This window comes from Micromys minutus (genome assembly GCF_963924665.1).
Source record: "Micromys minutus genome assembly, chromosome: 20".
Taxonomy (NCBI): domain Eukaryota; kingdom Metazoa; phylum Chordata; class Mammalia; order Rodentia; family Muridae; genus Micromys; species Micromys minutus.
This window is the reverse complement of record NC_137955.1, coordinates 633,550-775,048: the sequence shown is the minus strand read 5'-3', so window position 1 is coordinate 775,048 and position 141,499 is coordinate 633,550.

The following is a 141,499-nucleotide window of genomic DNA, read 5'->3' as shown; positions in this document are numbered from 1 at the left end:
CAGGTATACTTCAACTCTTAGAAGAGAAATTGGGGAAAAACTTAGAATACACAGGCACAGGAGAAAAGTTTCTGAACAGAACAATGGCTTGTGCTCTAAGATCTAGAATGGATAAATGGGACTTAGTGAGATTCCAAAGTTTCTGTAAGGCTAAGGACACTGTCAAGAAAACAAATGACAACCAACAGATTGGGAAAAGATCTTTACAACTCCCATATCTGATAGGGGACTAATATCTAATATATACAAAACACTGAAAAATTTAGACTCCAGAGAATCTAACAATCCTTTTAAAAAGAAGGTGCAGATCTAAAAAAGAATTCTGGAGTACAGATCTAAAATATATTCACAGTTGTGGAATATTGAATGGCTGAGAAGTACCTAAGGAAATGTTCAACATCCCTAGTCATCAGGAAAATGGAAATCAAAACAACCCAGAGATTCCAACTCAAAAAATCAAGATGGCTAAGATCAAAAATTCAGATGACAGCAGATGGTGGCAAGGATGCAGAGCAAGAGGCACATTCCTCCATCGTTGGTGAGGCTGTAAGCTGGTACAACCACTCTGGAATTCAATCTGGCAGTTCCTTAAAAAGTTGGACATAGTACTACTTGAAGACCCAGCTATTCCACTTCTGGGCATATTCCCCAAAGATGCTGCAATACACAATAAGGACACATGCTCCACCATGTTGATAGCAGCCTTATTTATAATAGTCAAAAGCTGTAAAGAACCCACCAGTCTTTCAGTAAATGAATGGATACAGAAATTGTGGTATATTCACACAATGGAGTACTACTCAGCTATTAGAAACAATGACTTTATGAAATTCCTAGGAAAATGGATGCATCTAGAAAATATCATTATGAGTGCGGTATCCCATTCATAAAAGAAAAGACATAATATGCAGTCACTGATAATTTGATACTAGCCCCAGAAATCTATGAATACCCAAGAAACAAATCACAGACTATATTAAGTTCAAAAAAAAAAAAAAACAAGTTTATAGCACCTTCTCAGAGTGGGTACACCTAGATTTTAAATCATTAATAACTCAAAAGTTAAGAAGATAGCCTTGTGGCAATTTTTGGTATTTAAAATCATATGTTAAATCTTTAAACACCAAGAAAACTTTTACCATTTCCATGTTATGTTATTTTAAATGTACTTTATGATCATTATAACTAGAAAGAATTCAATGCATACGATCAAACTTTCAGAAAAAGTACTGAGAAAAATATATAGTTTTATTCCAAAATGCTTTAAAATGTATCTCTGTTTTTAAAAAAATAAAGTTGAAAAAAAAAATTTATTAACACACACACACACAGAAATAAATTATATTGTGGAAACTAGATGTCTGTGGGTAAAAAGGAAAAAAAAATAAAAAACTACACAACTATCATACTCTATAAACAAGTCAAATCAAAATAGATGAATTGATGACATACCTCACACTTTTAACTGGAGCCTCAAGAGACAAAGGCAGACAGCTCTCTGTAAGTACCAGACTAACCTTCCCTAAATAACATGTTGCAGTTCACCAGAGCTATAGAGTAATAGCCTAAATAAATAAATAAGTAAATAAATAAACAAAAACCCCAAAAGTACCTCTCCTGATACAAAAAAGAAAGGAACATTTCATAATATTTGCCTTAGCAAAAACTTTATGAATTTATCTTACGGTGGAGAAAGAATAATGGAATTCATGTTGGGAATCACAGGTTCCAGCTCAGCTTTACCACCAATGTCTCCAAAGTCACAAGAGGAATCTTGGGCAGTAAGACTGAGAATAGGCAAATGGGGCTTTGTCACAGCAAAGTGCTTTCCAGTAGCATTAAGAAAAGGTCATAAGATCTGAAACAGTATGGTTGCCAGTAGAAAATTTAAAAAGAAGAAGAAGAGGAAGGAGGAGGAAGAGGAGCAGGAAGAAGAAAAAGAAAGAGCAGGAGGAGGATGATGACAATGACAAGGACGACAACAATGTGCAAGGACGGGAGACTTGTCAGTTTGCACATGACTTCCATGAGCTGTGCAGCCCCTCCCCACACCCCAACTACATGATGGAGCTCTACTGCAACTTCCACACTATTGGCTTCTACCCCTATGACCTGTGCTGCCATTTTATTCGAAACACAGACAAGTACTGGCCTGTGTCATCAGGGGCACCTCTTGAGACCTGTGAGCCTTTGGTTTGCTTGGTTTAGGGGATGTGCTGCTCTACCTGGGCTTTGCCTGAAAACCATTGCACAAACTGCACCACAGCCTAAGTTTCTCAGGCTTTTCTCCCCATTTCTGGCCACCAGAGGTGTTAGGGTGTGGTGGGGCTGAGGTTGCTACAACTGCTGAACTGACCTATTTCCACAAACTGCAGCCCTACTACTCCTCTGCCTACAGAGCCAACACACACTCCAGTGACCCTACATGCTGCTCCTTGGTGGTGGCTGAGGTGGTAGCCACACTGCTCTACACTGCCTGCCATCCAGACCCACAGCCTAGTCACTGTAGCCACTGCTTACAACTGTACCCAGCAGCAGGGCCTGTGTGACCACACTGCCTCTTGCACAACCCAGTGCAGCTAATGAATGTGATGAAAATGATATCATAAGGACACTGGCATTTTTGTGACACATAATGAATGAATTCTACATGTAAGCACTCCAATGATTAAACTACTGCTGCTATTACAAAACTAGACAAGCAAAGATTATGCAGATTCTTATGAAATATCTAAATATTCGTTGAAATGACACCAAAAAATCAGTTCTAACACCCACCAGTCCTGCAGATTGATTTAGTGAAGATGTGGAGATCAAACAACTGTAGGCCAACAGTTGTTCAGGAACATCTCTGAGTTCTCCTGAGCAGAATTTAACTTGTACAAGCTGCACAGGAACACTGAAGGCCTTGTTTGCCATATCAATGGCAATGAGAGGTAGCAATACACGATTTTACTATGTAACATGTAACTTACTTTCTAATCAGTTGAAAGAACACATAAAGCACAATGTGCAAACTATGTTTGTCTTACGAATTTACGAGTTTAAAGAGCATAAGAAAATTTAGCGATCTAATTATGAAAGTCAGAGAAGAAAAGTCCACCATCTCCTTGCCAGTATTTGATGACATTTTGTAAGGGGGTGATACTGATACTAAAATTTGATTCCCTAATTGAGTCTTGATTATGTCAATAAAGAAGGCAGAAGTTAATTGCTGGCCCTAAAGAAAACGATGGGGCCTTTGGGTTACAGAAGGAAGAAGAGGGACATGGGGAGAAAAAAGACATCGGACAGGCTTTGGAAATAGTAAGATACAACAGTCATGTAAGATCTTAGCGCAACTGAAACTGGTGGCCTCTGATACCAGACATTGGATGAAGTAGGTCAGCTGATAAGAGCTCAGTAATTGTGCTGTGTTTGATGGCACCAGGTTGGCTTTGTTTCCATTGCTTATGTTCTTGTGATTGCCTCTTGCCATCTTGATATCTGTGAAATTAGGTGATTTGATTTCTCAGTAATAAGCGTGGCTCCACAGCCTGAAGATGGGACATCCAGGTATGGCTCAGTGCATAACCCAACGACAGTTTCTGAATTCATCCTGATCCTTAGGGCTTAGGCTAACTCTAGATATAAATTAAAATCTTTTTTTTTCAAGTACACTCCCAACACAAAGAGAAGACAGTCTTGACTCATTAAAGTATATGCAGTTTACAAAGATTGGCCAAGACCTATTTAGGTCTCAGATTCTCTGAAAAATTTATATCTCAAATTAAAAACAAAATGCATATATACACATGTACACATACTTCTGAGTTTATAATTGAAATTACAAATTCCCAACATTGATTTTCCATGTCACTTATCCATATTCTCTAAAATGGGAGTAATAGGTAATCTAAAAGGTCGGAATGTCATTCTATAGTTATGATATCTTGGATATGTGAGTACAAACTGGTTAAGTACCTTCTCAATAACTGTTTTCCTTATTTGAAAATGAATAATAGCATTGTCTGTAGTGTGGCTGATCACAATAAAAGTATTGATTAATATGACTCATCTGGCCTTACAGAGCATGGTATGAACATTCTAGGTATGAAACTAGTAGCTGGCTGGATATTACAAAATTAAAAATACAAAAACACAACCAGAAGAACAAGAACAAGGCATCAATTCTTAAAACACCTTCTGAGTGCTGGGACTACTACATGTGCCAACTCTGAACAGCTTTCTAGATATTTCTAATTAAGAAATCCTAAAACAAAAAAAATAAATAAAAACCCTCTTATAGTTTCAGCAGAGAGACTTGTAAACTAGGGTATGCTGTTCTGTTTTCTCTGATACTCTTAGTCCTCAGACATTTACCAGGTGAGCTAAGATTAAGAGCAGACCAGGTGACTCTGATGGTGCCATAGCATGAATCTGTGGCAATTATTTATTGCCAACATAAATTCTGGATGGAGATAGCATCTTTGCAGGCTATCTAGGATGCCTTGTTCCCTTGTTTCCTGTATTGTGCTAAAGACAAGCACAAATATGAATCCAAGGAAGTCACTTGTTGGGTGGGTACAGGCCTTGACTGCCTTAAAGAATGGTAATCTTTCAGTGTTAAAGAATTTTCTATTACCCTCATTAAGTGTGTGCCAATTGCTGAGCTGCTGTGTAAACAGTGAACATCAATCCTTACTTGTAACATCTAGGAAGAATCATCATCCCTGAATTCAAGCTGTATTACTGAGCAAAAAATGATAATAATAATCAAAAAAAAAACCTGTATGGTATTGGTACAGGCACAGGAAGGTACATCAATGGAATAAAATTGAAGACTGAGAAATAAACCTACACATCTGTAGTCACTTGACCTTTGAAAAATATGCTAAAATAATCCAGTGTCATAAGAGATGGGATTTTTAAACAATAGTGATGGATCAATTGGTGGTCAGCATGAAGAAGAATGCAAATCTATTCATCCTTATCTCATTGTATAAATCTCAAGTCCAAGTGGTCCATGCATCTCAACAGAAAACAAGATACACTCAACCTAATAGAAGGGAACTTAGGGTAGAGCCTCAAGCACACAATCACTGGAGAAAATTCCTCAAGAGCACATAAATGGCTTATACTATAAGATAAAGACTCAACAAATGCCACCTCATAAAATTGTGAAGCTTCTGTAAGGCGAGGACACTGTCAGTAGGACAAAACAACCACCAATAGATTGTGAAAAGACCTTTGTGAAATTTAAATCGGATAGAGAACTAATAGCCAATGTATACAAAGACCTGAAGAAATTTGATTTGGAGAATCAAATAAACCTATTAATATATTGGGCAACAGAGGTAAACTAATAATTCTCAACTGAGGAATAACGAGGGGTTGAAAAGCAACAAAAGACATGGCCAACATCCTTAGTCACCAGGAAAATACTAATCAAAACAAACATGAAATTCCACCTCAAATCAGCCAGAATGGCTAAAATTAAAAACTCATGTGGCATCCAATGCCAACTAACGTATGCAGAAAGAGGAACACTCAAAATTATTTCTGGGATTGAAGTCTGGTATAACCATTTTGGAAGTCAGTCTTGAGGCACATTAGAAAATTTGACAAAGTACTATCCATGTACCCAGCTATACCACTCCTAGGCATATATCCAAACATGTTACAACACATAACAATGACACATGTTCTACTATGCTTATAGCAGCCTTATAATAGCCAGAAGCCAGAAAAAAAAAAACAGTTGTTGTCCTTTAACAGAAATTATGGATACAGAAAATGTACATTTACATATTGGAGTACTACTCAGCTATTACAAACAATTACTTCATGAAATTGGTAGTTAAATGGATGGAACTAGAAAATATTAACACAGACATAAAAAGAACACTCTTGGCATGCACCCATTGACAGAAGAATAATAGACCAGAAGCTCTGAATACACAAGATACAATTCACAAACCACATGAAGCTCAAGATGCAGGAAAACGAAAGTGCAGATGATTCAGTGCTATTTATAGTTGGAAACAAATATTCATAGGAGGAATTATGTAGACAAATTTTGTAGCAGAGACTGAAACAAAGGCTATCATTAGTCTGCCCCAATTGGGAATAAACCACATATACAGCCACCAAATCCAGACAGTATTGCAGAGGCCAAGAAGAATATGGTGACAGGACCCTGATATAGCTGTGTCCTGAGAGTCTCTGCCAGAGCATGACCAATAAATATGCAGATGATCTCAGCCAACCATTGAAGTGAGAACAGGGTCCTCAATGGAAGAGCTAGAGAAAGAACTGAAGGAGCTAAAGAGGTTTTCACCCAAAAGAACAACAATACCTACAAACCAGAGCTTCTAGGGACTAAACCCCAATCCAAAGAATACACATGGAAAGATTTATGGCTCCAGTAGCATATGTAGCAGAGGAGGGCCTTGTTGAGCATCTATGTGAGGATAGTTTCTTGGTCCTTCTTAGGTTCAGTGCCCTGGTGTAGGGAAATGTCAGGGAGGGAAGAAGGAGTTGTAGGTGGGAGGGTGAAAGGGTTAACTGGAGAACACTCTTATAAAAACAAAAGAGAGTGGATGAGATGGAGGGGTATATTAGCTAGGGTTTTATTGCTGTGAACAGACACCATGACCGAGGCAAGCCTTACAAATAACATTTAATTAAGGCTGGCTTACAGGTTCAGAGGTTCAGTCCAGTAACAATGCAGAAGCATGGCAGCATCCAGGCAGGCATGGTGCTGGAGAAGCTGAGAGTTCTACATCTTTATCCAAAGGAAGCCAGGAACAGATTGAGAATCCTCAGACAAGTAGAAGGAGTAACTCCAAGCCCACTCCCAGAGTTACACACATCCTCCAACAATGCCACACATACCAATAGTGGCACTCCCTGGGCCAAGCATATGCAAACTATCACAAGGGGAAACTGAGAAAGGGGATGACTTTTGAAATGTAAATAAAATGTATTGAATAAAAATATTAATCTTATGCTGAAACTTCAAAATAAAATAAAAAGAATGAAAGATCTGGTTCATTTAGATGTTTAGGGGTGCTCAATGAATGTTAAATACAGAAGTAGGGAAATATCACTTTCACAATAGATTTTGCTCAAAGGCATGAAAATAGAATTTGGGTACCCTCCATGGACTAATGTCTGTATTGCTCAGGGGTTTGGAGAAAGCGTTGGGAGGCACAAAGACAGGCCATGTAGATGATTTCATATGGGGCCTTTCAGAAGCTATTTCTCTATATTTACAATTTATTTGCTGTGTGTTATACACACTTGAATCCACAAAACTAGTAAAATGAGGTCTAGACCAGAGCATTGTGGTTTTGAAGATAGTTTATGACCGCAGCCTAGTCATGTATGCTGCAGTGTACACATGCTGGGAAAACTGAGGTACTTATTGGAAATATGCAGTGTCTATACTTTAAAGCTCCAACACTTTGGCGTGGTAATGAGTGTTGTTAAATCTGTGCTCAGGGATTGATACCCAGGTGTTGCAGGCCAGCCAGGGCTATGTGTCCAGTGCCACAGAAACCAAATGAAAGGTGGGTAAGTGCACCGATGGGTGGAACAGCAGGTGAACATGCTTGAAACCAAGCTGGTGACCAGAGTTTGATGTCCAGGAATCACGAGATGGAAGAATTTTTCTTCACAACATGTCCTTTAGGCTACACACAAGTGAAGTGGTACAAAAGTTTATAAATGTGATACAAATTCATAATTTAAAAACAATGTATAACATGTAAAATATAGAGGGCAGACAAAACATTCTATGGATTGTTACTTCATAGAAATAGTTACACTGGCCAGAATGTGTCAGTCTGAATAAGAGACCCTAGTCTTAACAGTGTCGCCTACCCATGCGTATAGGTTCTCCTTCTCCTTCCACTCTATCCTACCCATATGGGATTCCCCTAAATTTATCACTGTTTGGTAGGAAATGGGGTTGATATAAAAGTCACAGTTAACAGAGCTATTCCGATGCAGTGCCTTTGTAATCAGTGCATCCTGAAAGGCCTAGGTTTATCCAGCATAGACAAGGTCCTCAAAATTAGCTTTTCCTGTGGTTACACTGTGCCAAGTACATGATTATATTCCCTCATGCTTAATGCAATTCTCTGAGGTTAAAAAAAAACAAAAAAACAAAACGCACACACATTCTACATGAAAGACACTGAAACTCCTCACACAACTTAAGTTGAATTACTAAGCCAGAATCCTAAGTGTTCTTCTGTGTAATTCTGAAGTTTAAACTCTTCCTGATACATGACATGAAAAGCTGGAAACATATTCAACTGGAGGCAGCTTCTCTCCCACCCTTCATGATGAGAAGTAGGGCCTTGCCCTCTCCCATATTCTGTCCATCAGAATAGGCAGAGTCAACCACAAATAAAGCTAGGACTAATCTACCTGCTTAGATAATTTGGCCAAAACCTTCTTACAACAATTCAAAGCTAAAAGTCTTTTGCTGTCCCAGAATGTTGAATTATAAAGAAAAAAAACTCCAGTTAATTCTGTCTCACATTTTTATGGGCTTGTCCCCTCCAGAAGGAAAGTCAGATTCCCCAGTGGTCATAGAGCTAATAATTAGGAATGACCCACAATAAGGCCTTGCCTACATATTTGAAATACACAAAGCAACCATGACAGAAGCTACTGCTTAGAAAGCTGAGCAATAAAAAAGTAACAATAGATCCAGGACTTATTCCAAGCATGATGTCACCCCCAGTTCACTTAACTATATGCCTCACAGGCTGGCTAAGAGTCACTGTCATTTCTGACTTGCAAATGAGTATCACCTCTCGAATTTTACTGTGTAGAGAAACATGGCCCTGAAATTTGGTCTCCCTCTTGAGAAAAGCTGCCATGGAAGTGTAAAGGTGTAACTAAAACACCAGTTTCATGTCTGACTCTGCCACTTCCAAAATCTGCTGCCTAAAGCTGGTCCCCTAACTAGTCAAAAACCCTGTTTGCAGAACTCAATGTTAATCTTCACCTTGTGGAGACCTAAAAAAGTGTAGTGGTTTCAAGACTGGTGGAAACCTTGGCCCTTTTGCAGCTTTCCTGCTTGGCTAATCTGACCAGACAGTGTTAATGTAATAAAACCACGTAAGCATACTCTAGTTTCATGAATTCACATTGAAATTTGCCATGAAGTCTGGGCAGAGTTCATGACCACCAGGAATACCTGGCCTCCCTTCTCCCTGTTGGTGCTTACTTTGTTCCTCTCCATTTTTTCTGTTCCCCTGTCTAACCTGATGAATCAGTCTTGGATATTCAGATACTGATAACTTGTTCTTTCCTTCAGACAGTGAATATTGGCTCTATCTCTACTTAGAATCCCATGTGTCAGGCTGGGTTTCCTGCTCTTCAGAACTAGATATCCACAGGGGCTTCATCCCAATAATGTTTGTTTGGACTACTTACCACACTGCCTAAGGTCACATTTCAGTTTGAATTCATGTGATCCTTGAATCTTTAGTTCAAAGGGTTATTTGGTCTTTTGCCATGCCCTCCCCAGGATCAACTCTGAGTCCCATAAGCTGAAAACACAGCATCATGAGGTGATGAATGACCTTCAGGAAATGCCCCAGAAGAAAAGTGAGGCCTTGTACAAGTTCCAGGAATTGAATCAAGAAAATCAATACTATTGGTGAGTGACTAAGAGGGTCTTAACCCCAGCACTTGGCACAGAATATGTCTGTCCATCCTTGTCTTCGAAGCAATGTGAGGGTTCAGGTTCTATACTGTTGGCCCCTTAAAGAAGGTGTGCTAAAATCAAATCTCTAAAAGTTTTACCTCTTGGACTCATTTTGACCATGTGTGAAGAGTCTCTGAGTCTCTGCAATCATGTCCTTCCCAGCATAGATCCTGAATATCGCGATATTGACTTTTTCCTGTTAGCATTTCATAAGTAACTGGATAGTTTGATGTAGCTTTAATTCTGCTGTTTGCTGACATCTTTCAAAAAATTCTGTTTTCCACAGAAAAAATTTAGTCACCCTAGACATGCATGAGCTATTCTTTTCCAATCTGCAGGTGAATGATCTTCAGTGGACAGGCCATCCAACATAGCCATGGAACATAGAACATTTTATCAAAACCATGGATTTTATAGTGCCCTTATATTCCTTCTCCTACTTTATCTCATGTCTGTAAACTTACAGAACCTTCCTCAGGCAACCAAGGACAGATTGCTTCTTTAAAATTCAGAAACTGGATAACTTGTTTCTGACTTATTTTTGCTCCTCTATCCTTTAGCATATTTTAAGCATATATATAAATGGCATTGTGCCATTGCCAAGCCCCGTTCTTTTAGGGTTTACTCACTGCTGGCTGAGACTTTTCAAAACTTTCCTCTGCATGCCCTTCCTTTCCCATGGTGTCCTTCACTATATCCACTGGAGCCTCACATTGAGTTCCACCTCACCAAACCAGCTCAGTCAAAGAGATTCTCCAGCAGCAGAGCTAGGATTAAAGAAAAAGAGATGATTAGACAAAACTGCAGCATGACCCCAGCCAGTTCTGAGGCTGAAAGGCAGGTTCAATTCTTTAACTCTCTTTTATTCCATTTTAATTACATGCAGATAATAATAAGGCCAGTTCTAGGTTAAGAGAACAAGAAATGCCATACAAAATTCCATAATCACTATTTCTAAGGAGGGTTGTAAAGATGATGGGATTATCTGAACCTACTTTCCTGTCCTAGCCCAAAGTGAAGTTATTGCCTGAAGCCTATTTCTCTATTTGATCCTGAAATCAGATTCCTCTCTGAGCTTAATTTCCTGTCCTAGCCCAATGTCAAATTCCTTTCTGGAGTAGCTCTACTTTCTTTTCCTGGCCCCATGTCAGATTCCTGCCAAGAGACCCCAAAAGCTCTCTACAAAATTTCTCGGAAAGCTGAAAATATATGTAGAAAAAAATTTTGATAAAAATTCATATATACATTGAAAATATTTGAGAGAAAACTTGAGAACTGCCAAGACAGAATTCTGATAAAATCAAAGGTTTCTATAAAAAAAAAAAAAAAACAAGATAAAAAGAATGCATAGAAAATATTACTCACATAATTAAAGAATGTAGAATTTTTTTAGAAAAATTAGAAAATTTATCTCGAAAATACTGCTGAAAAAAATTGAAGAAATATATAGAAACAATTGTGATAATATCGAAAATTCACCTTTAAGATAATCATGGTAAAAAAAGAAGCAGAAAATGTCAATCTCAAAATTGAAGATACATTAAGAAACTCTTTTCTGAAAAAATACATATTTATATTGAAAATACTTCTGAGAAAATTGAACAAATATATAGAAAGAATTTTTATAAAATTGGATATTCACATGGAATATAATCCTACTAAAACAGCATGCAAAAGTATTATTAAGAAAAGTAAACAGGCATTTAGAAACATTTTTTGACAAATTAAAATTTACATAAAATATTCTTTGAATAAATTTGAAAAATACACAGAAATATTTTGATAAATTTGAAGATTCTCATGAAAAATAGTCCTAAAAAAAAGAAGAAAAAAAAAATTCAAAAATGAAGATGCTTCTGCAGAAACCGTTTAAAAATGAAAATTTGTATTGCTAATATTTCTGAGAAAATTGAAGAAGTATATAGAAAACACTCTGATAAAATTAAAATTTACATACAATAACAATGATAAAATATATCATGTAGAAAGTATTTAACAAAACGTGAAGACACGTGTGGAAAAATTTGTGGAATAAACTATGTATTTACATCCAAAATATTTCTAAGAAAATTAAATAATTGTATCAAGTTATTTTTGATAAAGTTGAACATTCACATGGGAAATAATCCTGCTAACATAAAAGACAGAAAATATTATTCTAAAACACGAAGACGAATATAGAAAAATTTTATGAAAATTTTAATATATACTTGGACATTTTTCTGAAAAAACTGAAATAAATAGAATTAACTTCTGATGAAAATGAAAGTTTCAAGTATAAAATACGATAAAAGAGTAAAATATTTTTTTCAAAAAAATGCAGACACATAAAGAAAAACTATTTAAATAATTCTACATTCTCTTCAAAAATATTTCTGAAAATTTCAAGAAATATATAAAAATTCTGATAAAATTGAAGGTTACCATGAAAAAAGTCATGTTAAAATGCAAGAAAAAGGAAATATTATTTAAATATTTGAAAACCCATGTAAAAGATTTTTTAAAAATTAATATATAAAGCAAACATATTTCTAAGAAATAGAAAGAATGTGAAGAAAGAAATCTGATAAAATTGAAGACTCACAACTAGAAAAATCACGTTATGATAGAAGATATAAAAACATTTAACAAAAAATTGAACATGTATGTAGAAAACATTTTAAAAAACACAAAAAATTACATCAAATAATTTCTAAAAAATTGAAAATACATATTAAAAATTTCTGAAAAATTTCAAGATTTACATAGAATATAATACTGATTACAGATAAAAGAGAAAACACAAAACATTTCTCAATAATCTTAAGACACATAGAGAAAAATGTTTTGATAAAATTCCACATTCACATCTGAAATTCTTTGAAGGAAACTGAACAAATATACGAACAGAAATCACAAAAAACTGGAGATTGACATGGAAAAATAATAATAATGGGACTTAATGAGATTGCAAAGTTTCTCTAAGGCTAAAGACACTATCATGAAAAAAAAAAAAAAACGGCAGCCAACAGAGTGGGAAAAGATATTTACAAACCACACATCAGATAGAGGCCTAATATCCAAGGTATACCAAGAACTCAAAAAGGGAGATAACAGAGAATCAAAAAACCCTATTAAAAAATGAGGTACAGACTTAAACAAAAAGTTCTCAATCGAGGAATATTGAATTGCTGAGAAACATCTAAGGAGTGCTCAACATCTTTGGCCATCAGGGAAATGCAAACCAAAACAACCCTCACACCATTCAGATTGGCCAAGGTCCAAAACTCAGATGACAATAGATGCTGGCGAGGATGTGGAGAAAGAGGAACACTTCTCCGCTGCTGGTGGGGTTGTAAACTGATACAACCACTCTGGAAATGAGTCTGGAGTTTCCTCAGAAAAATGGACATAGTACTACCTGAAGACCCAGTTATTCTACTTCTGGGCATTTGCCCAAGAGATGCTCCAACATACAACAAAGATACATGCACCACAATGTTCATTGCAGCTCTATTTATAATAGCCAGAAGCTAGAAAGAACCCAGATGTCCTTCAGAAGATGGATGGATACAAAAATTGTGGTACATTTACACAATGGAATACTACTCAGCCACCAGAAACAATGACTTAACCAAATTCTTAAGAAAATGGATGCATCTAGAGAATATCATCCTGAGTTAGATAACCCAGTCACAAAAGAACAGACATAATATGCAGTCACTGTTAATGGGACACTAACCCCATAAAGCTCTGAACACCCCAGAAACAACTCACAAAATGTGTGAAGTTCAAGAAAAAAAAGAACATATTTTAATTAAAATAGAACTGTATCACATCCCCCCTTTCCTTCCTACAGCCCCTCCCAGTTTCTCTCCTATCCCCTGAATTAATAACCTCTTTTCCTATATTATTGTTACATATATCCATATGTGTTTGTATATGTAACCACAAATACTAAATTACAACTTTATAAAAAATATATTCCTGTACTTTTATGCAAAAATGCTTAAAAATTTGTACATTTATCTTGGTTTTTAAAATTAAAGTTTAAAAAATGAAATAAATAAAATACAACCAAAAGAAAAAAAAAACAAAAAAGAAAAAAAGAGAGAAGTCGGGAAACATTTCTTGAAAACCTGAAGACACATAGAGAAAAACGTTTTGTTAAAATTTCAAATTCACATCTGAAACATTTGGAAGGAAACTGAACAAATGTATGAACAGAAATCACATAAAACTGGAGATTGATATGGAAAAATAATAATAAAATTGAAGACCCTGCAAATATACTTCAAAATTTGAAAAACACATGTATGAAAATTTTGTAAAAACATTATCTATACATAAAAATATTTCTGAGAACATTGAAGGAATATATAGAGAGAAATATGATAAAATTAAAATTCACATGCAATAATAATGATAAAATAAACCAGATAGAAAATATTTCCCCCAAAATTGATGACACATGTAGGAAAATATTAAAAATATTTTATATATACATCAATAATTTTTCTGAAAAAAATAAAAAATGATATCAACATAATTCTGGCAAAACTGATGATTCATATGGGAAATAATCCTAATAAGATAAAAGACTAAAAATGTTTATTCAAAAATTTAAGAGGCATTTAGAAACATATTTTGAAATAATTTAATATTTGCCCTATAAATATTTTCAAGGAAATTTGTAGAAATATATTGACAGAATTTAGATAAAATTGAAAAATCAAATAAAAAAAGAATAATTTTTAAAATGGAGACTTAAATTTTTTCACAATTAAACTAGAAATAAATGTAGAAAAACATTTTGAAATTGAAAATTTACATCAAAATTTCTGAGAAAATAAATTCTGATCAAATTTAACATTCACATGAAAAAAAATCCAAAAATTAAAGATAGATAAACGATTTCTCAATTAAAGATACATGCTGAAAATCAGCACCTTTGTGTTTCACACACACACACACACAGAGAGATGAGGGGGAAAGAGAAGAAAATGTACCTAAGACATCATTACATACAATGTGGTACGTCAGCACATGCATGTGCAGCACACACAGACACACTCACAGGAGATGTAGGGGAAGAGAGAGGCAGGGGACAGAGGCACATAAACGCAGTGAGCTCATCTCCAACTGTCAACAGCGCTCATTACCTCACAAGGACACAAAGGTGCTGCCATGTATCTGCTTGTAAATTTTCCTTCCTTGGTTGCTGTGCATCATGGGTATTTTCTCAGAAGTTTCTCTTAATAGTTTTTCCAGGTCTTGGCACGTTTCTGTTAAGAGCTAAATCAGTCAATCAATCAATCACACAAACAAACAAGCAAACTCATATAATTAAAAGTATTAATAACTAGGGCCTAGAGAGACAGCTCTGAGCTCAACAGCACCAGCTGCTGCTCTTCCTGAGAGCCTGGGTTTTATTCCCAGCACCCGCAGGGAAGCTCGCAACTCCCTGTAATTCAACTTCCAGGGGATCTGAGGCAAAAACAAGACTGAACACAAATGCAAATAAGATAAAAATAAACAAGTCATTTTAAAATGTTTATAATAGGTCCCCTATGATGTGTCCGCACACCTCATAATGTCCCCTTGTTTTTAACTCTGTCCACAGTACTTTCTCTGCCCTGTTTCCATTCCCCAATTCCATGTTTCAGTACCCAATACCCTGTTTCTGGTTCATGATGCCCTGTTCGGTCCCTGATGCCCTATTACTGGTCCCCCATCCCCTGTTTCCGTTCCTGATGTCCTGTTTCTGGATGACAATGCTTACGTTTCTGGACCCTGATATCTTGTTTCTGATCCCCATGTCCTGTTTCCAGTGCTTGGTTCCCTGCTTCCAGTTCCCAGTGCCCTGTTTCCAATTCCCAGTGCTGTTTTTCTGTTTACCAATACCCTGTTTCTGGCCCATGAAATCTTGTTTCCTGTCCATGAAGCCTTGTTTCCGGGCCCCGTCCTATTTCCTGTCGTCCATGCAGAGCTTCCGGTCTGATGCCCTGTTCTGGTTCCCGTGCCCTGTTTCCATTCCCAATGTCCTCTTTCCATCCTTGAAGACCTGCTTCCTTTCCTAGATACCCTGTTTCGGGGCCTGGTTTGCCTGTTTCCAGTTTCGGTGGGCAGGTGCATTATCTCAGGGCAGACCAGGATGACTGGGAAACCTCACATCTGGTCCAGCAGTTATAGGTGCTATAGGTGTGCTATAGGTATGGACTTGCTCCATGAGTCCTGAAGAGGGGTCAGAGGTTATGGGCTAGGGTCAAAGGTCAGCAGTGAGCACTGTCTTAAATAAATAAAATCTAGTATTAATTTAATTATTGTTAACTTATGTAAAATTAATTTTATACAAGCTTTCTTTTAAAAAATTTTCTGGATAAAATTAATTTAATATGTATTTATTTTAAATAAAATTAATCAATATGAATTTAAATATTTATTTCCATTGGTGAATGTGTCACTGTGTAAGTACAATCTCTCCCCTGAAACCGGAAGCTAGGTGAGTGTGAGCCTCTGTGTGGGTGCTGGGTATTAGAGCAAGGAACTCAGAAAGAGCAGTTTGTTTTCTAACCACTGAACGATCTCTCAAGCACCAATGTTTTTATTCCTCATCAAATACACAGTATATATCATAAAGCTCTCTGCATTTTATTTTATCAATGGAGTCTTCCTGTTGGTTCTCAGCCCCTATCTGACCAGCAGTGGCCCCAGGGTTCATTCCCATGCTGACTCCCTCTGTCCTCTGTGAGGAAGCTGTGATTAAAGCCAGGCACTTCCACTTAAAGCTGGGGAGGCTCATTTGAAAATACTTAATTTAATCCCAACAGTGTATATGTGGTTGTGTAAATAGCCCATGTGAGGCATCCCTTCTCCCTGAGGTACCAGGATATTATAGTATAGAACTTATTCAGGGCATGGGGAGGGGACTTGGGAGTGTAATAGAGGCAGAGAGAGAGAGAGAGAGAGAGAGAGAGAGAGAGAGAGAGAGACATATAGAGAGAAACATAGATATAGTAATAGAGAGATAGAAAGAAACAGAGAGTCACAGAGAGAGACACATAGAGTGAGAAACATATATAGAGACATGAGAGAGATTGGAGACATAGAGTAATACATAAAAAAACATAGAACCAGAGACATAGATAAATAGATAATCAGAGACAGAGAGATAGAAAGAGAGAGACAAAGACATTGAGAGAAAGAGAGTGAGAAGAAAACAGAAGAGAAGAGAAGAGAAGAGAAGAGAAGAGAAGAGAAGAGAAGAGAAGAGAAGAGACAGAAAGCAGAGGCTGGCCATGAGCACCTGGAGAGAGAAGAGTAAGGGAAAGGAAGAGAGAGTGAAAGAATAGAGGAGCAAGGCCAAGAGAGAGAGGGGCAAACAAAATGTGCATGCTTCCATCCTACATAGATAATCACATGAGGTAGAGGGAAGAAGGCACATAGGAGGGAGTCAAGAGTGGGAGATAAAAAAAGGGTGGACAGGGTCAGGTATAGGAAGGGACAGAGAACAGGGGGTCAGGAAATATAAATATGTTGCAGTAGATGATGGATAACTGGGAGTAGCCTCTAGAAAGTCCCAGGTGCCAGGGAAATAAGAGGTTTCCAGAACCCAACAGTAATGACATTAGCCAAACTACACAACAAAGGGAAGCTAGAACCTGTAGAGATTGCTCCCAATTGATAGGCATGTGCCTCCCGCTCATATCAAAATATTTATTCCAGAATTCTTCCTGTGAACAAAAGAATAACCCCATCAGAATAGTCAGGGGGTAGGATTGAAGAAACTGAGGATTGCAACCCCAAGGGAAGAAAAATATCCACTAACCTGACCACACGGTACATTCAGGGACTAAACCAGCAACCAAAGAGCACAAATGGAGAGACCCTTGCTTCAGCTCTTGATGTAGCAGAGGATGTCATTATCTGACACTGATGGAAGGGGAGGCACTTGGTCCTGTGTAGGCTGGATGCCCCAGTATAGCAGGATGCTATACTGGTGAGGCAGGAGTGGGTCTGTGGGTAGAAGCAAAAAAGAGTTGGATCAGTTGGCGAGATTTAGATACTGGGAATAGGGTTTTCATTTGCAATGTAAACAAATAAAAGGTTTAATTAAAAAAGAAAAATTTGTCCCAATTATATCAAATTAATATCTTTCTGATGACTACAAGAGAATAGGAAGGTTGGGTGATGGTAACTGAATTTAAGGAAAATACAGAACAAATGACAAAGACAAGGCAACCATGCTGGATGCAACATTAATGCATTGTGATTCCAACAAAAACATTAAATACAACCAAATGAGCTCTATGTGTGAAGAAAACAAAAGATGGCATTTGACAAAAAAAAATCAATCCCTGTATCATAGATTCAAGCCACACTGGTCTCAATCCAAGTCCCTCCTCCAGGTAGGCTCAAGCAAGAAGACACACCGTATTCCTTATTTGGAGGCAAGATCTTGCCCACATATTACATAGGCTCAGGACAGGCACAGGATCACACACCCAAATGTGTAGATGATTTACCCCAAGCCCTCAAGCCAAGCCAATAGGAAGCATCTATTGTCAGACTCTGAACCATCCCAAAACTGTATATATGATGTCTGTCCAAAATTGAAGGTGTGCAGGAATTATTCCATCATCTGAGAACGTCTGTCATGAGAGGTGTGACACCACCAATTAGGATGAGATACACTCCACAGGAATCCCTGCTGTGAGCTCTCCTATACCCCTTGACACCTAGGCATTCCCTTGCAGATTTGGCCCAGAATCTTGAAGCATCAGTCAAAATGGAGGTGGAAAAAAGTTTCCACCTCCTTTTCTAGAGTCCTTCTCCCCCTCACCTGAACCCACAAACCTAGCTGGACCCAACAGTGAAGGAGCAGGAGCCATTGCCCCTCCCTGACCAGAGTTCTCCTGTGGGCCTCTGCCACCCAGCCCCACAAATAAGATTTAAATAATAAAGCAGCAAATACAGTAATTTATCAGAAAAATAACACTGAACTTCAACACATGATGTAAAGAAATAATAACATGTATGTGTTTATTTTTGTTTTGTATGTAATATTAAACTTAAATAACCTTTAGTATTTATATATTGATGCAATTTATGATGAAACTCTTCATGTAGAGTAATTTGTTTTCCCATAAACACTAACTTTATTCAGGTAAAGGTCTTGCATGGAACATTCCCTTTGCTGATTTTTCTCACTTAATGAAACACATTCATTCTGTCATGGAATTGTGTCTTTCACATAGAGTTATGGAGCCTTATATTAAAAACCCAATCTGAAACCGCTTGTTCTATTCATAAAGTGTTCTCATTTTAGTAGTTTACATGATATTCTCAACACCTTCATAGTTCCTTTTAAATCTATTCCAACAATCCAGTGCTTTTGTAATGACCATCAAAATTATGCAATACTGTCACTATGCCTCACACTCTGCTAATATTCACTCTTGTTTCTCTTTTCAAATCAGTGCCTTTCATTGAATCAGGAATCTATGATATTTCAAATCCTAGCAGAGGCAATTTACCATTTAGGCAATGTGCTACTTCTTACTGCAACAAGAAACACCACCATGATCAAAAACAAGAGGAAAGTGTGTTTTTACTTAGGTACCTTGGTCATGGTATACTGACGAAGGCCAAGGCATGAAATTTGATGTAGGTATTCCATGCAAGTAAGTGGAATAATGCTGATTACTGGTTTCATGTCCATGCTGTCTGCAGCCATCTTTCTGATATTTCCCAGAACAATATGCCTAGAGTTGTCACTGACCACAGTCAATAGCGTCACCTTTAGTCAGGTATGTGGCTTACACACAAAAACAAAGAAAGCCATTCATAAATTGAGATTACCCATGTTCAATACCTTCAGGTTTGTGTAAGAAATTACTTTACACCAGACTTTAGTAATTGGTCTTACAATGGACAGTGCTGTCCTGTTTGTAAAATCAAATTGTATATTAATCAAAAATTTTCGATGATTAAGTACTACTTTTATTAAGACAAAGAAAAATAGGGTGAGTATTATCTAAAATATTTGTTATTAAAGGTTCAATGATTCATAAATTCTGTTAGTTTCACTGTGTCTCTGTCCCGTGTCTCCATCCAAGATCCGTCCATTGATGATCGTGGGGTGTTGAAGTCTCCCACTGTTATTGTGTGCAGTGTAATATGTGCTCTGAGCTTTAGTAGAGTTTCTTTTATGAATGTGGGTGCTCTTGTATTTAGAGAATAGATGTTCAGGATTGAAAGTTCATTTTCATAGATTTTTCCTTTGATGTGTAAAAAGTGTCCTCCCCTGTCTTTTTTGTTTACTTTTGGTTGAAAATGCATTTTATTCTATATTAAAATGGCTACTCCAGCTTATTTCTTGGGACCATTTTCTTGGGAAAAAATTTTCAACCTTTTAATTTGAGGTAGTGTCTGTCTTTGTTGCTGAGATTACTTTCCTTTGTGCATCAACAGGCTGGATTCTGTCTTCATATCCATTCTGATAGTTTATGTCTTTTTATTGGAGAATTAAATCCACTGATGCAAAGTGATATTAAGAAATATTGATTGTTGTTTCCTGCTATTTTAGTTGTTTAGAGGTAGAGTTGTATTCGTGTGATTTACTTCTTTGGTATTTGTTTCAAGAAAATTAGTTTTTTTGATTTTCCTAGGGTGCAGCTTTCAACTTTGTGGTGGAGTTTTTCATTTACTTTTCTTTGTAGGGCTGGATTTGTGAACAGATATAGTATAAATTTGTTTTTGTCCTGGAACATCTTGGTTTCTCCAACTATGGTGATTGAGAGTTTTGCTGGATATAGTAACCTGGGCGGGAACTTTTGTTCCCTTAGTTCTGTATGATATCAGTTCAGGATCTTCTAGCTTTCATAATCTCTCTTGAAAAGTCTGGTGTGATTCTGATCAGACTGCCTTCATATGTTAATTGTTCTTTATTTCTTACTGCTTTTAGTATTCTTTTTTTTATTTTGAGTATTTCTTGTTTTGACTACTATGTGTCTGGAAGAATTTCTTTCCTGGTCTAGTCTATTTGGGGTTCTGTAGTCTTTTTGTATGTTCATGTTCATCTCTTTTTTTTAGGTTAGGAAAGTTTTCTTCTATAATTTTGTTGAAGATATCTTTCAGTTGGGAGTCTTCACTCTTTCTGTACCTATTATCCTTAGGTTTGGTCTTCTCATTGTATCCTGGATTTGCTGAATATTTTGGGTAAGAATCTTTTTTTATTTTTGCATTTTCTCTGAATGTTGTGTCAATGGTTTTTATGGTATCTGCTCCTGAGATTCTCTCCTCCATCTCTTCTATTCTGTCCATCATCTAGACTCCTGATGTCTTTCCTAGGTTTTCCAACTTCAGGGTTGTCTCCTTCTGTCTTTTCTTCATTGTTTATGTTTCTGTTTTCAGTTTCTTTACCTAGTTGTTAATGCTTTCCTTTAGCTCTTTAAGTTATTTTTGGTTTCCTTTTTAAGGGTTTCACATTTTGTACATGTATTTCCTGGTTTTCCTTATTTCTTTAAGTGTGTTATTTATGTGCTTCTCAAAAAAGATCTCCATCATCATCATCATGAAGTATGATTTTAAGTCTAAATATTGTTTTTCTCATGAATTTGGCTATCCTCTATTTGAAGTGGTAGGAGAACTAGGATCTGATGTTGCCTGGTTGTCTTGGTTTAATTTTCTTAGAGTCTTGTGCTTGAATCTTGCCATTTTTTTCAAGGTGATAGAGGGTGATCTTGTCTCTCACTGGAGCTTGTCTCTCTTGTGGGTCTGTGGGTCTGTTATCTCAAGAGTCAGACTGTTCCTGGGTGTTTGTCTCTCTGGGTAGGCTGTGAGTTCCAATGGTAGAGCCCGGTCCTGATGAAGCTGGGCCAGGTCCAGCCTTGGGCCAGAAGTGTACTTTCTTAGTTAGGGTCACACAAAGCCATTTTGTATTATTTGTGACTATTGCAAAGGGTATCTTCCATAATTTGCTTCTTAGCCTATTTATCCTTGGAGCAGAGTAAGGCTACTGATTTGTTTGACTTCCTTTTATAATCAACCTCTTTGTTGAAGTTGTTTATCAGCTGTAAGAGTTTTCTGTGGAATTTTTGGGGTCACTCATTATTACTAAAGCCAGGCATGTGAGCCATGCATGTGAGTGTGAGTGAGAAGTCTGAATGTCTTGAACTTTTAGAAACAAAGAGTGGTAATGGGTTATTCATGCACATATAGTATACTTATGTGAAATAACCATAAGCATAATAAATTGTGGATTCATTATCATCCATGACTATGTAAATAATACTTGTTTCAAATGAGTAACTATGACTCACAACAAATGTATGTCTTCTTGAGAAAATTATTTTTGAGAAAATTATTGTACTCGAGTTATTCAAAATTTTATGATAAAACTATTGGTCTTATCATGAATATTGAATTCATGTGGTAATATGTACATATATGCCCTTTCACTGTGCATCTCTACCATGGCAGACAGTGAGTCTGCCCATCTGATCACCCCAAAGTCTGTGGGATCCACCAGGAACTATGCTGAGGGTAGGGTCAAATGTTTCTTAGGGGACCTGCTGCAATTTAGGGAAAGACAAAGTAGATTCAAGACAGAGAAAGCAAGGCCACTTAACACCAGAACTAACCTGATAGTAAGATGCAAGCAGAAAATCAAAGCAAGAGAAACTAGTATACTTTGACACCATTAAAGCACATAGCTTGCTTGCAGCTAACCACTTGTCTGAATTCGGGGATCCCAATGAGGTTGCTAAAGAAAGGACCTAAGGAGTTAAGGGGTTGCAACCTCATGGGAAGATGACAACATTATCAACAACCAAACTCTCCAAACCTCCCACGGAGTAAAACACCAACCTTTGTGCACACTTTGAGAGACCTGTTGATCCAGGTGTGTATGTAGCTGAATCCAGAGGTGTCTACAAACAATGTGAGAAAAGGCTTTTGGTCCAGAGAGATTAGGTTTTTCCAGTGTAGGAGAATGCCAGGGAAATGGGGTTGAAAAGGGGGTCAGAAGGGAATGTACCTTTGTGAAGGGAAATGGAGGGGGAGAAGGAATCGGAACTGAGTGGGGTAAAGTGATAACATCACAAATGTAAATACAAAGTATCTAATGAAAAAAAATCATTTCTCCATACATAGCAATCCCCTTAAACCCAACACATGCGAAAAACCTGATGTTTACTTAAAATCCCATCTCATGAAGGTAGTAGAGACCTTTAAGTATGATGTGAATAACTCACTTAAGTAAATACAGGAAAGCACAGTTTAAAAATTTAAAACCGTTAAACAAAACACAGATGGCTTATGCTCTCCGATCAAGAATCCACAAATAGGACCCCATGAAATTGCAAAGCTTCTGTAAGGCAAAGGACATTGTCAATAGGACAAAATAAAAACCAACAGATTGGAAAAAGATCTTTGGGTATCTCTTTCCCTAAGGCATTTTCTTGTTGGGTATCAGTGGGAGAATTTCTTGCTCCTTTTCAGGTTCAATGCCCCAGTGTAGATGAATGCCAGAGAGCAGAGGTATGAAGGAGTGGATATGTGAGTTGGGGAACACCCTAATAGAAGCAGGGAGAAAGGATAGAGAGATTCTAAAGGGGAAAACTGAAAAGGGAATAACATTTAAAATATAAATAAGGAAAATATTCAATAAAAATTTTACCACAAATCATTCAGGAAATCAAGTACTCAATGCAAAAATCAAACTACGGTATAACAGGAAAAGAAGAAACTGAACATTTCCAGCTACAATATCAGAAAATACCCTCAATAAAGTGGAATATGTGGACGGCTCCATTGGGCTCAGGTGGGAGAGCACTTGCAATGCTGTTCTGGGGTCTCAGCCATCTGTGGGCAGGTCCTGAGTCTTGATTGCAGTCACACAGCCCTCTCTCTATGCCAGAAAAGACTCAATTCCCACACCTTCTAATATACTTTAATTGTTTTACATAAGCATAGCATGATAAAAGGTACATTTAGTCCAACTTCCAAAGTCCCCAACATCAACAACGTTAAAAGTCCAAAGTTCAAAGTCTCTCCTGAGACCCATCCGATCACTTAACTGTAATCCTTGGGTTTAAGTCAGGCAACCAGCTGGGCAAACTCCAAATTCTGCCATCTCCATGACTGATGTCAAAGCAGTCTCCAGGTCTTCAACTCCTTTTCAACTTTGTTGACAGAAAGAAACTGGTTTCTCTTGGGCTGGCTCCACTACCTGTTAGCAGGTTTCCTTGGTAGGTACCTTGTCCCTCTGGTACCTTTAACACATTTGGGTCTCCAAGGCAATTTCAATGTTACAGCTTCTCATTTTAATGTCTGGGATTCATACATCATCTTCTGGCTTCACTTCTCAAGCTCTGGCTCCTGTAGCACTTCAAGCTCAGGTTGATCCACTACACCGTTGCTGTTGTTCTTGGTGATCATCCCATGGTACTGGCATCTCTAATATACTGGGGTCTTCTATTGCAACTAGGCTTCACCAATATCTTCGCATAAGCCTCCTACATGGTGCAGAGCCTCAAATCCTTTGCATGACCCCCTCAATCCTGGAATGTCAACTACACATGAGGCTGCACTTTCACCAATGGCCTTCCATGGCCACTCACAGTCCCAAGCAGCAGCTGTTCTTCATGATGCCTTCATGCCTTCAAAGCCAGTACCAGCTGAGTGATTCTTACACATTACCAAGTACAGCTGCAGTAATAGGTACAACTTTCACTATCTTTGGAACACAGTTTTTTGTCCTCTCAGAAAACACTCCCCAGAAGATTTCACCTCAGTGATGCTGGTAACTTCTTTATCATTAGTAATTTCTTAGCTCCAGCTAACCAGCATCAATTGTCCCAGTAGACTCCTTTTCCTCTTAAGTGTAATGCCAGCACCACAGGGTGGAGCTGCCAAGTTCTGCTACTTGCAGGAGCTGGAACATAACCCCCCAAAACACCCCTTGTTCTATTACATTATCACTAGATTCTTTTTTTTAAACTCCTTTACTACCTAAGCTTGGCTGTCCCAGATCTTTTTCTGTAGATTGACTTTGAATTTAGAGATCTGTATGCCTGTCTCGTGGGATTAAAGGTGTGTACAACCATACCTGAATTTCAGCTTCCCCCCACCCCCAGAACTTGTTCTGTTCTAGGCTGTCCTTGAATTTAGAGATCTGCTTGTCTTTCACTCCTGAGATTAAACGTTTGTAGTAAATTGACTGGAGCTAATTTAGATGAGTGGGGTCTTGCACCAGGGTCCTTAATTCCTTAATTTAATTTAAAATTCTTGAACACAGGATTTAGTTCCATTTCTCTTCCTGATGTCCCTTTAATACACGAACCATATATTTTGTATCTTTACTTTCTCAACTTGCTCCTTTTCATTAAAATGCTCTTCATAAGGTTGAGCTTTAGTAACCACACAACAGAATTTACACCAGGCTTTTTTAAGACTTTCTTTTTCAAAGCAGTTTATCTAAATCTCTTCATCTTAACCTCAGGCAGACTCTTTGAAAAAGGGCAAAAAGCAGACATGTTCTTCAACAAAATACTACAAGACCAGTCTCCTAACCACATACTGATATTCTCCACTGAAACTGTTTGATTCAAGTTGAAAGGCCCCCAAATTAGGGAAGCCCTTCACTCAAGTACCAGGAGAATGAGAACCCAAGAACTCACATAGAGCCTATCTTGATGCAATCAGGCAAGAGGTGTGTTTAGGACATCAGAGCTCTGAGGACAACATGTATCTCATGAGTCAACCATGAACTCAAATGGGGAGAAGTATTTATAGGGAAAATCACATTAGCAATTAGCAACAGGCTCATAGCAATTTCATTGGTTCATACAAATTGGCACTCTGTCTATTTTGGACACAATTCAACTCTAGGCCTCTCAATTTTGGGGCACACTGACTTTCATGCTTGTTTTTCCTGGACTGCAGAGCCAGACTTTATTGAATGACCCCTGTACATGTTTCCTTTCAATCCAGGACACCTGTGCCTATACTCGGACACTGGCAGTGCAGACACTGAGTTCTCACCGAGATCCGGAAAGAGAGGACAATCTGATGGGAGTGTTCCAAAAAGGCCAACCAGTGAGATGACAAAACACTGGGGACAGACATCAGAGAGACAAAATGAAAGTAAACAGCGCTAATGGGAAGTATGAGTTCCTTGTTTCTGGTTGTTGATCAGCTTGTAAATCTGATTGCCATTTCTCTTTGTGGAGACTAGTAAGAAGTGCTTTAAGTAGTAAAAATGCAAAGGTGAAAGAACAAATAGAAATCAAGAGGACGTTTGGAGCAGCACAGAATGAACATCCTCAGAAGTCCATCAGTACAAAAAGGCAGTGATTCGGTCTCGGGCTTCACTGACTCAGATTCAGATGAAGAAGTAACCCTGGAAAATGAAATAGAGGAGTTAAAGGAAAGGCTAAAGCTTTATAAAGCTCGGGGCAGACAGTGTAAAGAGGATCCTCTTCCTCCCCTAGAACCCTCAGCACTCCCCGCCTATGAAAATTTCTCAGTCAATGAAGACAGGGTTGTAATAGAATCTGACTCATTACCCGAGGGAGCGATTTTCAGACCAGTTAAAAATAAAAGCTTGTATTCTGTAATGGAAGTGCCTAATCTGAATAACACAAAACAAATGGCCAGACAGCATATTGCTGTTTCATTTAAAGAGCTGAAGGCCCTAAAGGAAGCACTGTCCTCTTATGGAGCTCTGGCACCTTTCATGGTCCATGTTTGAATCTTATAGTACTTCTAACCTGACACCCAGTGATTGGCAACAACTTTGCCACATGGTTCTCAGTGGTAGTGACGATCTCTTGTGGAGAGGAGAATACCAAGGGCAGTGCCTTGCCACTGCCAAACTTAACACTCAAGCTGGACAGGCCAACTGACACAATATGCCCCTTTACATCTACAAATTAATTATGATCCCACCGAGTATGATCAAATTGCTACAGCCGCTATTACAGCTCTTCCTAACAAGGCTTCAGGTGATCAGTTTATTATTCTTTTCCTTTCTATCTTGTTTAAGGATCTCTATCATCATCTTGAGGTATGATTTTGGAACTGAGTCTTCTTTTTCTGAAGTGTTTGACATTCCACTGTTTTCTCTGATGGGAGCACTGGGTTCTGGTGTTGCCAGGTTGTCTTGATTTCCATTGGGTAAGTTCCTTCACTTTCCTCTTGCCACCTTGTTGTCTGTGATTATACGTGGTCTTTTTGTCAGTGATTGGTTCCTGTCTCTCAAGTGAACCTGGTCTGTGTCCCTGGATCTTCGCTGTTCTGTGAGGCAGATGGCTTGAGCATTTGTTCTGCCCATTTCATTCATTCATTCATTCATTCATTCTTTCTTTCTTTCTTTCTTTCTTTATTTCTTTTATTTTATTTTATTTTTTTAACAACTTTATTTTACGAAACAAAGATAAATGTACAGATTTTAAGCATTTTTTGTGTAAAATTATACAATATATTTTTGTCAGTACTTTTTAATAGATTTTAAAATAATTTTTACATAAAACTATATGAATATATTTTTTAGTCAGTACTTGATTTTTTTAATGGTTTGATAGTACACATTAAAAACTTAATAGTTACAATAAGCATAAAGTACATGTAAAACAACATGTAACATGGAAATAGTCAAAGTTTTCTTGTTGTATAAAGATTTTTTTGTTTTGTTTTGTTTTGTTTTCTTTATTTCTTGGACTTCATACAGTCTGTGTGTTGTTTCTGGGGCAGTGCGAGCCTCTGGGGTTAGCATCCCATTATCAGTGACTGCATATTATGTCTGTTCTTTTGTGACTGGGTTATCTCACTCAGAATGATATTCTCTAGATGCAGCCATTTTCTTAAGAATTTGGTCAAGTCATTGTTTCTGGAGGCTGAGTAGTATTCCATTGTGTAAATGTACCACAATTTTTGTATCCATTCATCTTCTGAAGGACATCTGGGTTCTTTCCAGCTTCTGGGTATTAGAAATAGAGCTGCTATGAACATTGTGGTGCATATATCTTTGTTGTGTATTAAAGTGTCTCTGGGGTATATGCCCAGATGTGGAATAGCTGGGTCTTCAGGTAGTAGTATTTCCAATTTTCTGAGGTATCACCACACTGATTTCCAGAGTGGTTGTATTAGTTTGCAACCCCACCGAGAGTGGAGAAGTGTTCCTCCTTCTCTGCAACCTCGCCAGCATCTGTTGCCTTCTGAGTTTTGGATCTTGGCCAATCTGACTAGTGTGAGGTGGAATCTCAGGGTTGTTTTGATTTGCATTTCCCTGATGGCTAAGTATGTCGAGCACTTCCTCAGATGTTTCTCGGCCATTCGGTGTTCCTCAACTGAGAACGTTTTGTTTAGCTCTGTACCCCATTTTTTAATAGGGTTATTTGATTCTCTGGTGTCTACCTTTTTGAGTTCTTTGTATACCTTAGATATTAGGCCTCTATCTGATGTGGAGTTGGTAAAGATCTTTTTCCATTCTGTTGGCTGCCATTTTGTTTTCTTGACAATGTCCTTAGCCTTACAGAAACTTTGCAATCTCATTAAGTCTCATTTGTTAATCTTTGACCTTAGAGCTTGAGCCATTGGTGTTTTGTTCAGAAAATTTTCTCTTGTGCCTATATGTTCTAAGGTTTTCCCTAATTTCTCATCAAATAGTTTCAGTGTATATGGTTTAATGTGGAGATCTTTCATCCTCTTACACTTGAGCTTTGTACAAGGAGATAAGAAAGGGTCTATTTTCATTCTTTTGCAAGCTGAGTGCCAGTTGAACCAGCACCATTTATTGAATAGGCTGTCCTCTTTCCATTGAATGTTTACGGCTCCTTTGTCAAAAATCAGGTGACCATATACATGAGGGCTCATTTCTGGATCTTCTATTCTATTCCATTGATCCACGTGCCTATTTCTGACTAGTACAATGCAGTTTTCAGCACAATTGCCTTGTAATATATCTTGAGGTCAGGGATAGTGATTCCCGCAGATGTTTTCTTGTTATTGAGGATGGATTTCGCTATTCTAGGTCTTTTGTTGTTCCATATGAAATTGCACATTGATCTTTCCAATCCCATGAAGAACTGTGCTGAAATTTTGATGGGCATTGTGTTGAATCTGTAGATTGCTTTGGTAGGATGGCTATTTTTAAAATGTTGATCTTTCCAATCCATGAGGAAGGGAGATCTTTCCATTTTCTGAGATCCTCCTCAATTTTCTTCTTTAGAGGTTCGAAGTTCTTGTTGTAAAGGATCCTTCACTTGCTTAGTAGAGTCACACCAAGGTATTTCATATTTTTTGTGATGACTGTGAAGGGTACCTTTTCCCTAATTTCTATCTCCACATTGTTTTTCCTTTGAGTATAGGAAGGCTACTGGTTTGTTTGAGTTAATTTTGTATCCAGCCATTTTGCTGAACTTGTTTATCAGCTGTAGAAGTTCTGTGGTGGAATTTTTGGGGTCACTTAAGTACACTATCATATCATTGGCAAAGGGTGATGTTTTTATCTCTTTCTTTCCGATTTGTATCCCCTTGATCTCCTTTTGCTGTCTAATTGCTCCAGCCAGGACTTCCAGTACTATGTTGAATAGGTAAAGGGAGAGTGGGCAGCCTTGTTGAGCCCCTGATTTTAGTGGGATTGCTTCAAGTTTCCCACCATTAAGTTTGATGTTGGCTGTTGGTTTGCTGTATATTCTTTTTTTTATGTTTAAGTATGGACCTTGGATTCCTGTTCTTTCCAGGACTTTTAAAATGAAGGGGTGTTGAATTCTGACAAATGCTTTCTCAGCATCTAGTGAGATGACCATGTGATTTTGTTCTTTTAGTTTGTTTATATGGTGGATTACATTGATGGATTTCCTTATTATAAACCATCCCTGCATCCCAGGAATGAAGCCTACTTGGTTATGATGAATGATCGTTTTGATGTGTTCTTGGATTCGGTTTGCAAGGATTTTGTTGAGTATTTTTGCACCAATGTTCATAAGTGAGATTGGTCTGAAGTTCTCTTTCCTTGTAGGGTCTTTGTATGGTTTAGGTACGAGGCTTATTGTAGCCTCAAAAAATGAGTTAGGTAGTATTCCATCTGATTCTATCTTTTGGAATAGTTTGGAGAGTATTGTTGTAATATCCGCAATAAATGTCTGATAAAATTCTGCGCTGAACCGGTCTGGACCTGGGCTTTTTTTGGTTGGGAGGCTTTTGATAACTTCTTCTATTTCTTTATGTGTTATAGGGTTATTTAGATGGTTTACTTGGTCCTGGTTTAACTTTAGCATCTTGTATCTGTCTAGAAATTTGTCCATTTCCTCCCTATTTTCCAGTTTTGTGGACTATAAGTTTTTGTACTAGGATCAGATTTTTTGAATTTCCTCACTTTCAGTTCTTATGTCTCCACTTTCCTTTCTGATTTTGTTAATATGTGTACTCTCTCTTTGCTCTCTAGTTAGTCTGGCTAGGGGTTTATCAATCTTGTTGATTTTCTCAAAAAACCATCTCTTGGTTTTGTTGATTTTTTTCAATGGTTCTTTTTTATTCTATTTGGTCTATTTCTGCCCTAATTTTGATTATTTCTTGCCGTCTACTCTTCTTGGGTATATCTGCTTTTTTTTGGTCTAGGGCTTTTAGTTGTGCTGTCAGGTTGCTGATGTAAGCACTCTCTAGTTTCTTTTTGGAAGCACTTAGGGCTATGAATTTTCCTCTCAGTACTGCTTTCATTGCATCCCATAAGTTTGGGTATGTTGTGTTTTCGTTTTCATTAAATTCTAGAAAATCCTTAATTTCTTTCTTTATTTCTTCTTTGACCCTGCTATCATTTAACAGAGTGTTGTTTAGTTTCCATGTGTATGTAGGCTTTTTGTTGTCTTTGTAGTTGTTAAAGACCAGCCGTAGACCATGGTGATCTGAGAAGATGCATGGGAGTATTTCAATCTTCTTATATCGATTAAGGCTCGTTCTGTGTCCAATTATGTGGTCAATTTTCGAGAAGATGCCATGGGGTGCTGAAAAGAAGGTGTATTCTTTTACTTTAGGATGATATGTTCTGTAGATATCTACTAATTCTAGTTGGTTCAAAGTCTCTGCTAGTTTTGCAGTGTCCTTGTTCAGTTTCTGTTTCCATGATCTGTCCTCTGGTGAGAGTGGTGTATTAAAGTCTCCCACTATTATTGTGTGGGGTGAAATGTATTTTTTGAGATTTTGTAGGGTTTCTTTTATGAATGTTGGTGGTTTTTTATTTGGAGCATATATGTTAAGGATTGAGAGTTCCCCCTGACAGATTTCTCCGATAATGAGTAAAAAGTGTCCTTCCTTATCTTTTTTAATAACTTTTGTTTGGAAATTTACTTTATTAAATATTAGAATAGCCCCTCCAGCTTGCTTCTTGGGGCTGTTTGCTTGGAAGATTTTTTCCCACCTTTTTACTCTGAGATAGTGTCTTTCTTTGTCTCTGAGATGAGTTTCTTGTATGCAGCAAAAGGCTTGATTATGTTTATGTATCCAGTCTGATAGCCTATGTCTCTTTATTGGGGAGTTGAGTCCATTTTTGTTATTAGATATCAAGGAATAGTTGTTTCTGTTTCCTGCCATTATTGCTTTTGTGGGTTGAGTTGTGTCTGTGTCTTTTTCTTTTTTTAGTTTTCTTGTTTAGGAGTTTTCTTTTTTTTACTAGGCTGTATTTTCCCTCATTGTATTGGGTTTTCCACCTATAATTCGTTGTAGTGCTGAATTTGTGGTCAGATATTGTATAAATTTTGATTTGTCTTGTAATATCTTTGTCTCTCCATCTATGGTGATTGATAGTTTTGCTGGGTATAGCAGTTTGGGCTGGCACTTGTGCTCTCTTAGGGTGTGCATGATGTCTGTCCAGCCTCTTCTAGCTTTCATAGGATCTGTTGAGAAATTGGGTGTGATTCTGATTGGTCTGCCTTTATATGTTACTTGACCTTTTTCCCTTACTGCTTTTAGTATTTTTTCTTTGCTTTGGGCACTTGGTGTTTTGACTATTATGTGTCTGGAGGTGTTTCTTTTCTGGTCCAATCTATTTGGGTTCTGAAGGCTTCTTTTATGCTCGTTGTCATCTCATTCTTGAGGGTAGGAAAGTTTTCATCTATGATTTTGTTGAAGATATTTACTGTGCCTCTTAGTTGATACTCTTCTCCCTCTTCTATTCCAATTATTCTTAGGTTCGTTCTTCTCATTGTGTCTTGGATTTCCTGGACATTTTGGGTTAGGAGCTTTTTGTTTTTTGCATCTTCTCTGGATGTTTTGTCTATGTTTACAATGTTGTTTTCTTCCCCCCAGATTCTCTCTTCGATCTCTTGTAATCTATTGGAAATGCTTGCTTCTGTGAATCCTTTTTTTTTTAGGTGTTTTGCCTCTAGGGTTATCTCTTTTAGTGTTTTCTTTATTGTGTCAATTTCTGTTTTAATTTCCCTCTTCCATTTCTTCATTTCTTTGGTTCTGTTTTCCTCTAGTTCTTTGAGTTCTTTGAGTGTTTTTCTTGTTTCCTCTTTAAAAGCTTCTGAATCTTTTTGCTTTTCCTCCCATTCTTGTTCAAGTATCTCTATCAGCATCTTGAGGTATGATTTCAGGTCTGCGTCTTCTTTTTCTGGAGTCTTTGGCATTCTGATGTTTGCTGTTATGGGAGAGCTGGGTTCTGGTGTAGCCAGGTTGTCTTGGTTTTTTTGGGATATACTCTTTCGCTTTCCTCTTGCCATTTTGTTGTCAGTGATGTGTTCTCGCCTTTCCCTTGTATCTGGTCTGTGTCCCTGGATCTCCACTAGTCCAGGTGGCAGATGGGCCGAGCCCTGTTCTATGCCTCAGAGTCGCCTGGTGGGAACAGAAGTTCCAAACTTCTGTTCCTGGTCCCTGGATCAGGGAGGGCGGGGAGGGGGGGGCGTGTGCTTTCTGTGAGCACTCCGCAGAGCTCTCTCTGCTTTCTGGCTGCCCAGATCTCCTACTCACCAGTTTTTCAACCCTTAGGAGCTGGCGGTCCACGTGTCAGATGGGCAGGGCTCTGTTCTGCACCCTGAGGTCACCACCAGGTGGAAACAGAAGTTCCAAAATATTGTGCCTGGTCCCAGTTTTTCAACCCTCAGGAGCTGTCCGTCCATGTGTCAGATGGGCCGGGCTCGGCTCTGCACCCTGAAGTCACCGCTGGGTGGAAACAGAAGCTCCAAAGTTCTGCTCCTGGTCCCTGGATCAGGTAGGTCGGAGGGTGTGCCCCACGCGCGCACTCTGCAGAGATCTCTCTGCTCCCTGGCTGCCCAGATCTCCTACTCACCAGTTTTTCAATCCTTAGGAGTTGGCGGTCTGCGTGGCAGATGGGCCGGGCTCTGTTCTTTGCCCTCTGATTGACACTTTTAAAAAGTATTTCTAGAAACACCTCTGGTTTTTTTTGTGTTTGTTGTTGTTTTTTTGTTTTGTTTTTTGTTTTTTGTTTTTTTGGAGTACCAACAAGTCTTTTTTTCTTAGGGAGGAGAAGGGAAGGTAAAGTCAGCATGCATTAAAAAATGATTTGAAATAAAACACCTCAGGAGTGGGGTCACCAAACCCCAGGGGACTTATTCTTCTGCATTTCAGGAAAGAGATCTGGAAATAACAATCAGGAACACACTTTCCCACTTTCCCCATAAATTCAAAATTTCTTACAAAGCTTTGGTTTCTAGCAGTAAACATGGAGATATATTCGTCCATCTCCTGGTAAGAATCTTGTGGCCACTTTGACATAAGTTCCTTGTACCTGCATTAAGTTCCTGAGTGACTGGACTGTACATTTATAGTCCCTTTCCTGGTCAGATTCTACTTTTTTCACAGACAGCCCCACACCTGCTTCTCTCTACCTAAGGGTGACAAGATTATGTTGGTTTGATTTGTCCAAAAATGAATCATAACATGCAATGGTATTGCCAGGGAGACGTGGCTCACCTGCAGTCCCTTCATAGAGGAGTCGAAGGCAGGAGGATAGCCAGGAATCTAAGCCTACCCTGTCTCAAAAGCACCCACCAAAACTCTTTGCTGAGTTAGTGAACAAGGGGAGAATGAGGTTCATGGCTTCTTTTGAGTTTTTATGTAGGTCATTCAAATGTGGAGATGCTCAAAGTAAACGAGTGTAAGTTTCCTTTTAAGGGAGAAGACAGGCTGGCTTTAAGGTCATCATGGTCTAGAATGGGAGTGGAGGAGAATGCAATAGAAAACCATGCTCCCAGAGGATCACTTTGAGAAGAGGACCCCACATTTAGGTTTCAGGTGGTGTTGTCTGCTGCAGAACTTTCTGTCAAAGATGCTTTGGCTATTTTTCTCTCAATACAAAAAACGTTCTGTAAACAATAAAACCCCAGAAGAAAAAAAAACCTGAGGTTTTTCAGTGAGTCTAGCCTCTCCTTCCAGAAAATTTGGAAGACCCGTTCCCACCATGTTCTGATTTCTCTTCCTGTGTACAGACTGTGACAGCCCCAGCACTGACCTCACAGACTTCTGTTCACATGTGTGCCTCCCCTGAGGCTGTAAGCTCTGCCAGAACAGGGGCAGTGGGATAGCTGCTCTGACTCCTTCATCTCCTTTTGGTAGTTGGGAATGTGAGAGTTATGTTAAGTCAGCACTAATTGTACAGCTGTGGCCAGGGAAAATCATGGGTGTAAATTTTAGTATATCCTCAACCATTGTAGTTGTAAGCGATAAATTAATAAATTGTTGAGAACATGATAATGCTTTCTCAATAATTCATTAAGTGTTTTCTTTAAAAAAAACAAACAGAAAACACCTTATTTATACGTTATAAATAGTCTTTCAAAGTGTTTTCAGGCCTTTGATTTTGGAAACCCTTTGCCTTGGTTGAAAATAGTTTCATAAAGTCTGTTTTCTGTAACTAGATCATGCATCTTCTCAAAACAGGTTTTTACCAACCAACAGCTTGGTATGGTAAAAACAGTTCTGCTGTATTGAAACACTGGATTCCCATCATAAAGTAGTAAACAAAGTATCCACTACCTTCTTCAGTTCTCCAATATCATTGTAAATGAAAAAAAAAAAAGATAAACGATGACATGTCATCATAATTCTAATGAAACAACAGGAAAAGGAAGTTTGGAGTCAGATTCACTGCATCTGAATCTAGGCTCTGCTATTAGCCAACTCTCTGACTTTAGGCAGGTGCTTGCTTATTTCTTATTTCCCTCGGTTTCCTTACTTATAAAGCTAGGCTGTTGGTGATAGTACCTATTCATAGAGAGAACTGTCAAGAGAGAATATTTACCAAGTTTTAAATTACAGTTAGAAACATTAACTTATAATTTTATTTTTGAAGAATTTCAAGATAGTTAAATCAAGTGGATGTGGGGGGAAGGAGCCCTTGCCTACCTGAATTCAGTTCTTGGTCTAGCAAAGCTATTTGAAGACTACTCATGGTGTACATCTTAGGAGGTAGAGGCAGAAGGATCCGGGCAAGGTGAGTGAGCTATATGGTGAGGTCTACAGCAGCCTGGGATACACAAAGCTAGATTAAACTTGAAATTTCATCAGCTGAGAAACCAACACTAAATATAATAGAGTCCAAAGCGGGTGTTCTTGATGCATATATGATATTAGAGAATTTATTTTTGTTTGTTTGCTTTGAATCTTACTATTTAGCTTCTATCTGGCCTAAAATCTACTCTCCAGATGTGTCTGTCCTTGAACTCACAGAGACCTGTCTGTCTTTGCCTTCTTAGTGCTTTAATTAAAGGCATGTGCCACCAACATTTTTTTTTTGTTTTGTTTTGTTTGTTTTTTAAGACTCAGTCTTGGAGATATCCTCTTTGCTGGCCTGGAACTCATTATTCAGACCTGGCTAACCTTGAATTCATCGATTCACCTGTCTCTGCCTTCTTAGTGCTAGAATTTAAGGCACGGGCCACCCACCATACATAGCTTGTTTTTTTTTTTTTTTGGACTAGTGTATATTTTATTTCATATTTAAGACAAGGTCTCACTAAGTATCTCTGGCTTGATGGAAACTCGATGGCCTCAACTCTCAGAGATTGCTAGATTAAATACGTCACACTTATGCCTGACTCATTTTGTTAATGTTAGGCTCAAAGACACTAAGGAGGAACTTGATATAAATGGCTTAAGATAAACAAATGAAGCAGCCACCCAGGATAGAAGCAGGATGAAAGGATGGTATTATATTGAGCCATGTCCTCACAGAACTAGTAGTGAATTGTTAAATCATTGGACTCAAGACAGGCCCAGGGTTTCTAGCATGAACAGACTGCAAAAGATAATTGATTGCATTTAGTGTTCTCCAGGAAATTATTTTGTAGATAATTCTGCTGAAGGTATGGGGAGTCAAAATAAATAACAGATCTGAAATTTATGCTTTATACTCCTTTTGGAATAACTAGTTGGAAACTGGTAATATAAAAAAAAAATACAAAACAAAGAAGAGTCAAATATATAGAGTTGCGTGTAGAGACTCTCCTAAAACTTAGCCATAAAGCTGAGTATAATTGCAGAGATTTCTAACAGTGTGGAGGAATTATGTAAATATGTGTGTATACATATGTATTACATTCTGTACCTGAGAATTCTCTATCTGAGATAGGAGGTCCAAGAGCAAGCTGTCTTGTCAGACTAGCTGGTCAGACTAGCTAGTCCTGTCAGACTAGCTGGATGAGAAAGAGTTTTCCTCAGACAGCAAGAGAAAGAGAAAGATTCTCCTGGAGTCAGCCTTGAGCCTCATGTACACATACCTATGCCCTTCCATACATGCACGTGCGCACATACACACACACACACACACACACACACACACACACACACACATACATAAGCAAAAGTAAATCTTAATAAAAGGGAACTTCTCAGTAGATAAGAACACTTGCTGTTCTGGCAGGAGCCAGAGGAAACACTCAATGCTCAAATCATGGCTTGCAACATCTAACTCCAGCCCCAGAGGATCTGACCCTTTTTCTTTCCTCTAAAGGATCTTGGGTACACACATGTTATACAAATATACACATATGTAAAATGCGCATACATTTAAAATTAGTTATTAAAACTTAAAAAGTAAGAGAGGGAGAGGGGTGGGGTGACAAGGGACTGTAAGTCAGTGACAGAGCACTTACATTGCATGCACAAAAGCCGAGGTCAATCAGTACAAGAAAAATAGAAATAAACAAAAAACATGTATTTTCTTTTAAAATATACAAAATTAAGCCAATATTCCTTCGTTCTTGCTAGATCCTGTTGAACACTACTCATTAGTTTGTAAAGAGATAGGCATGTTCCTTTTTCTCCTACCTTAACCAATCCCCCAAACAAAAACAGAACAAGAAATACATTTCCCGGGTATATGGATGTGTCCATCCTCGATAGAACTGAGAACATGTGGAAAAGGTAAGTGCATGAATGACACAGATCTCTTCACTCACCTGTTCTAGTATTTAGTTAAGACTTACTTTCCAAAGCCATGTGCCTGTTAATAGTTCAACTGTCTAGTAAAGATTATAAAAAGAAAAGAACACATACCCACACAGGTTCTTACTTCCTTGTGGTCCATAAAACTTGACAACAAATTCATTGAGTCCTCCTAGGATTGTAACCTCATGTTTGCTTTAAGTGCTGAGGTAGAAGGTAAAGGAAATTACACAGGCTTATAGCACATCAAAGAGCTATAGGTGATATCCAATACATGCCAGTGCTACCAAACTTGATATAATTCCGGCAAAACATAAAGTATATAGAACTACTCTACTGCTACTAAGTGATAGATGAAAAGGCAAAGACTCACATGTGGAGAACAAGACTACCACCACCATCCAAACCTAGAACAAAACTTACTACTCAAATCTTACATCAAATAAGTTTTTTTTGTTTTGCATCCTTTGAGACAGTGTCTCACTATGTAGCCCTGGATCTCCTGAAACTCCCTGTATGTAAACCAGGTAGGCCTTGAATTCAGAGACCCTTTTGGGGCTACCGCCCTAGTGCTGGAATTAAAGGCACCACACACAGCTTTGCTTGTCCTTAAAGCCAGTTACTACTGGTAAGGCTGGGGTCTGACCTGCAGAAGAGATGAAGAACTGACTCCATTCTTAGTGCTCACAGCATCTATAACTCCAGTTCCAGGGGCTTCTAGCTCCTGGTTCTCCATTCTAGCCTCCTTGGGCAACACACACTCATGCATGCACGCACCCACACATGCCTGTCAAACCACCAAATAAATTTAGAGAAAGAAAAATTGATGGCTTCAATCTGCACCCATGCATGTCCTATGTAGTTAGAGTTCCTCCCAAACACATGCCAACAGGTGTTCATAACTCTATCTGTACTGAGTTAACATGCAAATACCACAAACTTGCTTAATATTCATTAACCCTTTAGCAAAATGGTTAACAGTGGTAGTCACATAAGAGAGGATAACACTATACTTGTGAAGAGAGAGGACAGGAGTTGGGGCTTTGAAAAAGCTTGTAACAAGGGCTCAATGCCAAGCATTACAGCCTCCCAGCCAGAGAAGGAATCTTAAATATTTACAAATAATGACTTATACTTGTGGGTGTCAATTAAAGGCATCTTTTCTGTCCTAAATCAAAAGGCTGCAATAAAACAGCAAAACTCTTTCCTGGTTTGCTTAGGAATTAATCTGCCTGCATCTACTTGACAATGATTCTCTTTCCTAAATCGTGTTTAAACAAGATAGATCAATGTCCCTCTGACTTTACTATAACCCACATGCAGATACAATGTCTCTAATTATACACTGAATCCTCAGCAGAATCCACTGTGTATGACAATCTAAAGGCCAAATGAATTAAAAGTATATAAAAAATACAAGTTTGTAGTAAAGAACTGCTAAATTAATGCTGTGGTGAGACTTTACAGACACTGAATCAGAGCAAAAAAAAAAGGAATTAAAATAGTTTAGTTTAAAGACAAACACTGCTACACTGAAATAAGCCCTCTGCCCCCCTGAATGGTGAAGTTGAAGTCACATGGCTACTCACAGTGTGGACTTGCAGCAGAGGACACAAGTCTCTCTTTCCTCTTTGCTCCTAAGTCAAGGGACAAGAATGTGTGTGTGTGTGTGTGTGTGTGTGTGTGTGTGTGTGTGTGTGTATGTGTGTGTGTGTGTGTGTGTGTGTGTGTGTGTGTGTGTGCGTGAAACAAAAGGCCAGTTAAAATAACAAAACCACCATCTGCTGAAATGGGTTGGGTAGGCTAGGACTCATGGAAACTCTGAAGATTCTTTAATCATCTGGGGGGGGGCCGTTAGAAAAGATTTTTTTTTTACTTAATTAAAATAAATTTGCAAATTCTTTGGATACTGCTGATTTAAAAAATCACATTATATTCATTTCTAAGTTAGTCACAAAATACTAGATCTTACCTACTAAGCATTTTACCTTAAGGATTCTGTTTTCACAAGAACAATGATTAGCACTGAAGAAATCAAGTCTAGTTCACTCTTGAACACCAGTCCCCAACCATCTTATTTCCCCAAGTGGCAATACAATCAAACAATCTAATATTTAATGGAAAATTCCAAACTGTTAAGAGACAACTGACATTCTTGGCAAAGGGTTTTTCAGAATTTGAAGTGATTTTTATATAGTTCAGAACGTTTCCAAAAAGCAAGAACTAGGCCTGTTCCACAGGATATTATCGGGTTAAAGACATCACTGGGTCCTGAGCTTGTTAATGCTTTGCCACGGAAGTAGCCTTGAGAGCTGCATCCTAGGGATACACCAGGGTGAAGAGTGTGCTTTTGTCTAGAGGCTGATTCATGGCTGCTTCTTTCCACATTCACACCAGGCTGCTTCCAACTCTCCTTTAAAGTAACAGAAGAGGAAAGCTGCAAACACTGCGTAGCTCTCAACTCTATGTTTTGAACTATGGTATCTAGGATTTGCTTCCTAACATTAAGACGTGTGTAGGTACTCAAGACACCTACAAAAACAAAACTGGTCCTGAATCAAGGGATCTGAGTGGTTACAGGTATTATAAGTGACCTTCTAAAGGTTCTGGGAAAAAAAACTAGGTCCACTCATTTTACACACACACACACACACACACACACACACACACACACCACATACACACACACATTATGTATGCATGTATGTATGTATGTTTGTATTTTGCCTGTGTGTATGTCTGCACTATCTGTGTGCAGTGTCCAGGGAGGTCAACCCCTCTGGAACTGAGGCTGGTTTTGAGTAGCTGTGTATGTGCTAGAATCTAACCCCATTGCTCTCAAAAAGAATAGTTAGTCCTCTTTTAACTGCTGAGCCACCTTCCTAGAACCCTTATTTTACCTTCTTTCTTTATTTATGATATTAATGTAACTACAATTCATGATACCATTCTATTATTTAGTTTGAAACAATCATTAAAGTACTATAGCTTCAATGAGTATAATAGTTGATCTTAGCATTAAGAGTTTAGGAATTGAGGCTACTATAAAGTTAGACACCTATGAAGCACTACTTGGAAGGTATAAGCTCTCAAGGCTAGCCTCATAGCACACACACATGCATGCAAGTACACACACATGCATGCACTCAAACAGAAATTGAAATCCATAATGTAAACAACTAGGGCAAGTCATGTTTCTCTGGATCTGGGAGGAAACACTACAGGATAATGAACAAATGAATAGATATGTGTCATCTCTAAAGGCCAACCAATTTTGTATTCTGTGTCTCCCCAACACTGGTTTTAAGCTTTCTGAGTGAGATAAGAGGGACTCCTTAAGCCGGTCTGTGAGGAATTCAGTGTGGAGCTATAAAATCCATAAAGACCACTAAACCTCCAATCAGAACCTGTTTATTAAAATTCTACCCATCTTCTATATAAGCACCATATGCCAAACAAAAATGACTCTTAAACAGTGTCTGCATACAAGACAGTCTGGAAGTGTAGTAGAGGAACATAGGACATGTTACATAGAAAATTCAGTCCAGGTATGATGACTAATGCCTGTAACTCTTTTACTCCAGAAGGCAAGGTGAGAGAATAGACAAAAGTTTGAGACTAGCCTGGGCTACGTGTGAGCTTCAGAAGACAAGCCTTAAGTAAAGTGTGAAACCTTGTTTCAAAGACCAAACTCTAACACCCCCCTCTTCCATATAGTAAAAGCAAATATACAACTAAAATTTGGAGTCAGAATTGTTCTAAGGTCAGCAAGCTGGCTTTTCAGTTAATGGTAGCAGCTATCAGCCTGATGGCCTTGAGTTTAATTCCTGAGACCTGTGGTCTTGGAAGATCCAGTCTGAGACCACAATGTCTCTGAGAGCAATGTTATTTGGACAGAGATGTAGGAGCAAATATTAGAAATGGAGATTTAAGACAGAAGTAGTAGGTCCACTTATAAACTTACTTAAGACAGAAGTGGTAGGTCCACTTATAAACCCAGCATTGGGAGATGCAGGTGCGAAGGAATTGGGTGTAAGACATTCTTCAGCTACATAGTGAGCCCAAAACCAGTCCCACAGAAACAAAAACAATAAAATAAAACAGAGCATAACTTTGATGGTGGCATGCTAGAAAGTAAGAAAGGGCTGGGCAAGAACAGATGGTGGGGTGGGGCCTCCAGGTACTAGATGCAGTATTTCCATGCCAGTGTACTTCACAGAGGAAAACCAACTATGTGCAGAGTAGGGAGGACAGGGTCAAACACTAAAAGCAACAGTGAAACATTCAAAATCTCAACCAATTAGAACGGTTGGAGAGGTGACAGACTGAACAGACTGAGCAGTTGACTAAACAGGACACAAACATTAAGAAGCTACAATGTGGCTACAAGATCATTTCACTAAGAAACGGGGTCTTACCACATAGACCTGGCTGGTCTGAAGCTCCTATGAAGATCATGTTACCTTGTGATCTGCTGGCCTCTGCCTTTCAAGAACCGGGATAAAAGGAATGTACTACAAGAGACCACCCATTTTACTTAAAAAAAATTTTTTTGGAAACAGGTTTCATGTGTTCCAGGTCATATCAAACTCATTAGGAAGTCAGGAACCTTCCAAGTACCTCAGTTAAAGGTACAAATTACCTTTACGGATTAAAAAGAAATCTAAATTTCAATAACTATTACCTAACTTCTAATTAATCTCCTATTTCCTCTTTTCTTTATACACAGCCCAGCTTGGCATGGGACTCACCAAGCAGCCCCTGCTGTCCTTGAACTATCCATCCTCCTAATTCAGCTCCAAGTAGCATGATTACAGACACACAATACCCAACCCTAGTCTCCCAGCTTCTTTGTGTGAGACTACTTTATATTTTTAAATAAGAGTTTCCCTTTGTAAATCTGGCCTCAAACTCATGATTCTCCCATCTCTGCATTCCCAGTGCTGTGAGTAGAGGCATGTCACCATTAATTAATCTTACTTCCTGTTAAGCACATCAGCCATAAGAGAGCAGACCGACTGGCTTTATGCAGTGCCCAACATGCAGGCAGTAATGCCAATGCAATTTCTGACAGATTAATCCAAGTGTTTTACAACCATTACTCTAGATTGGCATACAGATCTCTAAATTCAAGGTTAATTTACAGAGAAAGATCCAGGACAGACAAACTTAGGCAGTGAAGAAATTAGAAAAGAGAAATCTAGTGATAATGTAATAGAACACGGGGGCCATGTTCCAGTTGTGCAAGCAGCAGAACTTGGCAGCTTTGGTCATTTGGCTCTGGCTTTCTATTCAGGAGAAGAAGGAGACTACACAGACAACTGTCTGGTTAGCTGGAGCTAAGAAGCGATGATTAAGAAGAGACCAGCATCACTGAGGTGAAATCTTCTGGGAAGAGTTTTCTGAGAGCACAAAAAACTGTGTTCTGGAGATAGCCAATGTTGTACCTCATGCTGCAGCTGTACTTGGTAATATGTAAGAATCACCCAGCTGGTACTGGTTTTGAAGGCCTGAAGGTGTCATGAAGAACAGCTGAGGCTTGACACTGTGAGAGTCCATGGAAGGCCATTGGTAAAAGTGCAGCCTCAGTTGTAGTTGACAATCTAAGATTGAAGAGATCATGCAAAGTATTAGAGTGAGGCTTGGCACCATGAAGGGAGCCTGTGAGAAGCTATTGGTGAAGCCTAATTGCAACGGAAGACCTCAGTATATTAGAGATGCCAGTACCATGGGATGATCACCAGGAGCAACATCAAAGGTATAGTGGATCAACCTGAGGATGATGTGCTACAGAGGGCAGATCTGGAAAAGTAAAGGCAGCCCTTGGGGGATCCCAGAAGATCTATCCATAGGGAGACACAATGTCTTCATCTAATGTGTCTGAAGACAACTCAGTATATTCATAACCATAAAATAAATAAAGCCAATGGTTCCTAAATTATTAATTCAGAGCCCACAAATACAAGAAAGCCAATTGCATGTCATGTTTATGTGCCCATAATACATATAACCCTACCACCTTCCCCATCACTCTCCTCAACAAGTCTCTCACTGAGCCTAGAGCTTGTTCTTTGGGGGGCTAGATTAACCAGCAAATGTCAGGAATCCTCATTCCTGGCCTAGCATAGCACTGCGGTACCAGGAGGCCATGCCCACTTTTTACACAGGTTGTTATGAAATAGATTGTGCATGTGCAGAGGTTGGAGGGTTATCTAGGCGCCCATGCCAAAGTGTTCCCCTGAGAAATCACTCCATGCAATGGATCTGGTATAAAGGAGGTTTGTTGCGGAAAGGGAGAGAAATGAGGGCCTGGGGAATGGGTACAGGTAGACAGATGAGAGCAGAGTCTTGGGGACAGAGAAGTGGGGACTGAGGATGAAACTGAGAGAATGCAGCTAGGAACATGTGTGAACAGAGAGAGAAAGAGAAGGAGAGAACTGGGGTATCAAGCAGTCCTTTCACACACCCTCCACAGGTAATGGCTCAGTTGAAGATGTAAAGCATTTCTAGGTCCCTCTGAGAAACCCCTGTAGGCTAACTTAAGTGCTAGGATCCAATACACACCCTCATGTTAGTGCCATGTGTTCACCCACTGTCTCATCTAAATAAAATATTTAGTTTAAAACTGCATTTGTATATACATTATTACCAAGAGGCTAATACACTGATCCCCAAATAAAATACACCCATCCAGATATATCAACTGTTAACATTTTATATCACTTACTTACCTACACTCATGCAGGTGTGTATGTGTGTGTGAGTGTGTTTTTCCCCAAGTTTTATTTTTGTTTCTTCTATTTCTTATTCTATTATTGTTGTTTCTTGTTTAACTTATGTATAGTTAGTTTAATAGGTTATTTTGATGTCAACCCCCAACTACATGATAAAATCTAGGTCAAGGGGCTGGAGAGATGTCAGCAGTTAAGAGCACTGACTGCTCACAACCATCTGTAATAGAATCAATGTCCTCTTCTGGTGTGTCTGAGAGATACAGTGTACTCACATGCATAAAATAAATAAATCTAGAAAAAAAGAAGTGTATTAAAAAACAAATCCAGGTCAATTTGAGCTACAGGTCTCAGGAAAGTCTGAGCCTTTGGGACAAAGAAGACCAGTCTGGACTTAACTCCCTCATTAGCTGTGTGGCCTCCTTCAGTTTCATTTGCACAGGAAGTCTGGGCCTCTGTGACTTGGACTAAGTCAGCACTCACAAGTGAATGGTTGTCACGCATGTAAATATTTCTCAAAAATGCAGTCTGATATCCCCAACTAGTCATAGGATAGTAATTACAATTTATACAATGTATCCTTTTGGTCTTTGCCTTCCCACATCTCTCCATCTTTCCTTTAACACCTTGACATGTACACAACAGGAAGTTAATAAATGCTTGTTAGTAACTGAGAAATTCCATCCAACTTTCCTTTAACACCATGACATATGCACAGCAGGAAGTTAATAAATACTTGTTAGTAACTGAGAAATTCCACGCTGCCATGCAGTAACTTGCACATGTGTACAAAGCAGCATGAGAGTATGCAGGCCATTCAGAATACCCATGGAGTAGAAACTGTCCAAATGGATGGATAAATGAAATAAATGTGGGATGTCCATACACTGTAGTGTGACTGAGTGATGAAAAGGAAAAGCACACGCACATGCTATATCATACGTGACCACTAAAAACATTGCATGAAGTGAAAAAAGCTAGTCATAAACAGTTCACAATGTATGACTGCATTTCCAGGAAACATCCAAACAAGTTATCGCAAACTCCTAATAGAGGTATGGTATGTTCGTTGTTTCTTTTTATTCATTACTTTTTTTTTGAGACAGGAATTCTCTGTTTAAACCTGGCTATCCTGAAACTCTGTAGATCAGGCTGGCTTTGAATTCACAGAGGTCTGTCTTCCTCGATCTCCCCAGTACTGAGATTTAACAATGTGCACCACCACAATCCAGCTTTAATTATTACACATTTATGTGTTTGTTTTGTGTGTAAGGGGTGTGTGAGTGCCATAGCACACAAGTGGTGATCAGAGGACAGCTTGTAGAAACTGGTTCTCTCTTTCCACCATGAGGGTCTTAGGGATGGACTTCAGGTCTTCCTACAGGCTTCAAGGAAGCAGCATAGGCTTGAGAGATGGCTCAGTGGTTCAGAGCACTGACTGTTCTTACAGAAGTCCTGATTTCAATTCCAAGCATCCACATGGTGGCTCACAACCTTCTGTAATGAGATCTGATACCACTTCTGGTGTGTCTAAAGACAGTGGCAGTGTATTTATATATAATCAGTCTGAAGAAGAAGCAGCAGCAGCAAGAGGAGGAGAACCTTTAGCCACTGAGCCACCTCTCTGGGGTCAAATTCAGTTTCTTTAACTACTGAGTCATATCACCCTCCTTAATGGTTATTTCTGGACTGATGAAGTGGTTCAGTAATTGCCTTACAAACAAGTTATCAATCTGAGTTTAATCCATATGGCTCATGGTAGAATGTAAGAGCCTCCTTTTGAAAGTTGTCCTCTGGGGCCCAAGGCAATGGTATAGTGGTGAGGAGTACTTTAGCACTTGCAGGCCTGAGGTCTGTTCTCAGCACCCACACTGGTTATCCTGCAACTGCTTGTAACTCCAACTCCCATGGTTACAACTCCTCCTGGATTCTTTGGATAGATGAACTCACAAGTGTACATCCCCTACACACACATGTATACATAACTTAGAAGTAAATTTGAAAAGAGAGAGAATTGGGAACCTGTAGAATGTTTGCCTGGCCCAGGTTGAAATCCTCAGTAACACACACACACACACACACACACACACACACACAGAGAGAGAGAGAGAGAGAGAGAGAGAGAGAGAGAGAGAGAGAGAGAGTAACATGCATATACACAGACACGAGACTTATTTTTCTTTGAAACAGGGTCTCATTATGTTGCTCAGGCTGGCCTTCAACTCCTGGGCTCAGATGATAGTTCTATTTCAGGATCTGAGGTAGACAGAACACAAGGAGCAGGTACCCATCAGATTGCTTAGCTGCTTTGTTGAAACCTTAACTAAGTCATCTTCCTTGCTCCATCAGGGACAGAGTTTTATAGGGACAGAGGCCTCAGGACCTTTATCTCTTCATTTTCTCTGAGGAACCAAAGCCTTCTTGGTGAGAGCATACTGCTTTGCCCTTTCTGCCAGCATCCAGCTCTTCCCTCCCAGTCTTTAGCTGTTGCAGTGAAGGCTCACAAGTTGCCAGCTTGTGAGTGAACACAGCATCTCTTTCTTAATGGTGCTGGGCAGCTGAATTGGTTCCAGGTCCCTTCTACACCATGAGCTGATCTCAGGCTTTCTCCCATGTGATTTGTGTCAAAAGAATTGGCTGTGCTTAAAAGGCTGAGTGTGTGGCATCAGGGCTTTCACTTTCCACACTCCATTCTGTATGAACACTGAGACGAGGAATTAGGGGGGTCTTAGACCTGAAAATCCAATCCTAGCTTTATCTCTGAGCATGTAGAGGACCTACCAGCTCACTTCCTTTGAGTAGACTGCAGAGGCATGAAAGTTTAATATGTAATCCTTTATGGTGAGTTATAACCTCTATTAAAAAAAAAGAAAGAAGTTTAATCTCCAGGCTTGGTAACTGGTGGTACACATTTGTTGTCTCAAAATAAAAAGTAGAAAATGGTTTGGGACCATCACACAGTTGTTGAGAAATTGCTGTTATGCAAACAAACGGATGCATAAGTAACCAAACTGGAACTGGACTCATAGCAGGTATCCCCAGCCTTTAAGAGGTGGGTGGCCAGAAGTAGCAGGAGTCCAAAATCACCCTCAGCCACATAACTAATTTAACACCAGCCTAAGCTAAAAAAAAAAAAAAAACACCCCAAAATGAAAAAAAAAGATAAGTAAACAAAATAAGGTGTGAGGAGATGGAAATGGTACATCAGTCCTAAGGGAGGTCCTCTCAGTGGGACTGACTCTGTGTGTGTGCCGTCCCCATAAATATGTACAAAAAGTATGTACGCATGAAAGGCAAATCCCAATTCTTTTCCTTTTCCTTATTGGCATCTCCTTGCCTCAGAAGTAGCATAGGGACTGTGAAGCTCTTTCCTAAATCACCTCATTTGGGGCTTCTCCCCTGCTGCCTCAGACCCTGTACTTAGTCCTGGAAAGACACCTGGGCCCCAGGCCTCACAGCCTGCCTCCATCCCTAGGATGCTGGTTTTCAGTCCCAAGTGATTCACTCAGCTCTGTTTCCCAATGTGTGCCTTGAATTTTGATTTACTGAGGGGGAAGCCTTCCTGGAGGCATGGAAGAATTTCACACTGAGAGGAAGAGTCTGACACATGCTGGGTGACCTGAGCTCTTTTTTCCTCAGGACATTGTCCTGTGTGTTGGTGAGGGATGATCTCCCCAACTTTTTACCCAAAAGTTTCTGAAACATTCAAGGGAGTGGGGTACTCAGGACCACAGGCTTCCTCTAGCTCTCAGCAAGGCTGGTATGGATCCCCCACGATGATCAGCCAGTTACAACTCCTGCCTGCCCCACATCCCTCTAGGATTGTGTTTGTGGTTCCCTGTTACACTTCTGATGTCTGTGTTATGCCAAATTCTCACAGGGAAGAAAGACGGGTGTAGTGGCTGCTGGAAATGCCAGTCTCCCAGTCAGAAAGGGTAAGGCAAGGTCTTTAGGACACCTCGGAGTGACAGCACCTTTGACACCTTTCACTGTTCTCACACCTATTTGTTTATTCCTGAGCCTTGAAATGGCCTGCTCCAGGCTTAGTCTTAGGAGCATTGTGTGACTTTCAGGCCTGCCACACCCTTACAAGGCAGCAAAACTGGAAGAAGTGTTTTTAAAACTATTTCAGAGGGCCTCCCAGATAGCCCTCCAAGACCAAGGGTGTGGCCCTGCTTTACAGGGCCTTTTTCCTTCTTTCATAACCCTGAGGCAGAGGAAGAGGAGTGCTGGGGAAAAGCTAGGATTTGAAAGAAAACACATGTAAGTGTAATACTTCCACTGTAAGCCCAGCACTTGAGCTGAGGCAGGAGGATCATCATGGCTAGCCTGGGCTACAACGTGAATACCAGGCTAGTCTGGACTTAGAGTGATATCTTGTCTCAAAACAAAAACAATACAAAAAATTTAAACTACAACTGCTTTTTAATTTTTTCTTCTACTTATTTCTAATTTGTTTATTTGTTTGGTTTGGTTTTTCAAGACACAGTTTCCCTGAGTAGTCTCGGCTGTCCTAGAATTCACTCTGTAGACCAAACTCTAAGATATATCTGCCTGCCTCTGTATCCCAAGGGTAAGGTAAGAGGTGTGTGCTACCACACTCAGCTAAATATATAATATTTTCTCACTCCCCCTGTCCCCGATGCAGTGCTTGGGTTTCCTGTGCAACAGGAATTCAACTCAACAGCATTTGTCCCCACTCCTGCTCCCTCCCCTCACTGTTGGACTGACTGTGCCTTCAACAGATAAATGCATCTTCTTCCTAATTTCCTTCCCTAAAAAGTCTGTCCCTGTCTAGGTCACAGAGTTCTCCCCTTTCCAAAAATTACCCAGGTGGGACAATTTTACCTCTAAGTCATGCATAGCTGTGTTTTAGTTTAGCATTGAAAGGGACACTTTCCAATTATAGTTCAAGGGTTTGCTTCCCAAAGATGATCAATAACTAACTAACTCAAGGAGGCTAGGATGTGGCTCAGTTGGTGGAGGATTTGCACATGCTCAGCGCTCTGGGTTTTTATCCCCCAGCAAGATATAAAGCCAGGTATGGTGGCAAATTCTTGACATCTGAGCACTTCAGAGCACATCTTCTAGAAGAAGGAGAATCTAAAGCTAAAGTTCATCCTCAGCTATGTTGTGATTTTGAGACTTGCCTGGGATACATGAAATGCTTTCTCAAATGATATTAAGGCAAAATGGGGGAAGTGGTCGAGAATTCATATCCTTATTGGTAGGATCTAGTTTTCAGAAACGCATGTGTTGGTTATTAGGTCACTTTCTCTCAAACCCTGGTGCTTTGATTGGCAACCTTGAGCTATCTCACCCAGATGCTTGGAATTAAATTTCTCTCACTCAAGAACAAACCTCACTGTCTCTTACTGAGATCACTGAGTACCTTTCTAAGCAGTAGTGTGTGTTTCAGGAAAGGGATGAAGAACTTAGTCCCCAGATATAAGAGAGACCTAGTAGTGGGGCCCTCCTCAGGCTATGCCCTCCTGGGAGCAACCCTCACTGTTGTCACTGAGGTAAAACAGGTTCATTTTAGTCCAGGTAGGTACACCACATGGACATGCAGCTGGAAGTCAGAAGCAGTGGTTCTCAGCTTGTCATATTTAGTCAGTTGTATTGACATGATAAATCTAGGGTTTGACAGAGCAAACAAAGTAAGGCAAAACCAAATCAAAAGACTTCTGCAGCGCCAGTATTAGATCCAGGGCTAGGAAAGAACTCTACAAAACATCTAGCCTAAGATCATCGATGTTTTAACTTCTAACTGCCTGGAATCAGAAAGATCCAGTTGCCTAGGTTGATGAGGGAACTGATCTTCACAGGTAGCCAAGATTTCGCTGAATATACAAAAAAAAATCCAAAATCAATTAAAGACAAAAATATATTCATATAGTTTTATGCCAAAAAAAAAAAATTCAGTAAGAAACATCCCAACCTGCAGAACTTAACCCATTGGCCAAATCTGTGAGGATGTGCCTTGTTCATACTTCAATAACCAGAAGCCCTGTCAGCAAGAGTGAGGGCTAGAGGTCCTGAGGTTTAAGGCCCCTAACGCTGCCTGTAAGGGCAATATTTAGGGAGAGTTTTGAATGCCTTCGGCCTTTCATTCTTTCCTTCATCCAGCCTCTGTTGAGCACCTATTTTGGAACACAGAGCTTTTAATTTTAGGTCTTTGTCTTTAAATTGTCCATACAACTATCAGTGAGAATTCAATATCCATGATTACAGCACTGGCAGAACCTTCCCTCTGCCTTTTTTTTCTTTCTTTCTCTTCTCTGTCTAAGAGATATAAGTGCCCAGGATAAGAACAGAGTCTTGGGCTGAGCATCTACTTCATTTGTCATGAAGCCATTTAGAGGATTAAAAGGCACTTTTCCAACTGGGCAGGTGGCACATAAGTTTAATCCTGGTACTTAGAAGGCAGAAGCAGGAGGATCTCTTAGTTTGAAGCCAGCCTGGTCTACAGAGCAAGTTCCAGAACAGCCAGTGTTACACAGAGACACATGCATGTATGTACCCTAAATAAATAAATTTACAAGATCTGGAGTAATGGTTCAGTGTTTAAGAGCACTTTCTGCTCTGCCAGAGGACCAAGGTGGGTTCCTAGCACTCAAAACTGTTTATAACCTCAACTCGAGGGAAATCTAGCCACACACTTGGCACACATCTACATATATACGTAAATAAATAAAATAAACCTTTATTAAATAATTTCTCATTTTTCTTTACTGAAAAGGTGGGTTGCAGAGTTAGATCAGGGAGCCTGCAAAGCAGACAGCAACAGACTCCAGGAGGGCCTGTGGAACAGAAGGGGTAGTGGGCAGCTGGAAGCCTAGGGACTGAGGGCTAGGGCTAAAGAGCCAGGCCAATGGAGCTAGGTCCTCAAGCTTAAGCAGGAAGCTGGAACAAGCAGCTGCAGGGCCTCTGGGTGAGGATCACTACAGAACAGCTACACAGACCCAGAGCAGAATCAGAGAACCAGGGTCTCCTGCTGGATCACCGTGATCCTGGGAATCCCTCCAGATGCCCAGAATGGAGCAATGATTTGTGGGAGCAGACCTACTTCTGGAATGATTGATATCATTCTCAGGCAGGTAGACTTGATTGAGGTTATCTGTGAAGACTTTCAAGGTCATTATGAGAGGAACAGAATTAGCAAACCACATGACTTTCTTATGAGGACACCTTAATAGTCCCATTTCAACTTAATCACCTGTTAAAGAATATTTTCACTGGGTGGTGGGAAAGACAAAGCATTTCCACATAATTGATTTCTGCAAGTTCTTTCATCAACAGATGCCTGTTGACACTGAGAGGCTGAGGCAAGAGGATTAAGAATTCCAATTCTGCAGGGCAAGCCTGGTATATGCCTTTGATACAAGCATATAGGAGGCAGAGACAGAAAGATGGATCTCTGAGTTTGGGGCCAATCTAGTCTACAGAGCAAGTTCCAGGACAGCCAAGGCTATACAGAGAAACCCTGTATTAAGCAACAACAAAAAGAAGACCCAGTCTTTCCATTTCTGGGCATAAACCCCAAAAATGCTACAACTTGCAATAAGGACACATGCCCCAAAATGTTCATAGCAGCCTCATTTATAATAACCAAAAACTCAAACGAACACAGATGTCCTTTATTTATAAAGGACATATTTATGAAGGACTATATTTACACAATGGAGTACTACTCAGCTATTAGAAACACTGACTTTATGAAATTCCTAGAAAAATGGATGTATCTAGAGAATATCATCCTGAGTGAGGTAAACCAATCATAAAAGAACAGACATAATATGGAGTCACTGATAATTGGATACTAACTCCAGAGATCTCTGAATACCCAAGAAACAACTCACAGATCATATGAAGCTTAAAGAGAGAGAGAGAGAGAGAGAGAGAGAGAGAGAGAGAGAGAGAGAGAGAGAGAAGCCAAAAAGTGGAAGCCTCAGTCATTCTTAGAAACAAAACAATAGGTGTGTAGCACCTTCTCAAAGTGGGGAACACCTACACATTAAATCATTGGTAACTAAAGAGCTAAGAAGATAGCTTTGTGGCAATTTTTGTTATCTAAAAATCCAAGTTTAATCTTTACACAAAAAGAAAACTTTCTATTTCCATGTTACATTTTGTTTCACATGTACCTTATTCTCATTGAAACTAGGAAAATATCAATGGATGCTATCAAACCTTTAAATGAATCAAGTACTGACAAAAGTATATTCTTATAGCTTTATGCCAAAATGCTTTTAAAAATCTGAACATGTAACTCTTTTTTTTTTTTTACACAAAGTTGTAAAAAAAAAAACACAAAAGGGCCTGGCATGGTGGTAGTGCCTGTTTGTAATCCCAGTGCAGGGGAGGTGGAGGCAGCCCTTAGATCACTAGGTAAAACACATGAGTTCCAGGCCAGCAGGAGTCCCTGTGCAAAAGAGAAGGTAGACAATACCAAAGAAATGGCAACCGAGGTTGTCATCTGACCTCTAAATGTATTTGCACACCCATGTACCTGCACATATATGTGAACACTCACACTCATGGACACACACAGAAACAGTGTTTGGGGAAGTCAATAAAAAGGAAGACAAAGAGGGTCAGTAGCTTGAACACAGGGGAGGAGAAGTCAGGGAATCAGAGGAGCCTTGGGATCAGCATCCTTCTGTGAAGCAAGCAATTTGCCTGGTACATCCTTTGAAACCTTCTAGGGTCGTGTTTGTTTGTTTGTTTGTTTTTAAGATTTACTTATTTTATGTATATGATGCTCTATCTGCATGTACACCTGCTTGCCAGTAGAGGGCATCAGATTACATTACAGGTGGTTGTGAGCCACGGTGTGGGTGCTGGAGATTGAACTCAGGACCTCTGGAAGAGCAGCCAGTGCTCCAACAATTGAGCCATCTCTGCCTCCAGACATCTTCACCTTCTAGTTTAAACACCACAGAAAAGGTGGGCGGCTGTAGGAAAGCACATGGGACATGGGCAGATCCGACTGGGGAGATGATGCTGGTCTGGGGGAGGTGATGTGGTTTGGAAAGGAATGGAGAGTGAGGAAAAGAAAAGTGGGAAGGGCTAGGGTAAAGCTAAAGAGCAAGGCAGGAGGTTAACCCAAGACAGCAGTCAGGGCTCCTGACACTAGGTATTGCTTAGTGTCCTTAGCTAGTCAGCAAGCTTGTACAAGGTGTGTTCACTGCCTGTTTTTGGTTCACAGGGGAGATGAAGTTCATGCTTTGCTCTTTCCGTGTTGAACCAAGGCCAATGGACTTCAACTATAGGTAGAAGCCCTAAAGTCAACCTGGAAGCATGAAGCCTGCCTCCATGTTGAGGAGTTAGTTCCCCGCCCCTGCCCTGCACCTGCTCAACTACCTGAGCACTTAAAACCTCATTCACTTCCCCTTGTCCCCATATCTTCCTCTGCCCTCAGTCCCCTTGGCCCCTGCAGATTTGAAGACAAGGACAAATATAGAGTCCCTGGTGGTATCATGGCTGCTGCCGACCTGACTCCACCCAGATCTCTGGATACAAACTCTACTAGTGAGAGGAGAGAACAGAAGATGAGGCAGATGGTGACTGCCCACCAGGGGGCCATGAAGCTCAGGCTTGGGACATCAGGTCTTGCAGCTGAAGAAGAAAGTGAAGCAATGTGAGCTAACCCAGTTGGGTGAATAGTCCTGGGCTTGGGAGGGTCATGAGCAAGCTGAGTGGAGGAAGAGTGACCCCATGGCCTTCCAGCGACCTTGGAAGGCTGTACAAGTTGAAGCTGGTAGCTTTCAACAAACAGGAGGATGGCTATGCTGCTGTGTGGAAGGGCAAGACAGAGAAGGTGCCCACACCAGAGCCCCTTTTTCCTTTTCCATTGCCAGCCAGCAGACAGTGTGCATGCAACAGCCACACAGCCTACCCTTGGACATGCCCCTCATTCTGAAGCTAAGCAGAGCAAATGGAGAGAGTTTGTAAACAGAAACTTCATGTCTGATACATAAGTGCATGCTCTAAATGTCATTGCAAAGAAAACAATGTTTAGGTGGCCTTAGGAATGTATCATGAGATGACTGGACTCCAGCAAATCCAACAGGGAATATCAGAGAACTGTGAATAACTAGTTGGCTCAGACACTGATGAGAGGCAAATGCCAGTTTGCCCAAGCGCTACAAAGCTTCTCAGGGAAGGCAGGCATGTGGAATAGCTTCCATCCAGAACCCTCAGCACCAGTCAGCAGCATGATACCTCTATCAGGCTGGCCTTAGATAGGGCTGCTCCCTGGGATCCACACCCACTGCAAGCCTCCAAGTGTGAAGCTACTTGGGAAGAGGGCTGTGACAGAAGCCAGGTGTTCTGAAGATATCATAGGAAAGTAGAATAAACCCTAATTGCAATATCTGGCAATCATAGAATATACAAGGATGTGGTTTGGAAAGGAATGGAGAGTGAGGAAAAGAATGGAGGCACACTCCTCTGTTTACAGCACTTGACCTAGGACCTCAAACACAGAGCAAACATTTTCCCACCACTGTCCGAACAGGAAATGCAAAGGCAGGAGGGTCTAGCAATTCAGATCAGCAGGGCTACTCACCAAGCTCCTGTGTGAAATAAGGCCATAATGAAAAACACACAGAGATGGAGACTGCTGGGAGGAGACCGAAACCACAGGCCACCCAAAACCCAGATCTGGAGGAGGCAGGAAGGAGCTGTCATGGAGCCTGTCAAGTCAGTAATCTCCAGGACTTGAGGCCTCCAGAGCCAAAAATTTCTATTCCTGCTGTTTTAAGACAGCTGTCTGTAGTCACATAAAACAACACAGCTCTGCCTCTAAGAGCCCAGGAGGAGACATGTGCTGTAGATATTTCTAGAATTTCCACAGACCATCTGTCAAATGGGCTTGACATGGAAGGTACCAAGATCCTACATTCTTATTAAATTTGGAGAGACAGCTAGTCTAACTCTGGTAGGAAGGCCTCCTGGAAGCCAGGAACTCACTCACACAGGACCCCTTTTACTATGGAAACAGAGTCTCCCTATGGAGCCTAGAGTGACTTTACAGTCCTAATGCTCCTGCCTCACAGTGACTGGGGATATCAATCTGCCTTTAAGAGCAATTGATTCATAGCCTAGGAGAAAAGATCAGATTCAGGCCCTGTGGCTGGAATCATCTAAGGCGCCAGGGTGATAGAATTACCAGGATCATAGTGGGCTTCTTCAGCCTCACTGTACAGTCTGAGTCAGCTTTGTCGTAGGACAGCCCTCTGCCCCAGTGACATCACACCAGGGGACTCCATCTCACATAGGCTGATATAGGAAAGAAGTAGCCACTAAAAAAACACTGGCCTCACTCCCACTGAATCCCCTGTGGGAAATGCCTGGAACAACAGCATTTTAGATTTTAGATCTTTCTGGCTTTTGTAACATTTATAAATACAAAAAAGGAGATAGGCATATAATGTTTACCTGTGATCTCAGGTGTGGGAAACTGAGTCAGGGAGATTGAAGACTGCAAGCTCCAGGCCAACCTGGATAAAAAGAAAAAAAATATGGTGAAGATTTCATTCAAGTAAAAACCAAGTGCTTCCACCTGAGCTCTGCCATCCACTGGTCAGCCCTCTCACCCTCAGAGCTCCAGGGAGACCCTGAAACATTTACCACTCTCTTTGGATATCAATCCATCTCATGATTCTAAGTGAGGAATCTCCCAAAAGTTGCATCATGTGAGAGACATAGGAATATCCAAGTTTGGGAGAGATTAAGAGTTTATATTTAGGGATGATCTACTGCCATGGTAGAGACCTTGCCCGGCATGTGAGAGCCTCAAGGTTTGACCCCAACAGTAAAAATAAAACCCCAAATGATGAAGCCAACAAAAATTCATCAAGCCAACACTCCTGAACAATCTCCCCAAAAGTTCTCAGTGACCTGGTTTTAGGTTTTTGACTTAGCATGGCCTCTGTGACCTGTAAGAAGGGCTCTAACATGGGAACCAGGACAGAATAGCCTGCCCTTGTGGATACCTTTGGTGACAGTCACCACCCAACCTCTTGGATACCCATCTACATGGGGGCTCAGCACTCATGTCACCAAGAAAGCCCAGGCCCTAGGGCCAGCATGAGCAGGTGGTGTAGAAATCATGTCTCTCGTGGACATCAGTCGTTGCCCTTGAAGTGACTCTGGCCTCAGGGGATGTCACCCCAGAATGTTTGGGTGTCAATGGCTCTTTGCAGGCCAAGGCTGGGATACTGTTCGAGTTTCACAATGCAAAGCATTGCCTACTATAGAACCAAATGTTCTACAGCTGAGAGAGGCAGGTGCTATGCTTGTCACGCCCCTTCCCCAGCAGTATTTAGTTGGCTCAGAATGGGGCTTCATGTCTGAGGCACTCCCGTGGAGAATGGCAGATTCCTCACAGCGAGGTGCAGAGTGAGTTCTGAGCACAACTGGATGGAATTTAGGGGTACCAGAGCCTTGGCAAAGAACAGATTCGGGGCTGACAAGCAGCTGAGCTGGAGAACTGGCAACCAAATAGTGACTGCCTGAATCCCTCCCAAACTGGAAGGCTTCTGTGCATGCTCCTGAGCTAGGGTCCCAGGTGCCCTTCAGAATTGGGTTTGTGCATAGATTTTGGTGCTGGCAGCTGGTGGCTTAGCCTTAAACTTTCTAGATTTCCCATCTGGGGCACACTCACACTCCCGAGTTTTATGTTAGACATGTTCTAATATAGTTTTGGGACAGGGTGTCTTGTAGCCCAAACTCGGTGTGTAGCTTTTGCTACACTAAATGTAGCCAAAAAATAACCTTGAATTCAAGATTCTCCAACCCCTCCCTCCTGAGTCCTGGCATTACCACCTCCAGCTGAGACCATTTTACTGCAGCATAGGATACGTGTGTTAGAGTGAGCTTTGGAAGTATTGGAGCTCTGACTGTTCCTTAAAATTCCGGTTTCCTTATTTCTTGAAAGACATTGTGTGACACTGAGAAGTAGTCGGGGTTACAAAATAGTTAGAGTAACACCTGGAAGATAAACCCTATTTGCACCCAATTGTGCTCAGTGAAGGTGGAAGACTTAACCCTGCTGCTTAGCACTTGAGTGTAATTGGGAGGGTCCAGAGTTCAAGGACAGCCTGAGTCACATACCTAAGATTCTATCTCAACAACAACTTTGTAGCCCAGGTCTTTCAACTCCCTGTGTAGACAAGGCTGGCCTCGAACTCACAAAGATTCTCCTGCCTCTGCCTCTACCTCTGCCTCTGTCTCTGGAATTAAAGGCATATGCCACCACACCCAGCCACTAGTTAATTTTTAAATGAGAATGCTGGCATATACCATTAATCCAAGTGCTCAAGATGCAGTGGCAGGAAGATCACTGGTTTCCAGGCCAGCCTAGTCTACAGAGAGTGTCAGAACAGCTAGGGCTAAACAGAGAAAATGTGTCTCAAAGTATAAACAACAGAATATATATATTTTGCAAAATGAAGGAATGAGTTAACAGTGGATTAGAGGAAGAGATACAAGGGACAGTGGGTAGTGCAGAGTCTAGTATAGGAGCTGTGGCAACAATTGCCCTTTTAGTTAATATGCTGGTGCACAAAAATACATGCAGGTATCTGTTTGTATACATAAAGTAAATTTTTTCTCATTTATTCTTTCTTTTTTACTGGAGACGCTGTTTCTTTTGTGTAGCTGACCTGGGACTAGCTCTGTAGACCAGGCTGGTTTTGAATTTGCAGACAAATGCCTGCCTCTGCCTTCTAAAGGATGCATGATGGCTCAGTGGTTTAGAATACCAATTGCTTTTCCAGATGTCTTGAGTTCAATTTCCAGTAACCACATGGTGGGTCATAACCATCTCTAATCTGATCTGATGCCCTCTTCTGGTGTGTCTGAAAACAGGAACAGTATACTCAAATAATCTTTTTTCATCTTTTTTTTTAAAGTCTTCTTTGACACATGAACATTGTGTGATACAAAATATGGCTAAGTCAGTAAAGTCTTGTTGCCACAAGGTTCAACAGTTGTGTCAGCCTTGAAACTAGAATGGCAAAGTTGAATAGATGCTGGTCAGAGTGAAAGAAAGCTGACCCTTTGCAGAGAAGGCTATTTCCTAGTCCCCTACCCCAACCCTGCAAACTCATCCCTACTACTAGAGCTAAAAGAACAAACCAGAATGTTTCAGGTCTCTATCCATAATCCACCTAGACCTGTGCTACATGTGACCTTGTCAAGTCCTCTGTCCCATTCCTAAGTCCCCACACCTGTCTGGATGCTAGTACACCAGCCTCAAAAGAAAGGGAACTTGTCCTGAGGGTAAGCTCTGGTCCCTCTCTGTCCTAAGGGTCTCTGAGTGGCACAGGCATCTGAAGAGTGAGGGAAGACCATAGCCAGTGTTCTGACTTCCATGAAGGTGTGAGAAAGGTGGGATTCATCCTGTGGAGCCTGTCCTGAGAGCAGCTCTCACCTAGGGCCCAGCTCCCACAGTCAGAAGGAGGTAGGGGGCTGTGGTCTTTACACAGCTCTCTAGCTGATGAACAGTACTTCTCTCTCTTTTCTCCTGCAGGAAGCCTGCAGCTGCTGGTGCAGGTGCAATCCCCAAGACCAAGGGCAGGAAAGTGCCAGGTGAGGACTACCAGGAACCTTTGAGGAACTCTCTGTCTGTTTTGTATTTTTAATTATCTCTGTTTAATTTTGTTATTCCATGCATATTCATCTCACCAGAGGGGTGGGCAGTGCCATAGCATGAGGATAGGAGATAGAAGACAAACTGTGGGAGTCCGGTAATCCTTCTATGTAGGGTACCAGACATGGAGCTGTGTCATTGAGCTTGGCCACAAGGTTTTTACATGCTGAATTTTGCTGGCTCTGATTTCTAAGAAAGTCTCATAGAGCCCAAGTAGGTAAGGAAACACCTGAACCTCCTGCCTCAGTGTATTACCATCTAGTCTGTGAAAGGGTTGAATTATTAGGGGTATTGTGGCTGGGGCAGGCCAGCAATACATGTCTGAAGCTTTCTCTCCTAAGTGCCATGCCTTTTGGGATTGGCACTTTCCATTACTGAGGTGTCATTGGACTGCAGTCGTTTTCTGGAGAGTTGGATTCTCTGTTGCCATGGCGACAGGCCCTGAGAGTGGAGGTCTGGAGGCCAGGCCTGCCTTCCTCTTCAGAACCTGCATTCCTTTGAATGATGTGCCACTGGTAACTGTGGCACAGGGCCATATAACCAGTTCTACCCTGAAACCACCTTAGCTACCCAGAGTGGGCACTGGGAAGCAAATTCAGGTATCCTGCAAGGGCATCTAGTATTCCTCAACCCTTTGCTTTCTTTAATTATAATCTGGGAAGGGGCTCGAATGGCATCCACTGGAGTGTCCAACCACTGGAGTGCTTTCTCTTCTTGTACCATAGAGGGCCTGAGGATCAAACTCAAGCCTTCAGGGTTGATAGTGATCCCAGGACCTGGCTGAATTAGGGTAGCGGATAGGGGTTTAATCCTAGAAATGGAGTCCGGGACCTCAAATATGCTAAGCAAGTTCCTAATTACTGAGCTACATTCCCAGAAGTTCTTGTTTTGTTTATTAAGATGGCAGGGATGGAACTTGAACCCTCACCATGTCTAAGTAGCACCTACCACTAAATGACCCCAGCATTCTAGCCTTCTTTATAACCTCTGTGTCTGAATGCTGCCTGGTTTTGTTAATTTAGCCATGTTGTCATGGTGGCACAGTCTTCATGGAGAATTCCACTGTTAGATGGCTGCAGACAGGGTCTAAAGGAGAACAGGAACTGGTGCGGAGGTCTCACGGTACTTATGTGAAACACATAGACTGTTTGTCCAAGATGGCAGAATGCTTAGTGGGTGTGCCCACTGTTTGAAGGAAACAGGACCCAAGATCCCTGTATTTCATCAGACCTGAAGTTTCCTAGATGACATGCTAGTTTCCTAGCACATACCTGCAATCCCAGCACATGGGAAACTTAGTCAGGAGAACCTCCTGAGACCAGGAATGTCAGGCCAATACATTCAGGCTTTACCTGCATGTCCAGTTGCAGCCACAAGCCGAGCATTCAGACATGCTCAGCCCTGCATGTAAGGCCACATAACACACCAGAAACCCAGTGAGTTCCAGATTGCTCTGACAGGGCAACTGCTGGTAAGTAATATGGAATAGGACTCTGGGTGCCCAGAGGCTGCTGTCCTCTTGAGCAGTGTCTTGGTGGGGTCCTGCACTGATTAGAGAGCACAGTAGAGCAACTTCAGGACATACAGGGAGAAAAGAAGAAAAGGCAACCCATGTAGAGATCTTGGTGTTTGAAGCAAAGCTAGGAAGTAGGGTTCAGGGAAAGGGGAGCAGCAGGCTGTGTCTATATAGCTGAGGAAGCCCAAGGACAGAGTTCCCTGAGCCCAGGGGACTTCCAGGGGGTCAGCAGCAAGGGGTAGGAGAGTATCTCAGGGGAGAGGATTCTGTCCTTCTTGGGGCAGTCTCCATCAGAGACTAAAGGGCAGGGCCTAGAAAGGCTAGGAGAATTAGGATGAGGGAGGACTGGAGAGTTGTGGAATACACCTATGGAGAAAGTTGGGCCCACGATGTGGAATGGGTGATTCCAGGCAGAATTGGCTCTTGTTGGTCCTATATTGGTCCAGGCTGGAGGACCCAGCACAGCAACCACAAAATAGAGCCAAAGTGTCTGAGGAGGTCTGCATCTGATTGAGTTTCATGAGGGTTCCACCCATGGTAAGGGCAGGAATCGGGAGAGGAAAGTTTGTGAGCATAAACATCCTCACTTCTGAAAGGAAGAGGCAGCCATGGCTCACACAGTGACTGACTGTGCATGAACTGGAGCCATGTGGACTGGCTTCCCTGTTTCTGGGATGCTGAAGGCTCTTCCTGCCTTCCATTTTTGTTTTTAACCTGGTAGCTTCATTTATTGAGAAGCTTTGGTGGCTGAGGTGCAGAGGAAAAAATTACAGCTGAGAGGGGAGATATAGAGTGTTCTGTGGTCAACAGTCACTGAGATCTGATCTGGACACTCAGGCCAGTGTTCCTATTTATCTTAGGTGCAGGCTCCAGAGGGTCAGAATCCTGCATGTGACCTGTGTTTTCCAAGCATTTTGCTGTATGCAAACTCTGGGTAAATTCACTTGGCACTTTACATCCATCTACTGTGCTCTAGATGCCTTGGCTGGATCTTGGGAGAGATCCCCAAATCCCTACAAAGACAGCAGTGACATCATGGCATTATCCTGTAGGGTTCCAGGAATGGATCTTTTCCTTTTTCCCTGTTGATATAATGAATAAGAAGGTAGGAAAAACAAGGCCAAACCTTGTTGAAGAGTTGAAGCACAGACTCCCTCAGAGAGGGGCAGATCCTAGAAGATGTGGGATATTTTGTTGCTTAGGTTTGATTCATGGTACATGAGAGATGCCAATGCACACACATGTAGCAGATCTGGGGCTGGAGAGGTCATTGATCCCCTAGAACTGGTGGCACAGATGCGGGTGGGCCTTAGATAGGCCCTAGAACCGATACTACAGACAGTTTTGAGCCTCCATGTGGGTGCTGGGAACTAAAATCAGTTCCTCTGCAGTAGCAACAAGCACACAACCAATAAGCCATTTCTCCTTCACATTTTTAAAAAAATTACACTTATTTACTTGAAGTGGGATGTGGCTGCCTTGGTACAGAAGACTGAGGTCAGAACATCATCTTGGTCTTATACATGAAACTGATATCAGGCTTATCCCTCTGTTCCCTGGCTTAAACTTTATAGAATATTTCTGTATTTCATCCTACTTATTACTTGATGCTAGTTGTTCCTAGTCCAAAAAGCTGCATACAAGAAGCATTCTATTAATGTCATATAAACACTAAGTGTCCTGTGAAGTGTACTACCACATGCAGTAGGTGCCCTGTGCATATCTGGAAGGCTGAAAGAGCCAGTCTGCAGGGAAGAGAAGGCTGAACACTGTCCTATCACTGAGTATAAGGGGCTGGACCTCTCTTCATTGTAGGATCCTGGTCACACTCCAGGTCTTCCTGGTGCAGGATTCGTGTTCTATGGGAAACCACTGTGTGTCTTGCAGGAGGAAGAGTGGTTGAGTCCCGGTACCTGCAGTATGACAAGCAAACTAAAAAGGTAAAGAAGTTTTTTACTCCTAGAGACCCTGTGAGTGGTTGAGGAGGAGAATATGTTGTGCTGCCACAGTCTGATCCTGGACGACACAATTGGGGCTTTAACAGGTGCCTCTGCCCCACCCATGCTTGGACAGGGTGATGAGTCTGGTGAGTGTAGCCTCAGCATATGTCAGTCTCCATGGTCTACATCCCCTGTACATCTTCACTGCCCCTCTTGTTTTTGGGACCCCTATTTTGTTTGTTCTTTAGGATCATCCCCTGGATAACCCAGGTAGCTCCTAAGGTATGGGCACTGACAGCAGGCATTTGGTTTGGATCACAGGCAAATCTGTCATGGGACATTTTTCAGTCCTACCCAGAATGCTGCAAAGGCCTCACTTCCATGGAGTTCACTTCTCGAATTTCCTGAGTGATATTTTTATCAGTAGATAACAGGGTCTTCAGGTTCCAGATTATCTGTCAAGTTCATTATAATCAGAATGTTCTGTGTTCAGTCTCTGCCTGAACTGTACTCCAAGAAGAGTGTTGGGCGTTAAAATTTCCTGGAGCAGCTTCTAAGGAGACCACACCTGAGGGAAGGGATTCCCAAATGACCCTACAGGCAGATTCCCAAAAGTTCCTGGTCCATTTAGATGCCTTGAAGGCATAGGCACAGCACCATCATGTGTTCACATATGTTTTGGTTCAAACACACTGATGCTGAGTCTTCTCCTGCCCCAGCAGGAGGCTTCTGCATCTGACTGGAGTCTTGAGTATCTGTGTTGTCATGATAACACCTGCAGGTTTCTCCTGGGGTAGAATGAATCTCAGAAGGGCTAGGCCAGTGTGTAGGTCTCTCACTGGCTGATGATTCTTGGAGGGCCTCATCTCCATGTCTTGAGTGAAGGTATAGGGCAGGAGAAAGCCTGGATCTGAAATTCTGTATTTTCAGATCTCTGGTTTTGGAAGAGAGGTACTCAGCCTGTGTGCATGTGCACATTTATTTGTGTGAATGCACATGTGCGCCTGGGATGAACACCAGAAGCGTTCCTCACCCACTTTACACCTAGTCTGCAAGCAAGCTCTGTGGCTCATTAATTAGTCCAGCAACCCTGCTAATTGAGTACCACCAGAACAGGGATTCACATTTGCTTGAGTGCATGCGTGTGCATGTACATATGTGTTCCCTACTCATATGTGATCCCTATGCATATTACCTCAGAGAGATGGTCACAGATAATAGCAATTTTGGAGTAAGATGACACCATGTTCTGGAGCTGCTGCTGAGGCAGCGAGCAGGAGTCAGTCAGCAAGAGCATGGCCAGGGCAGACACCTGCCTGGTTTCAGGCAGGCAGAAAGTAGAACTTATGTTCTATTCTTCATTATTGATTCTCTTTGTGCCCTCTTGCCTGACTGGCACCTGCCTGGAGACTGCTGGCTCTGATGCTAGGTAGGAACAGAAGTTCCAAAGTTCTATTCCTGGTTACTGGATCAGACAGGGCGGGGCAGGGAAAGGCGGGGGGTACACTTTCCGTGTGCATTCCGCAGAGATCTCTCTGCTCCCTGGCAGCCCAGGTCTCCCACCCACCAGTTGCTCAGCCTCTACGAGCCACCGTACCGGGTGGCAGATGGGCCAGGCTCCACTCTGTGTCCTGAAGTCACCTCCGGGTGGAAACAGAAGTTCCTAAGTTCTGTTTCAGGTCACAGTTGTTCAGCCTTTACGAGCTGCTGTTCCGGGTGGCAGATGGGCCAGGCTCCACTCTGCCCTCTCTATTTAATTTGATATTGGCTGTTGGTTTGCTGTATTTTGCTTTTATTATGTTTAGCTATGGGCCTTGAATTTCTGACTTCTCTAATACTTTTAACATGAAGGGGTGTTGTATTTTGTCAAATGCTTTTTAGGCATCTAATGAGATGATTGCTTTTTCTGTCTAGTTGCTATCTATATCCATGTGATGGTTACAACACATTCATACACTATGCTTTTACTACAACCAGTTCTGGGCTCTAAATTGCTAATTGTATTTATTATAACAAGGTTGGTTTTCTTTTTCTTTAAAAATCACTTCTGCAGAGTAAAAGAAGTTGGCATACAGAACACCCATCCTTTCTAGAAGAGAGGTCACAGCAATTGAGAAGGGCAGATGTCAAGACAGTTGAAGCAGCTGAGTCTCTCTCTAAAGCATGGCTCAAGTGTGGAGATGGATTTCAGGACACCTCTGAGACCATGGTAAGAGAATATAAATTGTTTGTCAACGAATGCAGAAGGTCTGAGTTGCCTATTTGTAGGTAGTTTCTTCGGAATTCTCTTATTTTAAAGCACTACTTTTCTTTTTCATGCTTTAAATTCCTTTAATCATTTTATCAAGTTAGTGTTTCCTTCCTTAGTCTTTGTTGAAACTTTGCATACTAAGAATGCTGTCAGGTGAGTTCAGTCCTCATCATCTGAATGTCATGTCCTAAAGGAGAGCATGTGGTTAAAAGTACAGCTAGTGGATGTGGTAGAATTGACAAGAAGGTTCCTCTTGAACATGAAACTTGTTATGCCATGTCTGGACAGCATGAGAAAGTCCAGGGCCATGTCTGCAGCTGCCAGGAGACTGACATCCTTAGGCACATCTCCCAGCTGTGCCATAGGAATACATTCCTTGATTGGGAACACACCTTCTTCTATATATGGTAGCGTATGGAGCTGATGGTGAGCTTAGGAACGCTGTACTCAGTGCAGTCTGTTTCCTTGTGAGCTGAGCCCTGAGAGAGTGCAGAATTTAGTTGTAACTTAGCCAGCACGTCTAAGAGGCCTGCTGCCAGTTTTGTCTTCTATGGAATTTCTGCTGCCAAGGAAGATGGGATTACAATGTTTTCTGACAAATTGAGATGGCATGGTGTATTCTTGGTTATCAGAATTCTCGTGTAGAGTGGGGTTTTTAGTTGGTGAATATTCACATGTGGGGAAAGCGTGGCACATACTACATACTCTCAACTACCTAAGTGTGTGTATACTTGCAGGACCTAGAACACAACATCTAACTGAGCTGCTTGTTCCTGGGTGACTTTGTTCTTGCCTTCTTGTGTTTTGTTTCCTATACCGCACATATTAAAAAATAAACAAAAGTTTCTTTAAAAATTAAAAAAAAAAACGAATGCTGTCAGGTATGAAATTATTGAGCATATGGCTCTTTATAAAGAGTGCACTTATGAAATGTGTGTATATTCGGAATCTCTTGTCAGCCCAGTTCTGGTCAATTTTTATATATGTTGTATATTATAAAGGAATGCTGTCATAAACTAAATATAGTATGGTTGAAGGTAGTGATGAGTAGTAGTCATATATATGAAAAGTCATTAACATTGACTATAATGTGAAATGTTTCAACAGTTTAGCTTAGAGTCCTGAAAAATATGAAAACAAATTTGCATATATCTAAGGGCTACATGTTTTTGGAATACTTATTTGGTGAATATTAAAAAACATTCAGAGGGCTATGTCAAGGAGAGTATGATGTAATGTTCAATATTTTACAAATCGTATTGGTGATGTTTAGCCTTTTCCTTAGGAGGCATGTAAGGTAAATTATTTTTATTATTATTTTCCCTGCAGTGTTTAGCAAGTGAAAAGACAGGTATTACTGAAAAGCACCTGGAATTATCTCCAAGACCAAAGACAGGTAACAATTTTTTTTTGAAACCTCTCATTTTAGAGACCAAAACTTTGAGGTCTTTAGACTTGTTCACAAGCATTCTACCACCTAACTAAATTCCCAAAATCTAACATGTTGGTTTATTGATGATGAGCTTAAGGCTATTTTTCAGTATTTTTTTCAAAACTCTTAAAAATGTCATAGTTTGGATAGTTTGCATGCTCAGTGTAAAGAACAACGGATGTAAAAGGTAGTTTTGATTCATCTCCACCACAATCTACTCAGTTATTCCCAGTCTTGCTAGTGATTTTTTATATTTAGGGTACTCTTACTGGGTTTATTACTTTAAAAAAATAATTCTTAATTTAGTCTCTCATATATGATATCCTGACAACAGTTTGCCTTTCTTCTCCCCTTCCTGTCTCTCCTCCCAAACCCTGTCTACTCCTTCTCTGTTTTTCTTCAGAAAAGGGCAGGCCTCCTACGGATATAACCAAACATTGTGTGTTAAGTTGCAATAATACTAGCCACCTTCCCTTATTAAGGCTGGGAGAGGCCATCCAGTAGAAAGAAAGGGGTCCTCAAAGCAGGCAACAGAGGCAGAGACAGCCCTGCTTTCACTGTTAGGAGTCCTACAAGAAGACCAAGCTACACACCATAGCCTATATGTAGATAGCTTAGGTTAGGGAGCCATGCAGGCTCCCTAATTGTCAGTTCAGGCTCTATGTGCCCCTGTGAACTCACGTTAGTTGATTCTGTGGATTTTCTTATGGCATCTTTTACCTCTCCGGCTCCTATAATCCTTCTTTCTCATCTTCAGGATTTACTGGGCTCCACTCAATGTTTGACTGTGGGTCTCTGCATCTGGTTTTCATTAGTTGCTAGCTGGAGCCTCTCTGATGACCGTTGTACAAAACTTTTGTCTCTGGGCTATCTGGCCCCTGGTTCCTGGCCCTTGAGGCAGTGGGTTCCCTCTTGTGGCCTGGGTCTCAAGCTGGTCACTGATTATTCACTCCCACAATGTCTGTGCCACCATTCATTGCCTCTTACTGGGTTTATTTTAATCATAGAGTCTAATTCAGTATTTCTCAGCCTGTAGGACGTGACCCCTCTGCACCACTGGTAAGACCACTGGAAAAGACAGATATTTCCTTTACAACTCGTAGCTAGCAAAATCACAGTTGTAAAGTAGCAACAAAAATAAATTTATATTTAGGGGCCACCACAGAAGGCACTGTTTTCTAGGGCCATAGCATTAGCAAGGTTGAGAACCACTGGTCTAGTAGGAGAGCTCAGGTTTAGAACATCAGGCAAATAATGAATAAATAAATAAACAAATGCTCTGCATTAAGTTCTAGTACCACAAAACATTTTTATATTGAAAATAAATATGATTTATACTATAGGAATGACTGCTACAAACTCAGTTTTGCTCAGTGAATTAGTTATGGACTAGAAAAACAAAGAAATTCTATTCACAAAGTTAGGGATTGATGTAATCTTTGTAACAACATCTCCAGAGAATCTAGCTATTTTGAGCTCTGTAATATTAATATGGGATTGGTTCTTGTGGGTGAAAGGTGGCAGCTTGGTAATTTAGAATAAATTCTTGAGGTTACTGTTGGTGCTGAGGGTCTTTAGCCAATGAACTTTGACTTCTCTGGGGAGATAGATCTTTTTCAGAACCTTGGCTAGAACCTGTCACATAGGACTATCTTCACTAAAGATGGCATGATGAAGTTAGGGAATTTTTTCTAAGATTTATTTATTTTATGTATGAGTGCTCAATCTGCATGTACACCTGCATGTCAGAAGAGGGCATGAGGTCCCATTACAGATGAATGTGAGCCACCATGTCATTGCTGGGAATTGAACTCAGGACTTCTGGAAGAGCAGTCAGTGCTCTTAACTGCTGAGCCATTTTTTTTCAGCCCAAAGCTAGGGATTTTTATACATGTATAAGGCTACGAGTAAACTTAGTGAGAATTGTAATAGAGCAGAGTGACCACTGACTGCTTCCCTCTTCATCCCATGTCCCTTGGGTGGAGTAGAAGAGTAAAGTCTTGTGATTTCAGAGATCCTTCTGTCTTCACTGGTCTTGGAAAAATAAGCTCAATGCTTACATCTCAGATCCTGCATTTGGGAAATGGGTGTATGATTGAGGGTTTTCTTGGTTATTGTATTAGGTGAGCCAGGAAGATAGATAAAGTTTCTGATGCCAACACTTTAAAGAGCTGTGTGTGGGCTTGCCTGGAATGCTGTAGAGTGGTAACTTCCTGAGATCCAGAGACTAAACATTCTAAGCCATATTATCATTTTCTTTTCCTTTTCAGTTTTTTTTTTCCCAGTCTTTGAGACAGGGTCTTATGTAACTCAGGCTGATGCTGAATGTGTAGCTGAGGCTGACCTAGCTCTTGCCTCTGTCTCTTGAGTGCTAAGATAGCATGCAGCACTATTATGCATCGATAGAGGATTTTGAGGATTTCAACTCGGGGTTTTCTGCATTTAGACAAACTGTCTAAATGTTGAGCTACTTCCATAGCCTGTGATTTTTTTTTCTGTGTGAGTGAAAAATAAAATACGCAAAAATGTTTGTTTAAAATTTATAAAACTCTGCCTTGTAGAATAAACTGGTAGACATCTTTTTTATAATACCTTTTGATAGTAGTCCAGAATTATATATTTCTATTTGTGCCAATGCTCTTATATCAGTTTGTTTAATTTTTTAAATATAATATATAGAAAAAAGGTATGCTTCTTTAAATAAATATGGTTTATGTACATTTTTTGTAGTCGCAGCATATTCAGCTTTGGGAAAAAAACTAAATATTAAATAAGTTGCTACTTGCATTTAATTACAAGGTGTTCTTTTGAGATAATCTCCTTAGGCTAGATCATACTTGACTCAAAATACTGTTTTTTATTCTATAAATGATACACAATATACTCTGAAAGGCTCAAAGTTTTTACCAATGTACTTTGTAAATACAATGGTGATAGCTAAGCCAAGATAAAGATATAAAAGGCTTATGAATAGAGGTCAACGGGAGGTATGTAAAGCACTTCCTAGAATTGGTAGTTTTTACAATTAGATTACAGTAGCCTATTAGTAAGAATTTCAAGATAAAATTTCAAAAACCAATAACAAAAAAATTCCAAAATAAAAATTAAGCAAAGAAACAAAAACCAAAACAAAAAACTGAACCACATTTTTTAGTAGGTCAGTGTAAGGAATATATTTCTTCAAATGGTATTTAGTGTCTGTTCACGGCTGTTTGGCTCCTTCGTTTGGTGGTTTATAACTTATTTGTACTCTAGCTTATATCTTTGGCTTAAATTCAGAGAATCAGTGGACTGTTCATAGAATACTGTGTAGGAAGATCTAACACCATATTGTTTTCATTGGCTTTAGAGGTTTGGTGACCAAAGCTCTACAAAGAAATTCTGCCTCAAAAAAAAAAAAAACAAACAAACAAACAAAAAAAACTCCTAAACCAAACCCCAAAACAAAAGGAAATATGCATAAAATCTCATTCTGATGAATAACAGTTACCAGATGAAATTGTCTTTTCTTTTTCTGAAACAGGATCTACCAGAAAGAATGCTAGTGAACTCGCAGATATAACCTGTAGCTCCAGTGAAGGCAACTTCTCAGATGACGATCAAACACTCCCTCAATTACAGAAACATGGTCGGATTGGCCCTAGAGCCTACAGGCTTTGTGACAGGACTGTGGAATGTCCAGAAGATATTGAAGGTAAATTTCTGGTTTTGGAGGAAGTCCATTTTCTGTTAAATATTGGGTGCGATATTAGTTTTATGTATTTATTATAAGTTTATTTATTGTGAATTATGAGTTTATATATAGCACTTTAGAAACATTTTCTTGCATATTTCTTACAACAATTTTTTATTTGAACAACTTTATTTTAAAAAACAAAGATAAATGTACAAATTTTAAAAGCATTTTTACATAACAGTATATGAATACATTTTTGTCAATACTTGATTTTTTTAAAGGTTTGATAATGTGCATTAAGATCATACAAGTTACAATGAGTATAAAGTACATATAAAACATGATGTAACCTGGAAATAGTCAAAGTTTTCTTGGTGTGTAAAGATTGAGCATAATGATTTTACTTTTCTTTTTTTTTTTTCCGCCTTTGTTTTTCTTGAACCTCATATAGTCTGTGAGTTGTTTCTGAGATGTTCAGAGCTTTCTAGGGTTAGTATCCAATTATCAGTGACTGCATATTATATCTGTTCTTTTGTGACTGGGTTACCTCGCTCAGGATGATATTCTTTAGATGCATCCATTTTCTTAAGAATGTCATAAAGTCATTGTTTCTGATAGCTGAGTAGTAATCCATTGTGAAAATATACCACAATTTTTGTATTCATTCTTCTACTGAAGGACATCTGGGTTCTTTCCAGTTTCTGGCTATGATAAATAGGGCTGCTATGAACATTGTGGTTCATGTATCTTTTTTGTATATTTGAGTGTCTCTGGGGTAAATGCCCAGAAGTGCAATAACTGGATCTTCAGGTAGTACTATGTCCAATTTTGTGAGGAACTGCCAGACTGATTTCTAGAGTGGTTGTACCAGTTTACAACCCCACCAAGAGTGAAGAAGTGTTCCTCTTTCTCCACATCCTCGCCACCATCTGCTGTCATCTGAATTTTGTCACCTTAGCCATTCTGACTGGTCTGACATGGAATCTCAGGGTTGTTTTGATTTGCATTTCCCTGATGGCTAAGGATGTCTAGCACTTTCTTAGATGCTTCTCAGTCATTCGATATTCCTCAACTAAGAACTTTTTGTTTAGCTCTGTGCCCCATTTTTTAATAGTGTTGTTTGATTTTCTGGTGTCTAACTTCTTGAGTTCTTTGTATATCTTGGATATTAGGCCTCTATCAGATGTGGGGTTGGTAAAGATCTTTTCCCAATCTGTTGGCTGCCATTTTGTTTTCTTGACAGTGTTCTTAGCCTTACAGAAACTTTGCAATCTCATTAAGTCCAATTTGTCCATATTTGACCTTAGAACACTAATCATTGGTGTTCTGTTTAGGAAATTTTCTTCTGTGCCTATGTGTTCTAAGGTTTTCCTGACTTTCTCTTCTAATAGTTTCAGACTACCTGGTTTAATGTGGAGGTTATTGATCCACTTGCACTTGAGCTTTGTACAAGGAGATAAGAAAGGGTCTATTTTCATTCTTCTGCATGCTGAGTGCCAATTGGTCCAACACTATTTGTTGAAGAGACAGTCCTTTTTCCATTGAATGTTTTCAGCTCCTTTGTCAAAAATCAAGTGACCATATGTGTAAGGGCTCATTTCTGGATCTTCTATTCTGTTCCATTGATCCACATGCCTATTTCTGTACCAGTACCATACAGTTTTCAGCACAATTGCCTTGTAATATAGCTTGAAGGCAGGGATAGTGATTCTCACAGATGTTTTCTTGTTGTTGAGAATGGATTTTGCTATTCTAGGTCTTTTGTTACTCCAGATAAAATTGCACATTGCTCTTTTCAACTCAGTGAAGAACTGGTTTGGAAATTTGATGGGGATTGCATTGAATCTGTAGATTGCTTTTGGTAAGATGGCCATTTTTACAATGTTGATCCTTCCAATCCATGAGCATGGGAGATCTTTCCATTTTCTGAGATCTTCCTCAATTTCCTTCTTTAGAGAGTTGAAGTTCTTGTCATATAGGTTTTTCACTTCCTTACTTAGAGTCACAACAAGGTATTTCATATTGTTTGTGACAATCGCGAAGGATATCTGTTCCCTCCACATGTTTGTCCTTTGAGTAGAGAAAGGCTACTCATTTGTTTGAGTTAATTTTATATCCACCCACTTTGCTGAACTTTTTTATCAGCTGTAGAAGTTTTCTGGTGAAATTTTTGGGGTCACTTAAGTACACTATCATGTCATCTGCAAACAGTGATGTTTTTACTTCTTTTCCAATTTGTATCCATTTGATTTCCTTTTTTTGTCTAATTGCTCCAGCCCGGACTTCCAGTACAATGTTGAATACGTAGCCAGGGAATGGGCAGCGTTGTCTAGTCCCTGATTTTAGTGGGATTGCTTCAAGTTTCCCACTGTTAAGTTTGATGTTGGCTATTGGTTTTCTGTATATTGCTTTTATTATGTTAAAGTATGGGCTTTGGATTCCTGTTATTTCCAGGACTTTTAACATGAAGGGGTGTTGAATTTTGTCAAATGCTTTCTCAGCTTCTAGTGAGATAACTACATGTTTTTTTTCCTTGAGTTTGTTTATATGGTGGATTACGTTGATGGATTTCTGTATATTAAACCATCCCTGCATCCCAGGGATGACGCTTACTTGATGATTATGGTGATTGATCATTTTGATGTGTTCTTGGATTCGGTTTGCAAGGATTTTGTTGAGTATTTTTGCATCAATGTTTATAAGTAAGATTGGTCTGAAGTTCTCTTTCCTTGTAGGGTCTTTGTGTGGTTAAGGAATGAGGGTTATTGTGGCCTGGAAAAATGAGTTTAGTAGTGTTCCATGTGACTCTATTTTGTGAAATAGTTTGGAGAGTATTGGTACTAGATCGTCAGTAAATGTTTGATAGAATTCTGCACTGAACCCATCTGGACCTGGGCTTTTTTTGGTTGGGAGGCTTTTGATGACTGCTTCTATTTCTTTAGTTGTTATGGGATTATTTAGATTGTTTACCTGGTCCTGGTTTAACTTTAGTTCTGGCATCTATCTAGGAATTCATTTCTTCCAGATTTTCCAGCTTTATTTGAGTATAGGCTTTTGTAGTAGGATCTTATGGTTTCTTCAATTTCCTCAGTTTCTGATGTTATGTCTTCACATTCGTTTCTGATTTTGTTAATTTGAATACTCTCTCTTTGCCCTCTAGTTAGTCTGGCTAAGGGTTTATCAATCTTGTTAATTTTCTCAAAGAACCAGATCTTAGTTTTGTTGATTCCTTGAATGGTTCTTTTTGTTTCTATTTGGTCACTTTCTGCTCTGAGTTTGATTATTTCTTGCCCTCTACTCTTCTTGGGTGTATATGCTTTTTTTTTTGTTCTAGAGCTATCAACTGTGCTATCAAGTTGCTAGTGTATGCTCTTTTCAGTTTCTTTTTGGAAGCACTCAGAGCTATGAGTTTTCCTCTCAGTGCTGCATTCATTATATCCCATAGGTTTGGATATTTTGTGTTTTCATTTTCATTAAATTCTAGAAAATCCTCATTTTCTTTCTTTATTTCTTGTTTGACTATGCTATTGTTTAGTATAGCATCATTTAGTTTCCATGTGTATATGAACTTTTTGTTGTCTTTGTTGTTATTAAAGACCAGGCTTAGACCATGGTGATCTGATAGGATGCATGGTAGTATTTCAATCTTCTTATATCTATTGAGGCTTTTTGTGTGATTATATGGTCAATTTTGGAGAAGGTGCTTTGAGGTGCTGAGAAGAAGATGTATTCTTTTGTTTTAGGATGAAATGTTCTGTAGATGTCTATTAATTCCAATTGGTTCAGAACCTCTGCTGGTTTTACTGCGTCCTTGTTCAGTTTCTGTTTCCATGATCTGTCCATTGATGAGAGTGGGGTGTTGAAGTCTCCCACTATTATTGTGTGCAGTGCGATGTATCTTTTGAGCTTTAGTAGGGTTTCTTTTATGAATATGGGTGCTCTTGTGTTTTGAGCATATACATTAAGGATTGAGAGTTCCTCCTGACAAATTTTCCCTGTAATGAGTAAAAAGTGTCCTTCCTTATCTTTTTTGATAACTTTTGGTTGAAAATCTACTTTATTCGATATTAGAATGGCCACTCCAGCTTGCTTCTTGGGGCCGTTTGCTTGGAAGGATTTTTTCCCAACCTTTTTCTCTGAGATAGTGTCTGTATTTGTTTCTGAGATTAATTTCTTGTATGCAGCAAAATTCTGGATTCTGTTTATGTATTCAGTCTCATAGCCTATATCTTTTTATTGGGGGAATTGACTCCATTTATGTTAACAGATATTAAGGAATAGTGGTTGCTGTTTACTGCTATTTTTGCTTTTAGAGGTAGAATTGTGCCTGTGTATCTTTCTTCTTTTGGTTTTCTTGCTTAGGTATTTTCTTGTTTTTACTAGGCTGTAGTCTCCCTCGGTGTAGTGGGTTTTCCACCTCTAATTCGTTGTAGTGCTGGGTTTTTTGTCAGTTATTGTGTAAATTAGTTTTATCCTGGAATATCTTGGTCTCTCCATATATGGTGATTGATAGTTTTGCTGGGTATAGCAGCTTGGGCTGAAACTTGTGTTCTCTTAGGGTCTGCATGATATCTGTCCAGGATCTTCTAGCTTTTATAGTCTCTGTTGAAAAGTCAGGTGTGATTCTGATTGGTCTGCCTTTATATGTTTGTTACATGACCTTTTTTCCGCTTACTGCTTTTAGTATACTTTCTTTGCTTTGGGCACTTGGCATTCTGATTATTATGTGTGGTGAAGAATTTCATTTCTGGTCCACTCTATTTGGAGTTCTGTAGGCTTCTTTTATTCTCATGGTCATCTCCTTCTTAAGGGTAGGGAAGTTTTCTTCTATGATTTTGTTGAAGATATTTACTCTGCCTCTTAGTTGATATTCTTTGCCTTCTATTCCTATTATCCTTAGGTTTGGTCTTCTCATTGTGTCCTGGATCTCCTGGATATTTTGGTTTAGGAGCTTTTTGGCTTTTGCATCTTCTCTGACTGTTTTGTCTATGATTTCCATATTGTCTTCGGCCCCCGAGTTTCTCTCTTCCATCTCTTGTAGTCTGTTGGAGATGTTTGCGTCTGTGACTCCTGATTTCTTTTTTAGGTTTTATTCTTCGAGGGTTGTCTCTTTTAGTGTTTTGTTTATTGTTCCCATTTCCATTTTATATTCCTTCTTCAGTTCCTTTATCTCTTTAATTCTGTTTTCCTCTAGTTCTTTGATTTCTTTGAGTGTTTTTCTTGTTTCCTCCTTAAAAGCTTCTATTTCTTTATGCTTTCCTCCCATTCTTGGTTAAGGAACTCTATCATCTTTTGTGATTTCAGGTCTGAGTCTTTTTTTTTTTTTTGGAGTGTTTGGCATTCCACTATTTGCTGTGACGTGAGAGCTGGGTTCTGGTGTTGCCAGGTTGTTTTGGTTTCCATTGGGTAAGTACTTTCGCTTTCCTATTGCCATCTTGTTGTCTGTGATTATATGCGGTCTTGTTGTCAGTGATTGGTTCTCCTCTCTCACGAGTACCTGGTCTATGTCCCTGGATCTCAGCTGTTCCTGGAGTCAGATGGCCTGAGTGTTTAGTCTGCACGCACTGGCCCTCCTGGTGGAAACTGAGTCACTTTAGAAGAGTTCCTGCTTGGGTGGGGGTGAGGGGATGCTTTCTGCATGCTCAGCCCATACCTTTCTGTGCCCAGGGTACTCACAGCACAGTCTCACCAGGCCTGCGTCCCCGTCTTATGACAGTTTTAATAAATAGATATTACAGTGACTTCTTGTCTCTTGATTTTGCTTTTTTTAAAAAATGTTTTATTGTTTATTTGGGAATTTTACATCATGACCAAATTCCACCAATTTTCTGTTTCCTCTCACTCTCCCTTCACCATTTTGAACTCCCACACTAAAAAAAAAAAAAAAAAGCCATGTCATTGTGGAAGCTGTCGTGTGTCACAGTGTACACCCTGTTGTCTACAATTCTTTGTTGCAGTGTTTATTGCAGTGACTCATTGATCTAGTTCTTGAGGCCTTTGGCTTCTGCAACACTATCTGGAACTGCACTGGGACTCCTCTCGGATATCATGTTGCTCTGTGTTGTTGAGATCCTGTAGGATATAGTATAGCAGTTCATTGATGGGGTAGGTGTTGGGGTGGGCCAACTCAAAGCTCCGAATCTGTGCATGACAGGTATATGATCTGGCCAGCCCACTACCTCTCTTTCACCTTCACGGCTGGGGTGATCTCTCTAGCCCTGCTTTGGCTAGCTCATTCAATGCCTAATCCAGCAAGTAGCAGGGTTGGCTTTCCTGATCTCATGCCTTCATTGCTAGTTCACTCATAAACCCCAAAACTAGGGCCAGCTCTACTTTGGTACCCAGATGAGGTATAGGGACCTCTCCCAAGTGTTGCAGCTGGTGAGAGACAGGGACAGTTCTCTTGCTCTAGTTACCTGGGGCCAGCTCACCTGCAACCCTACCACCCAACTGTGCTGTCTAAGTGAAGGGCAGTGGCAGCTCTCTTGCTGTTATGACCCCAGAACCACAAGTGATAAGGGTGAGGGGCAGGAGAGGGTCTCTCTCTCTTTCTCTCTCTCTCTCTCTCTCTCTCTCTCTCTCTCTCTCCTCTCCCAGACTCACAGCCTCTGGCTGGCCTCACTTTCCTGAATACTGCAGCTGGCTAAAAGGTGGGTCAGCTCTTCCACTCTTATGCCCACAGGGCCAGCTCTCTCAGGATGCCCAGGCAAGCGGTGGGGACAGTTCTTCACATCCCTTACACATCAGCATGGTCTCAGGTGATAGTACAGACCAGGAATATATACCTGGCCTTTGGTTCTAACAGATCTCTGCCACAGACCCAGAAATGGACCTTGGTGGCAGCACAAGCCAGGACCTCACCATCGCCTTAGGTGGGCTTACCAGCTCTCGCTCTCATCAGGCTGTTCCTGACTACGCTTGAGTCTCCAGTTCGGCCTCTCTACATTGTTCACAAATCATTCTTCTCTTTTCTATATCTATACCACTTACTTGTTCCTCTTAGTGGCACCAGGGGTTGTCGCAGGAGTGGTTTCATGTATGCTATGCCCTGCCCATGCAGTGTGTCACTGGGCAGGTGTCATCTTGGGCATGGTCTGCCTTTTAGATTCTGCATGGAGCTGAACTGTTGTCGTAGGCTAATAGGCTAGCTCACTTACTGGATGGCACAGGGCTAGTGGTTGTCTTGGGCTCGATCCCTCCCAGCCCTCCCAGGCTGGGATCTTGTTTTTGCTTTTTACTTTTTGAGATAGAGTGTGAGTAGTACAGGTTAGTCGTGAACATAAAATTCTCTTGTGTCTGTCCCTCTTATAAACCTGCCTGTCTTTACTGTGTTTTCCATCTTACATACGCGTACTGCTGTGCCTATTCCTACTGTATTTTTGGTTTTATTATACTTAATAAGTTAAATTTGGTTTTTTTCAGATTTTGTTGGAATTTTATTTTCATTCTTTAATGCCAAGGCAGTTCTCTTAATTCTTAAGTAATGCCACAGCCATGCTTCCTCCAGCCTAATTTGTTACTGGGTGAATAGTAGAAGAACCAGTATGTAGTAGAAGTGTGACTTAGTAATACGTCCCTGTTCTGATGACACTGTGTATAATGTGTCCATTTACAAGGAGGCTTCTCAGAACCAGCACTATTGCTTTCAAAGTGAGCTTGTTGCCTTTTACTCTGTTGTTCATGTTAGTTTCTCCCTCAAGGTTTGGTTTGCCTAGACATCTTCTCTGCAAAATGCTTAAATTCCCTCGACCACTTTGAATGCCAGTCTGGTGATTGCCACTGACATTTTAGTAGTTACTTGATACTGTGGTTCTCACATTAGTAATTCAGTTCTATTGATTTAAACTCATTGTGATATGATACTTAGCTATTACATGATTTAGAACATAGATTCAATTTTCAAAACTGGGTGCTTCATATTAATTATATTTTAATAAAGCTGCTGCTTGAAAACACAGTTACCCTCTTTTAATAAAGGTGATATTTGTTAGATTCTAAAATGCAATTTGTAAATGAATTAACCTTTTAGCACTTAGGAGAGTTCAAAGTCATCTTGGCCTACTTATGGCATCCCAATCCAAGCTTATATATATATATATATATATATAAACTACTGGGCATATACCTGAAAAATGTTTCAACATATAACAAGGACACATTCTTCACTATGTTCATAGCAGCCTTATTTATAATAGCCAGAAGCTGGACAGATCCCAGATGTCCTTCAACAGAGGAATGGATACAGAAAATGTGGTACATTTACACAATGCAGTACTACTCAGATATTAAAAACAATGACTTCATGAAATTCTTAGGCAAATGGATAGAACTAGAAAATATCATCCTGAGTGAGGTAACCTAGTCACAAAAGAACACACAAAAAGAACTCACTGATAAGTCGATATACAATTTACAGACCACATGAAGCTCAAAAAGAAGGAAGACCAAAGTGTGGATGTTTTAGTCCTTAGAACGGGGAATAAAATATGCATGAGAGGTAGGGGGAGGAACTTGGGAGGAAGAGAGGAGGGTAAGGGAGAAAGGGGGTGGGATCAGTATGGGAAGAGAGAAGAATGATATGCAGAGGGTCTGGAAGTTGAATGGAGCTGTGTAGCAATGGGGGATGGGGAAATGGGGGTAGCCACCAGCAAATTTCAGATGCCAAGAAAGCAAGAGGCTCCCAGGACCCAACTGGGATGAGATAAGCTGAAATGCCCAAAGGGGAAGGAGAACCTATAGAATAGGCGTGGCCCCTGGTTGGGGGCCACCCACTCATCTCCAATTTTTTAACCCAGAATTGCTTCTGTCTAAAGGAAATACAGAGAAAAAGTGTGGAGCAGAGACTGAATAAAAGGCTGTCCAGAGTTGGTTATGTATTGAGATCTTGTTCCATAAAACAAAAACTGGGGGCTGGGAAATGCCTGTATCAGTAAAGTGTTAGCTGCACAAGTGACTTGATCTCAATTTCTAGCAGCCATATTTTGTTTTAAATCAATTAGATTACATCAGTAAATTCTTACCCCTCAAAATGTCCACACAGCAAACTCAGAGCCAAGTGATAGTGATATGAACTGCCCACCTAGATAAGACAAATAGTCCTATAATTATCCAATCCCTGATAAGATATTCGTAGCTACCTGTGGCTATTTAAAGTCCTGCAGATCTGGGTTGTCCTTCTCTTCCTTCATCTTCTTTCCTCCATATTCTCTGTCTAAAATTCTCAGCCTGCCTCTCTTTTTCACTGCCCTATCACAGGCCGTGTGGTATCTTGTGCCCGCCCTCACCTGTTGGACACACTGACATGGGAGAGGAGGGAAAATCCCCAGTGCTTACAAATCAGCTAGTTAGTCAAGTCATTCTGCTGGGGAAGAGAACCTCAAAGCAATACAGTTGAAAGTCATGTAGGACAATACCCGACTATGACTTCTGGCCTCTACATACATGTACATGCATGTATGTGTGCATCCTCACACACACACTAGCCAATAAATTAAAAATTAGAATACTTAAACTGTGAGAGTAACATGTGTTGACTTTCTTATAAAGCTGGTGGTCTGAGTCTGAAGCCGTGCACAGAGCTGTTGGAGTGTCTCATCCTTCAGTTCTCCCTTCCACGAATTCCTTCCTTTAATTGTTTTAAACCTTTGATAGATGATAAATACTACAGATATCAAGATTATATTTTACCTAAAACATGAAGCTTGGAATTAAATGTGTTATTTCCTTTTAAATATTCTCTTATTTCATGACCTGAGAAATATCTTTTCTTAAGACAGAAAGTTTTCTGTCTTAAAATTTTCTAAAGCTATAATGAGATTATATTTATGACGTAAAATGAAACTAAATTAGTTTGTTTCCATATTAATGAAAGATATTTCTGGAATAAAATTCTTGGGTGAAGATATTTCTTTTAATTTAAAACATTTAATTTTTGGATTTATTAATTTTTATCTTATGTATATACATGTTTGTTCACCACATGCATACCGTACCTATGGGAGACAAGAGAAAGCATTGGATCCTTTTGGAGCAGAAGTTAGACTTTTAGAACCATGTGGATGCCTGGAATGGGACCTAGGTCCTCTGCAAAAAGAGACTTCTAGCTACTGAGCCATCTCTTCAGTCCTGAAAGCTAGTTTTTAACAATGGACTGTATAAGTAAACCATGGTTCATAAAGCCTAAACTACTGAACTATGTAGAGGAATGAGGCAGCTTTCTGTGTTTGATAGAGAGGGATTTCATCATCTTACTTCAGAAAACATCCAAATGTATAAGACAGGAGAAATGATTTATATCTTACTTTTTTAAGCATGCTGAAAAAACTACAGGGATTTGAAAACAATTGAATAAAAGTAATTCCCTTATATTTGAGGTCGGGTAAGAGTTGGAAGGACCCGTGCGTGACCAGAGAGAGAATCAAATAATTTTTGCTGTTAGTGTATTTGTATAAATCACTATGGGCATACCAACCACTGAGGATATGTTTGTAAAGTAAATATTAAGGTGATATAAAATTAATAAGGGTAAATGTATTTTTTAGATGAATTACAGGTAATTGACTGGGAGATTAACAGTGACACAGAAGATCCTGGTGGGCCTAGTGAGTGTGACAATGAGGATGGAGCCCTGGACATTTTGGATTGTGCTTCTTTTTCAAGTGGTCACTCTCTGACAAGTGATAACAGGTGCCGTGAGTCCCCTGAGGTAAGAACAGATCATTTAAAAATCTGTAATTGTAGCTCCATCTTTTTAAGGATGGCCACTTGTAAAGATCATACTGTTCCTCACTCTTGTCCCTAAAGTGATAGGCCTCTCTCATAGCAAGTGTCTCCATTTCTTGTGCTGTCCTTGTGCTGTCCCAGTACAGGTATATTGAAGTTTATATTATTTGATGTTTTTAAATGACATTGATGACTAAGGTGACTTACTTCCTTCATAGTTTTTGTTTTCCTTGAACATAGTGATTACTATTTTTTTAACTTGTCTAATTTAGCACTAATAATTTGTCCCTGTTGTTTGTCTGTGTTGTTTAAGGTGTTTAGACACAGTAGAGATTTTCTGTTTTAGAGAACTCTAGCCTGCAGCCTCCTAGCCTTATATTTTCACTAGCTCTGGATACAGTCACTCTGGTGTCTCCCTTCACCATTAGTATTAGGGATTTTTAGTAACTCTGACAACATCTCTCAGATAACAACTTAAGGATGGAAAGATTTATTTTGATTTACTATTTCTGAGCTTGTGTGACTTCATTTATCTTCAGAACATCATGGTGCTTGAAGTATCTGGTGGGTGCCACATAGAAAGAGAAAGGGCTTAGCTTAGCTACCTGCTGCAATCTTAGGAAGCATGTCCCTAGCCTTCTGCTTCCTTCAGCTGGGCTTAACCCAGATGTTTCAGAATGTCACAGAATAGCGTTGGCATAGGGGACCAATGTGTGCCATAAGAGCCTGTAGAGGTTTTTTTTTGTTTTTTTGTTTTTGTTTTTTAAATCAGGACGACATCACCATCATTCTAGGAATGAATTTATGACCTTAAACCCCATGGAGCTCTGTGCTAGCCAGTACTTGGTTATTTTCTTAGTTTTCACCTTCATTTTGGTTAGACATATTTTTCAGTAGCCTCAGAAAAACAATTTAGAGAGGATAATTGGTTGAGATTTGGTATTTCTAAAAATGTTAGCAGTGTGGTAATTTACATGTGAAATCTCAGCACTGAGAAGTCTAAAGCAGGAGCATTATGACTTTGAAGCCAGTTTTGATTGCATAGTTTGAAAGAGAGAAATGCAGAGAAGGAGAGGACAGGGAAGGAGAATGCTTTTACAATATATCAATGTGAATGAAAACTTGTTTAGAGTTTTAGGTTGAAAATGATTTTCTTTTAAAACTTTGAAAACATGCTTTTATTGTCTTTATCTTGAGTTATTGTCAATAAGTCTGAAGTATAGGAAGCCGCTGGCGCCAGCTTCCCGCCCATTGTTTAGCCTACAAAAACCTTTCCCCTCGTGTTGCTTGGCAACCACATAAGTCACAGCCCAATCTCAGAGCACGTAATTGAGCTACAGGAGGATGCACCAATCAGGTAGCAACACAAGTCTCTTAGGCATTTATAAGCAGTGCATTTCTCCCCCATGTGGGAGATAGTGGAGAGATTGCGGGAGACCCCACGTGGAGAGATGGCAGAGAGATAACACATGGAGAGAGACCCGATAGGAGAGATTGCGGGAGATCCCACGTGGAGAGAGACTGGACAGAGAGATCGCACGTAAGAGACTGCACGTGAGAGGTCGCCTATACAATAAACCCAGGTAGGGAGTCCCCTTCCCCCCGGCTCAGAGAGAAGTTTCCTGCTCAAGAAGTCCCCTGCTCAGAGTGCTGTACAATAAAGGTTGTCCGCAGAAGAATCTTTTTGTTTGTTGCACGCCTGTTCCTACCGGCGGGAAGCGTGGGCGCATGACAAAACTTTGAAAACATGCTTTTATTGTCTTTATCTTGAGTTATTGTCAATAAGTCTGAAGTATTCTTATTCTTTATCTCCTAAGATTTCTTTTTTGGTATGTTCGAACAATTTGATTGTGCTGTGCCTTGGTATGATTTTCTGTTTGATATTTGTCAAGATTCTGAGGAATGGAATGAACGTGTTTTGGGGAGTCCTCAAGACCAATAAGATCATTATATGTTGTCATTTGTCTTTTGGTTGTAGGAGAGACATATATGCTGGCAACATTATGTACACCACTGAAGTATATGATCCTTAGTATTTTTTAAAGACTTATTTATTTTATGTATGTGAGTACACTGTAGCTGTCTTCAGACACACCAGAAGAGGGCATCAGATCCCGCTACAGATGGTTGTGAGCCACCATGTGGTTGTTGGGAGTTGAACTCAGGACCTCTGGAAGAGCAGTCAGTGCTCTTAACCACTAACCCACCTTCCTCTCTAGTCTTCTTAGTATGTTTTTGTAATAGCTGTTTTAACAAGTATAAGGTAGTATTTCATTGTGTTTTAAAAAGAGCTATTATTTTTGTGTTTATATGTGTATGCATATGCACATATGTGAACATGCTTGTGGGTCCTCACAGAACCTAGAAGAGGTTATCAAGATTTCCTGGTTGGAGTTATAGTAAATAGTGAGCCATTCAATATGGATGCTAGAAACCAAACTCTGGTCTTTTGGAAGAGCAACAAGTGCTCTTAATCATGGAGGCATTTTGCCAGATCCTCACTGAGATTTCTTATATTGGATATTTTTTTTATTTATATTTCAAATGTTTTCTCTTTTCCCGGTTTTCCCTCTGGAATCTCCTTATCCCTTCCCTCCTCCCCCTGCCTCTTATGAAAGTGTTTCCCCACCCACCCATCCACTGCCTCCCATATTCCCACCCTGGCATTTACCTACACTGGGGCATTGAGCCTTCACAGGGCCAAGGGCCTCTCCTCTCCCTGATGCCGGATAAGACCTTCCTCTGCTATATGTGTGGCTGGATCATGGGTTCCTCCATGTGTACTCTAGGGTTGGTGGTTTAGTCTCTGGAAGCTCTAAAAGTCAGGTTTGTTGATAATGTTATTCTTTCTATGGGTTTGAAAACCTCTTTAACTCTTTCAGCCCTTTTTCTAACTCCTTCATTAGAGACCCTGCTTTCAGTTCAGTGGTTGGATGAGATCATTCAACTCAGTATTTCTCAGGCTGTGGCAGAGACTCTCAGATGACAGCTATGTCAGGCTCCTGTAAGCATGCACATGTTGTTTTCATATTTCCTCCTGTGAATATTTTGTTTTCCATTCTAAGAAGGACTAAAGCATCTACTCTTTGGTCTTCCAACTTCTTCAGCTTCATGTGGTCTGTGGAGTGTATCTTGGTTATTCTGAGCTTTTGGGCTAATGTCCACTTATCAGTGAGTGCATACCACGTGTGTTCTTTTGTTATCGAGTTACCTCACTCAGGATGATATTTTCTAGTTCTATCCATTTGCCTAAGAATTTCATAAAGTTATTGTTTTTAATACCTGGATAGTACTCCACTGTGTAAATTACCACATTTTCTGTATCCATTCTTCTGTTGAAGGACATCTGGGTTCTTTCCAGCTTCTGGCTATTATAAATAAGGTTGCTATGAGCATGGTGGAACATGTGTCTTTGTTATATGTTGGAGATTCTTTGGGGTATATGCCCAGGAGTAGAATAGCTGGGTCTTCAAGTAGTACTATGTCCAATTTTCTGAAGAACTGCCAGACTGATTTCCAGAGTGGTTGTACCAGTTTACAACCCCACCAACTGTGGAGGAGCGTTCCTCTTTCTCTGCATCCTAGCCAGCATCTGCTGTTATCTGAGTTTTTGATCTTAGCCATTCTGACTGTTGTGAGGGGAAATCTTAGGGTTGCTTTGATTTACATTTCCCTGATGACTAAGGATGTTGAACATTCCTTTAGGTGCTTCTCAGTCATTTAGAATTTCTCAGTTGAGAATTTTTTGTTTAGCTCTGTCCCCCATTTTTTAAATAGGGTTATTTGATTCTCTGGAGTCTAACTTCTTGAGTTTTTTTGTGTATATTTTGGATATTAGCCCTCTATCAGATGGAGTATTGATAAAGATTCTTTCTATAATTTGTTGGTGCTGTTTTGTCCTATTGACAGTGTCTTTTGCGTTATAGAAGCTTTGCAATTTTATGAGGTCCCTTTTTTTTTTTGATTCTAGATCTTAGAGCATGAGCCATTGGTGTTCTGTTCAGGAAAATTTCCCCTGTGTCTATGTGTTCTAAACTCTTCCCCACTTTCTCTTCTATTAGTTTTAGTGGACTAAGGTTTTGTAGAAGTCCTTGATCCACTTGGACTTGAGCTTTGTACAAGGCGATAAGAATGGATCCATTTGCATTCTTCTACATGCTGACTTCCAGTTGAACCAGCATCATGTATTGAAAATGCTTTATTTTTTCCACTGGATAAGATCAAGTGACCATAGGTGTGTGGGTTCATTTCTGGGTCTTCAATTTTATTTCATTCATCTATGTTCCTGTCTCTGTACCAATGCCATACAGTTTTTATCTTGAATGCCATACAGTTTTTATCTTGATTGCTCTACAATGCAGCTTGAGGTAGAAGCAACTCTAGATGTTTAGACATGAATGAATGGGAAGATAACATGTGTTATAAATATGTAATTAATACTGTTCATCCTTTAAAAAAAGAAAGGGATTTTGATGTTTGTAGTAACATTGGTGAGCTTTGGGTGAAATAAATCAGATACATAGGAAGGCAAAATAGGTTTGGTTTTTTTTTTTTTTTAATCTGAGGTTGTTTTAGATAAAATGTATTTTAGATTTAGAATTTTTGGACTATTTACATACTGTGCTGGTTTGAATCTGCTTGGCATAGGGCATGGTGCTATTTGGTTGTGTGGCCTTGGTGGAGTGGATGTGGCTTTGTTGGAGGAAGTGTATCCTATGGACATGGGCTTGACCCTTGCCCTAGCAGCCTGGAAGCCAATTTTTATTTGCCTTTGGAAGAAGATGTAGACCTCTCAGCTCCTACTGCATTATGCCTGCTTGGTTGCTGCCATGTTCCCACCTAGACAGTAAATGGGCTGAATCTCTGAACCTATAAGCCAGCCACAATTAGATTTCCTTACAAGAATTACCTTGGTCATGGTGTCTGTTCACAGCAGTAAAACCCTAACTAAGACACACATATATAAACAGTATTTTTGGATGTGGGAACAAAGTCTAAACATGAGTTCAGTTATATTTGTCATATAACCATGTACATAAAGACTAAAGGAAATTTATACGATGCTTAAAGTATGCCTGGCTTTAACTATAATTCAGCACACAAGGTCAAGTGTGCAGTTTTCCAGTTGGGGTATCCTGTTGGTTACTTAGAACATTTCATATTTTGGAATTTGTAGTTTTCAATTGATATTACGTTGGTTTTTGTTTGCTTATTTTTTCTTTCTGCCTCTCTCTCTCTCTCTCTCTCTCTCTCTCTCTCTCTCTCTCTCTCTCTCTCTCTCTCTCTCTCTTTAAGTCTAGGACTCACTTTGTAGCTCAGGTTTGCCTGGAACTTACTATAAAGACTAACTAGCCTCAGACTCGCAGAGATCACATACCTTTGTATTCTATGCTCTGGGATTTAGAGCATATGATACCAGACCTGGGTTGATGTTTATTCTGAAAATGATTGGTAGAGTTCACCGTGGAAGCCTTAAGTCCTGGACTTTTCCTAAATGATATTTGTTTTAATTGCTGAATCGCTTTCCTTTGCCAATCTATATAGACTTTCTGTTTTTATGATTAAGTATTGATAGGTTGTGATTGCTTATAAACTTATTCATTTCTTCTGAGTTAAATAATGGGCTGTGTACTTCTTTATTGTCTGTTTTGTTTCTTGTTTCTGTGGTTTCTATTGTAATGGATCCTATTGTATTTTTTTCCCTTAGCATTTCCTGTTCCTTAGTTCATCTTCTCCTCCTGTAGGGGTCAGGAGTGGGGAGGAGGGGCAGCTTGGTTGCTCTTTTCTGCTTTTCTAGTCTATTTTATTTATTTCATCCTAATCTTCCTATAATTCTTTAAGGGATTTTGTGTTTCCTCTTTAAGGGCTTCTACCTATTTACCTGTGTTCTCTCATATTTCTTTAAGAAATAATTTCTCAGAAAGAGCAGGAATCCAAGGCCTATACCTAAACACAATAAAAGCAATATACAGCAAACCAATAGCCAACATCAAACTAAGCAGTTAGAAACTTGAAGCAACCCCACTAAAATCAGGGACTCGACAAGGCTGCCCACTCTCCCCCTACCTATTCAACATAGTACTGGAAGTCCTGGCTGGAGCAATTTAGACAGTGAAAGGAAATCAAAGGGATACAAACTGGAAAAGAAAAAGTAAAAATATCACTATTTGCAGATGACATGATAGTATACTTAAGGGACCCCAAAAATTCCACCAGTATTTATTAGGTGGGTTTGTAAGAAACAATTTTGTAAGTCTGGGAATATATTTGTCTCTATTTTGGCATTGAAATAGCCTTTTTAAAAAGATACTTGATTTTTTCTGAGGTGTTTATAAATGAAAACTTTTAGGTTCACAGAGAAATTGAGAGGGTAATGTCCCTATGGGTAGATGTTAGTAGACACTGTTTATATAAATGCAGATGTCTGTGGATGGCACTTCTCTATGTTATTGTTGATACCAGTGCCAAGACTCCATGTACCATTCACAGTGAATAGTTTTTTTTACAGGTCATTTTTTGGTGTGCTGTATTTTTTAAAGCATTTATTCTTCTCTGTGTTTTATTTGATGTGTTTGAGTGTTTTGCTTGCATTTACCTATGTGTGTGCCCAGTGCCTGTGGAGATCTGAAGATCTTCAGTGTTGTCTTTCTCATTTGTATTCTACATTTGTGACTGAGCCAAGAGCTTTCTGATGACATAATTTTATTACCTAATACTAGTTTGAGTTGCATCCAGTGACAGAGCTCACCGTTGTCACCTGTTTTTCTTTACAGATTTTTACAGAAGTGATTCAACTATTTTTTCCCTGATTTTACTTATTCTTCCTTTCTAACTGTAACAAGGTGTTTGGTAATTCATACAGTGTTGGAGAAGAAATAGCCCAGGAATAAAGCCAGAGTGTACGTTTGATGTACTTAGAAGTGGGTGGAGGTTGGAAGCATAGAAAATGTCCATAATAAAGTACAGGTTTTATGTTTACTTAAAATAAATATCTGTTAAGTGTTCAGGAACATTTAAAACTACCCTTATGTTACTTCAATATGCTGATATTTCCTTTAGTATGTATTTTAACTGTTACAGTAAAAATTATTTTGGGGTTTCTACTTTACTTTTGATCAGTTAGGTCTCAAATAAGAGACACAAAACCTTTATATTCATAATTAATCTTATAGTACTAGACCTGGACAGATATCAGCCCTCTGCTATTTTGTCTACATTCCTGTCAATAACCCTGAGATATAACTTGCTATGTTTCTCTTAGACTGCTCCTACTTCAACTGGCTGGTCGTCACAGCCATGTTCTCACAATGCACCTACCCTGTGGTGTCTCCTTCCTTCTTCCACTCTCCTTCCCCAGAGTCTCTGCCTCAGACACCAAGCCTGGGACCTGAAGCTCTGCCTACCTCTCTTCTATGCAGCTACAAGCCACAGGCATCTTCATTCATACAGTATTTTATATTAAGGAGCAAGGTTTCATGTCTTTGAAGCAACTGGAGCCAGTATGTTTAGCATTACAATACAAACTTCAACAATCAACCTTTTATATGTATTCACTTGTGCCAGGAACATGGTGCTCTGCTGCTGTTGTTAACTGGTGAAGATTGCTGGTCCTGCCCAGTCAGGATCAAAGTTATTCCAATAAGTTCCAGTACTTATTCTGATGTACTTGGGAATGTAGGTTTAGGGTTTAAGGTTTAGGGTTTAGGATTGTTTAAGGTTTATGGTAAATTAAATTTAGGGTTTACAGTTTAGTGTTAGGGTTATGGTTAGTGTTAGCTTTAGGGTTTAGGGTATAGTGTTAGGATTAGGGTTAGGGTTAGGTTTTGTGTTTAGGGTTTAGTGTTAGGATTAGGGTTAGGGTTACGGTTAGGGTTAGGGTTAGGGTTAGGGTTAAGGTTAGGGTTAGGGTTAGTTTTAGGGTTATGGTTATTGTTAGGTTTAGGGTTAGGGTTTAGGGTTTAAGGTTTAGGTTTCAGGATTGTTTAAGGTTTAGGGTCGATTATGTTTAGGGTTTAGAGTTTAGTGTTAGGGATAGGGTTAGGGTTAGCTTTAGGGTTTAGGGTTTAGTGTTAAGGTTAGGGTTAGGGTTAGGGTTAGTGTTAGGGTTAGGATTAGGGTTAGATTTAGGGTTAGGTTTAGGTTTATTGTTAGATTTAGGGTTTAGGGTTTAAGGTTTATGGTTTAGGATTGTTTAAGGTTTAGGGTGGATTAGGTTTAGGGTTTACAGTTTAGTGTTACGGTTAGAGTAAATATAGGTTTAGGGTTTAAGGTTTAGTGTTAGGATTAGGGTTAGGTTTAGGGTTAGGGTTAGGGTTATGGTTATGTTTACTGTTATGTTTCGGTTTAGGGTTAGGGTTAAGGTTAGGGTTAGGGTTAGGGTTAGGGTTACAATTAGGAGGTTAGGTTTATTGTTAGGATAAGGGTTAGGGTTAGGGTTAGGGTTAGGGTTAGGGTTAAGGTTAGGTTTAGTGTTTAGAGTTTAGAGTTTAGGGTTAAAAGTTTAGGGTTTAGGATTGTTTAAGGTTTAGTGTTGATTAGGTTTAGGGTTTAAAGTTTAGTGTTAGTGTTAGGGTTAGGGTTAGGTTTTGGGTTTAGGGTTCAGTGTTAGGATTAGGGTTAGGGTTAGGATTAGTGTTAGGGTTAGGGTGAGGGTTAGGGTGAGGATTAGGGTTAGTGTTAGGGTTAGAGTTAAGTTTAGGGATAGGGTTAGGGTTATGGGTAGGGTTAAGTTTATATTTATTATTAGGTTTAGGGTTAGGGTTATATTTAAGGTTAGGGTTAGGGTTAACGTAAGTGTTACGATTATGGGGTTAGGTTTATAGTTAGGATTAGGGTTAGGGTTAGGATTAGAGTCCGGTTAAGGGTTAGGATCAGGGTTAGGTTTAGGGTTAGGGTTAGGGTTAGGGGTAGGGTTATGGTTAGGGTTAGATTTAAAGTTTAGGGTTTAGTGTTAGGATTAGGGTTAGTGTGAGGTTTAGAGTTAGGGTTAGGTTTAAGGTTAGGGTTACGATTAGGGGGTTAGGTTTATGGTTAAGATTAGGGTTATGGTTAGGATTATGGTTAGGGCCGTTGCCAGGGGCTTTGTTTGGGCCGTTGTTAGGGCCGTTGTTAGGGCTCTTGTTAGGGCCGTTGCTGGGGCCGTTGCTAGGGCCGTTGCTAGGGCCGTTGTTAGGGCCGTTGTTAAGGCCCTTGTTAGGGCCGTTATTAGGGCCATTGTTAGGGCCGTTGTTAGGGCCGTTGCTAAGGCCGTTGCTAGGGCCGTTGTTAGGGCCGTTTTTTGAGCCGTTGCTAGGGCCGTTGCTAGGGCCGTTGTTTGGGCCGTTGCTAGGGCCGTTGCTTGGGCCGTTGTTAGGGCCGTTGCTAGGGCCGTTGCTAGGGCAGTTGTTAGGGCCGTTGTTTGGGCCGTTGCTAGGGCCGTTGCTAGGGCCGTTGTTAGGGCCTTTGCTTGGGCCGTTGCTAGGGCCGTTGCTAGGGCCGTTGTTTGGGCCGTTGCTAGGGCCGTTGTTTGGGCCGTTGTTAGGGCCGTTGCTAGGGCAGTTGTTATGGCCGTTGCTAGGGCCGTTGTTTGGGCCGTTGCTAGGGCCGTTGCTAGGGCCGTTGTTATGGCCGTTGCTAGGGCCGTTGTTAGGGCCATTGTTAGGGCCGTAGCTAGGGCCGTTGTTAGGGCCGTTGCTAGGGCCGTTGCTAGGGCCGTTGCTAGGGCCGTTGCTAAGGCCGTTGTTAGAGCCATTGTTAGGGCCGTTGTTAGGGCCGTTGCTAGGGGCGTTGCTAGGTCCGTTGCTAGGGCCGTTGCTAGGGCCGTTGTTAGGGCGTTGCTAGGGCCGTTGTTAGGGCCGTTGCTAGGGCCATTGTTAGGGCCGTTGCAAGGGCCGTTGCTAGGGGCGTTGCTAGGCCCGTTGCTAGGGCCGTTGCTAGGGCCGTTGTTAGGGCCGTTGCTGGAGCCGTTGTTAGGGCGGTTGCTGGGGCCGTTGTTAGGGCCGTTGCTGGGGGCGTTGCTAGGGACGTTGCTGGGCCCGTTGCTAGGGCCGTTGCTGGGGCCGTTGTTAGGGCCGTTGCTGGGGCCGTTGTTAGGGCCGTTGTTGGGGCCGTTGTTTGGGCCATTGTTAGGGCCGTTGTTAGGGCCGTTGCTAGAGGCGTTGCTAGGGCTGTTGCTAGGGCCCTTGTTTGGGCCGTTGTTTGGGCCGTTTCTAGGGCCGTTGATAGGGCCGTTGTTAGGGCCGTTGTTTGGGCCATTGTTAGGGCCGTTGTTAGGGCCGTTGCTAGGGCCGTTGCTAGGGCCGTTGCTAGGGCCGTTGTTTGGGCCGTTGCTAGGGCCGTTGCTAGGGCCGTTGTTTGGGCCTTTGCTAGGGCCGTTGGTAGGGCCGTTGTTAGGGCCGTTGCTAGGGCCGTTGTTTGGGCCGTTGCTAGGGCCGTTGCTAGGGCCGTTGCTAGGGCCGTTGCTAGGGCCGTTGCTAGGGCCGTTGTTTGGGCCGTTGCAAGGGCCGTTTCCAGGGCCGTTGTTTGGCCCGTTGCTAGGGCCGTTGTTAGGGCCGCTGTTAGGGCCGTTGTTAGGGCCGTTCTTTGGGCCGTTGCTAGGGCCGTTTCTAGGGCCGTTGCTAGGGCCGTTTTTATGGCCGTTGTTTGGGCCGTTGCTAGGGCCGTTGCTAGGGCCGTTTTTTGGGCCGTTGCTAGGGCCGTTGCTAGGGCCGTTCTTTGGGCCGTTTCTAGTGCCATTGCTAGGGCCGTTGTTAGGGCCATAGTTTGGGCCGTTGCTAGGGCCGTTGTTAGGGCCGTTGCTAGGGCCGTTGTTAGGGCCGTTGTTAGGGCCCTGGTTAGAGGCCTTGTTAGGGCCGTTGCTAGGGCCGCTGCTAGGGCCGTTGCGAGGGCCGTTGTTTGGGCCGCTGCTAGGGCCCTTGTTAGGGCCGTTGCTAGGGCCGTTGCTAGGGCCGTTGCTAGGGCCGTTGTTACGGCCCTTGTTAGAGCCCTTGTTAGGGCCGTTATTAGGGCCGTTGTTAGGGACCTGGTTAGAGGCCTTGTTAGGGCCGTTGCCAGGGCCGCTGCTAGGGCCGTTGCTAAGGCCGTTGTTAGAGCCATTGTTAGGGCCGTTGCTAGGGCCGTTGCTAGGGCCGTTACTAAGGCCGTTGTTAGAGCCATTGTTAGGGCCGTTGTTAGGGCCGTTGCTAGGGCCATTGTTAGGGGCGTTGCTAGGGCCGTTCTTAGGGCCGTTGCTAGGGCCGTTGTTAGGGCCGTTGCTAGGGGCGTTGCTAGGCCCGTTGCTAGGGCCGTTGCTAGGGCCGTTGTTAGGGCCTTTGCTGGGGCCGTTGTTAGGGCCATTGCTAGGGCCGTTACTAGGGCCATTGTTTGGGCCGTTGCTAGGGCCGTTGTTAGGGCCGTTGTTAGGGTCGTTCTTTGGGCCGTTGCTAGGGCCGTTTCTAGGGCCGTTGCTAGGGCCGTTGTTTGGGCCGTTGCTAGGGCCGTTTCTAGGGCCGTTGCTCGGGCCATTTTTAGGGCCGTTGTTTGGGCCGTTGCTAGGGCCGTTGCTAGGGCCGTTTTTTGGGCCGTTGCTAGGGCCGTTGCTAGGGCCGTTCTTTGGGCCGTTTCTAGGGCCATTGCTAGGGCCGTTGTTAGGGCCATAGTTTGGGCCGTTGCTAGGGCCGTTGTTAGGGCCGTTGCTGGGGCCGTTGTTAGGGCCGTTGTTAGGGCCCTGGTTAGAGGCCTTGTTAGGGCCGTTGCTAGGGCCGCTGCTAGGGCCGTTGCTAAGGCCGTTGTTAGAGCCATTGTTAGGGCCGTTGCTAGGGCCGTTGCAAGGGCCGTTGCTAAGGCCGTTGTTAGAGCCATTGTTAGGGCCGTTGTTAGGGCCGTTGCTAGGGCCATTGTTAGGGGCGTTGCTAGGGCCGTTGTTAGGGCCGTTGCTAGGGCCGTTGTTAGGGCCGTTGCTAGGGGCGTTGCTAGGCCCGTTGCTAGGGCCGTTGCTAGGGCCGTTGTTAGGGCCTTTGCTGGGGCCGTTGTTAGGGCCGTTGCTAGGGCCGTTTCTAGGGCCGTTGTTTGGGCCGTTGGTAGGGCCGTTGCTAGGGCCGTTGTTTGGGCCGTGGCTAGGGCCGTTGCTAGGGCCGTTGCTAGGGCCGTTGTTTGGGCCGTTGCTAGGGCCGTTGCCAGGGCCGTTCTTTGGGCCGTTGCTAGGGCCGTTTCTAGGGCCATTGCTAGGGCCATTGTTAGGACTGTTGCTAGGGCCGTTGCTAGGGCCGTTGTTTGGGCCGTTGCTAGGGCCGTTGTTAGGGCCGTTGTTAGGGTCGTTCTTTGGGCCGTTGCTAGGGCCGTTTCTAGGGCCGTTGCTAGGGCCGTTGTTTGGGCCGTTTCTAGGGCCGTTGCTAGGGCCGTTGTTAGGGCCGTAGTTTGGGCCGTTGCTAGGGCCGTTGCTAGGGCCGTTGCTAGGGCCGTTGCTAGGGGCGTTGCTAGGGCTGTTGCTGGGGCCTTTGCTAGGGCCGTTGTTGGGGCCGTTGCTGGGGCCGTTGCTGGGGACGTTGCTAGGGCAGTTATTTGGGCCCTTGTTAGGGCCCTGGTTAGAGGCCTTGTTAGGGCCGTTGCTAGGGCCGCTGCTATGGCCGTTGCTAGGGCAGTTGTTTGGGCCGCTGCTAGGGCCGTTGTTAGGGCCGTTGTTAGGGCCGTTGCTAGGGCCGTTGCTAGGGCCGTTGCTAAGGCCGTTGCTAGGGCCGTTGCTACGGCCGTTGCTAGGGCCATTGTTAGGGCCATTGGTAGGGCTGTTGATAGGGCCGTTGCTAGGGCCGTTGCTAGGGCCGTTGCTAAGGCCGTTGCTAGGGCCGTTGTTTGGGCCGTTGCTAGGGCCGTTGCCAGGGCCGTTGTTTGGGCCAATGCTAGGGCCGTTGTTAGAGCCGTTGTTTGGGCCGTTGTTATGGCCGTTGTTAGGGCCGATGTTTGGGCCGTTGCTAGGGCCGTTGTTTGGGCCGTTGCTAGGGCCGTTGCTAGGGCCGTTGTTATGGCCGTTGCTTGGGCCGTTGCTAGGGTCCTTGTTAGGGCTGTCTTTAGGGCCGTTGTTAGGGCCATTGTTAGGGCCGTTGTTAGGGTTCTTGTGTGGGCCGTTGCTAGGGCCCTTGCTAGGGCCGTTGTTAGGGCCATTGCTAGGGCCATTGCTAGGGCCGTTGCTAGGGCCGTTGCTAGGGCCGTTGTTAGGGCTGTTGTCTGGGCCGTTGCTAGGGCTGTTGCTAGCTCCATTGTTTGGGCCGTTGCTAGGGCCGTTGTTTGGGTCGTTGCTAGGGCCGTTGTTAGGGCCGTTGTTAGGGCCGATCTTTGGGCCGTTGCTAGGACCGTTTCTAGGGCCGTTGCTAGGGCCGTTGTTTGGGCCGTTTCTAGGGCCATTGCTAGGGCCGTTGTTAGGGCCGTAGTTTGGGCTGTTGCTAGGGCCGTTGCTAGGGCCGTTTTTTGGGCCGTTGCTAGGGCCGTTGCTAGGGCCGTTGTTTGGGCTGTTGCTAGGGCCGTTGTTAGGGCCGTTGCTAGGGCCGTTGCTAGGGGCGTTGCTAGGGCTGTTGCTAGGGGCGTTGCTAGGGCCGTTGTAGGGGCCGTTGCTGGGGTCGTTGCTGGGGCCGTTGTTAGGGCCGTTGTTTGGGCCATTGCTAGGGCCGTTGCTAGGGCCGTTGCTAGGGCCCTTGCTAAGGCCGTTGCTAGGGCCGTTGCTAGGGCCGTTGCTAGGGCCGTTGTTAGGGCTGTTGCTAGGGCCGTTGTTAGGGCCCTTGTTAGGGCCGTTGTTAGGGCCCTTGTTAGGGTCGTTGCTAGGGCTTTTGTTAGGGCCGTTGCTAGGGCTGTTTCTAGGGCCGTTGTTAGGGCCGTTGTTAGGGCCGTTGTTAGGGCCCTTGTTAGGGCCGTTGCTAGGGCTTTTGTTAGGGCCGTTGCTAGGGCCGTTTCTAGGGCCGTTGCTAGGGCAGTTGTTAGGGTCGTTGCTAGGGCCGTTGTTAGGGCCGTTGCTAGGGCCGTTGTTAGGGCTGTTGCTAGGGCCCTTTTTAGGGCCGTTGCTATGGCCTTTGCTAGGGCCGTTCCTAGGGCCGTTGTTAGGGCCGTTGCTAGGGCCCTTGTTAGGGCCGTTGCTAGGGCCCTTGTTAGGGCCGTTGGTAGGGCCGTTGTTAGGGCCGTTGCTAGGTCCGTAGCTAGGGCCGTTGTTAGGGCCGTTGCTAGGGCCGTAGCTAGGGCCATTGCTAGGGCCGTTGCTAGGGCCGTTGTTAGGGCCGTTGCTAGAGCCGTTGTTAGGGCCGTTGCTATGGCCGTGGTTTTTGCCGTTGCTAGGGCCGTTGTTAGGGCCGTTGCTAGGGCCGTTGTTAGGGCCGTTGTTAGGGACGTTGCTAGGGCCGTTGCTAGGGCCGTTGCAAGGGCCGTTGTTAGGGCCGTTGCTAGGGCCGTTGCTAGGGCCGTTGCTAGGGCCGTTGCTAGGGCCGTTGCTAGGGCCCTTGCAAGGGCCGTTGCTAGGGCCGTTGCTAGGGCCGTTGCTAGGGCCGTTTTTTGGGCCGTTGCTTGGGCCGTTGCTAGGGCCGTTGTTTGGGCTGTTGCTAGGGCCGTTGCTAGGGCCGTTGCTAGGGCCGTTGCTAGGGGCGTTGCTAGGGCCGTTGCTAGGGGCGTTGCTAGGGCCGTTGTAGGGGCCGTTGCTGGGGTCGTTGCAGGGGCCGTTGCTGGGGTCGTTGCTGGGGCCGTTGTTAGGGCCGTTGTTTGGGCCATTGCTAGGGCCGTTGCTAGGGCCGTTGCTAGGGCCCTTGCTAGGGCCGTTGCTAGGGCCGTTGCTAGGGCCGTTGCTAGGGCCGTTGTTAGGGCCGTTGCTAGGGCCGTTGTTAGGGCCCTTGTTAGGGCCGTTGTTAGGGCCCTTGTTAGGGCCGTTGCTAGGGCTTTTGTTAGGGCCGTTGCTAGGGCCGTTTCTAGGGCCGTTGTTAGGGCCGTTGTTAGGGCCGTTGTTAGGGCCCTTGTTAGGGCCGTTGCTAGGGCTTTTGTTAGGCCCGTTGCAAGGGCCGTTTCTAGGGCCGTTGTTAGGGCCGTTGTTAGGGCCGTTGGTAGGGCCGTTGTTAGGGCCGTTGCTAGGTCCGTAGCTAGGGCCGTTGTTAGGGCCGTTGCTAGGGCCGTAGCTAGGGCCATTGCTAGGGCCGTTGCTAGGGCCGTTGTTAGGGCCGTTGCTAGGGCCGTTGTTAGGGCCGTTGCTATGGCCGTGGTTTGTGCCGTTGCTAGGGCCGTTGTTAGGGCCGTTGCTAGGGCCGTTGTTAGGGCCGTTGTTAGGGCCGTTGCTAGGGCCGTTGCTAGGGCCGTTGCAAGGGCCGTTGTTAGGGCCGTTGCTAGGGCCGTTGCTAGGGCCGTTGCTAGGGCCGTTGCTAGGGCCGTTGCTAGGGCCGTTGCTAGGGCCGTTGCTAGGGCCCTTGCAAGGGCCGTTGCTAGGGCCGTTGCTAGGGCCGTTGCTAGGGCCGTTGCTAGGGCAGTTGCTAGGGCCGTTGCAAGGGCCGATGTTAGGGCCGTTGATAGGGCCGTTGTTACGGCCGTTACTAGGGCCGTTGTTAGGGCCAGTGTTAGGGCCCTTGTTAGGGCCGTTGCTATGGCCGTTGTTACAGCCCTTGCTAGGGCCGTTGCTAGGGCCGTTGCTAGGGCCGTTGTTAGGCCTTTGTTAGGGCCGTTCCTAGGGCCGTTGCTAGGGCCGTTGCTAGGGCCGTTGATAGGGCCCTTGTTTGGGCCGTTGCTAGGGTCGTTGTTAGGGCCGTTGCTAGGGCCGTTGATAGGGCCCTTGTTTGGGCCGTTGCTAGGGCCCTTGTTAGGGCAGTTGCTAGGGCCGTTGCGAGGGCCGTTGTTAGGGCCGTTGTTAGGGCCTTTGTTTGGGCCCTTGTTAGGGCCGTTGCTAGGGCCGTTGCTAGGGCCGTTGCTAGGGCCGTTTCTAGGGCCGTTGCTAGGGCCCTTGTTAGGCCCGTTGCTAGGGCCCTTGTTAGGGCCGTTGCTAAGGCCGTTTCTAGGGCCGTTGTTAGGGCCGTTGCTAGGGCCGTGGTTAGGGCCCTTGTTAGGGCCGTTGCTAGGGCCATTGCTAGGGCCGTCTCTAGGGCCGTTTCTTGGGCCGTTGCAAGGGCCGATGTTAGGGCCGTTGCTAGGGCCGTTGCTAGGGCCTTTGCTAGGGCCCTTGTTAGGGCCGTTTCTAGGTCCGATGTTAGGGCCGTTGCTAAAGCTGTTGCTAGGGCCGTTGCTAGGGCCGTTGCAAGGGTCGTTGTTAGGGCCGTTGTTAGGGCCCTTGTTAGGGCCGTTGCTAGGGCCCTTCTTTGGGCCGTTGCTAGGGCCCTTGTTTGGGCCTTTGCTAGGGCCGTTGCTAGGGCCGTTGCTAGGGCCCTTGTTAGGGCCGTTGCTAGGGCCGTTGCTAGGGCCGTTGTTAGGGCCCTTGTTAGGTCCGTTGCTAGGGCCCTTGTTAGGGACGTTGCTAGGGCCGTTGCTAGGGCTGTTGCTAGGGCCGTTGCTAGGGCCCTTGTTAGGTCCGTTTCTAGGGCCCTTGTTAGGGCCGTTGCTAGGGCCGTTGCTAGGGCCTTTGTTAGGGCCATTGTTAGGGCCCTGGTTTGGGCCGTTGTTAGGGCCCTTGTTTGGGCCGTTGTTAGGGCCCTTGTTAGGGCCGTTGCTAGGGCCGTTGCTAGGGCCGTTGTTAGGGCCGTTGTTAGGGCCCTTGTTTGGGCCGTTGCTAGGGCCCTAGTTAGGGCCGTTGCTAGAGCCGTTGCTAGGGCCGTTGTTAGGGCCATTGTTAGGGCCCTTGTTTGGGCCCTGGTTAGGGCCGTTGCTAGGGCCGTTGCTAGGGCCGTTGCTAGGGGCGTTGTTAGGGCCGTTGCTAGGGCCGTTGCTAGGGCCGTTGGTAGAGCCCTTGGGGGATTAAGGTTAAGGGGTTAAGGTTAGGGTTAGGGTTAGGGTTAGAATTAGGGTTAGAGTTAGGGTTATGGGGTTATGTTAGGCTTAAGGTTAGGGTTATGGGGTTAAGGTTAGGGTTGGGGTTAGGGTTAGGTTTAGGTTTATGATTATTCTTAGATTTATGGTTTAAAATTTAGGGTTTATGGTTTAAGGTTTAGGGTTTAGGATTTTTTAAGGTTTAGGGTGGATTAGGTTTAGGGTTTAGAGTTTAGTGTTATGGTTAAGGTTAAGGTTAGGGTTAGGGTTAGGGTTAGGGTTAGGGTTAGTGTTAGTGTTACGGTTAGGGTTAGGGTTAGGGTTACGGTTAGGGTTAAGTTTAAGGTTAGGGTTAGGTTTATTGTTAGGTTTAGGGTTTAGTGTTTAGGGTCTAAGGTTTTGGGTTTAGGATTGTTTAAGGTTTAGGGTAGATTAGGTTTAGGGTTTAGAGTTTAGTGTTAAGGTTAGGGTTAGGTTTAGGGTTTAGGGTTTAGTGTTCGGATTAGGGTTAGGGTTAGGGTTAGGTTTAGGGTTACGTTTAGGGTCATGGATATTGTTAGGTTTAGTTTTTAGGGTTTAGGGTAAAGGTTTAGATTTTAGGATTGTTTAAGGTTTAGGGTAGATTAGGTTTAGGATTTAAAGTTTAGTTTTAGGGTTAGGGTTAGGTTTAGGGTTTAGGGTTTAGTGTTAGGATTAGGGTTAGGGTTAAAGTTAGGGTTAGGGTAAGGGTTAGGATTAGGTTTAGGGTTAGTGTTAGGGTTAGGGTTAGGGTTAGGGTTAGGGTTAGGGTTAGGATTAGGGTTAGGGTTAGGGTTAGGTTAAGGGTTAGGGGTTAGGGTTAGGGTTATGGTTATTGTTAGGTTTAGGGTTTAGTGTTTAGGGTTTAAGGTTTAGGGTTTAGGATTGTTTAAGATTTAGGGTGGTTTAGGTTAAGGGTTTTGGGTTTAGAGTTTAGGATTGTTTAAGGTTTAGGGTTGTTTAGGGTATAGTGTTTAGGGTTAAAAGTTTAGGGTTGTTTAGGGTTTAGTGTTTAGGGTTTAGGGTTGTTTAAGGTTTAGTGTTTAAGGTTTAGGTTTTAGGGTTGTTTTGGGTTTAGTGGTTAGTGTTGTTTAGGGTATAGTGTTAATGGTTTAGGGTTTAGGGTTATTTAGGGTTTAGTGTTTAAGGTTTAAGGTATAGGGTTGTTTAGGGTTTAGTGTTTAGGGTTGTTTATGGTTTAGTGATTAGGGTTGTTTAGGGTTGTTTAGAGGTTAGTATTTAGGGTTATTCAGGGTTTATGATTTAGGGTTGTTCAGGGTTTAGGATATATGGTTGTTCAGGGTTTAGGATTTAGGGATTAAGGTTAAGGGGTTAAGGTTAGGGTTAGGGTTAGGGTTAGGGTTAGCATTAGGGTTAGAGTTAGGGTTAGAGTTAAGGTTATGGGGTTATGTTAGGCTTAAGGTTAGGGTTAGGGTTATGGGGTTAAGGTTATGGTTGGGGTTAGGGTTAGGTTTAGGTTTAGGGTTAGGGTTAGGGTTATGGTTATTCTTAGATTTATGGTTTAAAATTTAGGGTTTATAGTTTAAGGTTTAGGGTTTAGGATTGTTTAAGTTTAGGGTGGTTTAGGTTTAGGGTATAGGGTTTAGCGTTTAAGATTGTTTAATGTTTAGGGTTGTCTAGGTTTTAGCGTTTAGAGTTGTTTAGGGATTTTTAGGGTTGTTTATGATTTAGTGTTTAGGGTTGTTCAGGATTTATGATTTAGGATATTTTAAGGTTTAGGGTTTAAGGTTGTATAGTGTTTTAGGGTTTAGGGTATAATGTTTAATGTTAAGGGTTTAGGGTTGTTTAGGGTATAGTGTTAATGGTTTTAGGGTTTAGGCTTGTTTAGGGTTTAGTGTTTAGGGTTTAGGGTTTAGGGTTTTTTAGCGTTTAGTGTTTATAGTTTAAGGTTTAGGGTGCTTTTGGAATTAGTGTTTAGGGTTTTTCGGGGTTTAGGGTTTAGGATTTAGGGTGTTATGGTTAGTGTTAGGGTTAGGTTTAGGGTTAAGGTGAGGGTTAGGGTGAGGGTTAAGGTTAGGGTTAGGGTTAAGGTTAGTGTTAGTGTTAGAATAAGAGTTAGGGTTAGGGATAGGGTTAGGGTTAGGGTTAGGGTTAGGGTAAAGGTTAGGGTTAGGGTTAGGGTTAGGGTTAGGATTAGGGTTAAGGTTAGGGTTAGGTTTAGGGTTAGGGTTAGGGTTAGGGTTAGGGTTAGGATTAGGGTTAGGGTTAGGGTTAGGGTAAGGGTTAGGGGTTACGGTTAGGGTTATGGTTATTGTTAGGTTTAGGGTTTAGGGTTTAGTGTTTAGGGTTTAAGGTTTAGGGTTTAGGATTGTTTAAGATTTAGGGTGGTTTAGGTTAAGGGTTTAGGGTTTAGAGTTTAGGATTCTTTAAGGTTTAGGGTTGTTTAGGGTATAGTGTTTAGGGCTAAAAGTGTAGGGTTGTTTAGGGTTTAGTGTTTAGGGTTTAGGGTTGTTTAAGGTTTAGTGTTTAAGGTTTAGGTTTTAGGGTTGTTTTGGGTTTAGTGTTTAGTGTTGTTTAGGGTATAGTGTTAATGGTTTAGGGTTTAGGGTTATTTAGGGGTTAGTGTTTAAGTTTTAAGGTATACGGTTGTTTAGGGTTTAGTGTTTAGGGTTGTTTATGGTTTAGTGATTAGGGTTGTTTAGGGTTGTTTAGAGGTTAGTGTTTAGGGTTATTCAGGTTTTATGATTTAGGGTTGTTCAGGGTTTAGGATTTATGGTTGTTCAGGGTTTAGGATTTAGGGATTAAGGTTAAGTGGTTAGGGTTATGGTTAGGGTTAGGGTTAGCATTAGGGTTAGAGTTAGGTTTAGAGTTAGGGTTATGGGGTTATGTTAGGCTTAAGGTTAGGGTTAGGGTTATGGGGTTAAGGTTAGGGTTGGGGTTAGGGTTAGGTTTAGGTTTAGGGTTAGGGTTAGGGTTATGGTTATTCTTAGATTTATGGTTTAAAATTTAGGGTTTATGGTTTATGGTTTAGGGTTTAGGATTGTTTAAGTTTTAGGGTGGTTTAGGTTTAGGGTACAAAATTTAGCGTTTAAGATTGTTTAATGGTTAGGGTTGTTTAGGTTTTAGCGTTTAGAGTTGTTTAGGGTTTTTTAGGGTTGTTTATAATTTAGTTTTTAGGGTTGTTCAGGATTTATGATGTAGGATATTTTAAGGTTTAGGGTTTAAGGTTGTATAGTGTTTTAGGGTTTAGGGTATAATGTTTAGGGTTAAGGGTTTAGGGTTGTTTAGGGTATAGTGTTAATGGTTTTAGGGTTTAGGCTTGTTTAGGGTTTAGTGTTTAGGGTTTAGGGTTTAGGGTTTTCTAGCGTTTAGTGTTTATAGTTTAGGGTTTAGGGTGCTTTTGGAATTAGTGTTTAGGGTTTTTCGGGGTTTAGGGTTTAGGATTTAGGGTGTTAGGGTTAGTGTTAGGGTTAGGTTTAGGGTTAATGTGAGGGTTAGAGTGAGGGTTAAGGTTTGGGTTAGGGTTAAGGTTATTGTTAGTGTTAGAATATGGGTTAGGGTTAGGGATAGGGTTAGGGTTAGGGTTAGGGTTAGGGTTAAGGTTAGGGTTAGGGTTAGGGTTAGGGTTAGGGGTTTGAGTTAGGGTTAGTGTTAGGGGTTAGGGGTTAGTGTTAGGGTTAGGGTTAGGGTTAGGGTAAGGGTTAGGTTTAGTGTTAGGGTTATTATTAGGGGGTTAGGTTTTAGTTTAGGATTAGTGTTAGGGTTAGAATTAGAAATAGGGTTAGTGTTAGGATTAGGGTCAAGGTTAGGTTTACAAATATGGTTAGGGTTAGTTTTAAGGGTAGGGTTAGGGTTAGGGTTAGAATTAAACTTTAGGGTTTGGTGTTAGGATTAGGGATAGTGTGAGGTTTAGGGTTAGGTTTAGGGTTAGGGTTAGGGTTAGTGTTTGGGTTATGATTAGTGTTAAGATTAGGATTAGGGTTAAGGTCAGGTTTATGTTTAGGGTTAGGGTTAGGGTTAGGGTTAGATTTAGTGTTAGGATTAGGTTTTTTGTTAGATTTAGGGTTTAGGGTTTAAGGTTTATGGTTTAGGATTGTTTAAGTTCAAGGGTGGATTAGGTTTAGGGTTTAGAGTTTAGTATTATGGTTACGGTTAGGGTTAGGGTTAGGGTTAGAGTTAGGGTTAGGGTTAGGGTTAGGGTTAAGGTTAGGGTTAGTGTTAGGGTTAAGGTTATGGTTAGTGTTAGGATTAGGGTTAGGGTTAGGGTCAGGGTTAGGTTTAGGGTTAGGGATAGGGTTAGGGTTAGATTTAGGGTTAGGTTTAGGTTTATTGTTAGATTTAGGGTTTAGGGTTTAAGGTTTATGGTTTAGGATTGTTTAAGGTTTAGGGTGGATTAGGTTTAGGGTTTAGAGTTTAGTGTTATGGTTACGGTTAGGGTTAGGGTTAGGGATGGGGTTAGGGTTAGGTTTAGGGTTATGGTAAGGGTTAGGTTTAGGGTTAGGGTTAGGGTTAGGGTAAAAGTTAGGGTGTTAGTGTTAGGGTTTGTGTTAGGGATAGGGTTAGGGTTATGGTTAAGTTAGGGTTAGGGTTAGGGTTAGGGTTAGGGTTAGGGTTAGGTTAGGGTTAGGGTTAGGGTTAGGGTTAGGGTTAGGGGTTAGGGTTAGTGAAAGGGTTAGGGTTATTATTAGGGGGTTAGATTTAAGTTTAGGATTAGTGTTAGGGTTAGAATTAGAAATAGGGTTAGTGTTAAGATTAGGGTCAGGGTTAGTTTTACGGTTAGGGTTAGGGTTAGGGTTAGGGTCAGGGAGGGTTGAGGGTTGAGGTTAGGGTTAGGGTTAGATTTAGGGTTAGGTTTAGGTTAATTGTTAGATTTAGGATTTAGGGTCTAAGGTTTATGGATTAGGATTATTTAAGGTTTAGGGTGGATTAGGTTTAGGGTTTAGAGTTTAGTGTTATGGTTACGGTTAGGGTTAGGGTTAGGGTTAGGATTAGAGTTAAGGTTAGGGTTAGGATTAGGTTTAGGGTTAGGGTTAGGGTTAGGGTTAGGGTTAGGGTTAGGGTTAGGATTAGGGTTAAGGTTAGGGTTAGGATTAGGTTTAGGATTAGGTTTAGGGTTAGGGTTAGGGTTAGGGTTAGGGTTAGGATTAGGGTTAGGGTTAGTGTTAGGGTAAGGGTTAGGGGTTAGGGTTAGGGTTATGGTTATTATTAGGTTTAGGGTTTAGGGTTTAGTGTTTAGGGTTTAAGATTTGGGGTTTAGGATTGTTTAAGATTTAGGGTGGTTTAGGTTAAGGGTTTAGGGTTTAGAGTTTAGGATTGTTTAAGGTTTAGGGTTGTTTAGGGTATAGTGTTTAGGGTTAAAAGTTTAGTGTTGTTTAGGGTTTAGTGTTTAGGGTTTAGGGTTGTTTAAGGTTTAGTGTTTAAGGTTTAGGTTTTAGGGTTGTTTTGGGTTTAGTGTTTAGTGTTGTTTAGGGTATAGTGTTAATGGTTTAGGGTTTAGGGTTATTTAGGGATTAGGGTTTAAGGTTTAAGGTATAGGGTTGTTTAGGGTTTAGTGTTTAGGGTTGTTTATGGTTTAGTGATTAGGGTTGTTTAGGGTTGTTTAGAGGTTAGTGTTTAGGGTTATTCAGGGTTTATGATTTAGGGTTGTTCAGGGTTTAGGATTTATGGTTGTTCAGGGTTTAGGATGTAGGGATTAAGGTTAAGGGGTTAGGGTTAGGGTTAGGGTTAGGGTTAGCATTAGGGTTAGAGTTAGGGTTAGAGTTAGGGTTATGGGGTTATGTTAGGCTTAAGGTTAGGGTTAGGGTTATGGGGTTAAGGTTAGGGTTGGGGTTAGGGTTAGGTTTAGGTTTAGGGTTAGGGTTAGGGTTATGGTTATTCTTAGATTTATGGTTTAAAATTTAGGGTTTATGGTTTAAGGTTTAGGGTTTAGGATTGTTTAAGTTTTAGGGTGGTTTAGGTTTAGGGTATAGAATTTAGCGTTTAAGATTGTTTAATGGTTAGGGTTGTTTAGGTTTTAGCGTTTAGAGTTGTTTAGGGTTTTTTAGGTTTGTTTATAATTTAGTGTTTAGGGTTGTTCAGGATTTATGATTTAGGATATTTTAAGGTTTAGGGTTTAAGGTTGTATAGTGTTTTAGGGTTTAGGGTATAATGTTTAGGGTTAAGGGTTTAGGGTTGTTTAGGGTATAGTGTTAATGGTTTTAGGGTTTAGGCTTGTTTAGGGTTTAGTGTTTAGGGTTTAGGGTTTAGGGTTTTTTAGCGTTTAGTGTTTATAGTTTAGGGTTTAGGGTGCTTTTGGAATTAGTGTTTAGGGTTTTTCGGGGTTTAGGGTTTAGGATTTAGGGTGTTAGGGTTAGTGTTAGGGTTAGGTTTAGGGTTAAGGTGAGGGTTAGGGTGAGGGTTAAGGTTAGGGTTAGGGTTAAGGTTAGTGTTAGTGTTAGGGTAAGGGTTAGGGTTAGGGATAGGGTTAGGGTTAGGGTTAGGGTTAGGGTTAGGGGTTAGGGTTAGGGTTAGGTTTAGTGTTAGAGGTTAGGGGTTAGTGTTAGGGTTAGGGTTAGGGTTAGGGTTAGTGTTAGGTTTAGTGTTAGGGTTATTATTAGGGGGTTAGGTTTTAGTTAAGGATTAGTGTTAGGGTTAGAATTAGAAATAGGGTTAGTGTTAGGATTAGGGTCAGGGTAAGGTTTAGGGATAGGGTTAGGGTTAGGGTTAAGGGTAGGGTTAGGGTTAGGATTAGATTTAAAGTTTAGGGTTTAGTGTTAGGATTAGGGATAGTGTGAGGTTTAGGGTTAGGTTTAGGGTTAGGGTTAGGGTTAGTGTTTGGGTTATGATTAGTGTTAGAATTAGGGTTAGGGTTAGGGTCAGGTTTAGGTTTAGGGTTAGGGTTAGGGTTAGGGTTAGATTTAGGGTTAGGTTTAGGTTTATTGTTAGATTTAGGGTTTAGGGTTTAAGGTTTATGGTTTAGGATTGTTTAATGTTTAGGGTGGATTAGGTTTAGGGTTTAGAGTTTAGTGTTATGGTTACGGTTAGGGTTAGGGTTAGGGATGGGGTTAGGGTTAGGATTAGGGTTATGATAAGGGTTAGGATTAGGGTTAGGGTTAGGGTAAATGTTAGGGGGTTAGTGTTAGGGTTTGGGTTAGGGTTAGGGTTAGGGTTAGGTTAGGGTTAGTGTTAGGGTTAGGGTTAGGAGTTAGGGTTAGTGTTAGGGTTAAGGTTAGGATTAGGGTTAAGGTTAGGGTTAGGGTTAGGGTTAGGGTAAGGTTAGGGATAGGGTTAGGGTTAGGGTTAGGGTTAGGGTTAGGGGTTAGGGTTAGGGTTTGTGTTAGGGGTTAGGGGTTAGGGTTAGGGTTAGGGTTAGGGTGAGGGTTAGGGTTATGGTTATGTGGTTATGTTAGGCTTAAGGTTAGGGTTAGGGTTATGGGGTTACGGTTAGGGTTGGGGTTAGGGTTAGGTTTAGGTTTATGGTTAGGTTTAGGGTTATGGTTATTCTTAGATTTATGGTTTAAAAGTTAGGGTTTATTGTTTAAGGTTTAGGGTTTAGGATTGTTTAAGTTTTAGGGTGGTTTAGGTTTAGGGTATAGGGTTTAGCGTTTAAGATTGTTTAATGTTTAGGGTTGTTTATGTTTTAGCGTTTAGAGTTGTTTAGGTTTTTTTAGGGTTGTTTATGATTTAGTGTTTAGGGTTGTTCAGGATTTATGATTTAGGATATTTTAAGGTTTAGGGTTTAAGGTTGTATAGTGTTTTAGGGTTTAGGCTATAATGTTTAGGGTTAAGAGTTTAGGGTTGTTTAGGGTATAGTGTTAATGGTTTTAGGGTTTAGGCTTGTTTAGGGTTTAGTGTTTAGGGTTTAGGGTTTAGGGTTTTTTAGCGTTTAGTGTTTAGAGTTTAGGGTTTAGGGTGCTTTTGGAATTAGTGTTTAGGGTTTTTCTGGGTTTAGGGGTTACGATTTAGGGTGTTAGGTTTAGTGTTAGGGTTAGGTTTAGGGTTAGGGTGAGGGTTAGGGTGAGGATTAGGGTGAGGGTTAAGGTTAGGGTTGGGGTTAAGGTTAGTGTTAGTGTTAGGGTAAGGGTTAGGGTAGGGATAGGGTTAGGGTTAGGGTTAGGGTTAGGGTTAGGGTTAGGGTTAGGGTTAGGGTTAGTGTTAGGGTTAGGTTAGGGTTAGGGTTAAGGTTAGGGGTTAGGGTCAGGGTTAGTGTTAGGGGTTAGGGGTTAGGGTTAGGGTTAGGGTTAGGGTTAGTTTTAGTGTTAGGGTTATTATTAGGGGGTTAGGTTTAAGTTTAGGATTAGTGTTAGGGTTAGAATTAGAAATAGGTTTAGTGTTAAGATTAGGGTCAGGGTTAGGTTTAGGGATAGGGTTAGGGTTAGGGTTAAGGGTAGGGTTAGGGTTAGGGTTAGATTTAAAGTTTAGGGTTTAGTGTTAGGATTAGGGATAGTGTGAGATTTAGGGTTAGGGTTAGGTTTAGGGCTAGGGTTTGGGTTAGTGTTTGGGTTATGGTTAGTTTTAGGATTAGGGTTAGGGTTAGGGTCAGGGTTAGGTTTAGGGTTAGGGTTAGGGTTAGGGTTAGATTAAGGGTTAGGTTTAGGTTTATTGTTAGATTTAGGGTTTAGGGTTTATGGTTTATGGTTTAGGATTGTTTAAGGTTTAGGGTGGATTAGGTTTAGGGTTTAGAGTTTAGTATTATGGTTACGGTTAGGGTTAGGGTTAGGGTTAGGGTTAGGGTTAAGGTTAGTGTTAGGCTTAGGGTTAGGGATATGGTTAGTGTTAGGATTAGGGTTAGGTTTAAGGTCAGGGTTAGGTTTAGGGTTATGTTTAGGGTTAGGGTTAGATTTAGGGTCAGGTTTAGGTTTATTGTTAGATTTAGGGTTTAGGGTTTAAGGTTTATGGTTTAGGATTGTTTAAGGTTTAGGGTGGATAAGGTTTAGGGTTTAGAGTTTAGTGTTATGGTTACGGTTAGTGTTAGGGTTAGGGTTAGGGTTAGGGTTAGGGTTAGGGTAATGGTCAGGGTTAGGGTTAGGGTTAGGGTAAGGGTTAGGGGTTAGTGTTAGCGTTAGGGTTAGGGTTAGTGTTAGGGTTAGGGTTAGGTTAGGGTTAGGGTTAGGGTTAGGGTTAGGGTTAGGGTTAGGGGTTAGGGTTAGTGTTAGGGTTAGGGTTATTATTAGGGGGTTAGGTTTAAGTTTAGGATTAGTGTTAGGGTTAGAATTAGAAATAGGGTTAGTTTTAGGATTAGGGTCAGGGTTAGGTTTAGGGTTAGGGTTAGGGTTAGGGTTAGATTTAGGGTTAGGTTTAGGTTTATTGTTAGATTTAGGATTTAGGGTCTAAGGTTCATGGTTTAGGATTGTTTAAGGTTTAGGGTGGATTAGGTTTAGGGTTTAGAGTTTAGTGTTATGGTTATGGTTAGGGTTAGGGTTAGGGTTAGGTTTAGTATTAGGGTTAAGGTTAGGGTTAGGATTAGGTTTAGGGTTAGGGTTAGGGTTAGGGTTAGGATTAGGGTTAGGGTTAGGGTTAGGGTTAGGATTAGGGTTAGGGTTAGGGTTAGGTTAAGGGTTAGGGGTTAGGGTTAGGGTTATGGTTATTGTTAGGTTTAGGGTTTAGGGTTTAGTGTTTAGGGTTTAAGGTTTAGGGTTTAGGATTGTTTAAGATTTAGGGTGGTTTAGGTTAAGGGTTTAGGGTTTAGACTTTAGGATTGTTTAAGGTTTAGGGTTGTTTAGGGTATAGTGTTTAGGGTTAAAAGTTTAGGGTTGTTTAGGCTTTAGTGTTTAGGGTTTAGGGTTGTTTAAGTTTTAGTGTTTAAGGTTTAAGTTTTAGGGTTGTTTTGGGTTAATGTTTAGTGTTGTTTAGGGTATAGTGTTAATGGTTTAGGGTTTAGGGTTATTTAAGATTTAGTGTTTAAGTTTTACGGTATAGGGTTGTTTAGGATTTAGTGTTTAGGGTTGTTTATGGTTTAGTGATTAGGGTTGTTTAGGGTTGTTTTGAGGTTAGTGTTTAGGGTTATTCAGGGTTTATGATTTAGGGTTGTTCAGGGTTTAGGATTTATGGTTGTTCAGGGTTTAGGATTTAGGGATTAAGGTTAAGGGGTTAGGGTTAGGGTTAGGGTTAGGGTTAGGGTTAGGGTAATGGTTAGGGTTAGGGTTAGGGTTAGGGTTAGGGTTAGGGTTAGGGTAAGGGTTAGGGGTTAGTGTTAGGGTTAGGGTTAGGGTTAGGGTAAGGATTAGGTTAGGGTTAGGGTTAGGGTTAGAGTTAGGGGTTAGGGTTAGTGTTAGGTTTAGGGTTATTATTAGGGGGTTAGGTTTAAGTTTAGGATTAGTGTTAGGGTTAGAATTAGAAATAGGTTTAGTGTTAGGATTAGGGTCAGGGTTAGGTATAGGGTTAGGGTTAGGGTGAGGGTGAGGGTTAGGGTCTTGGAGGGTTTACGGTTAGGGTTAGGGTTAGGGTAAGATTTAGGGTTAGGTTTAGGTTTATTGTTAGATTTAGTATTTAGAGTCTAAGGTTTATGGTTTAGGATTGTTTAAGGTTTAGGTTGGATTAGGTTTAGGGTTTAGAGTTTAGTGTTATGGTTACGGTTAGGGTTAGGGTTTGGGTTAGGGTTAGGATTAGGGTTAAGGTTAGGGTTAGGATTAGGTTTAGGTTTAGGGTTAGGGTTAGGGTTAGGGTTAGGGTTAGGGTTAGGGTTAGGGTTAGGATTAGGGTTAGGGTTAGGGTTAGGGTAAGGGTTAGGGGTCAGGGTTAGGGTTATGGTTATTGTTAGGTTTAGGGTTTAGGGTTTAGTTTTTAGGGTTTAAGGTTTAGGGTTTAAGATTGTTTAAGATTTAGGGTGGTTTAGGTTAAGGTTTTAGGGTTTAGAGTTTAGGATTGTTTAAGGTTTAGGGTTGTTTAGGGTATAGTGTTTAGGGTTAAAAATTTAGGGTTGTTTAGGGTTTAGTGTTTAGGGTTTAGGGTTGTTTAAGGTTTAGTGTTTAAGGTTTAGGTTTTAGGATTGTTTTGGGTTTAGTGTTTAGTGTTGTTTAGGGTATAGTGTTAATGGTTTAGGGTTTAGGGTTATTTAGGATTTAGTGTTTAAGGTTTAGGGTATAGGGTTGTTTAGGATTTAGTGTTTAGGGTTGTTTATGGTTTAGTGTTTAGGGTTGTTTAGGGTTGTTTAGAGGTTAGTGTTTAGTGTTATTCAGGGTTTATGATTTATGGTTGTTCAGGGTTTAGGATTTATGGTTGTTCAGGGTTTAGGATTTAGGGATTAAGGTTAAGGGGTTAGGGTTAGGGTTAGGGTTAGGGTTAGCATTAGGGTTAGAGTTAGAGTTAGAGTTAGGGTTATGGGGTTATGTTAGGCTTAAGGTTAGGGTTAGGGTTATGGGGTTAAGGTTAGGGTTGGGGTTAGGGTTAGGTTTAGGTTTAGGGTTAGGGTTAGGGTTATGGTTATTCTTAGATTTAAGGTTTAAATTTTAGGGTTTATGGTTTAAGGTTTAGGGTTTAGGATTGTTTAAGTGTTAGGGTGGTTTAGGTTTAGGGTATAGGGTTTAGCGTTTAAGATTGTTTAATGTTTAGGGTTGTTTAGCTTTTAGCGTTTAGAGTTGTTTATGGTTTTTTAGGGTTGTTTATGATTTAGTGTTTAGGGTTGTTCAGGATTTATGATTTAGGATATTTTAAGGTTTAGGGTTTAAGGTTGTATAGTGTTTTAGGGTTTAGGGTATAATGTTTAGGGTTAAGGGTTTAGGGTTTTTTAGGGTATAGTGTTAATGGTTTTAGGGTTTAGGCTTGTTTAGTGTTTAGTGTTTAGGGTTTAGGGTTTAGGGTTTTTTAGCGTTTAGTGTTTATAGTTTAGGGTTTAGGGTGCTTTTGGAATTAGTGTTTATGGTTTTTCAGGGTTTAGGGTTTAGGATTTAGGGTGTTAGGGTTAGTGTTAGGGTTAGGTTTAGGGTTAAGGTGAGGGTTAGGGTGAGGGTTAAGGTTAGGGTTAGGGTTAAGGTTAGGGTTAGGGTTAGGGTTAAGGTTAGGGTTGGGGTTAGGGTTAGGTTTATGTTTAGGGTTAGGGTTAGGGTTATGGTTATTCTTAGATTTAAGGTTTAAATCTTAGGGTTTATGGTTTAAGGTTTAGAGTTTAGGATTGTTTAAGTTTTAGGGTGGTTTAGGTTTAGGGTATAGGGTTTAGCGTTTAAGATTGTTTAATGTTTAGGGTTGTTTAGCTTTTAGCGTTTAGAGTTGTTTAGGGTTTTTTAGGGTTGTTTATGATTTAGTGTTTAGGGTTGTTCAGGATTTATGATTTAGGATATTTTAAGGTTTAGGGTTTAAGGTTGTATAGTGTTTTAGGGTTAAGGAAATAATGTTTAGGGTTAAGGGTTTAGGGTTGTTTAGGGTATAGTGTTAATGGTTTTAGGGTTTAGGCTTGTTTAGTGTTTAGTGTTTAGGGTTTAGGGTTTAGGGTTTTTTAGCGTTTAGTGTTTATAGTTTAGGGTTTAGGGTGCTTTTGGAATTAGTGTTTAGGGTTTTTCGGGGTTTAGGGTTTAGGATTTAGGGTGTTAGGGTTAGTGTTAGGGTTAGGTTTAGGGTTAGGGATAGGGTTAGGGTTAGGGTTAGGGTTAGGGTTAAGGTTAGGGTTAGGGTTAGGGTTAGGGTTAGGGTTTAGGGTTAGGGTTAGTGTTAGGGGTTAGGGGTTAGTGTTAGGATTAGGGTTAGGGTTAGGGTTAGGGTTAGGTTTAGTGTTAGGGTCTTTATTACGGGGTTAGGTTTTAGTTTAGGATTAGTGTTAGGGTTAGAATTAGAAATAGGGTTAGTGTTAGAATTAGGGTCAGGGTTAGGTTTAGGGATATGGTTAGGGTTAGGGTTAAGGGTAGGGTTAGGGTTAGGGTTAGATTTAAAGTTTAGGGTTTAGTGTTAGGATTAGGGATAGTGTGAGGTTTAGGGTTAGGTTTAGGGTTAGGGTTAGGGTTTGTGTTTGGGTTATGATTAGTGTTATTATTAGGGTTAGGGTTAGGGTCAGGTTTAGGTTTAGGGTTAGGGTTAGGGTTAGATTTAGGGTTAGGTTTAGGTTTATTGTTAGATTTAGGGTTTAGGGTTTAAGGTTTGAGGTTTAGGATTGTTTAAAGTTTAGGGTAGATTAGGTTTAGGGTTTAGAGTTTAGTATTATGGTTACGGTTAGGGTTAGGGTTAGGGTTAGAGTTAGGGTTAGGGTTAGGGTTAGGGTTAGGGTTAGGGTTAAGGTTAGGGTTAATGTTAGGGTTAGGGTTATGGTTAGTGTTAGGATTAGGGTTAGGTTTAGGGTCAGGGTTAGGTTTAGGGTTAGGGATAGGGTTAGGGTTAGATTTAGGTTTAGGTTTAGGTTTATTGTTAGATTTAGGGTTTAGGGTTTGAGGTTTATGGTTTAGGATTGTTTAAGGTTTAGGGTGGATTAGGTTTAGGGTTTAGAGTTTAGTGTTATGGTTACCGTTAGGGTTAGGGTTAGGGATGGGGTTAGGGTTAGGGTTAGGGTTATGGTAAGGTTTAGGGTTAGGGTTAGGGTTAGGGTTAGGGTTATGGTAAAAGTTAGGGGGTTAGTGTTAGGGTTTGGGTTAGGGTTAGGGTTAGGGTTAGGGTTACGTTAGGGTTAGGGTTAGGGTTAGGTTTAGGGGTTGGGTTAGTGTTAGGGTTAGGGTTATTATTAGGGGGTTAGGTTTAAGTTTAGGATTAGTGTTAGGGTTAGAATTAGAAATAGGGTTAGTATTAGGATTAGGGTCAGGGTTAGGTTTAGGGTTAGGGTTAAAGTCAGGAGGGTTTAGGGTTAGGGTTAGGGTTAGGGTTAGATTTAGGGTTAGGTTTAGGTTTGTTGTTAGATTTAGGATTTAGGGTCTAAGGTTTATGGTTTAGGATTGTTTAAGGTTAAGGGTGGATTAGGTTTAGGGTTTAGAGTTTAGTGTTATGGTTACGGTTAGGGTTAGGGTTAGGGTTAGGGTTAGGATTAGGGTTAAGGTTAGGGTTAGGATTAGGTTTAGGGTTAGGGTTAGGGTTAGGGTTAGGTTTAGGGTTAGGGTTAGGATTAGGGTTAGGGTTAGGGTTAGGGTAAGGTTTAGGGGTTAGGTTTAGGGTTATGGTTATTGTTAGGTTTAGGGTTTAGGGTTTAGTGTTTAGGGTTTAAGGTTTAGGGTTTAGGATTGTTTAAGATTTAGGGTGGTTTAGGTTAAGGGTTTAGCGTTTAGAGTTTAGGATTGTTTAAGGTTTAGGGTTATTTAGGGTATAGAGTTTAGAGTTAAAAGTTTAGGGTTGTTTAGGGTTTAGTGTTTAGGGTTTAGGGTTGTTTAAGTTTTAGTGTTTAAGGTTTAGGTTTTAGGGTTGTTTTGGGTTTAGTGTTTAGTGTTCTTTAGGGTATAGTGTTAATGGTTTAGGGTTTAGGGTTATTTAGGGTTTAGTGTTTAAGGTTTAGTGTATAGGGTTGTTTAGGGTTTAGTGTTTACGGTTGTTTATGGTTTAGTGATTAGGGTTGTTTAGGGTTGCTTAGAGGTTAGTGTTTAGGGTTATTCAGGGTTTATGATTTAGGGTTGTTCAGGGTTTAGGATTTATGGTTTTTCAGGGTTTAGGATTTAGGGATTAAGGTTAAGGGGTTAGGGTTAGGGTTAGGGTTAGGGTTAGCATTAGGGTTAGAGTTAGGGTTAGAGTTAGGGTTAGAGTTAGGTTTATGGTGTTATGTTAGGCTTAAGCTTAGGGTTAGGGATATGGGGTTAAGGTTAGGGTTGGGGTTAGGGTTAGGTTTAGGTTTAGGGTTAGGGTTAGGGTTATGGTTATTCTTAGATTTATGGTTTAAAATTTAGGGTTTATGGTTTAAGATTTAGGGTTTAGATTTGTTTAAGTTTTAGGGTGGTTTAGGTTTAGGGTATAGAATTTAGCGTTTAAGATTGTTTAATGGTTAGGGTTGTTTAGGTTTTAGCTTTTGGAGTTGTTTAGGGTTTTTTAGGGTTGTTTATAATTTAGTGTTTAGGGTTGTTCAGGATTTATGATTTAGGATATTTTAAGGTTTAGGGTTTAAGGTTGTATAGTTTTTTAGGGTTTAGGGTATAATGTTTAGGGTTAAGGGTTTATGGTTTTTTAGGGTATAGTGTTAATGGTTTTAGGGTTTAGGCTTGTTTAGGGTTTAGTGTTTAGGGTTTAGGGTTTAGGGTTTTTTAGCGTTTAGTGTTTATAGTTTAGGGTTTAGGGTGCTTTTGGAATTAGTGTTTAGGGTTTTTCGGGGTTTAAGGTTTAGGATTTAGGGTGTTAGGGTTAGTGTTAGGGTTAGGTTTAGGGTTAAGGTGAGGGTTACGGTAAGGGTTAGGGTTAGGGATAGGGTTAGGGTTAGGGTTAGGGTTAAGGTTAGGGTTAGGGTTAGAAGTTAGGGTTAGGGTTAGTGTTAGGGGGTAGGGGTTAGTGTTAGGGTTAGGGTTAGGGTTAGGGTTAGGGTTAGGGTTAGGTTTAGTGTTAGGGTTATTATTAGGGGGTTAGGTTTTAGTTTAGGATTAGTGTTAGGGTTAGTATTAGAAATAGGTTTAGTGTTAGGATTAGGGTCAGAGTTAGTTTTAGGGATAGGGTTAGGGTTAGGGTTAAGGGTAGGGTTAGGGTTAGGGTTAGATTTAAATTTAGGGTTTAGTGTTAGGATTAGGGATAGTGTGAGTTTTAGGGTCAGGTTTAGGTTTAGGGTTAGGGTTAGGGTCAGGGTTAGGTTTAGGGTTAGGGATAGGGTTAGGGTTAGATTTAGGGTTAGGTTTAGGTTTATTGTTAGATTTAGGGTTTAGGGTTTAAGGTTTATGGTTTAGGATTGTTTAAGGTTTAGGGTGGATTAGGTTTAGGGTTTAGAGTTTAGTATTATGGTTACGGTTAGGGTTAGGGTTAGGGTTAGAGTTAGGGTTAGGGTTAGGGTTAGGGTTAGGGTTAGGGTTAAGGTTAGGGTTAGTGTTAGGGTTAGGATTATGGTTAGTGTTAGGATTAGGGTTAGGGTTAGGGTCAGGGTTAGGTTGAGGGATAGGTTTAGGGTTAGGGTAAGGTTAGGGTTAGGGTTAGGGTTAGGGTTAGGGGTTAGGTTTAGGGTTAGGGTTAGGGTTAGGATTAGGGTTAGGGTTAGTGTTAGGGTTATGGGGTTAAAGTTAGGGTAGGGTTAGGGTTATGGTTATTCTTAGATTTATGGTTTAAAATTTAGGGTTTATGGTTTAAGGTTTAGGGTTTAGGATTGTTTAAGTTTTTAGGGCCGTTGCTAGGGCCATTGCTAGGGCCGTTGCTAGGGCCGTGGTTAGGGCCGTTGCTAGGGCCGTTTTTAGGGCCGTTGTTAGGGCCGTTGATAGGGCCGTTGCTAGGGCCGTTGCTAGGGCCGTTGCTAGGGCCGTTGTTACGGCAGTTCCTAGGGCCGTTGTTAGGGCCGTTGCTAGGGCCGTTGTTAGGGCCGTTGCTAGGGTCGTTGTTAGGGCCGTTGCTAGGGCCCTTTTAGGGCCGTTGCTAGGGCCGTTGTTAGGGCCGTTGTTAGGGCCCTTGTTAGTGCCGTTGCTAGGGCCCTTGTTAGGGCCGTTGCTAGGGCCGTTGCTAGGGCCGTTGCTAGGGCCGTTGCTAGGGCCGTTGCTAGGGCCGTTGCTAGGGCCGTGGTTAGGGCCGTTGCTAGGGCCGTTTTTAGGGCCGTTGCTAGGGCCTTTGTTAGGGCCGTTGCTAGGGCCGTTGCTAGGGCCGTTGCTAGGGCCGTTGTTACGGCCGTTCCTAGGGCCGTTGTTACGGCCGTTCCTAGGGCCATTGTTAGGGCCGTTGCAAGGGCCGTTGTTAGTGCCGTTGATAGGGCGGTTGTTAGGGCCGTTTCTAGGGCTGTTGCTTGGGCCGTTGCTAGGGCCGTTGTTTGGGCCGTTGTTAGGGCCGTTGCTAGGGCCGTAGCTAGGGCCGTTGCTAGGGCCGTTGCTAGAGCCGTTGCAAGGGCCCTTGTTAGGGCCGTTTCTAGGGCCGTTGTTAGGGCCCTTGTTAGGGCCGTTGCTAGGGCCCTTGTTAGGGCCGTTGCTAGGGCCGTTGCTAGGGCCCTTGTTAGGGCCGTTGCTAGGGCCCTTGTTAGGGCCGTTGCTAGGGCCCTTGTTAGGGCCGTTGCTAGGGCCCTTGTTAGGGCCGTTGCTAGGGCCGTTGTGAGGGCCATGGCTAGGGCCGTTGCTAGGGCCGTTGTTAGGGCCGTTGCTAGGGCCGTTGCTAGGGCCCTTGTTAGGGCCGTTGCTAGGGCCGTTGCTAGGGCCGATGCTAGGGCCCTTGTTAGGGCCGTTGCTAGGGCCCTTGTTAGGGCCCTTGCTAGGGCCCTTGTTAGGGCCATTGCTAGGGCCGTTGCTAGGGCCGTTGCTAGGGCCGTTGCAAGGGCCATTGTTAGGGCCGTTTCTAGGGCCGTTGCTAGGGCCATTGCTAGCTCCGTTGCTAGGGCCCTTGTTAGGGCCGTTGCTAGGGCCGTTGCGAGGGCCCTTTTTAGGGCCGTTGCTAGGGCCGTTGCTAGGGCCGTTGCTAGGGCCCTTGTTAGGGCCGTTGCTAGGGCCGTTGCTAGGGCCCTTGTTAGGGCCGTTGCTAGGGACGTTGCTAGGGCCGTTGCTAGGGCCGTTGTTAGGGCCGTTCCTAGGTACGTTCTTAGGGCCATTGCTAGGGCCGTTGCTAGGGCCCTTGTTAGGGCCGTTGCTAGGGCCGTAGCTAGGGCCGTTGCTAGGGCCATTGCTAGGGCCGTTGCAAGGGCCCTTGTTAGGGCCATTGCTAGGGCCGTTGCTACGGCCATTGCTAGGGCCGTTTCAAGGACCGTTGTTAGGGCCGTTGCTAGGGCCCTTGTTAGGGCCGTTGCTAGGGCTATTGTTAGGGCCGTTGCTAGGGCCGTTGCTAGGGCCGTTTCAAGGACCGTTGTTAGGGCCGTTGCTAGGGCCCTTGTTAGGGCCGTTGCTAGGGCTATTGTTAGGGCCGTTGCTAGGGCCGTTGCTAGGGCCGTTGCTAGGGTTGTTCCTAGGGCCGTTTCAAGGGTCGTTGCTAGGGCCTTTGCTAGGGCCGTTGCTAAAGCCGTTGATAGGGTGGTTGTTAGGGCCCTTTCTAGGGCCGTTGCTTGGGCCGTTGCTAGGGCCCTTGTTTGGGCCGTTGCTAGGGCCCTTGTTAGGGCCGTTCCTAGGGCCGTTGTTAGGGCCGTTGCTAGGGCCGTTGCAAGGGCCGTTGTTAGGGCCGTTGCTAGGGCCCTTGTTAGGACCCTTGCCAGGGCCCTTGTTAGGGCCGTTGCCAGGGCCCTTTTTAGGGCCGTTGCTAGGGCCGTTGCTACGGCCATTGCTAGGGCCGTTGCAAGGGCCGTTGTTAGGGCCGTTGATAGGGCGGTTGTTAGGGCCGTTTCTAGGGCCGTTGCTAGGGCCCTTGTTAGGGCCGTTGCTAGGGCTGTTGTTAGGGCCGTTGCTAGGGCCGTTGCTAGGGCCGTTGCTAGGGTGGTTCCTAGGGCCGTTTCAAGGGCCGTTGCTAGGGCCGTTGTTAGGGCCCTTGTTAGGGCCGTTGCTAGGGCCCTCGTTAGGGCCGTTGCTAGGGCCGTTGCTAGGACCGTTATTAGGGCCGTTGCTAGGGCCGTTCCTAGGGCCGTTGTTAGGGCCGTTGCTAGGGCCGGTGCAAGGGCCGTTGTTAGGGCCGTTGCTAGGGCCCTTGTTAGGGCCGTTGCCAGGGCCCTTTTTAGGGCCGTTGCTAGGGCCTTTGTTAGGGCCGTTGCTAGGGCCGTTGCTAGGGCCGTTGCGAGGGCCATTGCTAGGGCCCTTGTTTGGGCCGTTGCTAGGGCCCTTGTTAGGGCCGTTGCTAGGGCCGTTGCTAGGGCCGTTTCAAGGACCGTTATTAGGGCCGTTGCTAGGGCCCTTGTTAGGGCCGTTGCTAGGGCCGTTGTTAGGGCCGTTGCTAGGGCCGTTGCTAGGGCCGTTGCTAGGGTTGTTCCTAGGGCCGTTTCAAGGGCCGTTGCTAGGGCCGTTGTTAGGGCCCTTGTTAGGGCTGTTGCTAGGGCCCTCGTTAGGGCCGTTCCTAGGGCCGTTGCTAGGGCCGTTGTTAGGGCCATTGCTAGGGCCGTTGCTAGGGCCGTTGTTAGGGCCGTTGGTAGGGCCGTTGCTAGGGCCGCTGCTAGGGCCGTTGTTAGGGCCATTGCTAGGGCCGTTGCTAGGGCCGTTGCTAGCTCCGTTGCTAGGGCCCTTGTTAGGGCCGTTGCTAGGGCCGTTGTTAGGGCCGTTGTTAGGGCCGTTGCTAGGGCCCTTTTTAGGGCCGTTGCTAGGGCCCTTGTTAGGGCCGTTAATAGGGCCCTTGTTAGGGCCGTTGCTAGAGCCGTTGCTAGGGCCGTTTCAATGGCTGTTGTTAGGGCCGTTGTTAGGGCCGTTGCTAGGGCCGTTGCTAGGGCCGTTGCTAGGGCCGTTGCTAGGGCCGTTGCTAGGGCCGGTGCTAGGGCCCTTGTTATGGCCGTTGCTAGGGCCGTTGCTAGGGCCCTTGTTAGGGCCGTTGCTAGGGCCGTTGCTAGGGCCGTTGCTAGGGCCCTTGTTAGGGTCGTTGCTAGGGCCCTTGTTAATGCCGTTGCTAGGGCCTTTGTTAGGGCCGTTGCTAGGGCCCTTGTTAGGGCCGTTGCTAGGGCCCTTGTTAGGGCCGTTGCTAGGGCCGTTGCTAGGGCCGTTGCTAGGGCCGTTGTTAGGGCCGTTGGTAGGGCCGTTGCTAGGGCCGTTGCTAGGGCCGTTGCTAGGGCCGTTGCTCGGGCCCTTGTTAGGGCCGTTGCTAGGGCCGTAGCTAGGGCCGTTGCTAGGGCCGTTGCTAGGGCCGTTGCTAGGGCCCTTGTTAGGGCCGTTGGTAGGGAAGTTGTTAGGGCCCTTGTTAGGGCCGTTGCTAGGGCCGTTGCTAGGGCCGTTGCTAGGGCCCTTGTTAGGGCCGTTGCTAGGGCCCTTGTTAGGGCCGTTGCTAGGGCCCTTGTTAGGCCCGTTAATAGGGCCCTTGTTAGGGCCGTTGCTAGGGCCCTTGTTAGGGCCGTTGCTAGGGCCCTTGTTAGGGCCGTTGCTAGGGCCCTTGTTAGGCCCGTTAATAGGGCCCTTGTTAGGGCCGTTGCTAGGGCCGTTGCTAGGGCTGTTTCAATGGCTGTTGTTAGGGCCGTTGCTAGGGCCCTTGTTAGGGCCGTTGCTAGGGCCGTTGTTAGGGCCGTTGCTAGGGCCGTTGCTAGCTCCATTGCTAGGGCCCTTGTTAGGGCCGTTGCTAGGGCCGTTGCTAGGGCTGTTGCTAGGGCCGTTGCTAGGGCCCTTGTTAGGGCCGTTGCTAGGGCCCTAGCTAGGGCCGTTACTAGGGCCGTTGCTAGGGCCGTTGCTAGGGCCGTTGTTAGGGCCGTTGTTAGGGCCCTTGTTTGGGCCGTTGCTAGGGCCCTTGTTAGGGCCGTTGCTAGGGCCGTTGCTAGGGCCGTTTCAAGGGCCGTTGTTAGGGCCGTTGCTAGGGCCCTTGTTAGGGCCGTTGCTAGGGCCGTTGCTAGGGCCGTTGCTCGGGCCGTTGCTAGGGCCGTTGCTAGGGCCGTTGCTAGGGCCGTTGCTAGGGCCGTTGCTAGGGCCGTTGCTAGGGCCCTTGTTAGGGCCGTTGCTAGGGCCGTAGCTAGGGCCGTTGCTAGGGCCGTTGCTAGGGCCGTTGCTAGGGCCGTTGTTAGTGCCGTTTCTAGGGCCGTTGCTAGGGCCGTTGCTAGGGTTGTTCCTAGGGCCGTTTCAAGGGCCGTTGTTAGGGCCGTTGCTAGGGCCCTTTTTAGGGCCGTTGCTAGGGCCGTTGCTAGGGCCGTTGCTAGGGCCGTTGCTAGGGCCATTGTTATGGCCGTTGGTAGGGCCGTTGCTAGGGCCGTTGTTAGGGCCGTTGTTAGGGCCCTTGTTAGGGCCGTTGCTAGGGCCGTTGCTAGGGCCGTTTCAAAGGCCGTTGTTAGGGCCGTTTTAAGGGCCGTTGTTAGGGCCGTTGCTAGAGCCCTTGTTAAGGCCGTTGCTAGGGCCCTTGTTAGGGCCGTTGCTAGGGCCCTTGTTAGGGCCGTTGATAGGGCCCTTGTTAGGGCCGTTGCTAGGGCCGTTGCTAGGTCCGTTTCAATGGCTGTTGTTAGGGCCGTTGCTAGGGCCCTTGTTAGTGCCGTTGCTAGGGCCGTTGCTAGGGCCGTTGCTAGGGCCGTTGCTAGGGCCGTTGTTAGGGCAGTTGCTAGGGCCGTTGCTAGGGCCCTTGTTAGGGCCGTTGCTAGTTCCGTTGCTAGGGCCGTTGCTAGGGCCGTTGCTAGGGCCGTTGATAGGGCCCGTGTTAGGGCCGTTGCTAGGGCCCTTGTTAGGGCCGTTGCTAGGGCCCTTGTTAGGGCCGTTGCTAGGGCCCTTGTTAGGGCCGTTGCTAGGGCCGTTGTTAGGGCCGTTGGTAGGGCCGTTGCTAGGGCCGTTGCTAGGGCCGTTGCTAGGGCCGTTGCTGGGCCGTTGCAAGGGCCGTTGTTAGGGCCGTTGCTAGGGCCGTTGCTAGGGTCGTTGATAGCTCCGTTGCTAGGGCCCTTGTTATGGCCGTTGCTAGGGCCGTTGCAAGGGCCGTTGCTAGGGCCGTTGCTAGGGCCCTTGTTAGGGCCGTTGCTAGGGCCGTAGCTAGGGCCGTTTCTAGGGCCGTTGCTAGGGCCGTTGCTAGGGCCGATGTTAGGGCCGTTGCTAGGGCCCTTGTTTGGGCCGTTGCTAGGGCCCTTGTTAGGGCCGTTGCTAGGGCCGTTTCAAGGGCCGTTGTTAGGGCCGTTGCTAGGGCCCTTGTTAGGGCCGTTGCTAGGGCCGTTGTTAGGGCCGGTGCTAGGGCCGTAGCTAGGGCCGTTGCTAGGGCCGTTGCTAGGGCCGTTGCTAGGGCCGTTGCTAGGGCCGTTGCTAGGGCCGTTGTTAGTGCCGTTGCTAGGGCCGTTGCTAGGGCCGTTGCTAGCTCCGTTGCTAGGGCCCTTGTTAGGGCCGTTGCTAGGGCCGTTGCTAGGGCCGTTGCTAGGGCCGTTGCTAGGGCCCTTGTTAGGGCCGTTGCTAGGGCCGTAGCTAGGGCCGTTACTAGGGCCGTTGCTAGGGCCGTTGCTAGGGCCGTTGTTAGGGCCGTTGTTAGGGCCCTTCTTTGGGCCGTTGCTAGGGCCCTTGTTAGGGCCGTTGCTAGGGCCGTTGCTAGGGCCCTTTTTAGGGCCGTTGCTAGGGCCGTTGCTAGGGCCGTTGCTAGGGCCGTTGCTAGGGCCGTTGTTAGGGCCGTTGGTAGGGCCGTTGCTAGGGCCGTTGTTAGGGCCGTTGTTAGGGCCCTTGTTAGGGCCGTTGCTAGGGCCGTTGCTAGGGCCATTTCAAAGGCCGTTGTTAAGGCCGTTGCTAGGGCACTTGTTAGGGCCGTTGCTAGGGCCGTTGTTAGGGCCGTTGCTAGGGCCGTTGCTAGGGCCGTTGCTAGGGTTGTTCCTAGGGCCGTTTCAAGGGCCGTTGTTAGGGCCGTTGCTAGGGCCCTTGTTAGGGCCGTTGCTAGGGCCGTTGTTAGGGCCGTTGCTAGGGCCCTTGTTAGGGCCGTTGCTAGGGCCGTTGCTAGGGCCCTTGTTAAGGCCGTTGCTAGGGCCCTTGTTAGGGCCGTTGCTAGGGCCATTGTTAGGGCCGTTGCTAGGGCCCTTGTTAGGGCCGTTGCTAGGGCCGTTGCTAGGTCCGTTTCAATGGCTGTTGTTAGGGCCGTTGCTAGGGCCCTTGTTAGGGCCGATGCTAGGGCCGTTGCTAGGGCCGTTGTTAGGGCCGTTGCTAGGGCCGTTGCTAGGGCCCTTGTTAGGGCCGTTGCTAGGGCCGTTGCTAGGGCCGTTGCTAGGGCCTTTGCTAGGGTCGTTGCTAGGGCCCTTGTTAGGGCCGTTGCTAGGGCCCTTGTTAGGGCCGTTGCTAGGGCCCTTGTTAGGGCCGTTGCTAGGGCCCTTGTTAGGGCCGTTGCTAGGGCCCTTGTTAGGGCCGTTGCTAGGGCCCTTCTTAGGGCCGTTGCTAGGGCCGTTGCTAGGGCCGTTGCTAGGGCCGTTGTTAGGGCCGTTGGTAGGGCCGTTGCTAGGGCCGTTGCTAGGGCCGTTGCAAGGGCCGATGTTAGGGCCGTTGCTAGGGCCGTTGCTAGGGCCGTTGATAGCTCCGTTGCTAGGGCCCTTGTAGGGCCGTTGCTAGGGCCGTTGCTAGGGCCGTTGCTAGGGCCGTTGCTAGGGCCCTTGTTAGGGCCGTTGCTAGGGCCGTAGCTAGGGCCGTTACTAGGGCCGTTGCTAGGGCCGTTGCTAGGGCCGTTGTTAGGGCCGTTGCTAGGGCCCTTGTTTGGGCTGTTGCTAGGGCCCTTGTTAGGGCCGTTGCTAGGGCCGTTGCTAGGGCCGTATCAAGGGCCGTTGTTAGGGCCTTTGCTAGGGCCGTAGCTAGGGCCGTTGCTAGGGCCGTTGCTAGGGCCGTTGTTAGGGCCGTTGCTTGGGCCGTTGCTAGGGCCGTTGCTAGGGTTGTTCCTAGGGCCGTTTCAAGTGCCGTTGTTAGGGCCGTTGCTAGGGCCTTTGTTAGGGCCGTTGCTAGGGCCGTTGCTAGGGCCGTTGTTAGGGCCGTTTGTAGGGCCGTTGCTAGGGCCGTTGTTAGGGCCGTTGCTAGGGCCGTTGCTAGGGCCGTTGCAAGAGCCGTTGTTAGGGCCGATGCTAGGGCCGTTGCTAGGGCCGTTGCTAGCTCCGTTGCTAGGGCCCTTGTTAGGGCCGTTGCTAGGGCCGTTGCTAGGGCCGGTGCTAGGGCCGTTGCTAGGGCCCTTGTTAGGGCCGTTGATAGGGCCCTTGTTAGGGCCGTTGCTAGGGCCGTTGCTAGGTCCGTTTCAATGGCTGTTGTTAGGGCCGTTGCTAGGGCCCTTGTTAGTGCCGTTGCTAGGGCCGTTGCTAGGGCCGTTGCTAGGGCCGTTGCTAGGGCCGTTGTTAGGGCAGTTGCTAGGGCCGTTGCTAGGGCCCTTGTTAGGGCCGTTGCTAGTTCCGTTGCTAGGGCCGTTGCTAGGGCCGTTGCTAGGGCCGTTGATAGGGCCCGTGTTAGGGCCGTTGCTAGGGCCCTTGTTAGGGCCGTTGCTAGGGCCCTTGTTAGGGCCGTTGCTAGGGCCCTTGTTAGGGCCGTTGCTAGGGCCGTTGTTAGGGCCGTTGGTAGGGCCGTTGCTAGGGCCGTTGCTAGGGCCGTTGCTAGGGCCGTTGCTGGGCCGTTGCAAGGGCCGTTGTTAGGGCCGTTGCTAGGGCCGTTGCTAGGGTCGTTGATAGCTCCGTTGCTAGGGCCCTTGTTAGGGCCGTTGCTAGGTCCGTTGCAAGGGCCGTTGCTAGGGCCGTTGCTAGGGCCCTTGTTAGGGCCGTTGCTAGGGCCGTAGCTAGGGCCGTTTCTAGGGCCGTTGCTAGGGCCGTTGCTAGGGCCGATGTTAGGGCCGTTGCTAGGGCCCTTGTTTGGGCCGTTGCTAGGGCCCTTGTTAGGGCCGTTGCTAGGGCCGTTTCAAGGGCCGTTGTTAGGGCCGTTGCTAGGGCCCTTGTTAGGGCCGTTGCTAGGGCCGTTCTTAGGGCCGGTGCTAGGGCCGTAGCTAGGGCCGTTGCTAGGGCCGTTGCTAGGGCCGTTGCTTGGGCCGTTGCTAGGGCCGTTGCTAGGGCCGTTGTTAGTGCCGTTGCTAGGGCCGTTGCTAGGGCCGTTGCTAGCTCCGTTGCTAGGGCCCTTGTTAGGGCCGTTGCTAGGGCCGTTGCTAGGGCCGTTGCTAGGGCCGTTGCTAGGGCCCTTGTTAGGGCCGTTGCTAGGGCCGTAGCTAGGGCCGTTACTAGGGCCGTTGCTAGGGCCGTTGCTAGGGCCGTTGTTAGGGCCGTTGTTAGGGCCCTTGTTTGGGCCGTTGCTAGGGCCCTTGTTAGGGCCGTTGCTAGGGCCGTTGCTAGGGCCCTTTTTAGGGCCGTTGCTAGGGCCGTTGCTAGGGCCGTTGCTAGGGCCGTTGCTAGGGCCGTTGTTAGGGCCGTTGGTAGGGCCGTTGCTAGGGCCGTTGTTAGGGCCGTTGTTAGGGCCCTTGTTAGGGCCGTTGCTAGGGCCGTTGCTAGGGCCATTTCAAAGGCCGTTGTTAAGGCCGTTGCTAGGGCACTTGTTAGGGCCGTTGCTAGGGCCGTTGTTAGGGCCGTTGCTAGGGCCGTTGCTAGGGCCGTTGCTAGGGTTGTTCCTAGGGCCGTTTCAAGGGCCGTTGTTAGGGCCGTTGCTAGGGCCCTTGTTAGGGCCGTTGCTAGGGCCGTTGTTAGGGCCGTTGCTAGGGCCCTTGTTAGGGCCGTTGCTAGGGCCGTTGCTAGGGCCCTTGTTAAGGCCGTTGCTAGGGCCCTTGTTAGGGCCGTTGCTAGGGCCATTGTTAGGGCCGTTGCTAGGGCCCTTGTTAGGGCCGTTGCTAGGGCCGTTGCTAGGTCCGTTTCAATGGCTGTTGTTAGGGCCGTTGCTAGGGCCCTTGTTAGGGCCGATGCTAGGGCCGTTGCTAGGGCCGTTGTTAGGGCCGTTGCTAGGGCCGTTGCTAGGGCCCTTGTTAGGGCCGTTGCTAGGGCCGTTGCTAGGGCCGTTGCTAGGGCCTTTGCTAGGGTCGTTGCTAGGGCCCTTGTTAGGGCCGTTGCTAGGGCCCTTGTTAGGGCCGTTGCTAGGGCCCTTGTTAGGGCCGTTGCTAGGGCCCTTGTTAGGGCCGTTGCTAGGGCCCTTGTTAGGGCCGTTGCTAGGGCCCTTCTTAGGGCCGTTGCTAGGGCCGTTGCTAGGGCCGTTGCTAGGGCCGTTGTTAGGGCCGTTGGTAGGGCCGTTGCTAGGGCCGTTGCTAGGGCCGTTGCAAGGGCCGATGTTAGGGCCGTTGCTAGGGCCGTTGCTAGGGCCGTTGATAGCTCCGTTGCTAGGGCCCTTGTAGGGCCGTTGCTAGGGCCGTTGCTAGGGCCGTTGCTAGGGCCGTTGCTAGGGCCCTTGTTAGGGCCGTTGCTAGGGCCGTAGCTAGGGCCGTTACTAGGGCCGTTGCTAGGGCCGTTGCTAGGGCCGTTGTTAGGGCCGTTGCTAGGGCCCTTGTTTGGGCTGTTGCTAGGGCCCTTGTTAGGGCCGTTGCTAGGGCCGTTGCTAGGGCCGTATCAAGGGCCGTTGTTAGGGCCTTTGCTAGGGCCGTAGCTAGGGCCGTTGCTAGGGCCGTTGCTAGGGCCGTTGTTAGGGCCGTTGCTTGGGCCGTTGCTAGGGCCGTTGCTAGGGTTGTTCCTAGGGCCGTTTCAAGTGCCGTTGTTAGGGCCGTTGCTAGGGCCTTTGTTAGGGCCGTTGCTAGGGCCGTTGCTAGGGCCGTTGTTAGGGCCGTTTGTAGGGCCGTTGCTAGGGCCGTTGTTAGGGCCGTTGCTAGGGCCGTTGCTAGGGCCGTTGCAAGAGACGTTGTTAGGGCCGATGCTAGGGCCATTGCTAGGGCCGTTGCTAGCTCCGTTGCTAGGGCCCTTGTTAGGGCCGTTGCTAGGGCCGTTGCTAGGGCCGGTGCTAGGGCCGTTGCTAGGGCCCTTGTTAGGCCCGTTGCTAGGGCCGTAGCTAGGGCCGTTACTAGGGCCGTTGCTAGGGCCGTTGCTAGGGCCGTTGTTAGGGCCATTGTTAGGGCCCTTGTTTTGGCCGTTGCTAGGGCCCTTGTTAGGGCCGTTGCTAGGGCCGTTGCTAGGGCCGTTTCAAGGGCCGTTGTTAGGGCCGTTTCAAAGGCCGTTGTTAGGGCCGTTGCTAGGGCCCTTGTTAGGGCCGTTGCTAGGGCCGTTGTTAGGGCCGTTGCTAGGGCCGTTGCTAGGGCCGTTGCTAGGGCCGTTGCTAGGGCCGTTGATAGCTCCGTTGCTAGGGCCCTTGTTAGGGCCGTTGCTAGGGCCGTTGCTAGAGCCGTTGCTAGGGCCGTTGCTAGTGCCCTTGTTAGGGCCGTTGCTAGGGCCGTAGCTAGGGCCGTTACTAGGGCCGTTGCTAGGGCCGTTGCTAGGGCCCTTGTTAGGGCCGTTGCTAGGGCCCTTGTTAGGGCCGTTGCAAGAGCCGTTGCTAGGGCCCTTGTTAGGGCCGTTGCTAGGGCCGTAGCTAGGGCCGTTACTAGGGCCGTTGCTAGGGCCGTTGCTAGGGCCGTTGTTAGGGCCGTTGTTAGGGCCCTTGTTTGGGCCGTTGCTAGGGCCCTTGTTAGGGCCGTTGCTAGGGCCGTTGCTAGGGTCGTTGTTAGAGCCGTTGCTAGGGCCGTTGCTAGGGCGGTTGCTAGGGCCGTTGCTAGGGCCGTTGCTAGGGCCGTTGTTAGGGCCGTTGCTAGGGCCCTTTTTAGGGCCGTTGCTACGGCCGTTGCTAGGGCCGTTCCTAGGGCCGTTGTTATGTCCGTTGCTAGGGCCGTTGCTAGGGCCGTTGCTAGGGCCGTTGCTAGGGCCCTTGTTAGGGCCGTTGCTAGGGCCCTTGTTAGGGCCGTTGTTAGGGCCGTTGCTAGGGCCGTTGCTAGGGCCCTTGTTAGGGCCGTTGCTAGGGCCGTAGCTAGGGCCGTTACTAGGGCCGTTGCTAGGGCCGTTGCTAGGGCCGTTGTTAGGGCCGTTGTTAGGGCCCTTGTTTGGGCCGTTGCTAGGGCCCTTGTTTGGGCCGTTGCTAGGGCCGTTGCTAGGGCCGTTTCAAAGGCCGTTGTTAGGGCCGTTGCTAGGGCCCTTGTTAGGGCCGTTGCTAGGGCCGTTGTTAGGGCCGTTGCTAGGGCTGTTGCTAGGGCCGTTGCTAGCTCCGTTGCTAGGGCCCTTGTTAGGGCCGTTGCTAGGGCCGTTCCTAGGGCCGTTGCTAGGGCCCTTGTTAGGGCCGTTGCTAGGGCCGTTGTTAGGGCCGTTGGTAGGGCCGTTGCTAGGGCCGTTGCTAGGGCCGTTGCCAGGGCCGTTGCTAGGGCCGTTGCTAGGGCCGTTGGTAGGGCCGTTGCTAGGGCCGTTGCTAGGGTCGTTGTTAGGGCCGTTGCTAGGGCCGTTGCTAGGGCGGTTGCTAGGGCCGTTGCTAGGGCCGTTTCAAGGGCCGTTGTTAGGGCCGTTGCTAGGGCCCTTGTTAGGGCCGTTGCTAGGGCCCTTGTTAGGGCCGTTGCAAGAGCCGTTGTTAGGGCCGTTGCTAGGGCCGTTGCTAGGGCCGTTGCTAGCTCCGTTGCTAGGGCCCTTGTTAGGGCCGTTGTTAGGGCCGTTGCTAGGGCCGTTGCTAGGGCCCTTGTTAGGGCCGTTGCTAGGGCCGTAGCTAGGGCCGTTACTAGGGCCGTTGCTAGGGCCGTTGCTAGGGCCGTTGTTAGGGCCGTTTCAAAGGCCGTTGTTAGGGCCGTTGCTAGGGCCCTTGTTAGGGCCGTTGCTAGGGCCGTTGTTAGGGCCGTTGCTAGGGCCGTTGATAGGGCCGTTGTTAGGGCCGTTGGTAGGGCCGTTGCTTGGGCCGTTGTTAGGGCCGTTGCTAGGGCCGTTGCTAGGGCCGTTGCAAGAGCCGTTGTTAGGGCCGTTGCTAGGGCTGTTGCTAGGGCCGTTGCTAGCTCCGTTGCTAGGGCCCTTGTTAGGGCCGTTGCTAGGGCCGTTGCTAGGGCCGTTGCTAGGGCCCTTGTTAGGGCCGTTGCTAGGGCCGTTGTTAGGGCCGTTGCTAGGGCCGTTGCTAGGGCCGTTGCTAGGGCCGTTGCCAGGGCCGTTGCTAGGGCCGTTGCTAGGGCCGTTGGTAGGGCCGTTGCTAGGGCCGTTGCTAGGGTCGTTGTTAGGGCCGTTGCTAGGGCCGTTGCTAGGGCGGTTGCTAGGGCCGTTGCTAGGGCCGTTGCTAGGGCCGTTGTTAGGGCCGTTGCTAGGGCCCTTTTTAGGGCCGTTGCTACGGCCGTTGCTAGGGCCGTTCCTAGGGCCCTTGTTATGTCCGTTGCTAGGGCCGTTGCTAGGGCCGTTGCTAGGGCCGTTGCTAGGGCCCTTGTTAGGGCCGTTGCTAGGGCCCTTGTTAGGGCCGTTGTTAGGGCCGTTGCTAGGGCCGTTGCTAGGGCCCTTGTTAGGGCCGTTGCTAGGGCCGTAGCTAGGGCCGTTACTAGGGCCGTTGCTAGGGCCGTTGCTAGGGCCGTTGTTAGGGCCGTTGTTAGGGCCCTTGTTTGGGCCGTTGCTAGGGCCCTTGTTAGGGCCGTTGCTAGGGCCGTTGCTAGGGCCGTTTCAAAGGCCGTTGTTAGGGCCGTTGCTAGGGCCCTTGTTAGGGCCGTTGCTAGGGCCGTTGTTAGGGCCGTTGCTAGGGCCGTTGATAGGGCCGTTGTTAGGGCCGTTGGTAGGGCCGTTGCTTGGGCCGTTGTTAGGGCCGTTGCTAGGGCCGTTGCTAGGGCCGTTGCAAGAGCCGTTGTTAGGGCCGTTGCTAGGGCTGTTGCTAGGGCCGTTGCTAGCTCCGTTGCTAGGGCCCTTGTTAGGGCCGTTGCTAGGGCCGTTGCTAGGGCCGTTGCTAGGGCCCTTGTTAGGGCCGTTGCTAGGGCCGTTGCTAGGGCCGTTGCTAGGGCCGTTGCTAGGGCCGTTGCTAGGGCCGTTGCTAGGGCCGTTGGTAGGGCCGTTGCTAGGGCCGTTGGTAGGTCCGTTGCTAGGGCCGTTGATAGGGCCGTTGCAAGGGCCGTTGTTAGGGCCGTTGCTAGGGCCGTTGCTAGGGCCGTTGATAGCTCCGTTGCTAGGGCCCTTGTTAGGGCCGTTGCTAGGGCCGTTGCTAGAGCCGTTGCTAGGGCCGTTGCTAGTGCCCTTGTTAGGGCCGTTGCTAGGGCCGTAGCTAGGGCCGTTACTAGGGCCGTTGCTAGGGCCGTTGCTAGGGCCCTTGTTAGGGCCGTTGTTAGGGCCCTTGTTAGGGCCGTTGCTAGGGCCCTTGTTAGGGCCGTTGCTAGGGCCCTTGTTAGGGCCGATGCAAGAGCCGTTGTTAGGGCCGTTGCTAGGGCCGTTGCTAGGGCCGTTGCTAGCTCCGTTGCTAGGGCCCTTGTTAGGGCCGTTGTTAGGGCCGTTGTTAGGGCCGTTGGTAGGGCCGATGCTTGGGCCGTTGTTAGGGCCGTTGCTAGGGCCGTTGCAAGAGCCGTTGTTAGGGCCGTTGCTAGGGCTGTTGCTAGGGCCGTTGCTAGCTCCGTTGCTAGGGCCCTTGTTAGGGCCGTTGCTAGGGCCGTTGCTAGGGCCGTTGCTAGGGCCCTTGTTAGGGCCGTTGCTAGGGCCGTTGTTAGGGCCGTTGCTAGGGCCGTTGCTAGGGCCGTTGCTAGGGCCGTTGCCAGGGCCGTTGCTAGGGCCGTTGCTAGGGCCGTTGGTAGGGCCGTTGCTAGGGCCGTTGCTAGGGTCGTTGTTAGGGCCGTTGCTAGGGCCGTTGCTAGGGCGGTTGCTAGGGCCGTTGCTAGGGCCGTTGCTAGGGCCGTTGTTAGGGCCGTTGCTAGGGCCCTTTTTAGGGCCGTTGCTACGGCCGTTGCTAGGGCCGTTCCTAGGGCCGTTGTTATGTCCGTTGCTAGGGCCGTTGCTAGGGCCGTTGCTAGGGCCGTTGCTAGGGCCCTTGTTAGGGCCGTTGCTAGGGCCCTTGTTAGGGCCGTTGTTAGGGCCGTTGCTAGGGCCGTTGCTAGGGCCCTTGTTAGGGCCGTTGCTAGGGCCGTAGCTAGGGCCGTTACTAGGGCCGTTGCTAGGGCCGTTGCTAGGGCCGTTGTTAGGGCCGTTGTTAGGGCCCTTGTTTGGGCCGTTGCTAGGGCCCTTGTTAGGGCCGTTGCTAGGGCCGTTGCTAGGGCCGTTTCAAAGGCCGTTGTTAGGGCCGTTGCTAGGGCCCTTGTTAGGGCCGTTGCTAGGGCCGTTGTTAGGGCCGTTGCTAGGGCCGTTGATAGGGCCGTTGTTAGGGCCGTTGGTAGGGCCGTTGCTTGGGCCGTTGTTAGGGCCGTTGCTAGGGCCGTTGCTAGGGCCGTTGCAAGAGCCGTTGTTAGGGCCGTTGCTAGGGCTGTTGCTAGGGCCGTTGCTAGCTCCGTTGCTAGGGCCCTTGTTAGGGCCGTTGCTAGGGCCGTTGCTAGGGCCGTTGCTAGGGCCGTTGCTAGGGCCGTTGCCAGGGCCGTTGCTAGGGCCGTTGCTAGGGCCGTTGGTAGGGCCGTTGCTAGGGCCGTTGCTAGGGTCGTTTTTAGGGCCGTTGCTAGGGCCGTTGCTAGGGCGGTTGCTAGGGCCGTTGCTAGGGCCGTTGCTAGGGCCGTTGTTAGGGCCGTTGCTAGGGCCCTTTTTAGGGCCGTTGCTACGGCCGTTGCTAGGGCCGTTCCTAGGGCCGTTGTTATGTCCGTTGCTAGGGCCGTTGCTAGGGCCGTTGCTAGGGCCGTTGCCAGGGCCGTTCCTAGGGCCGTTGTTAGGGCCGTTGCTAGGGCCGTTGCTAAGGCCGTTGCGAGGGCCGTTGCTAGGGCCCTTATTAGGGCCGTTGCTAGGGCCGTTGCTAGGGCCGTTGCAAGGGCCGTTGCTAGGCCCCTTGTTAGGGCCGTTGCTAGGGCCGTTGCTAGGGCCGCTGCTAGGGCCGTTGCTAGGGCGGTTGCTAGGGCCGTTGTTTGGGCCGTTGTTAGGGTCGTTGCTAGGGCCTTTGCTACGACCGTTGCTAGGGCCGTTGCTAGGGCCGTTGCTAGGGCCGTTGCGAGGGCCGTTGCTAGGGCCCTTGTTAGGGCCCTTGCCAGGGCCCTTGTTAGGGCCGTTGCTAGGGCCCTTGTTTGGGCCGTTGCTAGGGCCGTTGCTAGGGCCGTTGCTAGGGCCGTTGCTAGGGCCCTTGTTAGGGCCGTTGCTAGGGCCGTTGCTAGGGCCGTTGCTAGGGCCGTTGCTAGGGCTCTTGTTAGGTCCGTTGCTAGGGCCCTTGTTAGGGCCGTTGCTAGGGCCCTTGTTTGGGCCGTTGCTAGGGCCCTTGTTTGGGCCGTTGCTAGGGCCGTTGCTAGGGCCGTTGTTAGGGCCGTTTCTAGGGCCGTTGCTAGGGCCGTTGCTAGGGCCGTTGTTTGGGCCGTTGCTAGGGCCGTTGCTAGGGTCGTTGTTAGGGCCGTTGCTAGGGCCGTTGTTAGTGCCGTTGCTAGGGCCCTTGTTAGGGCCGTTGCTAGGGCCCTTGTTAGGGCCGTTGCTAGGGCCCTTGTTAGGGCCGTTGCTAGGGCCGTTGCTAGGGCCGTATCAATGGCTGTTGTCAGGGCCGTTGCTAGGGCCCTTGTTAGGGCCGTTGCTAGGGCCGTTGTTAGGGCCGTTGCTAGGGCCGTTGCTAGGGCCGTTGTTAGGGCCGTTTCTAGGGCCGTTGCTAGGGCCCTTGTTAGGGCCGTTGCTAGGGCCGTTGCTAGGGCCGTTGCTAGGGCCCTTGTTAGGGCCGTTGCTAGGGCCCTTTTTGGGCCGTTGCTAGGGCCCTTGTTAGGGCCGTTGCTAGGGCCGTTGCTAGGGCCGTTGCTAGGGCCGTTGCAAGGGCCAATGTTAGGGCCGTTGCTAGGGCCGTTGCTAGGGCCGTTGCTAGCTCCGTTGCTAGGGCCCTTGTTAGGGCCGTTGCTAGGGCCGTTGCGAGGGCCCTTTTTAGGGCCGTTTCTAGGGCCGTTGCTAGGGCCGTTCCTAGGTCCTTTGTTATGTCCGTTGCTAGGGCCGTTGCTAGGGCCGTTGCTAGGGCCGTTGCTAGGGTCCTTGTTAGGGCCGTTGCTAGGGCCGTAGCTAGGGCCGTTGCTAGAGCCGTTGCTAGGGCCGTTGCTAGGGCCCTTGTAAGGGCTGTTGCTAGGGCCCTTGTTAGGGCCGTTCCTACGGCCCTTGTTAGGGCCGTTGCTAGGGCCGTTGCTAGGGCCGTTGTTAGGGCTGTTGTTAGGGCCCTTGTTAGGGCCGTTGCTAGGGCCGTTGCTAGGGCCGTTTCTAGGGCCGTTGCTAGGGCCGTTGTTAGGGCCGTTGCTAGGGCTGTTGTTAAAGCCGTTGCTAGGGCCGTTTCTAGGGCCTTTGCTAGGGCCGTTGCTAGGTCGTTTCTAGGGCCGTTGCTAGGGCCGTGGTTAGGGCCGTTGTTAGGGCCGTTGCTAGGGCCGTTGCTAGAGCTGTTGCTAGGGCAGTGGTTAGGGCCGTTCCTAGGGCCGTTGTTAGGGCCGTTGCTAGGGCCGTTGTTAGGGCCGTTGTTAGGGCCCTTGTTAGGGCCGTTGCTAGGGCCGTTGCTAAGGCCGTTGCGAGGGCCGTTGCTAGGGCCCTTGTTAGGGCCGTTGCTAGGGCCATTGCTAGTGCCGTTGCTAAGGCCGTTGCTAGGGCCGTTGCTAGGGCCGTTGCTAGGGCCCTTGTTAGGGCCGTTGCTAGGGCCATTGCTAGTGCCGTTGCTAAGGCCGTTGCTAGGGCCGTTGCTAGGGCTGTAGCTCGGGCTGTAGCTAGGGCCATTGCTAGGGCCGTTGCTAGGGCCCTTGTTAGGGCCGTTGCTAGAGCTTTTGTTAGGGCCGTTGCTAGGGCCGTTGCTAGGGCCGTTTCTAGGGCCGTTGCTAGGGCCCTTGTTAGGGCCGTTGCTAGGGCTGTAGCTAGGGCCGTTGCTAGGGCTGTTGCTAGGGCCGTTGCTAGGGCCCTTGCTAGGGCCGTTGTTAGGGCCGTTGCTAGGGCCGTTGCTATGGTTGTTCCTAGGGCCGTTGCTAGGGCCCTTGTTAGGGCCGTTGCTAGGGCCGTTGTTAGGGCCGTTGCTAGGGCCGTTGCTAGGGCCGTTGTTAGGGCCGTTGCTAGGGCCGTTGCTAGGGCCCTTGTTAGGGGCGTTGCTAGGGCCGTTGCTAGGGCCGTTGCTAGGGCCGTTGCTAGGGCCGTTGCTAGGGCCCTTGTTAGGGCCGTTGCTAGGGCCCTTGTTAGGGCCGTTGCTAGGGCCCTTGTTAGGGCCGTTGCTAGGGCCCTTGTTAGGGCCGTTGCTATGGCCCTTGTTAGGGCCGTTGCTAGGGCCCTTGTTAGGGCCGTTGCTAGGGCCGTTGCTAGGGCCGTTGCTAGGGCCGTTGCTAGGGCCGTTGCTAGGGCCGTTGGTAGGGCCGTTGCTAGGGCCGTTGGTAGGGCCGTTGCTAGGGCCGTTGCTAGGGCCGTTGCAAGGTCCATTGTTAGGGCCGTTGCTAGGGCCGTTGCTAGGGCCGTTGCTAGCTCCGTTGCTAGGGCCCTTGTTAGGGCCGTTGCTAGGGCCGTTGAGAGGGCCCTTTTTAGGGCCGTTGCTAGGGCCCTTGCTAGGGCCGTTCCTAGGGCCGTTGTTATGTCCGTTGCTAGGTCCGTTGCTAGGGCCGTTGCTAGGGCCGTTGCTAGGGCCCTTGTTTGGGCCGTTGCTAGGGCCGTAGCTAGGGCCGTTGCTAGGGCCGTTGCCAGGGCCGTTGCTAGGGCCCTTGTTAGAGCCGTTGCTAGGGCCGTTGCTAGGGCCGTTGCTAGGGCCGTGGTTAGGGCCGTGGTTAGGGCCGTTCCTAGGGCCGTTGTTAGGGCCGTTGCTAGGGCCGTTGCTAGGGCCGTTGTTAGGGCCGTTGCTAGGGCCGTTGCTAAGGCCGTTGCGAGGGCCGTTGCTAGGGCCCTTGTTAGGGCCGTTGCTAGGGCCATTGCTAGTGCCGTTGCTAAGGCCGTTTCTAGGTCCGTTGCTAAGGCCGTTGCAAGGGCCCTTCTTAGGGCCGTTGCTAGGGCCGTTGCTAGGGCCGTGGTTAGGGCCGTTGTTAGGGCCGTTGCTAGGGCCGTTGCTAGAGCCGTTGCTAGGGCCGTGGTTAGGGCCGTTCCTAGGGCCGTTGTTAGGGCCGTTGCTAGGGCCGTTGCTAGGGCCGTTGTTAGGGCCGTTGCTAGGGCCGTTGCTAAGGCCGTTGCGAGGGCCGTTGCTTGGGCCCTTGTTAGGGCCGTTGCTAGGGCCATTGCTAGTGCCGTTGCTAAGGCCGTTGCTAGGTCCGTTGCTAAGGCCGTTGCAAGGGCCCTTCTTAGGGCCGTTGCTAGGGCCGTTGCTAGGGCCGTTTCTAGGGCCGTTGCTAGGGCCGTAGCTAGGGCCGTTGCTAGGGCCGTTGCTAAGGCCGTTGCTAGGGCCCTTGTTAGGGCCGTTGCTAGGGCCCTTGTTAGGGCCGTTGCTAGGGCCCTTGTTAGGGCCGTTGCTAGGGCCCTTGTTAGGGCCTTTGCTAGGGCCGTTGCTAGGGCCGTTGTTAGGGCCGTTGCTAGGGCCGTTGCTAGGGCCGTTGCTATGGTTGTTCCTAGGGCCGTTTCATGGGCCGTTTTTAGGGCCGTTGCTAGGGCCCTTGTTAGGGCCGTTGCTAGGGCCGTTGTTAGTGCCGTTGCTAGGGCCGTTGCTAGGGCCGTTGTTAGGGCCGTTGCTAGGGCCGTTGCTACGGCCGTTGCTAGGGCCGTTGCTAGGGCCCTTGTTAGGGCCGTTGCTAGGGCCGTAGCTAGGGCCGTTGCTAGGGCCGTTGCTAGGGCCATTTTTAGGGCCGTTGCTAGGGCCGTTGCTAGGGCCGTTCCTAGGGCCGTTGTTATGTCCGTTGCTAGGGCCGTTGCTAGGGCCATTGCTAGGGCCCTTGTTAGGGCCGTTGCTAGGGCCGTTGTTAGGGCCGTTGCTAGGGCCGTTGCTAGGGTCGTTGTTAGGGCCGTTGCTAGGGCCGTTGCTAGGGCCGTTGCTAGGGCCATTGCTAGGGCCCTTGATAGGGCCGTTGCTAGGGCCGTTGCTAGGGCCCTTGTTAGGGCCGTTGCTAGGGCCCTTGTTAGGGCCGTTGCTAGGGCCCTTGTTAGGGCCGTTGCTAGGGCCGTTGCTAGGGCCGTTGTTAGGGCCATTGCTAGGGCCGTTGCTACGGCCGTTGCTAGGGTTGTTCCTAGGGCCGTTTCAAGGGCTGTTTTTAGGGCTGTTGCTAGGGCCGTTGCTAGGGCCGTTGTTAGGGCTGTTGCTAGGGCCGTTGCTACGGCCGTTGCTAGGGCCGTTGCTAGGGCCCTTGTTAGGGCCGTTGCTAGGGCCGTAGCTAGGGCCGTTGCTAGGGCCGTTGCTAGGGCCGTTGCTAGGGCCCTTGTTAGGGTAGTTGCTAGGGCCCTTGTTAGGGCCGTTGCTAGGGCCCTTGTTAGGGCCGTTGCTAGGGCCCTTGTTAGGGCCGTTGCTAGGGCCCTTGTTAGGGCCGTTGCTAGGGCCCTTGTTAGGGCCGTTGCTAGGGCCCTTGTTAGGGCCGTTGCTAGGGCCGTTGCTAGGGCCGTTGCTAGGGCCCTTGTTAGGGCTGTTGCTAGGGCCCTTGTTAGGCCCGTTAATAGGGCCCTTGTTAGGGCCGTTGCTAGGGCCGTTGCTAGGGCTGTTTCAATGGCTTTTGTTAGGGCCGTTGCTAGGGCCCTTGTTAGGGCCGTTGCTAGGGCCGTTGTTAGGCCGTTGCTAGGGCCGTTGCTAGGGCCCTTGTTAGGGCGGTTGCTAGGGCCGTTGCTAGGGCTTTTGTTAGGGCCGTTGCTAGGGTCGTTGCTAGGGCCGTGGCTAGGGCCGTTGCTAGGGCCCTTGTTATGGCCGTTGCTAGGGCCGTTGCTAGGGCCGTTTCAAAGGCCGTTGTTAGGGCCGTTGCTAGGGCCCTTGTTAGGGCCGTTGCTAGGGCCCTTGTTATGGCCGTTGCTAGGGCCATTGCTAGGGCCGTTTCAAAGGCCGTTGTTAGGGACGTTGCTAGGGCCCTTGTTAGGGCCGTTGCTAGGGCCGTTGCTAGGGCCGTTTCTAGGGCCGTTGCTAGGGCCGTTGCTAGGGCCGTTGCTAGGGCCGTTGCTAGGGCCCTTGTTAGGGCCGTTGCTAGGGCCGTTGCTAGGGCCGTTGCTAGGGCCGTTGCTAGGGACCTTGTTAGGGCCGTTGCAAGGGCCGTGGCTAGGACCTTTGGTAAGGCCGTTGCTAGGGCCGTTGCTAGGGCCGTTGCTAGGGCCGTTGTTAGGGCCGTTGCTAGGGCCGTTGTTAAAGCCGTTGCTAGGGCCGTTGCTATGGCCGTGGTTAGGGCCGTTGTTTGGGCCGTTGCTAGGGCCGTTGCTAGGGCCTTTGTTAGGGCCGTTGCTAGGGCCGTTGCTAGGGCCGTTGCTAGGGCCGTTGCTAGGGCCGTGGTTAGGGCCGTTGTTAGGGCCGTTGCTAGGGCCGTTGCTAGGGCCGTTTTTAGGGCCGTTGCTAGGGCCGTTGCTAGGGCCGTTGTTAGGGCCGTTGTTAGGGCTGTTTCTAGGGCCGTTGCTAGGGCCGTTGTTAGGTCCGTTGCTAGGGCCGTTGCTAGGGCCGTTGCTAGGGCCCTTGTTAGGGCCGTTGCTAGGGCCGTTGCTAGGGCCGTTGTTAGGGCCCTTGTTAGGGCCGTTGCTAGTTCCATAGCTAGGGCCGTTGCTAGGGCCGTTGCTAGGGCCGTTGCTAGGGCCCTTGTTAGGGCCGTTGCTAGGGCCCTTGTTAGGGCCGTTGCTAGGGCCCTTGTTAGGGCCGTTTCTAGGGCCGTTGCTAGGGCCGTTGCTAGGGCCCTTTTTAGGGCCGTTTCTAGGGCCGTTGTTAGGGCCGTTGCTAGGGCCGTTGCTAGGGCCGTTGTTAGGGCCGTTGCTAGGGCCGTTGTTAGGGCCGTTGGTAGGGCCGTTGGTAGGGCCGTTGCTAGGGCCTTTGCTAGGGCCGTTGTTAGGGACGTTGTTAGGGCCGTTGGTAGGGCCGTTGCTAGGGCCGTTGTTAGGGCCGTTGCTAGGGTCGTTGCTACGGCCGTTGCTAGGGCCCTTGTTAGGGCCGTTGCTAGGGCCCTTGTTAGGGCCGTTGCTAGGGCCCTTGTTAGGGCCGTTGCTAGGGCCGTTGCTAGGGCCGTTGTTACGGCCGTTGTTAGGGCCATTGTTAGGGCCGTTGCTAGGGCCGTTGCTAGGGCCGTTGTTAGGGCAGTTGTTAGGGCCGTTGGTAGGGCTGTTGCTAGGGCCGTTGTTAGGGCCGTTGCCTGGGCCGTTGCTAGGGCCCTTGTTAGGGCCGTTGCTAGGGCCGTTGCTAGGGCCGTTTCAAAGGCCGTTGTTAGGGCCGTTGCTAGGGCCCTTGTTAGGGCCGAGCTAGGGCCGTTGTTAGGGCCGTTGCTAGGTCCGTTGCTAGGGCCGTTGCTAGGGCCGTTGCTAGGGCCGTTGCTAGAGCCGTTGCTAGGGCCGTTGCTAGGGCCGTTGCTAGGGCCGTTGCTAGGGCCGTGGTTAGGGCCGTTGTTAGGGCCGTTGCTAGGGCCGTTGCTAGGGCCGTTGCTAGGGCCGTTGTTAGGGCCGTTGCTAGGGCCGTTGCTAGGGCCGTTGCTAGGGCCGTTGCTAGGGCCGTTGCTAGGGCCCTTGTTAGGGCCGTTGCTAGGGCCGTTGCTAGGGCCGTTGCTAGGGCCGTTGCTTGGGACCTTGTTAGGGCCGTTGCAAGGGCCGTGGCTAGGGCCTTTGGTAAGGCCGTTGCTAGGGCCGTTGCTAGGGCCGTTGCTAGGGCCGTTGTTAGGGCCGTTTCTAGGGCCGTTGTTAAAGCCGTTGCTAGGGCCGTTGCTAGGGCCGTTGCTAGGGCCGTTGCTAGGGCCCTTGTTAGGGCCGTTGCTAGGGCCGTTGCTAGGGCCGTTGCTAGGGCCGTTGCTTGGGACCTTGTTAGGGCCGTTGCAAGGGCCGTGGCTAGGGCCTTTGGTAAGGCCGTTGCTAGGGCCGTTGCTAGGGCCGTTGCTAGGGCCGTTGTTAGGGCCGTTGCTAGGGCCGTTGCTAGGGCCGTTTCAAAGGCCGTTGTTAGGGCCGTTGCTAGGGCCCTTGTTAGGGCCGAGCTAGGGCCGTTGTTAGGGCCGTTGCTAGGTCCGTTGCTAGGGCCGTGGTTAGGGCCGTTGTTTGGGCCGTTGCTAGGGCTGTTGCTAGGGCCTTTGTTAGGGCCGTTGCTAGGGCCGTTGCTAGGGCCGTTGCTAGGGCCGTTGCTAGGGCCGTTGCTAGGGCCGTGGTTAGGGCCGTTGTTAGGGCCGTTGCTAGGGCCGTTGCTAGGGCCGTTGCTAGGGCCGTTGTTAGGGCCGTTGCTAGGGCCGTTGCTAGGGCCGTTGTTAGGGCCGTTGTTAGGGCTGTTGCTAGGGCCGTTGCTAGGGCCGTTGCAAGGGCCGTTGTTAGGGCAGTTGCTAGGGCCCTTTTTAGGGCCGTTGCTAGGGCCGTTTCTAGGGCCGTTGCTAGGGCCGTTGTTAGGTCCGTTGCTAGGGCCGTTGCTAGGGCCGTTGCTAGGGCCCTTGTTAGGGCCGTTGCTAGGGCCGTTGCTAGGGCCGTTGCTAGGGCCGTTGCTTGGGACCTTGTTAGGGCCGTTGCAAGGGCCGTGGCTAGGGCCTTTGGTAAGGCCGTTGCTAGGGCCGTTGCTAGGGCCGTTGCTAGGGCCGTTGTTAGGGCCGTTTCTAGGGCCGTTGTTAAAGCCGTTGCTAGGGCCGTTGCTATGGCCGTGGTTAGGGCCGTTGTTTGGGCCGTTGCTAGGGCCGTTGCTAGGGCCTTTGTTAGGGCCGTTGCTAGGGCCGTTGCTAGGGCCGTTGCTAGGGCCGTTTCTAGGGCCGTGGTTAGGGCCGTTGTTAGGGCCGTTTCTAGGGCCGTTGCTAGGGCCGTTGCTAGGGCCGTTGTTAGGGCCGTTGCTAGGGCCGTTGCTTGGGCCGTTGTTAGGGCCGTTGTTAGGGCTGTTGCTAGGGCCGTTGCTAGGGCCGTTGCAAGGGCCGTTGTTAGGGCCGTTGCTAGGGCCCTTTTTAGGGCCGTTGCTAGGGCCGTTTCTAGGGCCGTTGCTAGGGCCGTTGTTAGGTCCGTTGCTAGGGCCGTTGCTAGGGCCGTTGCTAGGGCCCTTGTTAGGGCCGTTGCTAGGGCCGTTGCTAGGGCCGTTGTTAGGGCCCTTGTTAGGGCCGTTGCTAGTGCCATAGCTAGGGCCGTTGCTAGGGCCGTTGCTAGGGCCGTTGCTAGGGCCCTTGTTAGGGCCGTTGCTAGGGCCCTTGTTAGGGCCGTTGCTAGGGCCCTTGTTAGGGCCGTTTCTAGGGCCGTTGCTAGGGCCGTTGCTAGGGCCGTTGTTAGGGCCGTTGCTAGGGCCGTTGTTAGGGCCGTTGCTAGGGCCGTTGCTAGGGCCGTTTCTAGGGCCGTTGCTAGGGCCGTTGCTAGGGCCCTTGTTAGGGCCGTTGCTAGGGCCCTTTTTAGGGCCATTGCTAGGGCCCTTGTTAGGGCCGTTGTTAGGGCCCTTTTTAGGGCCGTTGCTAGGGCCCTTGTTAGGGCCGTTGCTAGGGCCCTTGTTAGGGCCGTTGCTAGGGCCCTTGGTAGGGCCGTTTCTAGGGCCCTTGTTAGGGCCGTTTCTAGGGCCGTTGCTAGGGCCGTTGCTAGGGCACTTTTTAGGGCCGTTGCTAGGGCCCTTGTTAGGGCCGTTGCTAGGGCCCTTGTTAGGGCCGTTTCTAGGGCCGTTTCTAGGGCCGTTGCTAGGGCCGTTGATAGGGCCGTGGTTAGGGCCCTTGTTAGGGCCGTTGCTAGGGCCGTTGCTAGGGCCGTTGCTAGGGCCTTTGCTAGGGCCGTTGCAAGGGCCCTTGTTAGGGCCGTTGCTAAGGCCGTTGCTAGGGCCGTTGCTAGGGCCCTTCTTAGGGCCGTTGCTAGGTCCGTTGTTAGGGCCGTTGCTAAAGCTGTTGCTAGGGCCGTTGCTAGGGCCGTTGCAAGGGTCGTTGTTAGGGCCGTTGTTTGGGCCCTTGTTAGGGCCGTTGCTAGGGCCGTTGCTAGGGCCCTTGTTAGGTCCGTTGCTAGGGCCCTTGTTAGTGCCGTTGCTAGGGACGTTGCTAGGGCTGTTACTAGGGCCGTTGCTACGGCCCTTGTTAGGTCCGTTGCTAGGGCCCTTGTTAGGGCCGTTGCTAGGGCCGTTGCTAGGGCCGTTGTTAGGGCCGTTGTTAGGGCCCTTGTTTGGGCCGTTGTTAGGGCCCTTGTTTGGGCCGTTGCTAGGGCCCTTGTTAGGGCCGTTGCTAGGGCCGTTGCTAGGGCCGTTGCTAGGGCCGTTGTTAGGGCCCTTGTTTGGGCCGTTGCTAGGGCTGTTGCTAGGGCCGTTGCTAGGGCCATTGCTAGGGCCGTTGTTAGGGCCGTTGCTAGGGCCGTTGATAGGGCCGTTGCTAGGGCCGTGGTTAGGGCCCTTGTTAGGGCCGTTGCTAGGGCCGTTGCTAGGGCCGTTGCTAGGGCCGTTGCTAGGGCCGATGGTAGGGCCGATGTTAGGGCCCTTGGGGGATCAAGGTTAAGGGGTTAAGGTTAGGGTTAGGGTAAGGGTTAGGGTTAGCATTAGGTTTAGAGTCAGGGTTAGAGTTAAGGTTATGGGGTTATGTTAGGCTTAAGGTTAGGGTTAGGGTTATGGGGTTAAGGTTAGGGTTGGGGTTATGGTTAGGTTTAGGTTTAGGGGTAGGGTTAGGGTTATGGTTATTCTTAGATTTATGGTTTAAAATTTAGGGTTTATGGTTTAAGGTTTAGGGTTTAGGATTGTTTAAGTTTTAGGGTGGTTTAGGTTTAGGGTATAGGGTTTAGCGTTTAAGATTGTTTAATGGTTAGGGTTGTTTAGGTTTTAGCGTTTAGAGTTGTTTAGGGTTTTTTAGGGTTGTTTATAATTTAGTGTTTAGGGTTGTTCAGGATTTATGATTTAGGATATTTTAAGGTTTAGGGTTTAAGGTTGTATAGTGTTTTAGGGTTTAGGGTATAATGTTTAGGGTTAAGGGTTTAGGGTTGTTTAGGGTATAGCGTTAATGGTTTTAGGGTTTAGGCTTGTTTAGGGTTTAGTGTTTAGGGTTTAGGGTTTAGGGTTTTTTAACGTTTAGTGTTTATAGTTTAGGGTTTAGGGTGCTTTTGGTATTAGTGTTTAGGGTTTTTCGGGGTTTAGGGTTTAGGATTTAGGGTGTTAGGGTTAGTATTAGGGTTAGGTTTAGGGTTAAGGTAAGGGTTAGGGTGAGGGTTAAGGTTAGGGTTAGGGTTAAGGTTAGTGTTAGTGTTAGGGTAAGGGTTAGGGTTAGGGATAGGGTTAGGGTTAGGGTTAGGGTTAGGGTTAGGGTTAGGATTAGGGTTAAGGTTAGGGTTAGGATTAGGTTTAGGGTTAGGGTTAGGGTTAGGGTTAGGGTTAGGGTTAGGGTTAGGGTTAGGATTAGGGTTAGGGTTAGGGTTAGGTTAAGGGTTAGGGGTTAGGGTTAGGGTTATGGTTATTGTTAGGTTTAGGGTTTAGGGTTTAGTGTTTAGGGTTTAAGGTTTAGGGTTTAGGATTGTTTAAGATTTAGGGTGGTTTAGGTTAAGGGTTTAGGGTTTAGAGTTTAGGATTGTTTAAGTTTTAGGGTTTTTTAGGGTATAGTGTTTAGGGTTAAAATTTAGGGTTGTTTAGGGTTTAGTGTTTAGGGTTTAGGGTTGTTTAAGGTTTAGTGTTTAAGGTTTAGGTTTTAGGCTTGTTTTGGGTTTAGTGTTTAGTGTTGTTTAGGGTATAGTGTTAATGGTTTAGGGTTTAGGGTTATTTAGGGTTTAGTGTTTACAGTTTAGGGTATAGGGTTGTTTAGGGTTTAGTGTTTAGGGTTGTTTATGGTTTAGTGATTAGGGTTGTTTAGGGTTGTTTAGAGGTTAGTGTTTAGGGTTATTCAGGGTTTATGATTTAGGGTTGTTCAGGGTTTAGGATTTATGGTTGTTCAGGGTTTAGGATTTAGGGATTAAGGTTAAGGGGTTAGGGTTAGGGTTAGGGTTAGGGTTAGGGTTAGGGTTAGCATTAGGGTTAGAGTTAGGGTTAGAGTTAGGGTTATGGGGTTATGTAAGGCTTAAGGTTAGGGTTAGGGTTATGGGGTTAAGGTTAGGGTTGGGGTTAGGGTTAGGTTTAGGTTTAGGGTTAGGGTTAGGGTTATGGTTATTCTTAGATTTATGGTTTAAAATTTAGGGTTTATGGTTTAAGGTTTAGGGTTAAGGATTGTTTAAGTTTTAGGGTGGTTTAGTTTTAAGGTATAGGGTTTAGCGTTTAAGATTGTTTAATGTTTAGGGTGGTTTAGGTTTTAGCGTTTAGAGTTGTTTAGGGTTTTTTAGGGTTGTTTATGATTTAGTGTTTAGGGTTGTTCAGGATTTATGATTTAGGATATTTTAAGGTTTAGGGTTTAAAGTTGTATAGTGTTTTAGGGTTTAGGGTATAATGTTTAGGGTTAAGGGTTTAGGGTTGTTTAGGGTATAGTGTTAATGGTTTTAGGGTTTAGGCTTGTTTAGGGTTTAGTGTTTAGGGTTTAGGGTTTAGGGTTTTTTAGCGTTTTGTTTATAGTTTAGGGTTTAGGGTGCTTTTGGAATTAGTGTTTAGGGTTTTTCGGGGTTTAGGGTTTAGGATTTAGGGTTTTAGGGTTAGTGTTAGGGTTAGGTTTAGGGTTAAGGTGAGGGTTAGGGTGAGGGTTAATGTTAGGTTTAGGGTTAAGGTTAGTGTTAGTGTTAGGGTAAGGGTTAGGGTTAGGGATAGGGTTAGGGTTAGGGTTAGGGTTAGGGTTAGGGTTAGGGTTAGGGTTAGGGGTTAGGTTTAGGGTTAGTGTTAGGGGTTAGGGGTTAGTGTTAGGGTTAGGGTTAGGGTTAGGGTTAGGGTTAGGGTTAGGTTTAGTGTTAGGGTTATTATTAGGGGGTTAGGTTTTAGTTTAGGATTAGTGTTAGGGTTAGAATTAGAAATAGGGTTAGTGTTAGGATTAGGGTCAGGGTTAGGTTTAGGGATAGGGTTAGGGTTAGGGTTAAGGGTAGGGTTAGGGTTAGGGTTAGATTTAAAGTTTAGGGTTTAGTGTTAGGATTAGGGATAGTGTGAGGTTTAGGGTTAGGTTTAGGGTTAGGGTTAGGGTTAGTGTTTGGGTTATGATTAGTGTTAGGATTAGGGTTAGGGTTAGGGTCAGGTTTAGGTTTAGGGTTACGGTTAGGGTTAGGGTTATATTTAGGGTTAGGTTTAGGTTTATTGTTAGATTTAGGGTTTAGGGTTTAAGGTTTATGGTTTAGGATTGTTTAAGGTTTAGGGTGGATTAGGTTTAGGGTTTAGAGTTTAGTGTTATGGTTACGGTTAGGGTTAGGGTTAGGGATGGGGTTATGGTTAGGGTTAGGGTTATGGTAAGGTTTAGGGTTGGGGTTAGGGTTAGGGTTAGGGTAAAAGTTAGGGGGTTAGTGTTAGGGTTTTGGTTAGGGTTAGTGTTAGGGTTAGGGTTAGGTTAGGGTTAGGGTTAGGGTTAGGGTTAGGGGTTAGGGTTAGTGTTATGGTTAGGGTTATTATTAGGGGGTTAGGTTTAAGTTTAGGATTAGTGTTAGGGTTAGAATTAGAAATAGGTTTAGTGTTAGGATTAGGGTCAGGGTTAGGTTTATGGTTAGGGTTAGGGTTAGGGTTAGGGTTAGGGTCAGGGAGGGTTTAGGGTTAGGGTTAGGGTTAGGGTTAGATTTAGGGTTAGGTTTAGGTTTATTGTTAGATTTAGGGTTTAGGGTCTACGGTTTATGGTTTAGGATTGTTTAAGGTTTAGGGAGGATTAGGTTTAGGGTATAGAGGTTAGTGTTAAATTACGGTTAGGGTTAGGGTTAGGGTTAGGGTTAGGATTAGGGTTAAGGTTAGGGTTAGGAAGGTTTAGGGTTAGGGTTAGGGTTAGGGTTAGGGTTAGGGTTATGGTTAGGGTTAGGGAGAGGGTTAGGTTTAGGGTTAGGGTTAGGGTTAGGGTTAGTGTTAGGGTTAGGGTAAGTTTAGGGTTAGGGTTAGGGTTAGGGTTAGGGTTAGGGTTAGGGTTAGGGGTCAGGGGTTAGTGTTAGGGTTAGGGTTAGGGTTAGGGTTAGGGTTAGGTTTAGTGTTAGGGTTATTATTAGGGGGTTAGGTTTTTGTTTAGGATTAGTGTTAGGATTAGAATTAGAAATAGGGTTAGTGTTAGGATTAGGGTCAGGGTTAGGTTTAGGGATAGTGTTAGGGTTAGGGTTATTATTAGGGGGTTAGGTTTAAGTTTAGGATT